This window comes from Carassius gibelio, chromosome B16, assembly GCF_023724105.1.
Source record: "Carassius gibelio isolate Cgi1373 ecotype wild population from Czech Republic chromosome B16, carGib1.2-hapl.c, whole genome shotgun sequence".
Classification (NCBI taxonomy): domain Eukaryota; kingdom Metazoa; phylum Chordata; class Actinopteri; order Cypriniformes; family Cyprinidae; genus Carassius; species Carassius gibelio.
In genome coordinates this window covers 24,181,974-24,326,152 of record NC_068411.1, presented here as the reverse complement: position 1 = coordinate 24,326,152, position 144,179 = coordinate 24,181,974, and the positions used below count along the sequence as shown (strand labels likewise).

The 144,179-nt window shown below is 36.1% G+C and overlaps 1 protein-coding gene across 2 annotated transcripts; it reads right to left on the bottom strand.

The window, feature by feature from the left end:
- Window positions 1-26,722: 26,722 nt before the first annotated feature.
- On the bottom strand, window positions 26,723-138,007 carry tsnare1 (T-SNARE Domain Containing 1). Of its 2 annotated transcripts, none has more exons than XM_052579321.1 (12): window positions 137,917-138,007; window positions 120,501-120,629; window positions 109,506-109,583; window positions 109,319-109,388; window positions 97,144-97,234; window positions 96,847-96,921; window positions 96,043-96,099; window positions 91,171-91,326; window positions 63,024-63,096; window positions 54,081-54,163; window positions 44,191-44,300; window positions 26,723-27,775 (listed from the first exon to the last, which is right to left on the bottom strand). In XM_052579321.1, exons 2-11 carry the CDS (start codon window positions 120,583-120,585, stop codon window positions 44,205-44,207), a joined length of 864 nt encoding a protein of 287 aa, XP_052435281.1. In that variant the 5' UTR covers window positions 120,586-120,629; window positions 137,917-138,007; the 3' UTR covers window positions 26,723-27,775; window positions 44,191-44,204. The 2 variants fall into 2 exon arrangements, with proteins under 2 accessions (XP_052435281.1, XP_052435282.1); XM_052579322.1 differs by having other exon boundaries at window positions 137,948-137,985.
- Window positions 138,008-144,179: the final 6,172 nt, after the last annotated feature.

Here is a 144,179-nt window from a genome sequence, read left to right as displayed (position 1 = left end):
TTTCAACAATGTTTTCCTAACACCAAAATGCGTTCTTAGGACCACTTTGATGAACTTTTTTTTTGATCCACTTCAAATGTTGACTTCATATAGCTGAAAATCACAACCAAATCCAAAAAGACATTTAATTTCAGAATAAAAAAAGGTTAAATAAATAAACAAAATACAATAGACATATAGCAAAATAAAAATAAATACATAATCAAATATTTGACCCTGAACCAGTCATAAGGATACATTTTTGAAATTGTGATTAATGTATCATCTGGAATCTGACTAAATAATCTTTCCACTAATGTTTGTTAGGGTAGGACAATATTTGGCTGTAATCAAAAATTACATTTGAATATATTAACAGTAGGGAATGTACAAAATATCTTCATGGAACATGATCTTTACTTAATATCCTAATGATTTGTGGCATAAAAATCTATAATTTTGTATTGTTGGCTAGTGCTACAAATATACCAGTGCTACTTATAACTGATAGGTGGTCCAGGGTCACATATATGGTGCACCTTAAATAGATGACCATATTTAAATGTTTCTTTTTTTTTTTTTTTTGTCACAGCATTGTAGACAAACATATTTTTACCTACAATATTTATGCATTATTAAACTTAAATTATTATTAACCTAATTGTTAATATGTATGTGTAATAGCACTTTAATAGCACTTGGTTCCACATGCACAAGCCCCCTCAGTTTATAAGGGCATGACGCCTCTCATCAAGTGTGTGGGTTGTGCTTGCCATTCCAGAGCTGTGGTCATTGGGTGATCTCCATTACCTCAGAAAACATAAAATTACTGCATTTGAGTTGGAGGCAAACTCAAATCTGCTATACAGAATGGTCAAGTCACTGTTTCACTTAACAATGTGTTTTAGAGCTAAGTCATGTTCCCTTAATCAGCTCAGTGCATTTTTTTTTTTCTGTTACAAAAACAAACACTTGAGTATCTGATAATCGTCTGGTGATCGTCTGGGTGGTTGCAATCGGGGAGGCCAGTGCACTATGTCAACAGACTTGGTGCCTTGAGTACCCCTTCTAAATTTAGACTTTTATATAATCAAATAGTTTAGTTATAAGTCCATTTTTGCTAGTTGCAAAGCATTTGTTTTTAGTGTAAAATGCTTCAAGATAACAGTAACATTCTGAACAATTATCAATTCAGTAATAGTAATTTTCAATGTTATCAACACATTGATTTATTATATTAAAATATATATTCATTATAAATAAGTAAATGCATGTAAATTATACATACAAAATAATGAATTATATTATTGCTAATATTATTATTATTAATTATACTTGCTTCCCTTTACCTGCTGTTTTTCAACCGACTAAACAATAAACAGTGCATTCGTTTTTTCATTTAGTATTTCAGTGACATTATTTCAGAAGTGAGCTGCACAAATGCTACATTTACATCACTTGAACAAATGTCATTCTTTACAGTATTGACAAGCCTTTAGTCAGCGTTTTTATGAGAATTATTGAAGCCTTGTCAGTACAGGAAACAGCAAGGTATTGTTGACTATTTCAATGGTTATTTTTAGAGTATTTCCACCACACGCAGGAGCTTCTGTCTTCTCAAACAACCACAGACCTGTCAAACTAAAACCGCCGCAGCTGGAATAACTCAATTTAATTGACTGCCACAGGGCAATCGAGCAAATCAGAACTGAATCTATCAAACTGATCCATTTCTAGTAACTGAAGATTTCGAGAGAAAATATGAGCCATATACAGGTGATGGATGATCAGTTCCTCTAACATTCACATTATATGGCCATTTCTCGTGTTGCTATGTTACCACGGACCATATACAATGCACATCCCCTGAAGTGTTGTTAGAAATCACACAACTAATGAAACGGACAGCATTATTTGATCCATTTCTCCGCCAGAGGCAACTTCGCCAGTCTAAAATAAATGCAAACCAGATAACCGTAAAACGAAGAGAGCTTTCAAGCATATATGCCTTAAGCGTAAGAAATGGCAGAAGTTCACATCGCCGACCCCTCGGTTATCACTCTGCCCACAATTCAAGCCGTACGCTTTTGAGAGAAACCAAGCGTGATTGGCAAAAAGCACATCACAGTCCACTATCGGTTGCACACAAGTAAACACATGAATCAGGAGAGTGTGATAAAAGAAGGAGGTGTGGAGGCAGGCTATTTTGGTCGGGCTCTCTGGAGCGTGCCAATGAGTCAGGGCCACATGGACACGTAAGCTGCAGGTGGGCCGTGGAGATGTCAGGCTGGGTTAGCGGGAAGGGGGTGGAACCATTCTGGCCCAGTCTAAGGGTCCACAGTGGGCCCATCTATCAGCTCTACCCAGCAGCAAACGAGGCTGCGTGGCCCTCGAGTGCACTCTTGCTCTGATTAGAGCTCCCATTGGACTCATGTTGACACATCTGCACTGAAACTCGGTAGATATACAGTACAATACGGGCCCTGCTATACACATTAACAAACCACTTTTCCACTGCAACGAACACGCACTGTGCCGATGGGATTTGAACCAGCGGCACGATGCCAAGGGTAAAGAATAAGAGACTTTGGGTAAAAGCCTCTCTGAGCCTCTGCGATTAATGCTTTGTCAATGGAAGGGGATGATGACAGATGGAGCACAAGGGCAAAAGTGGGTTCTTCAAAGCAAAACAGCAGATGACTCGGTCCCTACGTTACCTCTTTGAGGCTGTTAGGCTCCCATGCATCTCTGATGCTAAAAGTCATAGAATCACCATAAAAACCACAGTACAACATTCTGTCTTAATGGAAATTCCCATAGTGAAGGTTTCCCATCACTAAAATACTAAAACCTATTCTCTTTTTGATTCTCTTTTTTATCTAGTTTTTATAAATTACTTCTGCCATTTATATGACTGGGATTGAGTAAATTAAGTAATAGTGTAATACTAAATATACTGTTAAAGTAATTACAGGGTCAAGGACATTAAAGGCGCAGTTGTAGTTGAGCAGATTTGTCTGGTCATTGAATGTGTCGAATTTAAAATAAGTAAAGTCTTTAAAACGTTTAATTACCATTATTTATATAGCATGGTCTTGTTTGCTTCTGGTGGCAGATGCTGGAACAATTAGAAAACAATTAGTTTTCTTACTATTAAAAAAAAGCATTATTGATACAAATCATCCAGAAATGTATACTAATCAAAAGTGAAGATTTTTGATGTATTGGAAAGAAGTCCCTTATGGTCACCAAGGATTTGATCAAAAATACATATTTTCTTTAAATATATTTTAAAAAGTCAGTTATTACTGTGATGGGGAAGTGTCTTCAGTGTCACATGAACCTTCAGAAATCATTTTAAGATGCTGTTCAATAAATATTTCTTATTATTATTAATGTGGGAAACAGTTGTCCTGTTAACACATTTTTTTTTTCTTCAGGAACAACATTTATTTTAAATCTTTTCTGTCACATTTGATCAATTTAATGCATTCTTGCCGAATAAACGTGTTAATTTCTTTTTTTCTTTTTGATAGGAAGTGTATGTAAAATTTTTAATGATGTTTAAATAAATTATTTATAATGTAATAATGTTTAATAAAAACGTTTTGAAATCATAATACAAATAATTTGAATCAAATAATACATATGCATATACATATTACTATTATTAATGTTATATTTAATAATGTTTTTGAATCATTTTATTTAGATGCATTTTCTTTTCTTTTACATTTTATTTCATGTCATGCATCTTTCATTCTGCATTTTAGGTTTGATGTTGTTATTAATAATGTAGTACAGGATGTCTTAAATTAATCAAGAAACTAGTTGGATTTATAATCTCCAGTACTGGGGTTTATATATTATATTAATTACACATGCAGCAGCTTCAATTGGGAAAAAAAATGCTGTCTAAAACACCAGGGATATCTTTCCTGAGAGGATCCAGTGATCACTGGCATTTAGAGCCAACTAAATAGAGCCCTCAGGCAGACCTCGTGGCAATTTAAGTGTTACATTTGAAATAACTTCAACATGCTGAAAATGAAATGTGTTATATATGTAGAGGGCAACACTGAAGATTATAGAAATTCAAGCGAAAGATTTTAAGTGAAAATCAGCTCACATATCTATCCAGTGAACACAGAAATTGCATATGAATATTTAATCAGCAATTATCAAGCATCTATGAAAACATGCTTTGTCCTTGCTCACTATCAGCTGCGAAAGTATCATTCATGGCCCTCACAGCTGTACTACTACTACTAATAGCACTCTCAGGACACCACATGAACTTGATATATGCCCTTCCTACTATGGCAAGCCGTCTTGACTTTTATTCCTTCACAGTATAGGAATTCTTGATATCAACAATTCAGTTTTTACTAGTTAAAATGCAAATTCTTGATATCAGGAATTCAATTTCCTGATATCAATAATTACAATTTTAACTAGTGAAAATATAATTGTTGATATCAAGAATTCATATCCTGTGAAGGAATAAAAGTGGAAATTCAATTCCTGAGAACTAATGGAAATGTAATTCCTGAAATCAAATATAGCCAATGTTACTAGGAGAAATCCAATTCCTGATATCAAGTAAAAGTCAAATTAAAGTCAAGATTAAATATGGTGGCCCTAAGTATAAGCACATTTTAACCACACTTATATACTTATATATAATATTAATAAAATAAAACCTTAAAGAAAGAAAAGCACTTAAAGGGATAGTTCACACTTTCATAGTTGATCATGGTCAAATCCTTGCTGTCTATTGAGGTTTAGTGAGCTTTCAGGTTCTGTTAAAAATATCATAATTTGTGTTCTGAATATGAACGAAGATTTTACAGGTTTGGAACGACATGAGGGTGAGTTATTAATGACATTTTTGAGTGAACTAATGCTTGTAAAAAATAAATAAAATAAATGGTAACTGAAAGTGAACTGAACTTGAAATGTACAATACATTATAAGTTGCACTGGAAAAACATCAGCTAAATGCACAAGTATCAAAACAATATAAATGACAGTAAAAATCTAAGTTTTACTATTTACATCAATCTATACAATTAGATCAATTGAACTTGAATCAAGTCATTGGAAATCTGGCTAGTAAAAGTGAAGCTGGTTCTGCCGTAGATCAGATGCTACTTGGTTTGATGTATGTACCTAATGCAATATCATTTCAGACATCAGCAAATGTAATCTGGAAGTGTTCAAATATATTTTAGACCAAAGATACTCCCTCAGATAAGTTGATGTAATAATATTTTTTGCATGTACTGGCACCAAAGCTAATCTGATATTTTCAAATAGAGACAGAAGGGTTCTTTCAAACATATATCAATATTCAGCAAAAGTGATTGTTCCGCACAAATGTAAGGTGTGATGGACAGCAGTAGTAAAGGGCCACTAAGAACACAAACACAAGAAATGATTAGGAGCCGTCAGCGGGACAGCAGCGTGATTTCCCTCGCTGCTAGTCCTCACTGTCGTTTTTCAGCGAGCACTGGCTGTAATGGCAGCTGGGCTGCCAGCAGCACTCAATCACGCTGTTTATGAATCCAAACAACAGTCAGTTATGTGGTGTGAGAAACCACAGAGGAGGACCCAGAGCATTCAGCCTGTCACAGCCAGCATCTTGGGGTTCTCTGACTGCAGATGAGATAGATTGCATGAAGAGGTACTTTCTATGAATTGTGCAAATGAAGAAACCTTGTCTACTCACAAGTTTCATCACGTCTAATAAAATTACTTTTTAGACAGAGGTTGTACTAGAAATAGCATTTCTAATATATATATATATATATATATATATATATATATATATATATATATATATATATATATATATATATATATATATATGTTTTTTTTTTGACACTTGATTTATATTCTAAAATGTTATACTGTATGTCATTGCATTAATTATGAAGATCTGAACAGTTCACCCCAAAATTTCAGTTTGCTCAAAATCTACTCACTCTCAGCTAAGATGTATTGTATATAAGATTGTTTCATCATCAGAACAGATTTGGTAGTTTAGCATCAAATTAATTGCTTATCAATGGATCCTTGGGTGCCATCAGAATGAGAGTCCAAACAGCTGATAAAAAAAAAGAAAAAAAAAAAAAAAAAAATATTCTGAATAAGCATGTGGAAATAGCAAGGCTGCTTCAACAAATACGTTTTTATATCACTTTTGCATTTGTTAACACAATCGAGTAGGTTCAGGGTTGGGTTTGGTGAAGAGGATATTTCCAACACGATAGAGCATTAACTTTTTGAAACACTCATTGGATATTTGAATTATGAACTACCACAATACATATCTGAAGCAACATAATATTAAACACAGAAATACACGTAACAGCGTAACAAAAACATGTGTTTTAGTGCTATTCACTGGGCTTTTCATGTTAAAACTGCCCCAAAAGCGTGCTGTAAGGTATATAACAACGTTGTTGCAGAAATGTATTTAGAGGCACATATTTTCAAATGTTATATTTTATTTGTAGGTCTATAATGACCTAGAAATATTTATTTCTTTATCACACAGCTGCCACCAAATGGCACAACACTGTAAACTATGTTTTACAGAAATATTTAAACAATTTCAAATGCAAAAAAGAGTGAAAATTTCAGATTGGAATTCTGCATGGGAAAATTTATAGAAATTCCAATAGGCAAAAATTGTTTTTGATGTTGTTGTTTGGAAATGAAAACTACAGACTATGTGGATTTTGATATCTGGGTCAGATATTCAGATATTTAATGGCACTAATACAGGTGCACAGATTTCACTGCTCCATGTGCATCTAATGATTAGGCTAAACATTGGAAATCCCCTCAGTTATCAGCTCATCTGTAAATAAAGTCTCCCATCTGTGTTGCCTCACCAACAACAATCACACTCCTGCACAGCATCCAATCCCTGTATCAGACTAAGCCATGGTACACATAGAAAGCTTGGTTTGGAATATGAAAATAACAATGGACAAAGCCATTACCGCAGGTTTCCCTTCACCTCCTCCTACGTTTGGATCATTCTCCTCCAAGCTAAAAGGGCCTCGGGGCTCAAATGATTCAGCCTGACTGTCCTGTTATTTTGACTCCAGCTGCTTTGTCACAGAAAATGCTAGATGCAATTTGCCCCCTCAGGGGAGTCAGGATGAAGTGTCCATTTCAATTCCTAAAGTGCTGATCTGAATTTAATATATAAACCGAAAAACTCTCTAGATTTTGTTTTTCACTATCCATTACTATAGTTAGCTATTGATGTTTATGATAATGCGTTGAGAACATTTCACACAATATATGACTGCAGGAATCATTATACAATAAATGCATAAAAAAAAAAACACCAATCCTCCCAAGATTTCTTATTTTCAGAGAGATTGTTTTTGCCAACTGCCTCATTAGAATTTAAGCTTCGATCTCTGAAAAGCTGCTCTGTGATAATCACGGTTATTAAGAAAAAGGTTATATAAATCAAAACTTAAACAAGTGAAATGCTGAATTCCACTGCTGATTATCATGTATCTAATGTTTTCAACAAACACAGATGCAGCAATCTGTTTGCAGATATTTGTTGAAATATCACCCTGCAGCGAGGAAGGGCAAGGGATCGTTTGTTTTGTTTTTGTGCACTTTGACAGCTGTGCTCTCTTATCACGGGCCAGATCAGACGCAATATAAACACAGTGCTGAGATAATGTGCAAGCATCATGTTTACTTTACAGCAATTTTATGGCATCTTAAATATCAGAGGATAAATCGGCCCTATTAGAATAATAGTGTGAAGGACAACGATGAGGAGCTCTAGTGAAGGAGAGAGAGAGACAGAGAGTAGCAACCATAACCTCCATGCATTGCAGATTTACTGATCTGTCCGCACTTTATGTGGACGAAATGGAAAAGAGAATGGTAGCATGTTTACAGGGCTATAAACTTTTCTTTAAATTCCCAAGGACTCGACCACCCTGAAACTGTGTCAGAGCCGCCATAAAGCTCAGCGTAATGCCATCCTTTAAATCTGATGAAACATTTATTGATCTTCTTAGATCTTATTTTATTTTCTTCTCCTTACTTTTACCTCTATCTGAGATACAGGAGCCCTGCTGAAAGAAGAGAAGATTTTAAAACAAGAAATGTTAAAGGGGCAGTTCACACACAAATTAAAATCCTGTCATCATTTACTCACAGAAGGTGAATTTTTTGAAGAATGTCCTGGCTTAACAGTCTCAGTCTCTGTTTGTTTTACTACAATGAGACTGGGCCTGTTCAGCTCGAAAATGACAAAAACGCACCATAAAGTGTCATAAACCCATTGGTCCATATATCTTGTGCACTGTTTCAAGTCTTTTCGAGTCATACAATAGCTTTGTGTAAGGGACATACTAAAACAAAACATTCTTTTTAATCAAATATTTCGTTGATTAAGTTCACAAAACCTTTCTGTAGGGCTGCCCCTAATGTTAGCTCTTGAGGAGAGGCTCAGTCAACAAAAATGTAATTAGACGGTTGCTTGCAGAAAGATAAATACAGCTCAGCGGTTTTAGGTGAAAGTGTTATGACATGAGTTTAGTACGAAGCTTTGTTTAGCAATTAAGTGTTACATCGCAACCATGGAAATATTTTAAAACATTTCAATTTAAACCATATGTAAGCTTTGTAATCTGTTTTTGTGATCACCCTATTTTCTTCATATTTAATAATATTCCATAAGATATTCCACTGAACATCAAATCTTCAAAATCTTCATAATATATATATATATATATATATATATATATATATATATATATATATATATATATATATATATATATATATATATATATATATATATATATGTGTGTGTGTGTTTTAATAATTGTATTTTTAGTAGTAGTACTTCCTTACATTAAGTGATATATCTGTCACAATTTCTTCAAGTTAAGCTGAACTTTTATTTTGACTGCTTGTGAAGACCTTTAAGTTTCTATTTGTGTATGATATGACAATAGTTTCACTCAAAAGAAATGTTAAAATGCCCATGAAGGGATTCTCAGAGTAGTTTTAGAGATTATGTTCACACGTTCATGTACTCATATATTGCATCAACAGAGGCTGAAAATAGTATGTGCATAGTAAATTCATTCACATAGAGTCACGCAGGACATGCAAGATTCATATTTAAATGGCATTTTTGCAGCTTGATATTTACAGTCCATATCTAATTTTGATTGAAGCGAGTTGAATTTTGTTAAATTTTGTCAATTGAGCTTCATCAGTGATTATGGAAAGTAATCATGTGATTGGCCATGTTACTTTTTCTTTTGGTCCAAAAGTCTGAGACAACAATGAAAATCTAGGACACAACATGTACTTGAATCTTCAAAAAAAAAACAAAAAAAAAACATAAAAATAATAGAAAAAACATAATTCATCACTATTTTTGATTACTAATCATATAAACAATTAAAGAAATATGAGAAACACCGTATGAACTTTGTACAGACCATCAGATATTCAGTTTGAATTCTCAAAAACATTCTGGAGTCCTGCATCAGTTTAACTTGTGAAATTCATGCATCTCAGGTGCTGCTGTAATCAAAGCAAAAAGAAACACACAATAGCAGACTTTTGGACCCCGTTTTTTATAGAGTATCTTTAGATCAATATCTGTATATTTGTATCAGCTCTGAACCTCGACAATACATTCTCATTTAATGTGCACTGCTTTTACAAACCTAAGGCAATGCAGAAGTGAAACTTAAAGTTGGCCTTTCTCAAATAGAGTGAATAGCTTTTGCAGCCTTGGTCCTACAATGGTCCTAACTCTGAATTATGCGCTTGACTAACACGTTTTACCATTGACTCTATCGTTTCTTTTGAACAGACCTGAAACATCAAGTGCATTCAATTGAATTAGAATTCGTCCTCAGGGCATAGATTCATAAGATTCATTTATAAACTAGAAGTGATATTTTTGTTCTCAAAAGGTCGAATGGCAACATTGATTATGTGCAGTGTATTGGGTTCCATCTATATTATAAAGCCAAGGATTTTGAATCAATAGTAATTTGTGTTAAGTAATGTAGTGAAGCTTTTAGTGTTATCATATGCTCACTCTAAAATATTAGGATTTGCCTGTTTGCTTCTTAGTTCATTATAAATCTATCAGTCCTTGGGTAATCATAATAATATGTGAGTTTAGTCGTTTCATAATCTCTCTGTAATAAGCTTGTTTGGTTTCTATGTTCAAGAGATGATGAAACTCACAATTTCAACAAAGAATAACATTAAGAGATGAATTCACTAAACACTTCACATTTTCTGTTCATAATGACAGCAGTTATTCATCGAATGAAGATCCAATGATGGAAAACAACAGGCATGTGTCTAGTCACGGTGTAGTCAAAGGTAATTCTAACATCTGAAAACATTCTGGAGTCTGTGTTGCACTTGAAATAAAAAGCACTTTAAGTGGAAAATAAATACTTTTAATGGCCTTTTAAAACACTAAATCAAAAATATTTTGACAATAAGATCTCAGACTAACTATAATGACATATTCATTTTTATTAATATTCACCAAGCATTTTCAGCTCTGTTTTGAGCTACACAAGTGGGCCGAGCGAATCCTGCTCTTTCTGGGTTCTGCACGATCTTCATTAGTGCATTCTTTGTTGTCTGACTTTGTCTCGCCTCCATTTCAGCTGTGTTCATTATGAAAACAGAAGGGCTATTCCGAAACGAACTAAGTACCGTGTTTCAAAAAGGTTGATTAGAACATTAATTGTTCATATGGTGCTTTCACATTTAAAAAGCCAATTTTTTTGCAGTTAATTATGTGCAGTTGTATAGCAGACTGTTTTAATAAACCGGGCCTCTAGTTTGGAAATAAGGTTTGTGTTGCAGCGTAATTAGAGAGAGAATAATAAAAAAGTCTGGCTGCTCATTCGTATGGAAATGATCACCCTTCGCCCTGCAGGAATGTATACGACAAATGATCTGATAGGATTTCGCTTAATAGGAGGGTGGAATGTGATTAAAGTTTACATGTAATCTCCACATATCATGAATCCAATGAGGCTTCAAATTCGTACATGCAAGGACGCTCAGACTTTGTCTCTGCTCAGTGTGGATGTCCACAGTTCGGTCCAGAATTTTAAACACTTAACCTTTTGTCTCCATAATAGGATTATGTATACTGAATTTTTGTCCGGTGCTCCAAAAATAGTGCCTATTATGTTTTATTCTATTGATTTAAGCCTTATTGTCAAATGAGGTTTTGGAAACCAAGACAAATCAAGAGAATGTCGCTTGATTTTCATTCGCAAGGTTCAGTGAGCTAAGCGCTTAAAAGAAGTTTAGGGGAACTGCCAAAGTGCTCCATCTTCACAGGGAGCACCTGTGCTTAAAAGTATCTTTCTGTGACTCAATGGGTCGAGAGCAAAACTGTCTTTACAAAAGTGAAGGCAGGTCAAATCTGCAGGGAGAAGCTTCTAGTGAAAATGCCTGGCACACATGCTCACAAACACAATTTCAGAGTGGACAAACTGAGCAGAACTCTTGGTATTTCCGAGCACATTCCTGGCATGTTGTGTCATAATGAAATATGACAAGAGATTTATTCCCGGCACTAATTATTTGTTTGGAGGTAATTTGTTATGACGAGAATGCAGAGACACTGTGTTTGTTTTGTAATTGAATAACACACGAATAATGAATTGGTCAGATCCTCTGCAGCAGCTGTTTTGGTCTTTGTAATGTAGCTCATCTAAATGAAACAACTTCACTCACTTAGAGTGACGAACCCACACTCACAGACACATACACAGCAGGAGAGCAAGAGCACAACATTTATTTTAACACTGCGGTATTTTCTAGAGGATATAATGTTGAAAGGCAACTGTAGGTTATTCCTTGCTATGTCCTAGTTTTACATAAATAGTTACTTAATAATAGTTACTGCTCAGTTAGAAATATAGTTCTTTTTCATTATTTACACAAGAAAAAAAATCAAATGATGATGGTGGATACAGAGTACAGAGGTTTTCAAAAAGAGCTGTTAAAAAGCATACGTAAATGTATCTTTATGCTGCAATTGCCTCATGCTTATTATAATTTCAAAACATATTTTTAAACAACGGCTTTTAGAGCTCTACGTTAATTAATTACACTGTTTAATTAAGTCAAGATTGAGTGTATGGGAATAATTTCCCTTGTGTTATAAAAAGATAAACTGGTTTATTTTGCATTTAGTGTGTGACAAAATATTTCAATTATCGTTAGTAATGTAAGCTTGTAATGACACCTTTATTAGCTGTCAAGTGTTTTATTTATTTACTATAAATATAGTGAGGTTCAAAAGTCTGATTTTTAGTTTAGTTTAGTTATTTTTAGTTTATTTTTTATTATTTAAACAAGGAAATACATATTTTTAGGATTTAACAGTTATAGTTACTCAGGTTCTTTTTTTAATGAATAAATGAATTAAAATGTTTACTATTATTCAAAAAGGACACATTAAATGCATCAAAAGTGTTAGTAAAGACCTTTACATTCTGGGAAAATAAATCTGTTTTAAATATATGCTGTTTTTAAATATATATGTTTTTTAATATATGCTTTGAACTTTATAATCATCAAAGAATTGTTATAAAATATTTAATTACTGTTTTACTTACTGTATTTTTTATATATATAAAAAAGCAAATAAATGCACACACACATGTGTGTCTGTGTTTAATGCAAAAATCTTTAACTGACTAATTGTAGTCAGGTTGGCAAGCCTGTATATGCTATTTCTGCAATGAGGTTCATTCAAAGAAATTATTGCATCTTATCTCTATAGACACATTATGTGCGTTATAGTAATGGTTTATGGTATTAGTCTTCGGCGAGCCTGCGTGCATGTGGCGGCTGAATTGATGTAAAGCTCTATTAAAATTGATGGCAGTATTTTTCAGGGGTGCGAGGGTCACTCTGTCTCGCAGGACAGGCTCGGATATTCCCAGCGGCTGTTGACTTATGCTTGGCTGTCTGGTAATTAGGCCAGGTAATAGCCTGCTCTGATGAGGACTGTGTGCGGAAGCCACAAGAGAAAGAGCTTATAATTGAGTGGTCAGGATGGGATTACCATCAGCTAACAGCAATGAAGTGCACTAATCAACAAAAAACGTGCTGTAGCAAAAGCAGATAGACAGCACATACGCACATTCCAGGCTGTAAAAATGTATCGTTTATGTTGCACACATCCACCTGTATTACATTTTTCAGAGCACTAGTAAGTTCTGAATTCCTACCCATGTAAAAATTATGATGAAGAGTTATTCTAGTTCAATCATATGTTGCACATTTTACTAAAATCCTTCTTTTCTATGTTTTCTATGTAAAGTTAACCTTTAACACTTACACGCAGTATATGTACTGAATCATATATGATTGTATTGATTCACTTTTGTCCGGTTCATCGGATAGTACTGTTTACGTATCACCTCAAAACCATCTTACCATAGTGCATTATATGTTTGCAACACATATCAATCTCCATACGTATGGCTTATCCAACTTGGTAAGATTGCTCAGTAGCTCACATGATACAACACTGGATCCTTAGGTACAAGTCCTGTGAAACACAGTTCGAAAAAAGAGCTCAAAGCTGTGTAAAAACCAGGTAAAATGACATGGTTGCCTCACAGATGCAGATTTATCTTTTAAAGACTATTGATTGGGTTTAGGGTTAGGTTTAGTGTAGATGGTAGAGGGACATGTTTTAAATGAACCTGGGTTGACCATTTCCAGATGTCTAAAGTTGTTCATACGTAAAATAAACACAGAATTGTTTACATTTTTGTAGAGCTCAGAAACAGAATTGCAGCAAGGCACAGATCTGACCAAGGTTACAAAAAAATGTCTGCTGCACTTAAGGTTCCTAAGAGCACAGTGGCCTCCATAATCCTTAAATAGAAGACATTTGGGATGACCAGAACCCTTCCTAGAGCTGGCTGTCTGGCCAAACTAAGCTATCAGGGGAGAAGAGCCTTGGTGAGAAAGGTAAAGAAGAACCCAAAGATGACTTCGGCTGAGCTACAGAGATGCAGTTGGGAGATGGGAGAAAGTTGTAGAAAGTCAACCATCACTGCAGCCCTCCACCAGTCGGGGCTTTATGACAGAGTGGCCCGACGGAAGCCTCTCCTCAGTGCAAGACACATGAAAGCCTGCTTGGAGTTTGCTAAAAAAATATTTGAAGGATTCTCTGGTCCCAGATATAACTTTTTGGCCTTAATTCTAAGCGGTATGTTATGTTTGGAGAAAATCAGACACTGCTCATCACCTGTCCAATACAGTCCCAACAGTGAAGCATGGTGGTGGCAGCATCATGCTATGGGGGTGTTTTTCAGCTGCAGGGACAGGACGACTGGTTGCAATCGAGGGAAAGTTGAATGCGGCCAAGTACAGGGATATCCTGGACGAAAACCTTCTTCAGAGTGCTCAGGACCTCAGTCTAGGCCGAAGGTTCACTTTCCAACAAGACAATGACCCTAAGCACACAGCTAAAATAACGAAGGAGTGAACTGTTCTTGAATGGCCCAGCCAGAGCCCTGACTTAAAACCAATTGAGCATCTCTGGAGAGACCTGAAAATGGCTGTCCACCAACATTTACCATCCAACCTGACAGAACTGGAGAGGAACTGCAAGGAAGAATGGCAGAGGATCCTCAAATCCAGGTGTGAAACACTTGCATCTTTCCCAAAAAGACTCATGGCTGTATTAGATCAAAAGGGTGCTTCTACTAAATACTGAGCAAAGGGTCTGAATACTTAGGACCATGTGATAGTTCAGTTTTTCTTTTTTAACAAATGTGCAAAAATGTCAACAATTCTGTGTTTTTCTGTCAATATGGGGTGCTGTGTGTACATTAACAAGGAAAAAAAATGAACTTAAATGATTTTAGAAAATGGCTGCAATATAACAGAGTGAAAAATGTAAGGGGGTCTGAATACTTTCCGTACCCACTGTATATTTGAAGAGACCACAAAAATGGAATATGATCAAAAAAACCAGCCCTTCTAGTTATCCAAAGAAAAAAATAATGAATGGAACATCCCTGCTGACTGATTGGAGATGGACTGAAATTCTAGTCATATATAAATGGTGAACGGACTTTAATAAGTAGTATCTGTGACAGTGTCTGACTTTTAATTGCTTAATGAGGGCCAAGGATCATGATAACTGAACTCTTCATGTCTGCTGGAAAGTGTTTGCTAATACTGGCACAGTCTTCATTAGTTTTGGCTCTGAAGCTAAAAGGGGCCAACTTCTGACCTCTTGAGAATTGGACGTTATCAGACACAAATTGATGTTTGGTTCCACATCTGTTTCCAGCCTCTAGCTCAGCTTTAGTTCTTTGATCATTTTTCAAAGCAACACTGAGCACAAAGCCTTTATATCTCTGCCTTTTACAGAGAGGGATGTTTTCAGAGATGAGTCCTATTCAAGTTGTCTTGTTAAGCACCCTAATGAATACACCAGTACCGAGTGTTTATATGTGAGGCCATCCTACAGTACAGTTATTGTAGCACTAAAAGAGAAAAAAGCAAAGAACAAATTTTACCAGATGGTACTCATCCTCATGTTGTTCCAAAACTATAGGACTTTTGATGTTTTTGTCCATACGATGAAAGTCATTAGGGACTAAACCAAAACTGGACACCACTGACTTCTAGTGTATGGACGAATACAATAAGAAGGAACGTCTTACAAGTTTAGCACATCATGAGGGTGAGTAAATGATTAAAAGACAGAATTTTAATTTTTGGGTGAATTATCCCTGACCACATAAAATGTAAGTATTGAAAATAATGAACGTTGTAAACCCCCCATATACTGTACATAGTTTTTGATTCTCTTTCACTTGTTTTATAATTTGCCCTATTGAACAGTCCTCACAATGAAATTCGCATTCAGCCAAAGGAATGTCATTCTCTGAGAAGCGAGTGATGTGTCTCATTGTTTCAAAATTCTTAGCAAATTATCTCTTCGTGTTTATGTTCATGACCGTCTGGCAACAGCTCTAGTTTGGTAGGAAAAAGGATAGGGATCAACTGTCTCTTTTTTTGTTCCAGTTTATAACTAATAAACAGCAAAATTATAGAGTTCTGCAGCCATTACGTAAAAAAAACCCGGAAGACTAATTTGCCACATTTTCCTTGAGACTTTCTGATGTTTTTATAAATGTTTTAACATGTTTTATATATTTTATATATTTTAATTCATCAATAAGGTCTCTGGTAAATGTAGATTTATGGATCCATCGCAACATCAATACCAATATCTTGTGCAAATTACGTTTTCTGTCGATATAGTCTCCTGTCCAGTTTTTCTTTTTGAAAATTATCACATGTGAAAAGCTATTTGCAATAATATGCACTTACACAGTAACTAGACAGAATGGTTGAGACCAATGAGAAAAGGCAGATGCAAGCCAACTAAGAGATTTAGAGTCCAGCGATGGCAGGAAGCTTCAGATGTATGCCTGGCTATTGTCAGAAAGTAATTCCATTTCATGAATAAGCGCTTGACTGCATACAGTGACAGCCTAGTCTTCAGCCTGTCTCTCTGGGCATCTCTGCCCGCGCCAAACACTGACAGAATGTCATTTTAATGTTTGCAAATTTCAGGGTGAGAGCGTTGGTTCCTCTTCAGGAACTCGAGCTGCGTCAAAAGCGCTTTGGGGAACGCGCCCAGCGTGCGCGACTCTGAATATCGTGTGAAATCAGACCAATGGAAGAGCGTGACGTCACCGGCGGAGTGACGTAAGCGACCAGGAAGCTATAAAAGCACGTGCCACGCAGCTGGCGTCAGCTTCGCGTCTCTCAGCAAGCGCTCTGTGTGTGATTGTCAAACTGTTTGTCTGTGAGTCTTATTTACTGTTGTCTGTCCAGTTTAAGAGCTCCTAGACAATGCCCAAAAGCAAGGCGAAAGCTAAGCATTCTGGCGATTCCAAATCGCGTTTTAGGCTGTGTGTTCCTCCCTGCCCGAGATATATAACGGGTGGGGATACACACAACCTTTGCGTGGTTTGCCTGGGTTCGAAGCACGCCGAGTCGGCTCTCGAGGGGGGCGACTGCCCGCACTGTTTGCGGATGTCGGTGCGTATGCTTCGTTCCCGGAGGGCCCTCTTTGAGGAGGGGGCCTTCGCCAGCGTTCCCCGCGGTGCTGGTCCCGCTTCTGCTGAGGCAGAACGGCGGCTGCACTCGTGGGGTTCGCAAGTGGATCTGGTGGAGGGAATGGAGACGGGCCAGTCCCTATCTCCTTCCACTTCTGCCAGATCCGGCACCCAATCCCTAGAGTCGGAAGCACGCTCAGCGGTTCCTTCCACTCAGGGAGAGGGGTCGACGCTTCGCATCTCTTCCTCCGAGGAGGAAGTTGATGTGGAGTCGCTCGACAGGGATTCGCCACCCCACTCGCCGCAGTACGAGGAGCTCTTGGAGGTGGTTACTCGCGCGGTGGCCAAGTTAAGCATCGATTGGCCCACCGAGAAAGCACGCGAGTCAGCCACCTCCCAGCCGGGGCCTGCCATTCTTTCCCGACCTGCACGATGAGATCTCCAGGTCGTGGAAACGCCCATTCTCGGCCCGCCTCTACATCCCCTCGTCAGACTACTATGGGAACGTAGTGGGGATGGGAGAGCGCGGTTATAGAGCGATGCCCCGGGTGGAACAGACGCTCGCGAGCTATCTGTCCCCCGGTGCGGCGTCGTCTCTAAAGGCCCCGGCATTGCCCTCAAAGCCACTAAGAACAACTTCGGCTTTGGTGGGCAAAGGGTATGCGGCAGCAGGTCAGGCTGGTGCGTGTCTGCACACCATGGCGGTGTTACAGGCGTACCAAGCCGATCTGCTCAAGGAGCTAGATGAGGGAGAGGAGATCAAGTCCCATGATATCTCTGAGCTAAGAAGGACCGCTGATCTCTCCCTCCGCGCCACCAAGGAGACCGCTCGAGCGATTGGGCGGTCCATGGCAGCTATGGTGGCCGCGGAGAGGCACTTATGGTAGACCCTGTCTGATATGAAAGAGCGGGACAGGGTCTGCCTCATGGACGCCCCGATCCAGCCGACTGGCCTGTTCGGCGACGCAGTCAATTCTGTCGTCGACAGGTTTCAGGAGGCCCGCAAGCAAGCGGCGGCGTTCCATAAGTTCCTCCCTCGCCCCAGCCGCTCCCTAGCTCCTCATACCGCGAGGCCCAGAAGCAGAGCGTCGCCTCTCGTGCTCCTCCGCGTCGGGAACGAGAGTCTCGACGACGCTCTCGGCCGAGGACTTCCCAGCCCAAACCAGATCTCAGGGCGGTTATTGAAGCTAAGAAGTCCTCGGCCAAGAAACCCTGACGCCAACAACCCAGGGTTTCAGAGGGCAGCCTCTGCTGGGGTAGAGCGGTACACACCGCAGTACACGGTGCCCGTCTCCCCTCAGCGCCCTCTGGGGGCCGGTCTGCTAACCCTGCCAGTGATCCAGGGCACAGCAGGTCCCAGCGAGCATCGCTCTCAGTATCTTCCGCCCGTGCGCGTAGCGGGGCTGAGACGCTCGCCGCCCCTGCGGGGGCCTCTTACACCAGAGATCAGTCTCGAGAGACTGATTCCCTTAGTAGATTATTTAGCAGCGTGGAAACTACTGCCAAATGTATCTCGATGGGTCCTGCACACAGTAGAAAAAGGCTACCGCATTCAGTTCGGCTCCGTGCCGCCAGTATTCAACGGGGTCGTTCAGACAGTAGTCGGCCTCAGGCAGGGTCTGGTTATGGAACAGGAGGTGAAAACCCTATTAGAGAAGGAGGCCATCGAGGTGGTCCCTCCTCAAGACAGGGAGTCCGGATTTTACAGCCGGTATTTCATAGTTCCCAAGAAGGATGGGGGGCTGCGTCCGATTATAGACTTGAGGGTCTTAAATCGTTCAGTTATGAGACTAAAATTCAGAATGCTCACAATCAAGCAAGTTGTAGCACAGATCAGGTCCCAGGACTGGTTTGTCATGATAGATCTCAAAGACGCATATTTTCATATATCCATCCTTCCACATCACAGGAAGTTTCTGAGGTTCGCTTTCGGGGGCGAAGCTTACCAATATCGAGTACTTCCCTTCGGCCTTGCACTCTCACCCCGCACGTTCACAAAATGTGTAGACGCGGCTCTGGTCCCCCTGCGCATGCAGGGCATCCGCATTCTCAACTATATCGACGATTGGTTGATCTTAGCTCAGTCAGAGCAGGCTGCGATTCGGCATCGAGATGTCGTCCTCGCACATATGGGGGAGCTGGGTTTGAGACTGAACGCCAAGAAGAGTGTACTTTCTCCGGTTCAGAGAACCACCTATCTAGGCGTAGTATGGGATTCGACCACGATGCAGGCACGATTGTCCCCTGCTCGTATAGAGTCGATCCGCATCTCAGTCGAGAGAGTCAAACAAGGCCAGTCACTCACTGTCAAACAATTTCAGAGATTGTTGGGTCTGATGGCAGCTGCGTCCAACGTGATACCTCTTGTCCTGCTGTACATGAGGCCCCTGCAGTGGTGGCTCAAGACCAAGGGATTTTCCCCGAGGGGCAATCTACTCCGCACTATCAAGGTCACGCGGCGCTGCCTACGTGCCTTAGATGTATGGAAGAAACCTTGGTTCTTGAAACAGGGCCCGGTGCTGGGAGCTCTTTGTCGCCGTGTAACGCTAGCGACAGATGCATCCCTCACTGGTTGGGGTGCAGTCATGAGTGGCCACCCTGCCCGTGGTCTGTGGAGCGATCGCCATCGAACATGGCATATCAATTGTCTAGAAATGCTAGCAGTTTTTCGTGCACTGAAGCACTTCCTCCCAGACCTAAGGGGTCACCATGTGTTGGTGCGCACCGACAACACATCGGTGGTCTCCTATATCAACCACCAGGGAGGTCTGCGTTCGCGCCCTTTGTACAAGCTGGCGCACCAGATCCTGGTGTGGTCCCAGAGCAAACTCCTCTCACTAAGAGCAGTATATATTCCTGGGAAACAAAATGTGGGAGCAGACATACTGTCGAGGCAGGGGCCGAGGCCCGGGGAGTGGAAACTTCACCCACAAGTAGTGAAGCAGATATGGAGAATATTTGGCAGGGCTCAAGTAGACCTATTTGCATCTCAAGAGACGTCTCAATGCCCCCATTTGGTTCTCTCTAGTTCATCCAGCTCCTCTGGGACTGGACGCTATGGTACAGACCTGGCCGAGGCTTCGTCTGTACGCATTTCCCCCTATTGCTCTGCTCCCGGGAGTTCTGGCGAGAGTACGCCGGGACGGGGTCCGTCTGTTGTTAGTAGCCCCGTTCTGGCCGGGCCGAGTATGGTTCTCAGATCTAGTCTCGCTCCTCGACGGCTCTCCGTGGGAGATACCGATCAGGACAGACCTCCTCTCGCAGGCGCAGGGTACGATAATTCACCCTCGCCCGGAGTTGTGGAAGCTGTGGGTGTGGCCCCTGAGGGGGCACAACTTTTAGCAGCCGGTCTCTCAACCGAGGTTGTTGAGACCCTTCTCCAATCCAGAGCTCCCTCAACGAGGAAACTGTACGCCCTGAGGTGGAAACTCTTCACCTCATGGTGCAGAGACCGCCAGCTAGACCCAGCAAACTGCCCGATTGGTACAGTTCTGGAGTTTCTACAGGCTAGGCTCTCTGCAGGGTTGACCCACTCCACGCTGAAGGTTTACGTGGCGGCTATTGCGGCCTACCACGCCCTTCTCGATGGCCAGTCTTTGGGAAGACACCCCTTAGTTACACGTTTCCTCCGCGGTGCGCTGAGGCTGAAACCTCCAGTACGGTCCCGTATTCCCCCGTGGGACCTGGTGGTGGTGTTAGAGGCAATGTGCAGACCCCCATTTGAACCTATTCAAGATATCTCAGACAGACACCTTTCACTTAAAACCTCCTTTCTGTTGGCTATCACCTCTCTGCGGAGAGTAGGAGACCTCCAGGCCCTCTCTGTGGCCCCTACTTATCTTGAATTTGCACCAGGCATGACTAAAGCGTTCATATACCCTCGAGCGGGATATGTTCCTAAGGTTCCCTCTGTTACACCACAACCTGTCGTACTGCAGGCCTTCTGTCCTCCTCCCTTTCGGGAGCCCGACCAGGCGAAGCTAAATTGTATGTGTCCAGTTAGAGCGCTGGACGCATACGTCCACAGAGCTGCCCTGTGGAGAAAGACCGATCAATTGCTTGTATGCTACGGTCTCCCCAAGAGGGGTTTTCCTGCTTCTAAGCAGACTATTAGTCGTTGGATAGTCGAGGCTATCAACGCTTCCTATGAGTCCTCTGGTCGTCCCCCGCTGTCGGGAGCCAAGGCTCACTCTACCCGGGGTATGGCGGCCTCCAAGGCCTTCTTAGCAGGTGTATCCATGCTGGACATCTGCAACGCTGCGGGATGGTCCACGCCCTCCACGTTTGTCAGATTCTATGGCCTAGACATGCCAGTCACTCCAGGCGCTTCAGTCCTCCTGACCTAAGCTGTGCTCTTCGGATACACACTAGGCAGGGGTTTGGTAGTCTGGCGGCGTTGGTACTCGTTCCCCAAAGCGCTTTTGACGCAGCTCGAGTTCCTGAAGAGGAACGTCTCTAGGTTACGTATGTAACCCTAGTTCCTCGAGGGAACGAGACGCTGCGTCTCGGAGCCATACCCCCCGGCACCCCTGCCGGTGCTTGCTGGTACTCGAAGCTGACGCCAGCTGCGTGGCACGTGCTTTTATAGCTTCCTGGTCGCTTACGTCACTCCGCCGGTGACGTCACGCTCTTCCATTGGTCTGATTTCACACGATATTCAGAGTCGCGCACGCTGGGCGCGTTCCCCAAAGCGCTTTTGACGCAGCGTCTCGTTCCCTCGAGGAACTAGGGTTACATACGTAACCTAGAGACGATTTTTCTCATCCTATTTTCAGCTTGCGCCACACCGAAGGATGTTCAACATAAATGTAAAAAAAACAAGGAAACTGACTGACATGCTCCATCTTATCTAATTGAATGTCTACTACTACATAAAAGCATTGTGAGTTTGAGTTAGGGCCTTTATTTTGATGCAAAGGAAAAGAAAGGGGCTGAACTGGTACCTTAATGGAAAACCTAGGCCAAGCATGATGGTCAAGATGGTTGTAACTTAGGTCAACCAAAACAGCTATATTATTATTATTATTATTATTATTATTATTATTATTATTATTATTTTCTATACTATCAAAATCATTTTGCACTTCAGTTCTCTACTTGTTTGAACAGCAACAAAAATCTGTAATTGAAAACACATACAAGGATCTATTGGAAGGTCCGACATGAAATAGCATGGGTCTTATGGAGCAGACAAGCTGTTATTGCCTCTAACACGACACTTTAACCACTTAAATAATATATGTGGTTATGCTCTAAAGTTGCCTGCACTGTTGTGATTGTGCACAGACATGCAAAAACAATTATAAGGCTACATTTATCAACATATGTCATTTTTTGTGGAGCACTGTGTTCTTTAGGTGTGAGACATGTTTCTATTGCCTGCAAATGAGGCCAAAAGATCAAAACCAACGTGTTAATGCACAGGTCGGACAGAAGCATATGCCTAGTGGGACGTGGATGCAATCTTCTTCCAGCCGGATCCAACTGAGCCTGACAGTTTTCCTTTTCTGAACACGAAGAGATGCATTATGCATGATAGGCCTGTGTACCATATGCCCACCTCTTTACTGACTGGCCCCTTTAAAAATGCTGCCTGGAACAGCCACACCTGACAACAAAAACACACCTAACCATGACATTTATCCGAGGCATTGTGTTTGCAGTCATGTAAAGTTAAAATAAACTTCTTCCAAATCCTATCGAACATATAGGAGATTTTGTAACGTATACAGTAAGCATAACATGATTTGCTCTGGAGTGAAGACCAATTTAACTCACCCCTGATGCTGTTCCAGCTATCCACTTCAGATTTCAGATCTAGCACTTATTCAACATCAAATCTTCAATATTATAACCAAAACGGAAATGCGACATAAAATAAAAATGTGAGGCAATCATTTAAAATCCAGGTGAATTGTGTGCATTCATGCAACGTTGATAACAAGTGTTTCCAGATTTCGCAAAAAAATATTCTTTTAAACCGATTCTTTTAAAAAATCGATCAAAGTGGTTCACAAAACCCCAACTTCAACTCGATTTACCAGTTTGATTCAGATTTATACAGTCAAGAAATTGTACAAAGTACAGTTATGTCTGATTTGAAATTAACCAAAATTACTGTGATGTTATAGTATTGGTGAGCGGGGCCTAAAGTAACGCGGTACAAAAGTAAAAAATTCATATGGCTCCCAGGTTTTTAAAACTATCCCAAATTGCATTTCGAGATGGGTCCCCCTATAAAAATTGTGTTCGGGGGATAAAATACACCTTTTTTTCACGTTATTGGGGCCGCTTTAACCTGCAGCAAGAGTGTTAAAGGAGACCATTTCCGTGGGAACTTGGCCATACTGCAAAGCGATTACCTCAAGCCCTGACTATATTTGCTTTCCAAGCTATACAGCACATTCAGCACCAAACCATCAACGGAGCTGAGAATTATCATGTGATTTCATCATCATTTCCCACGGTTATGTCCGGAAAGCAGTTTTGAGCACTGTAAGTAAATTACTGAAGCGGTATTTTTTTTATTTATTTATTTATTTATTTTTATTATTAGTTGTGTTGTTTTCTCTATCACAATGTATGATCAAACTACACGTTATTTAGAACTGTAGCACATCCTGAAGTTTGCCTTTTCTGAGTTTTTCATTATAAAAGTGAATCGGGTTTAAATGTCAGGAATTCCTGTCAGGACAAAAGTTTTGTTTCTTTTGTAAAAGTAAAAGTAAAAGTGTTTCTTTTGTCCTGCTTCATGCTAATGTGGTGACTTTCTGTGTCTTGCATCATTTATTAAAATATGTTTTTGTGAAAAAGTTTACTTTTGGCCCCACTTTCCCTCAGTCTTCCCCCCCCCCCACTTTTCCTCAGTTGGGTTGCTCAAATGGCAACCATTTCAAGAAACACACACACACACATAAAGGTTTTCTTTAATAAATTATATAACTATGTGTATATGTTTATAAAAACAAGTAAATTCAAATTGAAATATTTTACAAAATATTAATTTATTAACATTAAATACACCACAAATGTATTCATTTATTTATATATTACACATTCCAATTACCATGTGAATTATTTATGTCAAAATGCAATCAGGATTATATTCATACTTTACTCAGACAACCAAAGGTCACCTTATTTCAAAAAAAAAAAAAAAAAAGATTGAATTGACAGATTGCATTTAATTTTGACAGCAATATTTCAGAGTGATGCCAAAGATGTCATCCCATGTTAACATAATAATACACTATGAACTCTCGATTGCTAGTTGTCCAACTGCATAATACTTGCTTTTCTGCTGACATCCTCAAGATGTGATTATGAAAACACCTCTTCCCCGAGAGACCTATTTTCAGAGTTATCAAATAATAAGTTTGCAGTTTCTTCAAATGTCTATGAAAAGCTTCTCAAACGTGCCGAGTTCTCATGCGTGTCCCCTTCTGAAGGCCGTGTACGATTTCGGATAATTGCCAGACTGCATTTGTCCTCCACATCTGCATATCAATGGTGCCCAAACTATGTGGACATTTGATGTGCCGCAGTATTTTCAGAGCTTTTAAATGGTGACTCAATAAAAGCAGGCATCTTTTTAGGAGCAAAAACATCAAGTCTACATCCTGAAGCTATTACGACCGCCCCAAACCCTCAAAATATGACTAGCTATTTCGCCTCTAATTTAAGCTTGAATGTTATTAGACATGCAAGAATAAATCAATTTCGAATCTATAACATAAATTACTAATACGCACTCCTAAAACAATCTGCATGCCATAACATGGTGCGTTTATTGTGCTTATGGATTGGGATTCCTCACATTTTGCTGCTCTTTAAAAAGCGAGCAGCCTGGTCGGCGAGAAGTTATGAAGTGGTGGAAGACATTTATCCATATGTCAGTGATAAGAGGCAACCTGTCAAAGGCATGATGCCAAACTGCACCACCGGATGCGTAAACACTCTCACACGGACAGTTCTTTTGTGTGATCAATGCCAGCTAGAGGCATTTTAGAAATCATTGATAACAAACACACCTCCATTCTCTTTCTTATTCCATCCTGTATCTGTCAAGAGCAAATTTGTCCATTGCCTAAGCAGTGGAAACAGCGTTGCATTATTGACCACACTGTCTGCATGTATGTGTGTGGAAGTGACTGCCGTCACGATGGAAGTGTTGACGGAAACACAGGGCTGAGACAGATGTTCCCCGTTGACATGTTTACTAAATGTCCTTTTTTGCGGCTGTAGATATTAAATGCACAATTTGGAAAGATAAATGAGACCGTTTGAGATTGTGTAATCATGTTTATGCATTTAGTGGGATTCTGCTCTGTTATATATTAGTCTGCGAGACCAACTAGATCGGCTTGAACCATCCAAGACTACGATTTTTTCAGCATGTTCCTGACAAAGTTAGCAAATTGCCTATGGCAGATTATTTTCTAATATTTGTGTTTCCTCCGATGACTTGTTTTGCAAAATTTGATCAAGCCTTGGTAGCTATTGTGATTGCAAACACGGCAATATGTTGCAGTAGCTCGGCCCATTAGAAAGACTTTATTTCTCACTATAGAGAGCTTGCTGATTCATGAGGCCTAGAGGAGCAATAACTCAGAGATTTATCCCCGGCTAACAGAGTTGCAAATGGGACAGCCAAGAGAAGCTAATGATGTACTGTTGCTGCCAGTCAGCCAACATTTTAGCACCCAAACAAAGATGGATTTAGGAAGAATAGTAAGCAAGTTAGCATTCATATTTCTTCTTGCTTGTCACAAAAGGTCTTTGACAAAATTTGATTTCTTCTTATAGAGAAGATAAATATGGGCATATGTACAAAACATTGAACAAACATTTAATATAACAAAATATTTTAACATTTTTAACATTTGGATACACGTACAATGCTGTTCAAAAGTTTGGGGTCAGTAAGATTTATTTGTTTAAATCATTATTATTTTTTCGCTATTTTAATACACTATTTCTCTGAATTTTCGAAATTGCAAGAAGAAAGTTTAAATTTTGAGAAAAAAAAAGGTCGCGATTTAATTTGTTAAGAAATGTATTTACATATGTATTACTAAAACGTACCTGTTTCCATCGTCATTAATTAAAATATATTATATAAAAGAGGAGCTAAATCATTGAATAAAAGCAAAGCAGTTCTATTTGTGTACTTAACATCGCATTCCTTTAAGCAGCAATCCATAAACGCAGCAGCTAAGCATTAACATTCTTTAGCAGCCATCAATGATATACCAGAGAAACTGCTATAACAGAAAAAGCTTTAACTATACCCCATTCAAATTCTACATTGTCTTTCTCAGCTCACTACAGAGATCATCCGACAGTTAAAATAATCACTCTGTGGGGAAAGCGTAGTGAGCTTGTTGCTGTCTCTGAATGAATAGCGTGCCATGAAGTTCCTGTCTCATATTGATTAGCAGGTGAATGACTGAGCCAGTACAAACCTATTATTTCTATTATTTGTATGTCAGTTCTCTTTCCATCACAATCTGCTGAAGTTCTATTAGCCTTGAAAATGTGTTTGAATGAGACAGCGAAACAAATGGAGAGACTAGATGTTTTTTGCATTGTACCGTTTAATAAAAGCCAGCAAATAAACAATGAAAAATCAACTTAAATAATGGATATTAAGAACAGTGCAATACAAGACGATACTGAACCTTTGAAATATTATTTTATATGTATATAAAAAAAACTATTTATGGTTTTATGGTTATGCAAATGATAACAATAATATCTCAACATGTCTCTCGACAGGTGTTCTGTAATGGTAGACTACCTGCTGCATTCAAATGTCAGTAAATAATATCAGTTTTTGGTAAACACAGACAGCAGGTTACAATATTTAAAGAGAAATATACACCGGTTATGTTTCTTTATAAGAAATAAATGGCCTTATAAAGAATGTTTCTAAAAATAGTGTCACTGTTACATTTTTGTCACATATTATATATTTGCACCCTAAAAAAAAACAAAAAACAATGTAAGCAGCAAAAGATCAATATGAGCTGATATGAGAGCTAGCATTAGACTGATTCTTGAGACATGGGACAAAACACAGAATTTTGACTTGGAAATTAATTTAGATGATCTTCACATAAATGTACTATTTCGTTTATTGTGCTTATAAATTTTTTTCAGAACCTTGATATGATTGCTCTGAGTTTCAGCTTCTATGCATAATATCCAAATTAAGTACAGGCAAGCAAATCCAGAGCCAGTTTTATCTCTGTACTCAAGAATCAGCGATAAATGACGGAAAGGATATTTTAAAGTCGGCATAAAAGCCTACAGCAACATTTAGTCTATTTGGATTTTGTTCTTTGATTCGAGTCCACTTTGAAGAGGTAAGGAGCAATTAATTGCACAATACAGTACAAAGCACTGATTAAAAATAGACTCTTTTAATGAACAGTCTCACACACACACACACACACACACACACACACAAACACATTTCCATACATGCATACACAAAAACACACACAATCTGACAGAAGTATAGACAGAGATAAGAAGTAAGGGAGTGAGCGCAGGTGGACCTCTACGTACAGAATCTTATTTTGTCTGGAAGTTGAAGAGAGATCACAGCAGAGTTGAAACAGAGATCTCTGAAAGAATAACAGAAAAAGGTCAAAGGTCACAAAGCATGTCAACATCAAGGACACAATTTTTGTACACAAAAGTACAAAAACATACGAGAATATTTGTGTTGTATGTTTAAATGGGGGGATGTACTGGCAAACTGCTTCTTCCCCGGCATCATCTCTCCAACCAGTTAAAACATGAACTGGTTTCAATGCAAACTGAACAATTTATTTTAAAATTGTCCTGAGGTTTGGGTGATGTGAATTATGATTTGTGGTCAGACTTAAAGTTTTAATTAAGAGCAAGCCTAAGTTTGGAAGTGAAGTGGTTCATTAATCACCCAACTAGGCAATCCATAAAAGGCTGTAGCTCATCACTTTCATCTGAAATTATCCTTATTCGGAGCGCAAACAAGAAACCTTTAAGTAAATGAGAGTTAGGGAGGCATTATTCTTTGTCACTTGATGTGGGTTAGTATTCAGTGCTTGTTATCCAGCATCAAACTTACATTTTCATCTTGTGTGGTAGCTTAGCTAGGCTACATTACACACACACACACACACACAAAAATATATATATATATATATATATATATATATATATATATATATATAATTTTTTCTATAATTTTAATTCTTTTCGAATTCTATTTTCTTTTTGTATTCTGTCTGTTTTCTTTTTATGTATAATACAATGAACAAAAGCAACTATTATTATTATTATTATTATTATTATTTCACAGTTCAAATATCTAAAACATATTTTAAAAAGTAATTTATTTCTATGATAGAAAGGCTGAATTATCACTGGTGAAAATAGTTTTTGCTTCTTAATATTAATTTGGCAAGGATGACAATAAATATATATATTTTACAAAATGTTAAACAAACAAACAACAACAACAGCAACAACAACAACAACAACAACAACAACAACAACAACAACAATAATAATAATAATAATAATGTAAAATAAAATTATTCATAAAAAAAAAAAAATGTACGTTCCCACAAACATATTAGGCAGCAAAACCTGTTTTCAATAGTTAATATTAAAAATCATTAACACCGAAGACTGTATTAATGTCAACTGTAAATTCAGCTTTGCCATCACAGGAATTCATTACATTTTTAAATATAATCAAATAGAAAATGGTTATTTAAAATTGTAATAATATTGTTTGTACTGTATGTTTGATCAAATGCATGCAGCCTTTCAGAGCATAAGATATTTTTTTCAAAAACAATAAACAAACAAACAAACAAACATACAATAGGTGTGTGTTTCTTAATAATTTGGCAGATTGTTCTAAGCATAAATTAAGGATAATGCTTTAAAAAATGTTAATGAGATATGAATTAAACTTTTTTATATATTAACTTTGTAATGTTCCAACAGATATAACAACACTCTTGCTTGTGTGATATTCCTTAAATATGCGACTTGTCCCCATCAGGAGTTGCAGTCCATCTGTGCAATAAAACGTGAACGATTCTGTAAGCAACCGACCAAAACGAATGAATCAGCTTTTACTTAACTTGGTACGAGAACAGCCAGTTGCTCTACTTGAAAACGATGCTAAGCACTTCCCACTGTCTGCATAATTACCTGGATTTATGCCTCACATCTTTAAAAGCATTCCATTTCACCCACCTTCCTATCTGTCTTTCTCTCCCCTCAGACTCATTTCACTCACTGTGCCTAAGGCTTCCAGGTCACATCACCAGGGTCTGAACAGTAAGTTTGATCTCAAATGACCTGTCTCTGCCCGTCTGGGTCTGCAGGGCTGATCTGAGGCCAGTGCTGACACACGGAGGAATCAGAACAGTCCAATAAAATAAGAGTGAAGGGCACTGCAGCCTTTTGATCTGCTTCTTAACTTGCTTTAACATCCCCACCCATGTGGAGTGGCTTCTCATGCATGCACACACATAAATAAAACATAATAACAGAACAATGGAAAATCTGAGGATTGTGACAAGAAGAAATTAATAAAGCCCTAAATTATATATACAGTATTTACTATAAGTGGGGTGCAACAAAACAATTGCAGATAAAATTAAATAACAGTAAGTTAATGCATTACATAGTTCATTTGAAAAATATTTTATGCTCACCAAGGCTGCATTTATTGATAAAGAATAAAATTATATTTTTTAAAAAGTAACGTTGTAAAATATTATTACAATTTAAAATGTCTATTATACATTTGAATATATTTGTTAAAATATTAAATGTAATTTATACCAGTGGTGGAAAAGCTGAATTTTATGCAGTAATCAGTGACGCATGATATTTCAGAAAACAAGTAACACTTAATATTATTATAATGATGATAATTATTATTATTATGTTGTTGTTGTCTTTGTGCTACTTAATATTTTTGTGGAAACCATGAAACATTTTAGGAACTATTGATGAGTAGAAAGGTTCTTTTTTATGATGTAAATGATGTAATGTTTTATATATATATATATATATATATATATATATATATATATATATATATATATATATATTAATATATCACTGCTGAATAATAAAATAAAATAAAATAAAATAAAATAAAATAAAATAAAATAAAATAAAATAAAATAAAATAAAATAAAATTATTCCGGACCCCAAATCTTCTAAATGGTAGTGTATATGCAAACAAAGAAGTTCTTACATGCATAACAATTAAATGGGAATTTTAGTCTGCTTTTGGACTGTTTGGTCTGTTTCTATAATATGTGTAAAAATGTCTTTCAAACTGTTATAGCAGATCAGTTTTGGATGAACTATACCTTTAAGTTGGTTCATTTTAAAGATGACATTTGTGAGATACACATGCATTTCACCATGACAAATATATCTTTCATTCCAATTGCCTTTACAATACACACTATTTTAATGTCACATAAATATTTGTGTTCTCATGATTGTTATTGCCACACTGTGATTTGCAATATAATTTCAGAAACAGCTAGATATGTGTGACTAAACATCTCATCTGAATTCCCGTAATATCGAGAACAGCAACAAAATAAATGTCAGATGATGATTCTAACAAAAAGGAGAGGAGGAGGTTTTTTTCTTTGTGTGGTTGTGTGTGTGTGTGTGTGTGTGTGTGTGTGTGTTTTGTGAATCATGTGGGAGAGGCAGAGAGAGAAATGACAGATGAGCATTATGTGGACGTCTGACAAAAAGGTCTCAGAAACGTCCATCAGTTGTGAAGTCATTGTCGTCACTGTGTGGGAATCTTGGCTGAGCCGATGAGAGAGAGCAGGCAGTAAGTGAGAGGAATGGTAAAGGGAGTAAAAGGATGAAAGGATGGGGAGCTGAGAAAGAAGGAACACCTGCTTTGAAGTGACAGAGATCAGAGGGCAACCTCCACCCAGGCTGTCTCTCTGGCCAAGAAGCTCACTCTGCTGGCTACGTCCACATCAAAGGCTGCTTCACAGCCACCGCGGGGAGGATCTCCCCCAGCCACCGAGCTCACAAGTCTCGCTCTTCCTGCGTGCCAACTGTGCCACTATAGCCATTATACCAGAGTGGAAATGACATGAGAGGGGAGCTAGAGAGCCTCCAAAACAACTCGCAGGCTTATGAGACAGTGTTGAAGTGATGAGGAATCTCCTCAACATAAGCACATAAACTGGCAAACCAGAGCTATAACTCAAGACGAGGGTGCAACGGGGCCAAAACTCCCGAGGTAAAAGGGACCGTCTGTTGCTATGCATGGCAAATCTGTCCTAATTCATAAGGTCATCGCGTGCAATGAGCAAAAGACTGAATTTGAGGTAATTTGAGGTCAAATTGAATACATTCAAAGTTGCATATGTACTGTATGTACTTAAGTAATCTTTAAATATATATCAAAAGAAATGTGATCTATCTATCTATCTATCTATCTATCTATCTATCTATCTATCTATCTATTCATTCATCCATCTAACGATCCATGCATCCATATAATTTACCTAAAATTCAGTTAAAACTAATTTTGGATCAGAGAGTGAAGGTTAAGTTTGCAAAAAGCATCTCAAGATGCACTTCATGCATTTTCTCTGAGAGAAGAGTCAAGTGTCTACTCGCATATATTGTAACTACTAAAAGTTACAATATACACAAGCAGTAGAAAAGGGACATGGAATAAATGGAGAGAAGATGGGGAAGGATACCAGCAAATGCTGCATTCCAATCTCCATTCCCATCTCCATAAGCATGACAGTTCAATGTATCAGAACATATGCGTAACTGCAAGTGCACAGCTCTAACATTAATGTAAGCAAGCAACAGATGAAAACAGCTGTTGGGAATGAAAAAAAGCTTCATATAACAGATTTAACTCCAGACCAGGATAAAAAAGGTTTTCTGCTCTATTTTCACCAAACCAAGACTTCTAAGATTTAGTAGTTAGACGTTATTTGGGGCAAATCAGTGTGGACAGATGGGCCCCTGCACTCCAAAAGCATCCGTCTCGCCCCATTTCCAGTCCACATCCAGATGCCTTTTCCCGATAGCTCATATCAATCAAAGCCAAGCACTCTTCACAGCCAAAAGTATTGATTGTCAGAGAGTGAATTAAATGGTACCTCCATACCTCCACAGACACAGAGCAAGTGCTCTGTATGAGCTGAAGGCAAAGAGCTGTTTGAAGCTTCACATTCTAGTCCAGCTGCCCGCATACAAGGTAAAAACATTTTTGGACACACCAGAATGGAGTCTACTCACTAAGTGCATAAGCTTTTACACCTCCAACGGTGAATAGACAAGCTATCTGAGAGCCATTCGAACATCTTCCTGTCAACCTGCCCTCTTGCCCTGTTGAAAAAGATTTTTTCCCCCATTCCTAAAAGCACACACAGAGCATGAGTCGTGCTAGTTGTTGTAGACAGGGCAAGTAAAATAAATCTGAAACAGAAAACAAGATGCTTATTTTTCTTTACATAATAATAAATGTGATTATTTAAAAATTCAGGGAAAATATTAAAAACCAATACTATATGAATATTATTAGAATTGAAAATAACTGATTCCTTTTTTAATTTTTTAATTAAAATTGTTATTTATTATTTGGGACATCAAAGCTGAGTTTTCAGAAGTCATTACTCTAGTTATTAATATGCTGAAAACAGATTATTATGCTTAATAGTTTGCAGAAATTATGATACCATTCAAATGTTTGGGTTAAATATTGTTAAATAAGTAAGTAATGCTTATTAATAATTGCTTTTATTCAGCAAGGACACATAAGTTGACCAAAAGTGATAGTGAATACATTTATGATGTTTTAAGTAATTTATATTTAAAATAAATGCTGTTCTTTTGAAAATTATTTTCATCAAAGAATTCCAGTAATAATAATAATAAAAGTATCATGGTTTACACACAGATAAACACACACACACACAATATATATATATATATATATATATATATATATATATATATATATATATATATATATATATATATATATATATATTAAGCACCAAAACCATTTTCAACATTAATAGCAATAAGACCACTATTATTATTTGAGCACCAAAAATAAATAATTGAGGACCAAATCAATATTCAGCAAAATCATGTGAACATTATTATAATGGTAACTACAGGATCATAGCAACATGCTAATCATGATAGAGTGACTCTGCAGGCTGGAATAAATAAGCTAAAAATTTAGCTTTTTTACTATTATTTGGCAATATTGCTGTGTTTCCATTATTTTTTTATCAGTTAAATGCAGCCTTAATCAGCATAGCAGATTTTATTCAAAACATTATAAAATATGAAGTATTCCAAACTTTTTTTCTCTTTGCAATATACTGTATTCTGATTTGTGTTTTTTCCTCTAATAATATAATGCATGGTGCATGTTACATTCATTCAACTTCAATGTGCATCATTCTAAAGGGAATGACGACTGTATCAAATTCTTTTTTAATCTTTCCCTGCGGTCCCCATGGATTCGACGACTCTGCATTGATCTTTCGACTATTATGACACTTTTAAGTCCTCAGTCTTTTTAATGGTGGTGTCTAGCACATTAAGTTGACCAATCAGCTTTAAGTAATCTCAGCTCTTCCTGGAGACACCAGCTGAACACGGGAGGGGGCCGTCTCTTTGTGATCTTCGAGAAGCATATCCAAAAAAAAAGACAAGTGTGATTTCTGTCATCCTCCGTTTCAGAGCGATGTCCTCTCTATCTCTCTGTTTCCTTATATAAGCTACTAACATTTAGGTTTGGGACTCTGCAAACTTATAATACCTCTGCCACACATCTGTTTCTCACATGGGAGTTTCAGCGCCTGTCTCTCACCCGGAGAGTTTGTCGGTAATCCCCATGAGTAAAGTTCAGAGCGAGCTGACAGCACTAAAAAATAGATAAATAAGGATTTTCATTTTTCCCCCTGTAATGGAAAATTGCACATAACATTTCTCACTCAGCATTTATCCTTAATAGCGGCTGCAAATCCATATCCCCTAATTTCACAAAATCACTTCATTGCAGCAAAAAGAGCTTTTTTTTTTTCAGGTAGGAAACACAGTTTGTTAAAGCTTCTCTTACTCCTTTCTTTCTCCTTCTCCCACTCATGACAGAGAAATCGATACAAAACATTTTAAATGCACTTTAAATAACAGCTTCTATCAAAATCTTTTTTTTTTTTTTTTTTTTTTTTTAGAAAATCATAATTCACTCAGTTCTGGCTGATTTTAAAGACACACATAGAGGAGACAAAAGGTGGAAAGTACAGCAAAAATGGACCAATGTTGCATCAGCAAACATCAGCACAAGTAAACTCAGAAACTTCTATCAGTCAGTGGAGAAAGTGAGTAATGTCTTGCATTAAGTTTGTTGTTTATACTTGGCCGGAAGCAGGGAAATAACCCTATTAAATCAAGAAGTCGCCCTGCCATTAATCTCAATGCAGCTGACTAGTTCCTCAAAGCTAATGGGGTTTAGAATTTGCATCAGGCAAGTTTACCCACAAAGCTTCGCCTAAGAGGATTTTAGTCCATACAGAAGGCTTATTGTCACACTTGTTCATGGACGTGGATTAAATATACTAGAACTAGTGCACTGTGCTAACTCCAAACTGCCTTTCATTTCTGACAGCAGCTACTGGCTAGTAGCAAGTAGAAAATGACCTTCACTAATGTGCTGGTAGTTTTGGGGCAGTTAAAGATCAGGGGACGGTCGCAATGAAGCCCTTAAGCTGAGAAAACCCTATTATTATCACTAAAGATTTTCTTAACCTAAGGAGTTTGTTGCAACTTGCTGCAGGCTAATCGAGTTGCTGAGTTTTCTATTGCCATTCTGCCCTTGAGAGAAGCATTTAACCCCAAGCTGTTCGATTGGAAACTATTCCTTCAGCGAGTGTACTATAGATTGCTTTAGATTAAAAAAAAAGGGGTGCAATTCAATCAGTCAAAACAACGTTGACTACTCGAACACTGAAGAAAAAAACAAAAAAAAACAAAAAAAACATAGTAAATACATCAAAGATTAATGGAGCTAATTCTCAAGAAAATACTATTAAAATACATAATAATAAATGTCATGTTTAAGTCAGTATGCTACTTGCCATTGCTTTGTAACTAACTGTAACACAATTTCTGAGTGAAAATAGTTTTAAAGTTATTTATTTAAAATACAAGTTACAAACCTGAAATAATAATAACAATAATAATAATCAAATAATGTGAATCAGCATTGTGACTTCAAATTCAATAATAGCATAATTTACTGGCATGAATGCAATACAAGTAGTGAAGTTTGTTATAACACATCTTTCATGAATATTAAACTAATATTAAATGAATTAATGAGCTGCGCCTATGATATGAAGACAGAACAACATGCATTCAATCAGATGTTCAGTGCTAGAAGGTCTGATGCTTAGCACTCTAGGCACCCTTAAATATTCTCTCACTCTCTCTGTGCCTCTGTCGGATTTCTTTCTTTTCATCTTTGCAGTGTCTCATCATGGTGAATACCAGCTCAGTGTTGTCAACTTAGCTTTTTCATTTGAATAAGCCTCTTTCTGCAGGAACCTGTCTGCTCTGTTTCACTGAGTCTAAATCAGCTTTAGCAGCTAAATATAAAAATGTTTCCTGAGCATTAATTCTTTCATATTTATCAGCGAAAAAAGGTGCTTGAAATTCAACTTCAGCCCTGCTAGCAGTTTAGAGAGAGAACGACAAGCCGCACATAAGCTTCGATGCCTCAGTTGATCCTAAAAACTCAAACTGAAGTTGGATGTGTTTACATGACTTGTGCTGGAACACATTACTAATAATATTTAAAAGAAAATGCAGGCTCTCCTGAAGACATTACGAGTAAAAAGACGAATAAGAATAATGAAAAAGGAATTAAGGAAGGAAAAACAGATAACATCATCAACAAGTAGCTGAGAGCAACATGTTCAATGCTGAGATAAATACACTGAACACTGGGGCTGAATTAGCTACACACTGATAGCTCTTTTCTACTGAAATGGTGCTTGTGATTAGTTGAGGGATCTGCTGAACTTTCAGGACCAGAAAGGTATGTTAACTAAAAAGTAAAACTAATTACACTTTATATATATATATATATATATATATATATATATATATATATATATATATATATATATATATATATATATATATATATATATATATATATATATATATATATAAAGTTTAAATTAAATCAATTAAAATGTAAATATTAGATTAGAAATTTAACTTAATTGTAAATTAGAAATGTCTTGGCAACCAAATGAAATCATTTAAATTTAAAAATAAATTTAACCCAAATAGTAAATAGGTAAATATGTAAATAAATAAATATCCATATTTATAATAAGCAAAATTACTTACAAAAAAAAAAAAAAATGATTTAAGATATAATAAAAAAAATAAAATCTAATTCAAAATATTTTCATTGTGATGTTTCTATCAGCTGTTTGGACTCATATTCTGATGGCACCCATTCACTGCAGAGGATCCACTGCTGCGCAAATGATGTAATGCTAAATTTATCTGGGTCTGTTCCTATGAAGAAAAAAAAAAATACTATGTGAATTAGAAACTCCTCTACATTTTTGTTGGCCTGAGGGCAAAATGGATGGATGGATGGATAGATAGATAGATACTAATAAAAAAAGTCAAAAGCACACAAAAATCTTGAAACTAAAATAAAAACTGAAAATATAAAAATCACATTTTGAATATTAATAAATACTATAATAGCATAGGCTTGATGAGTCTGTAAAACAGTAATCAAAGTTATTTAAAAAGCTTTGTCAACACCAAATAATAAACAATGAGCTAAATTGTCCTTAACCCATCTCAAAAAGCTCCACTGTCACCTCTCATAATACCTTCTTCTGAACTAGTCAACATTTCCAAAGGCATCACATCAAGCCAGGTGCAGCAGTGATGGAAGAGAGACATTAAAGGCTTCTAAGCATAAGCAGAGGTAAATTCTGCCCTCCTCCCCCTGTCCTTCCCAGCATCCCTGCGGTGGGTGGCTGGGTCTGTTATGTCCCTTCTTTCCGTGATGGTGTCTGGCTGCACGGTTTGACTGCAACCCACACTGCTGCTTCAGTGGAGGGTATGGTGTCCGCCCACACAGGTGCAGGCCGGCCCACTAATCCGCCGCTCAGCGGTCAGTTTCAGACATGATAAGGGTCAAACTGAGACTTGGCCCAGGCATGCAGTTCTATGCCTGGGAGATCCGGGGAAGTGTGCTGGCTTCGAGCCCTTCTGCCATGTTCAAAAAGAGGCAGCCCACGTGGGGCTGGACACAGACTGTGGGTTTTATGTGGGCTGTACATGTGCGTGCACATTCGAAAAATACAAACTGATACAGAAATGAATGAAAGGGCCTTGGAAATTGGACTGGGACTCTTTTTTACACTATGAAAATGTTCTAGGTTTACACTGTGCATATATATAGTGCTTATTTGTTAGGGTCTGCAGTTAATCTGCATCATAAACTAAACTGTTCCATTTCTATGGCAGCAATGAAGTTCCAAGAAGTCATTTCCTCACATATTTTAATTCCCTTTACCTAGAAGTTCAAAACATGATGGCTGTGAACAAGTCAGTGAGGAACTGGTGAGATGCCCTGTTGTGTACAAATGGAGGTCTTTGAGGCCAAAGTATCCATTTATTATTCAATTCTGGTTCCTTTTTTTTACACCCTATGATTTTCAGCTATATCACAACAGATTTACAATCAAATTCAGAAAGTATTTTTATTTTCTTTACACAATGGTATGGCCAATGGTAATTAAATTTTTCTTTTTTTTAAGAACACTGTCTCAAGGTGTAAAAAGACAAGTCACATTTGTATGGCAGAATGTATATTTACATGTTGTTGTTATTTTTTTATTTATTTTTTTTACTTACACAATCACATATAGCCTGTCAATAAAAATTGAATGTGATCAAAAAAAAAAACAAAAAAAAACAACAAAAAAAAAAAAAAACACATAAGCTCACAATACAGTGTGCCGACAGTTTTTTCATAAAAAAGATGTGGCCTAGTGGTTAGACAGTTAAACTCCTAACTCTAAGGTTGTGGGTTCGAGTCTCGGGCTGAGAATATCATGACTGAGGTGCCTGTGAACAAGGCACCGAACCGCCAACTGCTCCCCAGGCGCTGCAGCATAAATGGCTGCCCACTGCTCTGGGTGTGTGTTCACAGTGTGTATGTGTGTGTGTTCACAGTGTGTATGTGTGTGTGTTCACAGTGTGTGTGTATGTGTTCACTGCTGTGTGTGTGCACTTCGGATGGGTTAAATGCAGAGCACAAATTCTTAGTATGGGTCACCATACTTGGCTGTGTGTCACATCACTTTGTCAAAGAAACCAATTTGAGGAAGGCTAATATCTTATTTTGATATTGTTCTGACATTTAATCTATGGCAAAATATACAAGCAATAAAACTGTAAGCAACACAGTGGGATTGACTTTCTGTTTTATTTCTAGTCTAGTGAAATTTTCCTATATTTTGCTCTGCCAAATGTGCCCATAAAGACAGAAAACCCTTTAAAAAACCTACATGGAGACTCCAAGAGGAAAACAGCTTCAGAAATTGACTCAATAGAGCTGTTCAGTTTGTAGTCCTATAAAACCTGGAAGAAAGTAATTTCAGTGTTGTTTTATGAGGTTAGTGGTTTATCAGTAAAATCAGGTCCATATCACTACTTAAAAAGAAATTATACAAAGTGAACACTTTAAGTATGCATTCTCTAGTTTAAGCAGTTTTTAAAAAGTTGCTAAATTCTACACTACCATTCAAAAGTTTGGGGTTGGAAATATTTTGTAATGTTTTCCGTTTTCTGTTATATATATATGAAATAATATACATAATATTTCTGCTCAATATATATATATATATATATATGGAACCGGATATTTATTATTATTCTGTCACCCACCAGCACAAGTAAAGTGACGACGGTTCACTAAATAAAAATGAAAAATTTCACCCGTCAAAAATCACATTGTATCTAGACATTTGCCGATGTGAGATAAGAGGTGATGTACTTCAGGGATCCAGACACCACTGGGGTCTTAAAAAAAAGCTCAAAGACTCTCACATTCCTTGTTAAACCAGCTAACAGATTGGCATTTAAATTACCACTGTATGATAATGCATAACGGACACAACATTAAAATGCAGTATAGTCTGTTGTCATGCTGTTGATGGTTCATTTGAAGAAATGGGTGAATCAATGAGTTGGAGCCGCTCTCGGATTGCTCTCAATTTCACCAGCTCAGAGCAGAAGGATCAGCTGTAGTTAGCTCATGCCGCTGACATGCATACTGAAGGATCTCTTTCACCCAAATGAGTCTGTAAACAAGATGTGAGGGCAGCACTGGCAACACAACTCGCAGGAATAAGAGTCAAGGAGCAGTTATTGTGTTATTTAGAGCACGTAAAGCACAAGGCTATTGATCTGAGAGGCAAAGAGGCTCCCCGGTTAGTTCTGTCATTGCTGAATCATTAAACTGATATATTATGCACTGTGCTCTCCCCTCTGCCACCCTGCCTGTTTCCAAACACATCAGTCCAAGCACATTTCCAATAATACGTTGCACTTTTGCTTTTGTGAAGGATCTCACTGTTAATCACCCACATTTGTCAGATTTAACTTTTTCTAAACATCTAAGGACATGTGAACACCTGGTTTAACATCCAGTTTTGGTGATCAGATCATAAGTTCATATTTCTGCGTACACCTGATAAACATTTATAATTAAACATCTGTAAACATTTGTTGAACAGTTTCATAAACCTAATGATTATTTTAAAGCCTTATCTTCAGGAGTCAAACTTTACTTTGGGGATTCAAATTAGACCAATCTATTTTTTATGTAACTGACTTACAAAGACAAAAAAAAAAAAAAACCTGAATATATAGCTTAAATGCAATCGTCCTGATTCTTTTGAGGGAATGTGACTGACTAAATAACTAACTAAAAATAACGAATAATCAATAATAAATAATGAAATAACAGAAAACAAATAACCAATAATTAATATTAGGAATTAATTAATAAGTGATAGTGAATTAATAATTTAAATAAACCATTTGGAAAATTAAAATATCAAAACCACGGCAATAATTAAATAAATAAATAATTTAAATAAACCACTAGAATATATCTATTTAGCGTTGTGTGCTTACCTGAAAATCCATCTGCAATTGATGTTCCTATCAGGTTTAAGCAGGGTCTAAGGTACTGCTTGTCACCCAGGGATCATTTCACCTAATTTTTCATTTAAAAAAAATGCACTGCGAACAGCTTGGGGTTATAAGGAGATGTACTGTAGAAAGAAATATTCACAAACTGTGCAGTGCATGAAATCACCAGAACTGAATGGCCCATGTTTACATAGATCCACAGCTGTTAATTCTCTATAAATCTATGCAGCTTTTGGAGCCAGTCCCTAGAACACAAGCTGGCAAGCTCTCCTGAGCTTATAGTTTGTTATGGCACTGAACCAAACAGCACAGCTTAGGGTGAACCCTCCCCCACCCCCTTCCCCACAAACCATAGGGTGGTATGCTACAGGGTCCCTTAAAACAGTTATCCAGTCAACCTGAGATATAAAAGACATGCTTAATCTGTGATTGAGGGGTGAACTAAACAAATATGAGTCGGAGGGATGAATTAACTAAACAGCTCTGCTAATAATATATTAAAGAGAAAAATGAATCTGTCTTTCCAAATCTGTATGCATCTCTTTCTTCTGTGGAACACAAAAGAAGATACTTAGAAATGTAGTAATATTTTAGTTTATTTGTCCATACAGTGAAATTCTGTAGAGTCCAATGCTGTTTGTGCCCCAGTATTATTCAATATATATATATATTTTTTTGCTTACTAAAAGAAGATAAGGACTGTTCACACCAAGAATGAAAAAAATAAAAAAAAATAAAAAGATAAGCATTCACACCAATGCATGATAATGTTCTGTTTATTAGTCTGAACTGCAGTTCTGTCATCTGCTGTGTCCAAAGTTAAGGCTTTTGAAATTCTGATAGATTCTCATTGTTAATGTTTACATTGTTTGGACTTCCTATTCTTCCTATTTTTTTTTTTTTCACACAGTCCCTCCTCATTTTGAGTGAAGTGACATTCAGCCAAGTATGGTGACCCATACTCAGAATTTGTGCTCTGCATTTAACCCATCCGAAGTGCACACACACAGAGAAGTGAACACACACACACACTGTGAGCACACACCCGGAGCAGTGGGCAGCCATTTATGCTGCGGCGCCCGGGGAGCAGTTGGGGGTTCGATGCCTTGCTCAAGGGCACCTAAGTCGTGGTATTAAAGGTGGAGAGAGAACTGAACATTCACTCCCCCCACCCACAATTCCTGCCGGCCCGGGACTCGAACTCACAAACGTTCGATTGGGAGTCCGACTGTCTAACCATTAGGCCACGACTTCTATATACAACTATACTTATATAACTATATTTAACTATATAACTATAATAGTATCTCATTGATACTAAAATAACAAATGTATGGAAGGCCTTTATACAGGTATGGAACAGCATGAGATTTTTGGGTGAACAATCCTTATAAAAAAGAGACCCAAGTTAGGCAGAAATATATATATAGTTTAAATGCAACTGTCCTGTTTCTTTAAGTTATGCAGAAATGGGAACAACCATCTAACAACCACTCACAACATCATAGCAACCACATAACATAGCAGCACCGTCAGCACAGAAAGCCATCCATTACAGTTTCTTTTGAAATTAAGTGAAAATCTAACATTTAATTTAGAAAAGATATAATAACAACATAAATTAGATAGTTGTAGGTTAAAACAGAAGTGATGGAAATTGAAATCTCTACATCAATTAGTACTTAAGAGTTCTCGATTTATATAAAAAATAAAAAATAAAATAAAAAAACTGATATGGCAGAGCGTGTTTGAATTTAATGATTTTTTTTAGTGACGAAATCTCCCAACTGTTCTTATTTGCTCAAGCACTTGATAAAAGATGAGATCTTAGCACCAAAGTTCAAACAACTTATGCTAGCTGTTTCACTCTATTTCACAAATGCGAGTTAAGAGCTACTTAATTAAAGATGCTATCTGCTTTCAGTTTCACACACGCCGCTTAAAAAGAGGTATGTGCGTGTTGCCAGAGGAAAAGCGGGAGAGCGGAGAGGGTACGGATCGATACGAGAGGGAGTCCAGGCTGTCACTCAGCCTCGTCTCCCCAAGGGAGGCCGCGAGAGATCGAACACATAGATAAACATCTCATGGAAATGGAGTCAGTCCTCAACCCAGTTTCCAACACTCTTCCTCCTCACAGATAGATGAATGAGAACAACCAATGAACTAATGAATGAGTCAATGAACGTATAAAAGTAGATTGTGAGGATAAATTAATAACAGAAGAGTGTAATTGTCAGTTGGCCTTTCAGAGATGAATGAGGAGGTAATCCATCTAACTGATAAAATCCCACTCCCCTCAGAGAGGCTGCCCATGGGTGAAATATTAGTCTGAAGAGCTTTCACAGCATTGGCGTTTGGTAGTGAAAAATAGCATCCTATATACACTGGTTCAGGTAGTACAAATGTCAAGAACCAATTAGGTAAGCAAGATTGTTTTGACACCTTTTTCTTTTTCTTTTTCAGATGAGTTTGTCTGAAAGTTTAAAACAAAGGGCAACTAGTGACCTGCTTTAGTTGAAATTCATTTTTCTGCATTGCATTTTGGCAATAAAGCACAAGGTACTCTTTATTATTATTATTAATATGTAGGAGACAAATTTTGAATTGGTATTTTATGGCAATATTGTGTTTTTAAATCAATCAATCAATCAATCAAACAAAGTAAACATCTATATTGAATTCAGTTATGTGTTTGAAGGTTTTATCAGAGACAATTTATAAGAGACATGCCACTTCCTCAATCCTCAATACAACTATATTAGGAAAACCCGTAATGGCAAAGATGGCGGTTGTATTTATATGTCCCGCCCCTCCCGCTGGAAAGCCAATCATCTGCTTTTAACAGTTAAGCCAGTAAACATTTAAGCCTATCGTCTGGTTCCACTTACGGATGCGCACAGTTGAGGTTTTGCGACAGTGGAGACGATTTGGCGACAGCGAGTTGTGGTGTGTGCAAGATCAGATGGAATCCACATAAAAGAGGGTGATAACAACGTGGAGGCAGTAAACTTTTTCAGTGATTTTAATCATATTTTACTGCTGTTTCTATACATGCAGTTTTTATGTCCCGGTGACCAGTGAAAGTGCAGTTCTGACGCTGCCCATTCATTTAGATAGGAGCCTGGTCTTGTTAGTCTGAAATAGCTGCCCGGAGGCATTGCCAAGATGGCAGCCGAGTGGCATGACTTGTCTAAAAGGACTTTGGTTTTATACTGTACGAATATCTACACCACTGGTCAAAATGTTTTAATAATTAAAGTTGTTATCATATATATATATATATATATATATATATATATATATATATATATATATATATATATATATATATATATATATATATATAGACTTCCTTAAAACATTTTTATTTATTTATTTATCATAATGTTTCCAAACATTTGAAAAGTACTCTATATTTAAATTAAATTAAACATTAATTTAGACAAAAGTGAAAGACAAAAGATTTATGTTTCAAATAAAGTACTTTCTATTCAGAAACCTGGCCAAAAAGTTTTTGAAAATAATTATTTTAATAATTTGAATTATTATTAAAATATGAATAAATTATCATATAATCACATATTTTATACATTTTTTTATACATTTGCTTAAAAAATAATATAATATTCGTTTCATTTTTGTTTCGTTTATTCGTGTTGTCCCTACAGTATTTTTTTCACACTTTCTTTTTTATGTTGTTATTTTTATTACAGGATGGGCAGAGCAGATGTAGCTCACCTGTGGTCTTGCTCTCATTTTCTGGCTGAGACTGCAATAATGATGATAAGCAAAGTAAGAAGCAGCACTCCAGCGATTAGCAGATAACATTTCCTCCTCCTCAGCTGCCTCTGGAAGACAGAATAAAGAAGAAAAAAAAATAGATATTACTGTATGATTAGGCATAATGATAGTTCACCCAAAATTAAAGTTATGTCCTTTTCATGTCATGTTAAACTTAAAAAAAAAAAAAGTTAAGCCCCACTGTTAAGTACAAATAAAGAGATGTTTGGCAGAATGTTCATGCTGCTCATTCCTGATGTGAATGCTGATCAAGGGCTTTGATACTCATGTGGGTGACTAATTTATCCAAAACTTACAAAAACAATGAGCTACTATCAGGATACCAAAAATACAAGTTAAGTTAGGCTAGTAGTGTCTAGTGAGAAGGGAGCAATAGTAACTGAAAATGCATTCAGACAGCATCCAGCAGCATAGTCGTAATAGACTAACCACAAAAGCGAGACTTGTGAGTCAAATAGATTTGTACACAAAAAAAATCCATAGAATAAATTCTTTCTCGGTAGCCCGCCCTTGTTAAAATCAATAAATCAACAGTCATTATCCAGTACGAACAGCTCTTCTAGGTACAAAAGGACCCGCATGGAATAAAAGAACAAAATTACACCATAATTTTCCCAACAGGTTTCCGCCAACGACGCAATACCACAATACGAAATGAAGGTGCTGCCATCAATTGACCTCTATAGGCTCTCTCCTCAACACAGAGACATGCTTTGAAAATGATTTCTCAAAGACAGAATTGAATTGTGGCCTAGAGTCAAGAGCTGCTGGCCAAGCATGAGAGAGCTGCTTTCTCCGGCGTGCTCAAGTTCTGGCTGAACGGCATCCGCAAAACCCATCTGGCTCTCTGACGCTCTTCGTCTCTGATAAGGCTCGGCGGTGGGAGGAAGCCCGGCTCTGTTTTCAAAAGAATTTTGGAAAATTGCCGAAAGTGTCATTCGGACTTTCAACGTCTAAGTCCAAAACACCCCTGCGGATCTTTTGCTTTGTCGTGTTGAGAAATTAAGATCCAGTTTAGAACCAATGCAACCAACAAGTGTGGGAATAATAAACAACAGTGAATGGAATTTGTTTGCTGAGTGCGTTTCAATATAATTTTTTTCTGACTCGGCGGGCGGCTCCGACATTTGGAAGAGTAGAATCTGTTTTGAAATGCCCTTCCCCGTTCACCATCATTTTTTTTTTTTTTTTTTTTGACAAAGCCAGAAAGAGCAGCAGTCGTAGACCACAGCTAGGCTGGAGTCTTTAAATCCTGACGTGCTTCAAAGCGCGAAGAGCAATTCATCTTCTTATCTGAGACTGGAAACAGGCTTTCTATGTGGAAGTGTGCATGTGGGGGGAGGGAGGGAGAGAAGGAGGCAAAAAAAAAAAAAAAAAACTGCTGTCGAGTAATTTTCCATTTAAATGTTCCACTCCACAACAATTTGCATAAGCAGCCCTGCGTCTGTGATAAGAAGATTGGTAATTTTCAAAGGCTCTGTAGGGATTGGGAATTAAAAGCCTCTCTCTGCTATCTCCTCTCTTGCAGCTGGTCACCACAGATTCCCTCGCTTCTTTCTTACATTTCTCCAAAAGCGCGCCTTATAAACTTTCTCTCCCTCCACCAGTTTGCTCTATCATTCAGCCTACAGTCTCTCTGCGCTGATTTTCACTCTGTGTTATCCCGGGCCTGCTCTGTCATTCAGAGAAAACAGGAAAATAAATCAGGTAAAAAGGGAACAAAAACAGCTTTAGGTGACAATACAACTGTTGCTCCATTTCGGCGCTTCAGTTTATTCCAGATGCTGCGGTGGGGAAGTGAGGTGGAGATGGAGAGTGCAGACATTCACAGAGTGAGAAAGAGAAAGGGAAAATGACTTAAGGATAAAAAGAAAGCTGATGGAGTGAAGTGCTGGCGAGAGGAGAAAAAAGGAAAAGGGAAATGAATTTTCTCTCTCTCCATGTACCCAATTTAGTCGAGCTGCTGTAGAAGCACTAAAACTAAAGCACCTTGATATTGAAAAAGTTTTCAGGGGAGTCTTGTAAATGATAAAAGTACTGTATGAATATGCACTGATAATTTCATTAGAAGCTTTGATTTAGTTCTTAAAGTTTTTGACTCTGATTTGAATTGTAGAGAAATGCAAATTATACCATATTGTTCTGTGTACCAATACACTACTGCTCAAAAGTTTGGGGTTGGTATTTAGCATTTTTTAATGTATAATGTTTTTGAAAAGTCTCAAGCTCACCAAGGCTACGTGAAAAACAGTAGTATTGTGAAATATTATCACAATTTAAAATAATCACTTATCTTAAAATGTATTGAAATGTCTGTCGGCAAATTTGAATTTTCTACATCATTTCGCCAGTCTTTAGTTTTAGATGATTTCTTATTGTTTTCAATATTTAAAGCAGTTGTGCTGATATCATTTTTGATGAAACCATGATACTTTGCTTTTCAGTATAATTTTAAGAAAGGAAGACATCAGCGAAAACATCACAAAAACAGTGTTTATTTGAAATAGAAACATTTTATGACAAATGTCTTACCTGTCAATTATAACAATTGCATCCTTTGTAAATACATGCATTAATTTCTTAAAAAAATGAAATAGTCTAAAAAAATGTATATGCTTTACTAAATTAGAAACTGTCTGTCACTTTGTTGACATGACGTGTGCTTTTTGTTTATTAAGCTGACAAAAGAAATTTGTTCATATATGATTAAATTGTAACAGTAGTTTCATTTTTGGGCGAACTATCCCTTTAATTGTAATGAGCTTCATCAAAACTACCAACCCGACCTCATGGCATTTCGTACATATTTTACAAGGCATTAATCAATACGACTTTTGCTAAATTGTAGATAATTTACGAGTTTCCCAATTCCCATGAATTCGTACAAATGAGCTAGCATTAACCCTGCCACTAACCTACCCATCGCATACTGAAAAAAATCGTACAAGTGAGGTTAGCCACCTCGTAAAATACGTACAAATTGGTCGTGAGATTGTGCTGGAACTACGGTACTATTCAAGTCACCTAGTGGCTGAATAGGAGAACTTCCTCAAAATGTGATTTAATTCTTAGCCTTTCTTCTTGAATTTGTATGATTCCACATTTGATTTAACATATGGAAAACTGTGCATTTTGGCACTTGTAATATACTATTACATGAGGGGATATATTTTTGCTTGACATACTTGTCGTTTGACCGTAAATCGATTTCCAGCCATAAAGAAGGGTGGAACATATCTGCTGACCTCTACACCAGAAACTCAACTAAATCAACCCCTGTAACAAACCATGAACAATGTAGAAAATTATTACTTCAATACTTTCGATTCACATAGATGGACATCAAATTTTCATGAGAAACAGAATGACATTGCTTTTAAGAGAGAGAGAGAGAGAGAGAAAGGGGGGAAAGAGTCATTTACCTAGTGTGACATGAGAAACGTCTTTATAATGTCATAATAACGCAACATGATGATTGCCACCATAATATTATTCTGCCTTTATCTCATCTGCTCAGAAAATTGAAGGTCCATAAAATAAATAATGTTTGCTCTGCCACTGCCTGGCTTGTAATCGGCTTATGCGCAATTTACATGAAAATTCTAAATCCAAGTCTTCCTGATTATGATGTTTAAACGACACAGCAAATAAACAGGAACTCGAGGTCCCCACTTTGCAGTTTAGCCTTCGGAAAACACAAGTCCTTCTCTGCCTCAGGCTGATGTTCACAAGAGTGTGAAAGCTCCATGAAAGAATTTGATGTGTCTAGACTGCCAGATGTTTGAATTACACTTTTTGTAACAGAGATTGAGGCAGCTGCTTTAAAATAATTGTTCAGGGACAGTTAATGAAAAGTTTGTTGTTGATCATTTTAAAAAGGTAGCACTATGTATCAGCTTTCATTAATCAGTCATTAATAATAATTATATAATAAACGGATCAGTAAGTAGCACGAAACTTTAAACTTCAAAGTCAACATGAATTTTCACCCTAACTAACCCTAATTATTTAAAGGAATAAATCATATATTATATTATATTATATTATATTATATTATATTATACCAATACAGGTAATATAATATAATATAATATAATATAATATAATATAATATAATATAATATAATATAATATAATATAATATAATATAATATATATTATACTATCTGTGTTGTTTAATATTTGCATATATCTAATCATATTATGTTATAATATATTATTTTATATTATATTATTGTCAAGGGATACCAGACAGAGAGCCTGCTATGACCATCCTTAAAAGTACCACAGTATCTCCATGATTTAATCACTGTAACGTAGTGCTGTACAGTAGGGTAGCATTAGTAGCAGCGACTTTGGCAAGCTTGCAAGTTGCCACATTCCAACTCACGGAGAATAATTTATCCTGTGCTAAACTCTCCACAACATCCCCTCATTCACATACATATTCATTCCACTTCAGCTCCAATATTACAGACAGGCCTATGTGGCAGTCATCACCACAAGCTAAACTCCATTCATCACCATTACCTAAATTACACTGCATGATTGATTTGCATTGCTGTGCCTGATCACAGCATGACACAGCACTGATCAGCTGCTTTCTGCATTCATTAAACAAACCTACCAACAAACTTTCAACATGAAGAGAATTAAACTTGCAAAGAATGAGAACAGGACAGAACAGAACAGAAACTTTTTTAATTCTTTGCACCAATTTTGGACAACAAGAGAGCAGAAAATGCACCACTTATTCAAATACTGAATGTATATACATTTTACACATTCTGGAGAAAATGCGAGTGATGTTTCATCATTAAAAAATGTTGTCAGGGTATTGCTATGCAATTTTTAAGGTGTTCCAAGTAGCTTTTAAAGCAGTAGTTCATCCAAAAAAATAAAAAAAAAATTGCTGAGAGTTAACTCAGGCCATTGAAGAAGTACTGTACATGAGTTTGTTTCCTTATCAAAACTGATTTGGAGAAATTTAGCATAACATCACAAGTGGATCCTCTGCAATAAATGGATGCCATCAGAATGAGAGTCCAAAACCCATCTCGACTGAACCAGGAGAGAAATATGCAAAAAATAAAGCACCGTTTACAAGTGAAAACAGTCCAGAACAGTTCTAGACTAATACATACATTGGTGGATTTTGATGTGAAATGACATCATGGGGAGGACTTTTCAATGGAGGAAGAGTTACTATGAATCATGGACTTATATTTTGTCCAGAAGCAACAGTTTAACATTTTAGAGTTAAAAATGCATTAATGATGGATCAGATTTTTCAAACACTCAGCTTTTCACTTTGCAATACGTTAATAAGGAGTTATGTGGATTACTTATTGATTATTGTGAGGTTTTTATCAGCTGTTTGAACTCTCATTCTGATGGCAACTATTCACTGCAGAGGATCTTGGTTGTTGCCAAGTCAGTACAGGGTATAGTGGTCTCCAAATATGACTATATGGGGGTGGGGTAGGATGGCGCAGTGTATATGAGACACATGACAGACCCGAGTTCGAATCCACTGTGAGACACCGATGTGTCCCTGAGCAAGACACTTAACCCCTAGTTGCTCCAGAGGCGTGCGACCTCTGACATATATAGCAATTGTAAGTCACTTCAGATAAAAGCGTCAGCTAATGAATAATGTAAATGTAGACTATATATTCACTATAAGTTACAGATTTGTTTATTATTTTTTTGCCCATTTTATCGTCTACTAGGCAAAAATCTAAAGTCTGAGCACTCAGAAAAGTAACAGCACTCCTCTCCTCAACAAACTGCATAATTTGAGGTATCATCAAGTCCCCAACCCTACGTATCCACAACAGTAGCAGTGATACTGATAAACTGTATTTCATTCGGCCCCCTTAGATTACGCTTTGGCTCTCTTATGTCTCTTATGTTTTTTTTTCTTGTGTGTGCGTGTGTGGGAGGGAGGGTTATGGAGGGTATGTTGAAGCAGTGAATCTGCTCTGGGCACACAAATAAGCCGTCTGGTCTGCATGGATTCAGTGCAATCGGGACAGCATGCGGCTTTTGTTGAAGCAGATAGCAAATAATAATCCAACACCCCGCTCACTGTCACACTCTACAGGCCACGAGATCATCCAACTGACATAAATACAGCCTAACACAGCCCACATGCACACACACTCACACAAAGACATTTTCCACACACCAGATATGAGTAATGTGTAAGCAATAATCTGTGAAAATAATGCGAATACATTTGTTGCACAACAGTGGTTATGCTATTGGTTTTTACTAGATTACTATGTCCCTTCTATTATGTTTGCCTGAATAATGGTCTTTTATTAAAAAATATATATAATTATTATTATTATTATTTGTCTTGTACTTGTCTTTTCTTTAAAGCATACTTACTAATTAAGTATAATTATGTATAATTTTTATACACACATCCTTTTATACTATCAAAAGTGACACTGTTACATATATATCCATATCAAGTGGTGTCCCTTTATAAGAGTGAATAATGAGGATAATTAATGTAAGACTATTTAAAAGTCTGTGCAGGAAACATTCGAACGTAGCATCTGTCGTACCCATCCCTCTTCCGGTCTACACGCGTGTTGTGTGTTTTAGCTTATTATAGTAATGTTTATTTTTGTTTTTATATTGGCAAGATGTTGTTGCAGCCGTGCCTGTTAAGTCCCCGGTGAGCCGTGTCAAGCGCTCGTTGGAAGTTGTAGGTACAGTATGCAGGCTGTTGTATTGTTATGTGTTGATTTGTTGTTGTTTTATATTGTTAGTCTTAAGTGTTTCTTCTTTTAGGGAAACAGTATTTATGACGAAATCCTAACATCCTATAGCTGCAGACTGGAGTATGTATGATGCAACAATTGTATGGCAATGTAAGTTTAAAGTAAGTTTTTATGAGGCTTTTGTAATAGTGTTCATATTGGAATTATATAGTATAGACTGAAATTAAGAAATATATTGTGATATAAATTTTGGCAATATCGTCCAGCCCTACTTTGTCATCAAAGGGGTAAATTACATTTTAAATAATTTTAAAATAGAAATTTGTTCTTTTATATGTTAATAATATTTTTAAATATTGCAGTTCTTGGATTAATATAAATGCAGCTTTGGTGAAAATGAAAAAAATAAAACGGTAACATTTAATAATAATAATTTAATTAATTAATGAAACTTTTAACCGTAATTTATTTATATGAGTATAGTGACATATAGTATATGTAGTCTTTATGAGTTTGTCATTTATTCATTCAGAGTCATTCAAAATTGCTCAATCTATCAGTAAAAACAATTGACTGCATTTGTATCATAGACACTTTTGTTCAAATGATTTGTACAAGAAAAAGATGATTATTTCAGGAATGAAACACCACTGCTATGTCTTCCTCATTCACACTCAAAGGCTCTCATGTGTCTCAGAAATTCTCTCAGCAAATATTGTGTTTAAATCAATTATAAACTTTGTCCAAATATGAATGCAGTATTTCTACTTACAGGAAAAGGGACATAATATAAGACACTGACCTTAGCTCTGAACTGAATAAATCTAAGGTTAACTTAGTTAAGAGTGCCCAGTAAAGCACTTCACATCAAAACATGGGCTTGTAATGGAGAGAGTGAGAAAATGAATAATGGTAAATAAAGTCTGGAGTCTGTGCATTATTGTGTGAACTCTCTTCAGTGTCTGTTCATTTGAGTTTAGAGTTTGGAGCAGCAGCATGGTAATGAACAATCATGTTCCATCATGCTCCATTGAACTCTGATGGGGCTGATACAACATCATTCTTGTCACTTACAGACCTTCCATGGGTGGAGAGGAACTGCTTTTGGCTTGATGGATTATAGATTCCATCTATTTCCTGTGTTCGGTTAACTGACATTTCGGTCCATGGAAAGAAAATAACTTGCTATTTTTAATTGACTTGTGAGTGTAATGTTCAACAGAATGGGTTTATGGGAGATGTTTCGAAAAGAAACGGGGTAGCGCCCTAAACCAGGCGCTTCCCTCCTCTCCTCAGGGTGGGCGGCAGCGGGACTGGCGAAGTGCTAAATTGCTCTGCGTGAGTTTGGTCACGGCTGAGCTCTCCTTGAGATAATGAAATGACAATTAATCCAAAAGCTGTTGCTACTCACTCATTTACTCCCTTGCGCTCTTATAAGTGGAGGAAGGAAGAGGCGAGAAAACTACGGCCAAGAGAGGAATGCTAAAGCACCCGTTTGGGACATTCATTTGCTTTGCCACACACAAATTCACATGGATAGGAATCGGTGAACGGGTAGAATTGTGAATGCCAGAGAGGAACCATGTGAAAGGCCACAATTAAACACCAACTGCTCTAAAAAATATTTTTAATATGATAAAAAGAGAGCAATGCAACTAACATGTTTAAGGCCCAGAAAGGTAGTAAGGACATTATTAAAATATGTGACATCAGTGGTTCAACCATAATGTTATGAAGCTATGAGAATACTTTCTATGCAGGGTCAGAAAGCGCTCGGATTTCATCGAAGATATCTTGATTTGTGATCTGAAGATGAACAAAGGTCTTATGGGTTTGGAACGACATGATGGTGAGTAATTAATGGCAGAATTTTCATTTCTAGGTGAACTATCCCTTTTAGCCCTCCGCTTCAGAAGTTTTTTTTTTTTTTTTTCATTATACCAATGCCACTTTTGTCATTACATTATTTAAGATAGCTTTAAGATTTTTGGTGTTGCTGTGTTTGACAGTAGATTGGTGAAAGGGGTTATATATTTAGTAGAAAAATCCCTTTTCCACCTCTTATGGGACAAAAATGAAGATCAAATATGTCTTAAATTGTTCAATGATCAGTAAAATTCGGCAACACAAAAGGCAAAGTGTATCACTGCACATTTAATAACTAATTCATCATATGTATCAGAGTCTGGATCCACCATGGTCAAGCTGGGTTTGGCACTAGGAACATAAGTTTGAAATAAATACCAAGTTCTGGCATAAAACTCTAGATGGTTCAAGCCGACAGGTTCTAACTCAATCTGCTATAATTACATCATCATTCATATGGTGAAGCTTTCTTTTTACATCAGCAGCCAAGGAGCTCATTCAAATACTTGGCTAGTGCTTGCTGTAGTAGTTTCAGAAATCCTCCACCTTCCCCAGCTCCACCTGTATAGATCTGCTACAGGGTAATTTACTGTAAGTCATACACAGGGACTATTTCATATATGCCCTATGTGCAGCAGTAATATTTCTTACATGCTCACAGCAGCATAACCATGGATGTATTTGCACTGCAGTATCAATTCTCAGTAGCAGCAGCGGCAGCATAGCAGATCTATTCCACCAAGACCAAACACATTAACATTGCAGTGTCTATTACCATGCTAAACACTCCAAGAGTTATCATGACATAAATAGTTTGAATGAAAGTCATTTTTTGATTACAAAAAGTCCACTAACTGTGTCAACTGCGACATGCATGGCATCAGAGTAAACAAAGGTGTAATACAGCAATTTTGTTTCTACACACAATACTTAATACCCAAACAGAACTTGTGAACAATCAATGAGAAATTCAAATTTTCAAATGGGTTTATGGTCTACCCGTCAGGTAATTGGTGAAGGGTGATTACTGAAGTGAGCAGCTAATGAATGACAGCATGTTGAAAATCTCACTGTGTGATGTCAACTGAAACTAATAAACAAACCTGCTACAATAATTGTGTTCATAGGCTGTTACAGAGATACTCTGTTTACATACCAAACTGCCTTTTGTGTACCTTATTGCAGCTTTTAAAGCAATAGGTTTCCAAGAAGTCAATAACATACCTGATAATGACTGGCTTTTGCCAGCTCCTGATTGGCTGATTCAACATGTGATGAGGTGGTCTGAATGTAATCTTCAATGCTGTCTGTAAAGAGTGAAAACAAGCATTGTTATTGTTGTTGTCATCATCGTGTTTTGATGTACAAAATGTTGCGGTGTGTTCAGGATGTTCTGTCAGACTATTTCCAGATGATTTTCAACCCATGTACATGAAGCCTTAAACTTCATGAGAGAATGTGTGACTCATTCATACACGATCACAAAAAAAGAAGATTGTCCAAGCACACAGTGTACCAAAGCACCTTTGTAAACATACCCACTCTCTCATTCATGTTCCCTTTCCCAGGGAGAAAGAGATTAGTGAGCAAAGTGCCCAGTGTTGATGCTGCCAAAAAACTGAAGCTGCACTGCATTTTGTGGTTCTCTATACACCATCATCATAAAAGACCTTGTTGAAAGAAAGATTTTGGGAAAAATCTTTGGTTATTTACTCACCCTAATTTTATATACATTAATTATAAATATACATGCTATTATTTTTTCGTAGTGATGCCATAAAACAACATAATTCATAGTGATTAGGGACTGTTAAGGGCCAAAAAACAACAACAAAAAAACCAACATAAAATTATCAAATTAAATAAAAATTAGAAAATATAATTAAATTAATATAATAAAATGAAAATGTAATAAAATATCAGTAACATAATAATAATAATAATAATAATAATAAAAATAATAATAATAATTATTATTATTATTATTATTATTATTATTATTATTATTATCATCATTATTATTATTATTAGTATTATTATTATTATTATTATGAAAACATTTTATAGTGATAATGTAAGTTTAAGTTGTTATTAACTGAAACCTTGTTGTGTTCATGACAATAATAATAAAAAAAGCAATTATTTACCCTAATTTTGTTCTAAACTTGCATGCAATTATTTATTTATTTATTTATTTTCAGTAGAGATTCCAAACAACAACATTCATAGAAACCATAGACTGTTAAGGGCCAAAAAAAGCAATATGATAAAATTATACAATTAAATATTAATATAGAAATGATAGGATTCATCAAAAAATATCCAATAAAGATTAATTTAATAAAAATAAACATTAAAAAAGTAGCGTAATGATACTTTTGTGTGGGAAACAGTCCGAAATTAACTCATTTTTAAGTGGTAATCTTTTAAAATTTCTGAAAAGGGCATTGCATTCAATTACTACAACAGAAACATAAACTGAAAACATAAAATATTTGGTGTCACATGAAGATGAGTAAATAATGGCAGATTATTAATTCTTAGGTGAATTATAATTATATGCATTTCATTATATTTACATTTAGCCATTTTGCGGATATTTTTATCCAAAGTGACTTACAATTGGGGAATACATAAAGCGATTTTTCTTAAGCAAACAGACACAGGCAGTGCTCATAATACCAAGTTTCAGACATTCTTGAAAAAATTACCAACTAAGAAGGTAAGGAATAAATAAAGATAAATACACTTTATTTATTATTATTTAGGGTGAAGTCAAGTAGAGTCGAAAAAGATTGAAAATTGTCAGGGATTCAGCATTCTGGACAGAGGTGGGAAGATCACTCCACCAGCCATGAATGGTGAACAAGAATGTTCTGGAAAGTGATTTTGAGCCTCTCTGTGATGGTACCAGATGGAAGAGATGTAGATTTGTAGTAGTGAGTGGAAGTAGGAGGGTGCTGAGCCTGTGGCTGTTCAATATGCAAGCATTAATGTCTTGAACTTGATGGGAGCCGCAACTGGTAGCAAGTGCAACGAGAGAAAAGAGAGGTGTAGCATGGGCTCTTTTGGGCTCATTGAAGACCAGTCATGCCGCTGCATTCTGAATCATTTGTAGAGGTTTGATTGTGCATGATGGAAGTCCATTCAGAAAAGCATTGGAGTAGTCCAGCCTACAGTGTGCAAATGACAAGAACCTGGAAAAGAAGTTGTGTAGCATGCTCTATTAGAAAGGGCCTGATCTTTATAATGTTGTGAAATGCAAACCTGCAAGATCTAGCAGTACTTGTAGTCAATGTAGTCTTTGAAAGTCAGCTTGAGATCAAAGATATCACTAAGATTTCTGACCGAAGTTGATAGGGTAATTGTAGAAGAACCTAGCTGGATGGTGAAATCATGTTGTACAGCTGGAGTGGCAGAGAAGACAAGAACCTCCGTCCTTTCCAGGTTGAGCTGTAGGTAGGTGATGTTCATTCATCCATGCAGAGATGTTCGCTAGGCAGAATGAGATCCGTGCAGCTACTGTTTGATCATGTGGTTGAAATGAGAGCTAGAGCTGTGTCATCAGCATAGCAATGGAAGGAGAAGCCATGTGCCTGTATTATGGGATCCAGTGATGTAGAGTAAATGGAGAAGAGGAGGGGTCCAAGAACTGATCCCTGAGGAATACCGGTGACAAGTTGTTGTGCTTTGGATAACTCCCCTCCCTAGGCCATCTAGAAATACTTACTAGTGAGATAAGATTCAAACCAGTAATTGGAATACCTGTGATGCCCAGTGATGAGAGGGCATTATTGAGAGGGCATCATCACATTAATTAGCCTTTCAAAAGCAGGACGCACTTGTGCAAGAGGAATTATTAAGTCTCAATTCTACATTGTTTTGTGAAGCATTTACTGCATTATTGGTCTGTTAAATAAAATATCTATATATATATATATATATAAATAAATAAATAATAAAAAAATAAAAATACAAAATCTGTGAAAGTACTTTAAATATATTCTAATGGTTATAGTATGACCATTTGTGTATTAGGCAATATCTAGTATAAAAGCATAAACAAATACTTGTGACATCTCTCACGGTACCAAGAGAAGATTAGCTAATATTCTGCTCAGAAATTCATGACAAAAAGACATTTTCCGCAGAGAATTGTGCTTAGAAACACACATACTGTATGATAATAAGCTAACACACAAAGACTCGGTTATGTCCCTGCTTCCTTAATTCGCAGGAAAGTCAGCCAATTATTAACTTTAAATAATCCAAATGAGTTGTCTTGTTCCAATGCACATGTACTTATACTGGCAAGTGAGAGCATTGATTCAAATGCAAAGTCAATTCCCTTCCCAATTAAAAACAAATGTGCGGTTCACCACACAGGAGAGCAGAACGAAAGCAGAAGCGGGAGAGTTACAGCAGGGTTAAAGCAGGGCAGGCTCAGCTGAGGGGAACACTCTAGACCTCACCTCTGCCTAGCTGAAGGAACTAATGAGGTTTTGTTTATCTTTCTCCGATTTGATGCTGGTCTCCGCCCTCACCATGAGATGTGTAAGGGGAAGGTTTGCATGGAAAGAACCTGGAAACCTGTGGGAAAGTGTATTCATTTATAAATGTATATTTTATAGATTTTTTTATCCATCATTCTGTTAGATGGACTTCTAAAGGATTAACTATCAACTTGTACTATTCCATCCCACCTCCCTGACTTGGATTCATCTCAACACTATGTTTCCTTCTATTTCTGGTAACAGCTAAATTGCCCGTTTTGAATAAGCTGGGTGGAGCGCAGTTGCTCTCTGGTATAATTAAACCTGTAGGAGCTGTTGTACCACTTCATAGTTTCTCGTTTAGTTCTTGTTATCATAAGCCTGTTCTCAGGTGGAGGTGCCTGATCAACGAGATACATTGAGCCACAAAAGTGAAAAATAGCAAAAATATGGTCTCAACTGCTGAAGACGGGAACAAACAAACCAAAGTTTACACAAAGCAATATCTGAACGCGTGTGTGGGCCACACGATATTCAGAAAGCGCTTACTGTCTACTTCAGTGACCAATATAACCTTCCCAGTGTGAACATTTCTTCCGTCTCCATCTGAGACTACTGGCCTGTCATCTACTACCAGTACAGGCACAGATAATCTAGGTTGAAATGAGAAATGGCTGTTTTAGAAACACTGAAGGGAGATGACACATCATACGGAGACTTATCAATCAATATTTCAATAGCGAATCTGAAAAGAAGGCCCTGTGGTTGATGAATCATCAGCCATGTCTGCTAAACACACCCCGCAGGGCAACCAACCTCTTATTAGTGTCACCTGTGTCAAAAAGACATTCTAAATGGATTTTTATCAAAGCTATTGAGTGACGCTGTTCCTAAAGTCGCTTCACTGTTTACCGTCTACAAAAGCAGCTATTTTCTACACTAGCATCCCAACTGTAATGGAACTTTATAAGCGAATGGTTTGAAATATTTTTCATAGCAACTCTGTAAACTGTCATTCGTGTAGAGTACATGACACAAATGACTTCTCACATGAAACGCAACAGAGATTCAGTTGATTTCAATAGCTCCATGGTGGCCACCCATTTTTTTTTATCAACAGTGTTGGATACAGAAGGATTCTTTCCAAAAAAAGAAAAAAAAAAATTGTGTTAGGCCAGGAACCAAACCAAACCACTCTGAGAGGATGACCATAAAACTAAAAAAATCAGACAAAGATACAAGACCGGACATTTAAATTATTTTAGGGAGCGAATGGTTTAATTATGTCCCATAAAACATTGCAGATTACAATTTTGTTTAATATCACTATTTATAAGGATTTTGAAATCTCAGTATATTAAATCTTTAAATGCAAGATATTTAAAGTGTACCAGAAGAATGCTTGCACTTTAGTTGCACTTTAGCAATATTTTTAAGCAGAAAAATCATATATACTTCAATTGGAATTCATACTACTACAAAATAAAATTGCATTTAGCACAAAATTTAGCAGACTTAAAGTATACCAGTTTAGTATACCAAAAGTACAATTGTAGTTTTTCTATTAAGTACATAAATATGTAAATGTATTTTTAATACATTTTAGGCATAATATTAAGAAATGTGCACTGTAAAATAAATAAATACTCCAAATAAAGTTTAATTATAAATGTATAGCAATCAGTCTTCTTGTCTTGACCAGTTCATGCATTATTGCGGAAAATCAATTCAGACATTACTGTTACTAAATTTTGTATCTGATGTTACCAACACTAGGCTAATGACTTGACATGATAATAAAAATATAGCACAGAATTTTTCCAAATCAAAAGTATTTGACATCTCCATAGCCTCCATAGATTTTAGCCTTTAGAAAGGCTAAACCTTTCTAAACCTTTCTAGTCAGCGTGTTCTGGGATTGTCTTATTATCCACAAAGTATGTGTTATCTTATACGTCAACATAACTATGCTACATATTGTTTCAAGCTGGCTTCACCTCAGTATAAAGCTCAAAAACACTGTCTAGCTTAAGCAGGATTTGCTAGGTAAGCTAGATTTTGGAACAGAGCTATTGTTTGGTTTCTTTTTTTATTCACTAACTAAACAAAATGTCTTAAACAATTGATAAAAGATGTACCATTATCTATAATGCATAGCTAGCTCAGTTGCAGACAGATGACTGCAGATGCAGTGTGAATCACTGGTGTCCAAAAAGGCCAGTACTGCTTGTGCTTTAAACTAGCTGAATCACACCAGCACTTGTTCCTCTTTTAATTCAGCTTTTTATATGCAGAGTCCTACTCTGTGTAATATAACCTTATCGACTGCCAAACATGGGCAAACAGCCTCTGTAAACATAATGCAATGGTTGCTTTTTAATTTCCATCATCCTCAATTCATCTACAAATTACAGAGACACACTTTATAATGACTCTAAATGAACAGGCTTGACGAGCTCTTATCTAGAGACTTCTCAGTTGGTCACTACTGACTCGCACGTGCGCACGGTGAATACTCCTGGAAACATTAGGCTAGAAATAATTAAAGAATCAACCAATTAGGGAGGCACAAAGCTGAGCTGTAAAACAAACACCCAATTAGTTTGAAACATAATTTAGCATTCATAGCCACAGAATCACATCACCTCTTTACAGAATTAATAGACATACTATGTACACAGATAACCTTAAGCATTGCTAAAGCAGTGAATAAACAGAACAGCATTCAGTGCGGACTACAGTGTTAGACAGCTGTGGCAAGCAGTACAAGCTTGAGAAAGGCTAACATGAAAGTGACATGCATGACACACACACACACACACACACACACACACACACACACACACACACACACACATATATATATAGTTGCTGTGATTTTGCCAAGTAAGACATGTTCTTGGATCAACATCTTTTGTTGATGATTCTGGATCAGCCTAAACCTAACCATAATTTATTCCTAATTCAAAGGGAAATGATAGGTGATTAACAAGGGTGAAGACGCACTTAACTCTGATTGTAAGCCTAAAACAGATATTTCTTGAAAATTTCTAAATCTCACTTCTGATTGGTTGACTTGAAATGTTGTCCTACGTCACGACTTTGTTCTGGCTTTATTATAGAAGCTCACCTTTTCGTGAGGCTGTGCTAAAAGCACAAATCCAAACTTTCTGCATCTGTTTACTTGCCTCCTCTGTCCTAACTCCACCCCTCCAATCACGGCCATCCTCAGAGACTTTATTCACATCTACATCCTAATAAACATCCTGGATACAAAGGCTGAGAGCAATTTTGCCACTTTTATTTCAGGCTTTTTAAACTCTTATGGACTCTGAGCAAAACAGAAATGTGTCAAACGGGCTTTTGTTCTGGCCTTACATCTCTGGTCTGAGGAAGATCTCTTGAAAACATCAGGCCAGGATGTTGTTTTCTAAACTCCAATATTGTTTTCTAAAAATCATCTATGAAATGTTTGCATGTGCATATGTTGGTGCATACAATATCACATACTTCAAAATCATATTTTCAGAAACATACGACGTCCACATGAAGATGTCCCTTTATAGGGAAAAATAAAATATTTGGGATATGAGGGGCACACATGTCCTAAATCCCCCCATTCAGACCTTGCATGTGTTCAGTGTGTGAAAAAAAGAGAAAGTAGTATGAGTTGAGTGGCTTTATTTTCATGAAAATTCTTTTTAAAAAAATGATATGAACTGTCTAATTAGGCAACTAAAGTGGAAACTCATAATCAGTGTTATTTTAGAATACTAATATAGTTTTTTAGAAGGTTATAAATAAATAAGATAATATGAAAATCGTAATGCATGTAAAATAATGAAAATACCCTAAAAGTGGAACAGATGAAAACAAAACAAAAAATATAGTCCACCTACATCCTCAAGTGTCCTTCTAAAGGGCAGAACAGCGTTATTGGGTGGTTTATTGTATACTGTGTCTCCCACTAGATTCTGGTTATTTCGCTAGTCATAACTTGTGATAACCTTCAACGTGTCTGACATCATTTCCCTGTGTAAATGTTAAGTGTCCGTGCGAGGAAGAAAGTTAGGGACAAGGAAAGTTTCAATCTCCCTTTTCTCTTGTGAACGCCTTCCTTATTGTGTTACTCCTCCATTTTCTCTTCTTTTTTTCCATGGGCTGCTGTTGCATTGTGACCGGTAGGGTGTTAAATTAGGATGAGGAATGTGCAAACACATCCTTAATCTCTCCTGAAGGAATAGTATCTTTACTCATCTGGCCTGTTGAATGGACAGTACACAGAGGATTAATTAAAAAAGCCAGATGAAAGGACACCGTGCTGGATGAGTACCAATTAGAACAGGAATGGGCATTTTCCAACAGAGAGGCCAAGGCTAAGGGTCTCTGATCTTATGTAACCATTTCATATTCAGCTCTATAACATCTTTTATATTTGAAGTTTTCAATCACATGCAGTTTATTTACTGAGTTAAATTAAATACTAATGCAGACTCACTCACAGCAATCTGTATTCAACTATACACAATTGAGCAAAGGAATGACACGAATGTGCAATAAATGTAAAATCTGAAAAGAATGGATAGACCTAACAATTATTTTACTCAGCCTCATATCATTTGAAAACCATATGACTTTCATACAGTTTCACTTATATTTCAGCACAGAAAATGCATAAATAAATAAATAAATGAATGCTGATGTGTGACATAATAGCATGTGAGCAGGGGCACATAATGATGGTTCATGCCCCCAAAATTTTAGAAATGTCAATGATGATACCTCATTTTCATTTACAGTAATATTTATCATTAAAGATCCACTGATATTAAAATTCTGGCTGATACAGAAAGGCCAATAATAGTTTTTATGTTGGCTGACAATAAAATCAATTTGTATTATTTTTTATTCTATACTAGTATTCATAAATAAATTCTAAATAAACACTAAAAACTAAAATCAAGTGAATTTAAGCATCTCAATGTCAACAATCTGTATGAAAATGGATTTTACTATTTTAAAATGTTTTATAAATGTTATGATTTGGGTGTTATATAATGGAAAACAATCTAAATATAGAAACAGGAGAAATTCAAATTATAAAATAAATATCAAAAACTGACTATACATAAAACAAAACAAAATAAAAAATGTTTTCTAGTTTGATTGTATTCAGCTTGGTTTCATACATTTAACTGACAGGTCATGACTGTTGACGTGTCATAGATTAAATGTCAAAGGTTTAGGCTAAATATTTTCCAAGCAAGTAAGCAACAGCACTATTATCCCTGCTTTCTGCATGTAACCAGTGACTCTGCTCTTAAATCATGCTTCTCGTTTGATATCGGTCTGTCTTTCTCTGCCTGTTAACTATAAATTGAATCTTTGAGGATCTTCTCTGATCTTAGTCTCCTCCAGAGGCCTGTAGAGACTAGTTCTCTGTCTGTCATGTATTGAGCTGGTGAAGGTGATGTCTTGTTCTCCCCTCTGAAACTTCACCTCAGCACAGCAGGGGATTATGGGATGGATATGGGGGAGAAGTGATTATCAATGAAAGGCCAGACAAACAAGGATGAGTCAATAGACTCTTAACTGGAAACACAGAGTCAAGAACACACACACAGACGCACGCACGCACACACACACACACACACACACACAAATAAGATCTCACCTATGGTGTCTCCTTGTTCATGCACCATGCTGGCCAAGTCCTTCATAATCTGATTGACGTCCAGCATGTCTCTCTGCAAAAACAAAACAGAGGTTGCAGCTCAGAGGTGAGTAAGGCAAACATCACAGTGCTCTTAAATGGTCTTTTATACAGTATCATGCTTCTTGTGTAACTTTAAGTAAACTAAACAACAACAAACGCAGTAGAGAGATACACATTATCACACATAAACATAAGTTGATGCTTATGGTTGTAGATCAGCAATAACTATATAGACTTTGTCCACTGCATAATTAATGTAAAAAAAAAAATAGTAAATTTTCATGAGCCCCAAAGCAACTACAATTGAATAAAAAATAGACAATAATGAATTTAACTTTAATTGCATGATAATATTATACAATATCAGAAAAAAATACACCTTTAATTACACCATTTACCGTATTAACCTGGATATCTAAAAACTAAAACTAATATAAAAACAAGCAAGGAGAACAACATGTGGTGGTGCAGATATTATTTTTATTTATTTTTTTATTTTTTTACACTTTCTGACCCAAAGTCTCAACTAATCTCTGCAATTCTCCAGCTGTGATCCTTGGAGAGTCTTCAGCCACTCAAACTCTCATCCTCACTCTGCATTAGGAGGATATATAGACAAATGTCCTCTTCCATGCAGATTTGTAAGATGTTCAGTTGATTGGAACCCCTTAATTATTGCCCTGATGGTGGAAATGGCGAATTTCAATGCTTTAGCTCTTTTCGTACAGCCACTTTCTATTTTGTGAAGCTCAGCAATCTTGCTCTGCACATCAGAACTATATTCTTTGGTTTTACTCTTTATGATGGATGCTCTTTGTGAGGGGTATTTGTCCTTTGTGTTCCTCATATTTATAATCCTGTGGAACAGGAAGCCATGACTGGACAATTTCATGCTCCTAGTGCGAGAAAAAAAAAAATATAAATAAATAAATAAAAATAATAATAATAATAATAATAATAATAATAATAATATATATATATATATATATATATATATATATATATATATATATATATATATATATATATATATATATATATATATATATATATATATATATATATATACACACAATGGTAATATACTTCAGAGATATTCTAGTCAAAATAATTTGTAGGGGTGCCAATAATTGTGGCCAACATGCCACAATTTTATATATATATATATATATATATATATATATATATATATATATATATATATATATATATATATGTTAATCTTGATGATAAAGTGGAACTAAACTAAGATTAACTGAAAAGAATATCAAAAACATCTGATTTATAATAACCCTGAAGTTTGGAGATATTAATATTTTATTATTTATGTGTCAAAATTATCATTAATATCATCATTAATATTTAATATTTTTATTTGCATATATTTTAAAGTTTAAAATAAGTGTTTTATTCAATACATAATTAAATTTGTTATCAAGTATTGTGAAATACTGTTATAGTTATTGAATACTTAAAACTAAAACTGAAAACTAAATTTGTATAAAAACTGTGAAACAAACAGAAACTTACATAAATTGAAGAAAGGAAATAAAAATAAAATCTAAATTACATTCAGAATTGAATTTAGAATTATTATATCAAGAATTAAAAAATGGCCTGATTTTTATTATACACCATCATTCATATTTTATATATTAGGGTTAAAAGACGCTGTTTGTATTCAATAGATGGAAGAAAAAAAATGTAGTTATTGGCAACTCAAATTATACTATTGTGACAACATCATAATTTACTTAGTCTTAACATATGAAAAACATAAAGCAAAAGCAATGCATGCATAGTCCTTCACTCTGCTCACTTTGTCAAAAATGTTATAAATCCTGTAAATAAAATTTAAACTGCTCTTTACTTATCACACTATGAGTAACCAAGCTGTCAAGGGCGTTCAGAAAAGAGAGATTGAACAATCGCCAATAAAGAAAAAAAATCTAAAGCTTCCACCATCTCCAGAGAGGATCCCGATACTGCTATAGCTAACGGTATCAAGCTAGCACTCAAAGAGCAACAAAGTACATTCAATTCGGTTGTGGCTATGACTGTAAGAGAAGCAAAAGACTCTGTGCTGACCCCAGCACTCCGTGATCTACATTTGGATATACAAACGACCAATGATTCTGTAAAAGCAAGAAAAGCAGAAGCTGAAAAGCTAGCCAACACAGCAAAGCAGACACAGACATTGAATTACAGACATTGAAGATAGGAGAAGGAGAAATAACATGACTGGTGGGGTTGCCGGAGGGGGCCGAGGAATCTGATGTAGCTGGCTTTCTCACAGCAAATCTTTCTAAATGGATCCCTTCACTGAAAAGCTGTAAAATCGAGATTGACATCGAGATTCCGTGTACTAAAATGGCATGACTGCTCAGCAATCCTGTAGGGTGTTTGGCAGGCATATCCAGTGAAATACATGCAGGACAATGTCACACTACTATTTTTCCAAACTTTAGTCCAGCCACAAGTACCAAGAGAAAGAGCTTTAATCCAGTCTTGAAGAAGATGACAGAACTCAATCTTCAGCCCTTCCTTACGTATCCATCTGTATTTAAACTATGTCACAAAGGTGAGCATTACGTTCGACTCTCTTAAAAAGGTGGAGGATTTTGTTACTTCATTATCACTGTAGACATATTCGGCAGCACTACAAAGCAGTGGGAAGGCAACGGCTACCGTCTCCATCCTTTCAGCTCAACGAGGGAAAATCAGCGATGAGGTCTGCGGTGATACTAACTGCCCTGAAGAGAACACTAACAAGGAGGCCATGACACTTGCTAATTCCTTTTTGGAATCTTGCCCCTGTCCTGTACGCTCGTTCACTGACTGGTAAATAATAATGATTTATTTTATTTATTATTAGTATTTTTTCGGGCTAATGGAGAGCAGTTCGATCTCTAAGCTTTTGGCTCAGTGGGCCTTTTAGGGACATGTCTTGTGTTGAAGGGGACTGGTCAAGCATCGAAATTAGTTTATTTTACGCAGGCCTTCTATCTCCGTAATGTGTGTTCTGCTTTGAATTTTGTGCATAGTTGTTCATTGTTCCTTTGTTTTTGTTTTTTTATGCCCTTCAAAATGGATCAATACTTATATTTATTTTGCGTTATTTTTTTTATTTTTATTTTTTTAAAGGATTATGTATCTAGGTGGATTGGTATTTAGGACATATACTAACATTTACATGTCACAGGCAGCATGGCATTGATTCTATTTTTCCTCACGTAGGTACAATTTTGACATTGCAAGCACACAATGCAGGTTCTGAATATTTTGAATGTGAAAGGAAAATCGATTTACAGTAGAGAATAATTACAGTACTAAACTTATATTTTCCCATAATCCTTTGCTATTTACAGTATTATACTGTTCAAATTACAAAAATCTGTTACAGTGAATGTAAAACTACACTTAATGGAACAGATATTACTACATATTTAAACTGACCAGTGTGTGTGTTCGTGTTTTATTTTTTCCTTAATGTTTGACTGACTGTATTTTATTATGATAATAAAAATGCTGCTTTTCAATGCTTAACTGTGTGTGCGCATGCAGCGCCTTGATTTTTTTATGACTACTTTTAACAATCCGAATTGTAAAAGGTTTGCCTTTATTTGTGTACATTCACAATAAAAAACACATCTTTGTGCTTTTGTGAAAATAAGCCTAAAGAAAAATAGGATGCCACTTTCTGCCTTCTGGGTTCATTTTGCGGAGCACAAAAATTAACCGAAACTCTGCATACTAGGCTACCCGTTGCACAGCTTTTAGTTCCTTTTTTTTTTTTTTTTTTTTTTTTTTTTTTTATGATTCAAGTAAAAATATATTTCTCACATAGGCCTATTTATTCATTATATTTATATAGACCTATATATAGCCTAGCTTTATTATGTTTTTCGGTTAGTATTTTTTACAGGTCACAAACTGGGTACAAGATAAACTGGATCAAATTTGCTTCAATGCCAATTAACAATGTTAAAGTTAATTGTACTATCCCCTCATTCATTCCTATTAAAGATTATTTCATTTACTTAGGTATTACCATACATAAATAAACAATTTTAATAAAGATTAGAACTGATATTCAAATATGAAATAACCTTAAAGTTTCTCTCGAGGACAAAATCTCCACCATCAATGAATTTGTTACCTCGGCTTAATTTCCTTTTTTCTAGGTTGCCACTTTCCCCTCCTCCAGGTTACTTTAAGGAGATCAATTCCACGATTTCCCAGTTTATCTGGAATGGTAAACGACCCAGAATAAAACTAGTCACATTGCAGCATCCTATACTTTCAGGAGAATTGGTTGTGCCAAATTATATCATTTGTCATCTCAACTTAAGGCTCTTCTACAGTATTTGGGTTGATCCTTAATCTAAAGCTTAATGGAGAGTATTCTTACAAGGTTAAACTATATAGGCTCCAAGATATTTCATTTGCTGGCACAAGAAATAAAAATGGTGAATATAAATTTGGCCCGGTTGTGGCCAATTCTATTAGGATCTAGGAAAGGGTTTAATGTCTGAAGGGAGGACATAAAAAAATTTGTACCAACACACCCTTATGGTACAACTAAAATTTTATATGCAGAAATTGGCCATTTGTCCAGACCTCTTGGTCTACATTGGGCATAAACCAGCATAAACACATGGTGACTAATATGATAATCAAGGACTGCTCATTTCAGGAACTAAAAACTAAGTTTTGTTTACCAGGATCATATTTTTTCAGTTATGTTCTGCTTTCAGGGCAGACACATCTGAAACATATATGGAATCGTGAATTAACAGATTTTGACTTATCGTCAACTGGGAGAGGGTGGGGTCTAATCTAACTTTAACTTCTAAAAACTTGGCTTATTGTCTTATCCATTTCAAAGTCATCCATAGAGCATACATTACTCCATAATGAGTTTTAAAATGAAACTGCAATCGACCTGTAACTGTCATATCTGTAGCATGTATCATCTGTATCATCAGGTACTTTTATTCACATGTTTTGGGAATGCCTATAGACTCATGTTAATTCAGTTTTATCCTTTTTACTAAAACTTAATTACATGTCTAATGCATGTTTATGTCTTCTCGATGAATTTTTTTTTTGGTTTTACAGCTGCAAAAAAGACAATGATACAAAATTGGTTTACTCCATACATGTGTGCAAAAACATTCTGGATTCATAGCCTCCTTAAAATAGTGTCTTGTGAATGTAAAACAGCACGACTGATTAAGGCTAAACCTTGTATCATCGATACATGGCAATATTTTTCTTCAACAATATTGGACAGTATAAAGGAATGATCATAAGAAATCTTTTTTTTTTCTTTCAGATTGTAAAATTACTGATGTGTCTGTTGCGTCCCCTTCCATGTTTTGTTTGTTTGAATTGATGTTGTTTTGTTGAATTAAAGACAATAAAAAAGTTGATCACAAAAAAAAAAAAAAAAAACATTCAACAGAGAGTACAAACGTGTTAAAAGTAAAGCTCCTCTTCTGGTGCTGTTTCATGTCAAAATTCCCTCTACACAGGCCTGAAGCAACATGGTGTCTTCTAAAGCCTGAGTCTATCTCCTGCTCACAGGCCTTTTTGTCTCCATACACAACCCTATGCAAGTGCAGCTGGGTCAGTGGAGCTCAAACCATTGAGCCATTCATCACAGGTGTCTGCAATTGTTTGGGAAACTGGCAGCCACCCTGGCTCTTGGCACAAAATGTTTGGCCGGAGCCAAAATGGCCCCTAGCAAATCACATTTTACTACAGAGTTTCTGCGTTTTCTCTCTCTCGCTGTCAGTACCATTACAGAGCAACATATTTATTTTTCCCACCAAGGCATTTGCACAATTTAAATTCAGTGTGCAGAAACGACAGGATATGGAGTGTCATTATGGTTGATTGGATGGGAGAAATGTAAAGGATGTTGAGAGAAAAAAACTAAAAAGCTAAAAAAACAGCATGTTACCCATGTAGTAGTTAGAGCAATCCTTAGTTCATGTACTGTAATGTTTAGAATGGTTGCTTTAGTAAACATTTCTCCATGGAGCTCCATCCCCTTTGAGAATTGGGTTTGCAGCTAACAGGCACTGAATTCAGAATAAATCAAAGCTCAAGTCATACCGGCAAACATAATTCAACACACTGAAGGAACGCTGGGGGAAAGAAAAGGTCTGATGAAATATGAAGAAATTACTTAAATGACCAAAACAAACTTTACAGTCTGAATAAACTTTTAGACAAATAATTAGCTGTATTATCTATCAAGCATAATGACATCTGTCTGGTGAGATATGTACTAGTATCGTAAAATGTAAAAACATAAAAAAATATATCTTTACGTAAATATAGATTTTATATATAAAATAACATGTAAACTACAGTTGAATTTTTTGAGTTTGGAATTTTCTTTTTAAAAGAGCCTTTTATGTTCACCAAGGACACATCTGAATAAAAATACAGATGCAATATTGAAATATTATTGTGAATATATTTAGGGTTGGTAAGATTTTTTTAATGTTGTAGAACTATTAAAAAATGAATATGCTCACCAAGGCTGTGTTTATCTGACAAAAATACAGTAAAAACAGTTATATTGTGAAATATTATAATATTATATATATTTTTTTTGTAGTGTAGTGCATCTCAAAATCTGAATTTTCAGCATTACTCCAGTCTTACACATGATACTTCAGAAATCATTCTAATATACTGATATGGTGCTCATGAGACATTTCATATTATTATCAATCAAATAAATAAATAAACAAATTAAAATAGTCATGCTGCTTAATATATCTTTGATTAATAAAAAGCTCAAAAGTTGAGCAATGATCTCTTTTGCTGAATGTACTTCACCCTTTCTGAATAAAAGCATGGAAAATATTACTGACTCAAATCTTTTAAATGATAGTGTGTATATATTTGAGACCCACCAAAAGCAATAAACAAATAAGCAAAACAATAAATAAACCTATGGTTCAGAAAAAAAAAATCAGTAAACATGCACATTAGTGTGTTTGAGTCTTTATATACTGTATAAAGAGTCAGAAAGTGACGTATTGATTTTGAGAGCACTTTGTGCCCTTCTGCGCAGGGGGAGTCTGGGTAGCCCTGGGGGCTGAGGTGTCCTGCTTTACATCATTTATAAGGGTTAAAATAAGCACACAGAGTTCCAGAGCTCCCTTATGACCCAAAACCCACCGCTCCTCTTTATGCTACACTTTCATGAAGATCTACAGTCTTGCTTTCCCCTGAGACTGTGTGCAGTGGAGGCGCTTCACAGACGGGCCACTCTGAGTGGTTGAGATGCGGTTGAGTGCTTTGGGTAACATGAACCAATGAAGCAGTTGGAAGTTCTACAGCTTTAACTTTCCAGCCCAGATCAATCATGGAGGTAGATCTAAAGAGTACCAAAACCATGACAAGTTTTTGCAGCTTATGTCCCTCATTGAACTAAGCGGAAACCATGTCAATTTTCAGTAGCTAGTAAGAAAGATTATTTTTCTTTCAACACTACAGACAAATAGTTGTTTCTTTCTTCTTCTTCTTTAACCCTCTGGAGTCTAAGGGTATATTTGGGGCCTTGAGAAGTTTTGTCATGCCCTGACATTTGTGCTTTTTTCAGTTTATTATAAATATCTAAATGGGTAAAGTCTAATATCACTGTAATCAGCACAAACTGGGCTAAAATAATATGTGAAACCCATGCATGTACATGATTGTATTTTTGAGAAAAAAAATGTTATGCATGGTTAGTGAAAAACTAAAAATGTTAAATCACTTGAATAAGGCAATAAAACACATACATAAAATTGGTTGCCGGAAAAGTTGAGAACTGGAGCTTGTAGCCTAGAATTTTTCTTTCTGAATGATGTGAAAATCATCTTGTTTACTCACTCACAGAAAACAATATATTGATTTAAATTTTCTAAAACACTTTTTGTTGGTAAAAGTCATATGCGAGTAGGCGTCAACTGTCATGAATATCATTGTGATTTACACCTGAGAAGACAAAGGCCTGCATAATGAGCTGCATAATGAGCCTCTCATTCAACTGTGCCACTGTGAGGGAGGACTTACAAGAAAGAGAACAAAATAAAAGTATATAATTTTATGTTTGTAGTTTATTAAGAATATATTTAATTATCCCACAACATAATTTGATATCCACTTGGGGGAGCAGTTAAACAGTTTATTAGGAACAATCAAAGCTGACTTTCAAATTTTTTGGCATCCTTTCTCTAGTCACACAATCCTTCAGAAATCCTTTTAACAATCTTATTTTCTACCAAATAAACCCCATTTATTATCATCATTATTATTATTATTATTATTAATGTTGAAAAGAGCTGATAATATTTTTCAGGTTTTTTTAGGGGGAATAAATCGAAAGAACTGCATTGTTTTTACATTTGTTAGAGTTATCTCTATCTCTATTTATAGTACAAATAAATAAAAAGAGACTTACTCATGTTTATGATCTCTGCTGAATAAAGTGCTTCATTCTTTTTTCTGAGGAAATCCATTTCTCAAATCCTCAACCACATCACTTCTTTTTGGGGTGAATTATGTCTTAGTCCTCTCATCGCGAAGCAAACAGTAAAATAAAATAAAAACTTGAAGAATAGTCTGGCTGCTTTTTCTTCTGTGTGGGCGTATTCAAGCCGCGCGCTTCAGTTTGAATCTGAATAGCGCGTTCAGCGCGGGGGCGTGGTCACATTAGATATAATGAGCGGAGATATGAAAAACAGACATTGCGTTGTTTTCATATGGATTACTTTATCTCAGAATATTTGTTTTCGGCAGCACTTGTTTAGTTTAAAAGTAGACATTCCAGGCTTTCTATAGATATCTCTCTCATGTCTCTTCGTTGAGTATTCATGGAGTTACAGTTCATTTTAATGAAATGTTTGTACATGACGATCAGCGGAGACAAAGACTGTAGACAGCGCACCTTGTTTGTTATCTTTATTTTATAAGTGCACAAAGGTTTTTTGTTATTATGTCTGTATCCAAAAAAAACTAGACCCTTTACAGATTCGATTGATGTATTGCTCTTATCTGTACGATTAAAACTGAGAGTGTAATTTAAGTTCTTTTCTGGGTTATCAGGTGAAAATGACTCAAAACGCATATATGCGTTAATCGACTCGTAAAAGTAAAAGTTTATTTAAAATGAACATTTTGTCATCATTATCCAACTTCAAGTTGTTCTAAATCTGCACTAGTAATTTTCTTTTCTTTTGTTAAACATTTTATATATAGTTTTGTTAAACTGTGTATATATATATATATATATATATATATATATATATATATATATATATATATATATATAAAATGAAATGAAAACTCTGAGTTTCCCATCTCAGGCTAAGTCAACATAGAATTCAAGTTTAAATTCAGAGTTGGCTGAACCTCTTTGTAGAAATGGTCCCTGAAATGCTAATTTGTGCAGCTATATAAAAGGCTATAAATTGCTTATTTAAACAACATTAAACGTTTAAATTCTACATGAGATCATAAAAGGAAGTTATTACAAACACTCGATGGTGGTTTAAAGTAACATTTGAGTAAAAATGTAATATTAATGTCCTAAATTCTCTTATGTAGCTTGATGCTAATGTTAGCTCTAATCAGTGGCGGCTCCAGACAATTTTGATTGGGGGGGCAATGGGGGGGTCCTGGTCTTTTCAAGGGGGGTCTCATGAAAACCAACAAAAAATACAGTGGACATGGCTAATAACTGCATATTTCTGCTACTAAACAACAAAAACACCTTTGCAATGTAAACAAATGACAGGCTACATTTGTTATTCATATCCTTCACACTGCACTTTCATGTCAGGTATATTATGCATTTTTATTGACATTGATATTTTTACATTTATTTCCAGATAGATATTATTGAGTTTACAGGCTAAAGTGGTCTTGCTGTTGTAAACACTGTTGCTATTGTAGAAAAAATATTTGCATCACATTTAAAATCTGAATTGTTTTTATTTTTATAATGATAATTCAGAGAATGAGAAAATCTGAATAAGCCTTACCAGTGTTGTGATAATTATTTTTACGTGTTAAAAATAAATAAGTACTGTAATATAATAAAAGTTTATTCAAATAACATAAAAAAGACCCCTCGATGCCTGTGAAACTTTTCTCCCTCAAACAGCACGCTAGTGTTACTTCTACACTACAGGCTACACACAGCAATATAAACAACGTATCTGCATGTTCTCACATCACATCGTTCTTGTAAAATAATAATAAGTAAATAAACACCAAAATCACTTCGCTGAGAATGAAACACCACTTACCAGCTGCCACGATGTTGAAAATATCCTCTAGCAATTAAAAAATGCGCGTGCAGCATGAGGAATCTTCCCGGTTGGATGAGGTCGTTGTCAGGTGAAAGGTCATCATGTTGGTCATTTTATTAACGGCTAAATTATTATTAATAAATTGTACTAATATTATGATTGGGCGTGGGCAGGCATTCACAAAAGTTTATGTTATTACAAAAAAAAATTGATGAAATTTTGCTTTGACAAAAGGGCACTTAAGGGGCAAAGGAGCAGGTGCTCAAATGAACCGGTTCTTTCGGACAATTCGATCAAATAAACCAGCTGAAAAAAAAAATGGTTCACCGGTTCTTTTGCGCTCGATGTAATGCCGTCATTGGCGATGATTGCCCTTCATTCAAGCCTTTGGTTTACCCGCGCTTATAACATTAGCACAGAATCAGTTCAGAATCAATCACCAAAAGAATCAGTTCGGTTCAGATGCGCTCTGTGTCGGTCTGCTTCACGCTGAATCACGCATGCGCAGTTATCATCAGCTCATCGGTTCTCGAATCGGACGCGTCCGACAGAAACGGTTCTCGGTTCAGTGTATGAATAAATGTCGAAATAATTATTGTTTATTATGTTCTGCGTAGTTTGAAGAGAAACATTTTTGGATCTTTATCCCGAATATATATATTTTTTAATCAGGAAGAGGCTGGGGGGTCAAATGGGGGGTCAAGGCATTTTTTGGCAGGGTCTTGAGACCCCCCAAGACCCCCCCTGGCGCCGCCGGTGGCTCTAATGCAGCTGCAGAACATGTGTATTTATGCTTCATGATGTATTTTGGCAAAATAAATGATGTAAGGTCGCAGGCCAGTAAATGTATATTTGGATCGAAGCGATGTAAGAGTTAAGGCTAATAATGGCTGAATAAAACAAAAGAATAATGACAAAAATCCTGGCAATCGAGCCGTCATCTGATGAAATCAAATAGGCCACAAATAAGATAAAGACAATAGTTTTGCTGTGATTCAGCTATACTTGCATGTTAAATTAGAGAAGCAATTGAGTTTTAACTGGAAGCACTTTCCCTGGACCACAAAACATAAGTCAGCATGTGTATATTTGTAACAATAGCCAACAATACGTTATATGGGTCAAAATGATGAGATTTCTAGTTTATGCAACCAATTATTATGATATTAAGTAAAGATCATGTTCCATGAAGATATTTTGTAAATTTCCTACCGTGAATATCAAACTTCATATAATTGTGTTATTATAATTTTTGCAATGCGCAATATGTACAATATTTATACAGAAGTCATACTAATATGCTGATTTTTTGCTCAAGAAACATTTCTTAATCTGCAATAAAAATAATTATAAAAAAGAGAAACATTTCTTATTATTATCAATCTAAAAAAAATAGTTAAGTGGTATAAGTGCTGCTTAATATTTCCGCAGAAACATATAATTGTTTTTTTCTATTATTTTGTTTCTATTAAAACGTAATAATTTGTATAATATATTATATATATATATATATATATATATATATATATATATATATATATATATATATATATATATTATTTATTTATTTTTTGCAATGCACATTATGTACTATATTTACCATCTTAATAATATAAAACCAGTTTTCATCAATAATGCCATATTCTGACAAACAAGAAATGTGCCTGGTTTGCCTTTCCAAACCTAGCCTTAATGTTGAACAGCAGAAGACAGTGCAAGTGTCATGTGGATCACATCGATGCTCTTTTTCCTAGCACTGCGATTAAGTTGCTCATGTCAAACATCATTCTGTTTTCATCTGGAGAGAGAAAGATAGAGAACAAGATATAGGGAGAGAGCGTGCAAACACAGGTCTGATAGGACTCAAAGGGTCTGCCTTTGTTTCATTAGATACAAAATGTCAGACATCTGCTGCAACTGCACCACAAACGCACACACACTTTAGCGAGATCCGCTGACAGCAACAGCAGCAGCCACACAATTAAATGTGTGGACTGATAAGGCTATAGATGTCATGGAAAAAAAAAACACACTCTCCCAAACAGAAGATGACTGACACTTCTAGGAATGCAACATGCCAGGAAGTTTTGCAGGAGCACAGACTGACAGGAGCGAATTGGAGAGTGACTATAAGCCATCAGACGGCTTATCTAAGACAAGAAAACTGAGGAAAGCTCAGAGAGAGATTTGTGTGAGGAAAAGACAGACAGGAGAATTGTAGTGATTGACTATATACTGCAGGGCTGCTGAGATTTCACAGTGAGTTGAGAAATTATTTGTGGTTTGTGTCCACTTTAAAATAACTGACAGACAGGTGATGGATGGACAAGATACAGTATGTGAAATACTGTGAAATAAACTAATAAAGTCCAACTTGACATTTTATATGTCTTCAGTCAAAAGAGAGCCCTCTGGTGTTATTGGTGAAAGATGCACCAAAAGTTTTGTTTATCCAGTCCCAAAAATTACCAGTCAATTTAACCTTTTAAATTTAAAATAAAACAGAATAATTTCAAAGATGGAATGAGCCATTTCTGCTCCACTCGCATCCCTAAACACAACTGTAAAAAACTGTTCTTCTTCAGGAACTTGAGCTGTGTCGAAAACGCTTTGCGTTCCCCAAAGCATTTTCAAGGCAGCGTCTCATTCCCTCGAGGAACTAGGGTTACATATGTAACCTACTGTTGTGACGGTTTTTGATAACGAATAGTGCTGATTTTGATTACAAAGCCTAAACCTGAAGCTAAAACTATTAAAAATCACTTTCAGTAAAGTAAAGCCAAAATATATATATATATATATATATATATATATATATATATATATATATATATATATATATATATATATATATATATATATATATTTTTTTTTTTTTACTTCTTATGCATGTTTTTCCCTATCTTGTTAACACTTGTTAACCCTACGTAACCCTACGTTGTTAAAACCTACGTATTAGCAAAGGTTTTGTATTTCATTTTGGAACTGACTTGATCTCAGCTTATTTGCCTCAGTTTTTGAGTGGGGAAAAAAGCATTATTTGTGGATAATAAGATTTGGTTATAACATAACACAATGCAAAATTTACAAGGAATTATTCAAAAGGCTGGTAATTTTTGACCAGGAACACCAAATTAAGCAAAGGATTTTCAGCACAGCACAAACATTACATGGAAAAAAATAGAGAGAGAAAAAAAGAAAAGAAAAATAAACTAATTTTAATTAATAAATGTTGCCTTGGCAACTTGCCATATGGCAACTAATTAAAATATGTTTAAATATGTACTAATAATTCAAAATATTAAACACTACAGTAATATATGAATAATACTAAAATAACACTGAATAGTGTGACACTGAATATACTGTGAGGGGTTAAAAAAAAAGTATTAAATATTTTCTACTTTTTGGGAGATAAACGCAAAAATTGTCTACTTTTAGTAGCGAAAAATCAGGAGAAAGTATTTCAACAGTGAAACAAACTGACACACATTACCTTCAAAAAATTCAAAACTGGGCTGCAGTGGTTGAAGCTCAGAGCTGGTAATCAAAAGGCAAGGCACTTAACCCCAGGTTGCTCCAGGGGATTGTCTTATAATAAGTGTATTTTTAGTCATTTTGGTTAAGCATATCTGCTAAATGACTCCTTAAATTGAAACTACACTATTATTACTTAAGCTAACACAATGCGGCAGTTCTGAACAAAATGAATGTCTCTTAATAAAGAATATGCTGGCTTCAGTCCGAGTTTTTGTACACCCTGTGCAATCCTGGCAGTGTCATTGATAAAAGGTGATGATCTAAAGTGAAAGGCCCAACAAAATGACTGGGCACAGGTTCAAAATCGGGATCTTAAGGCTTGAAACAAACCCATGGTCCTCCACACAAGCTAAATAGCGTGCACTTTTAATGTAATTAATAATAAAAAATCAAATGTGTGTGTGTATATATATCTGTGTGTGTGTGTGTGTGTGTGTGTGTGTGTGCGTGCGTGCGTGTGTGTGTCAGAGAGAGAGATTTATTCTTCTTTAAAGTATAATCTTCACTTCTTGCAATCGGTTTTCCTGAATGGTTTACTGATTTAAAGGAAATAAGAACGAGCCACATTCCGTATCTCTGCAAAAAAGAACACTTGCAATAAAATAGCTTCAGGTGAAATCAAAGTTCCTTATATAGAGGTGATAACCTCACTGCAGTAAATATCACAGTACATGGAGCTATGGTCAAGCAACAATGCATTGTTTTTATGCATTTATAAAAGCTGAAATGTGCCCTGGATGAAGCTGACGTGTTACGCTAGGTGAAGATAATGTGATATGACTACCCTCTGTGTTTCTGATTTCAAGTCCTCAACTAAACCCAGCATGTATCAAAGCTCCCCTGGGGCTTACAACCTGAAATCTCCATATTTAGAATCTGCCAGCTGGGCGTGTGTAACTCCAAGAGAGGGTTAGAAAGTATTGCGTGAACTGCGTATGATAGAATGAAAAAAAAAAAAAAAAAAAAAACTCGAACAGTCAGTTGGTGGCTGATAGCTTCATAATAGCTTGTGAAAAAGAATGTTCGCTCACACTGCTAGACAATCAGCTCTGAGAGCTCTGACCATCAGAAATAAGTGAGTGGGAGCACCTGTAGTGAAAAAGAAAGATAAAAACAGTTTTGAGGGGCAACATACTCCCAAAAGACAACTTTCATTCAGCACCACCAAAACATAATTTTGTGCCATGTTGAAATATACAAATTTATGCACACGCACACACACACACACAGTATGTTTATTTGATTTATTCATATATAATGCACAGACTGGTACCATGCAAATAAGTCAAAATTTCCTCTCATTTCAGTAAATCTGTCAGAATATAAATTCTTCTTTTAAATTCAACATTTTACTGAATGCTTTTGTATGCTAAATTTTATACAGTTTCTTTTTTTTTTTACATAATCGTTTCACTCACCCATATTATAATCTTACTTATATATATATATATATATATATTAGTGCTGTCAATCGATTAAAAAAAATTAACTAATTAATCGCACAATTTTTTAAAATTAATCGCGATTAATCGCGATTAATCGCAATTAAAAGACTGAAACTTTTTGGATATGTAAATGTAAAATGTAAATAATTAATGTAAACTCAAGACAAAGAAACTATTTAAATTCAAAATATGATTGTTTATTGGAATTTTTGTTTAACTTGTAACACAGATTTTCTCATGTAAACAACATACCTGCAATAAACCATCAATATCCTCCAAATTAACTGTTGGCTTGAAAGCCATATTTATTACAGAAATAAAAACACAGGCATGTAAGTACCATTTGAATTTCAAAACAATCAATGCCAATAAAAAACAAAAATGATTTCCATGTTGAATTCTAAGTGGACTGCAAAAAAAATTCCAAAGTATAGTCATTGCCAGTGCTTTAAGTGGGCCAGTATGCACCCATACTCAGTACTGCCACTTCCAAATATAGCTCTTGAACGTACCGCCACCTCTCCGTGCGCCCAGAACGTGCTTGTAGCGTACCGGTACGCTCATTTGGACATCTGTTTTAATAGAGGTTTTAATCTTTTACCTGCACTGCCGATTTTCAGAGCACCCTTCACAATGCAAGCTTCCTAATTCATCCCACCCAGAGCAGAAACTACATTACCCATTCACCCTTAAGTTACACAAGTGAATAGCGCATGTGTCGCTTTCCCACTGTTAAGTGTCAACAACTCAACGTGACCGGAGAAGGTGTGTGAAACTCGTTGTGAGTTATACTAAAGCAAAATCTTGAGTAATTATTGTCTGATAAACATTAAAAACTGTCTGCGGAGGTTGAGTCTTCCTGCAGCCCCCGGTGGCTGCTCATTGGCTGCAGCATCTTTTTTCTAAGTTCTAAAAAAATACCGTAGGCGGCAAGGCACAAATTTAGATATTCATTTATCTAATTAATCTATAGCCTATGCACAAAGACAATATGATCTTTTTGTCCCCTTTTTGTTTTAAAGCTTGATGAAGAGAGAGAGCGCAAGTTGCTGCAGCTGAGGAGGACAGTGATGCACGCGTACAGGAGTGATTGACAGTTCGCGGCACTGTGTACAAAAAATACTCCGCTACACAATTATTTCGTTATTTTCATTTAAGCTTATTAACGTTAGCGTTATAGAAAGGTCTGATTTACGCAGTGTTACAGTCATTGTTTTTTTTGTTTTTTTAAACAATGACATTTGAGTTCATGATTTTAATGTTGCTGTTTCTTGTGGCAGACTAAATGAAGAGTAATGTTTCTTGTGGCAGACTGAAGAGTAATCCGGCAGAGTTTTATACTGAAACTTTCCGTCTAAAAGTCCTTCCTTGGTCTTATCCATATTTCTTTGCACGTTGAACACACATAGGCCACAACTGGAAATAAAAAAAAAACTGCAACCGCGTTAATTGCGTTATTTTTTTTTAACGCGTTAAATATTTCAAATTAATCGAATGCGTTAACGCGCTAATTTTGACAGCACTAATATATATATATATATATATATATATATATATATATATATATATATATATATATATATAAATATATATATATATATATATATATATATATATATATATAAATTGTTCATATACTGTACAATAATAAGCTACTACCTAACAAAGTATTACATTGCAATAGCAAAAAAGCATTCTAAATGCAAGACAGTAATGGCTTACAAATAATCTGCTCTTCATCAATCTTTACTGCAATGGTTGCCTAACATAACAGGACATCAAACCATAAAACAATGGATGGATGGATGGATGGATTGGTAAGATTAGATTGTTTATTTTAAACATTCACTGGCACAAGTGAATAACACAAAAATTCGAAACCTCCAGCCTCTCAAAAAAAAAAAAAAAAAAAAAAAAAAACGGTGAAGGGTAAAGTCGCTGAAGTGAGTTTTGCTTATGAGTCTGGCCTGTGAGGGGAGCTAATGCGTGGGTGATACACACAAATGAGGTGAAGCTGTGGAATATCAGATTATGGCTGTATCATAAATCATCACAGGTACTGTCACATCTACAGCACAGCATATAAAAAGACAACATACCCTGTAAGACAGACAATTCTTCACAGTGGTGGTACCATTTTGTCTGCATTCTGTATCTCATATAGGAAGAAAATTGACCAGTCTGCACCCTTTATAGACTGCCAATAGTGAAGTTTAATCAACATGGCTTGACAGTTGAAGAGACATGTCTCTGAAAAACATCTACAAAACCCTAAAAATCTCTCTTTAACACTTTTGATACCAGAGTAAAAACTGTTGTAACAACCCTATTAAATATTTTAACCTTTTTTTGAATGGGAAACATTTTTATTTTACTACTAATTAAACATTGCTTTGAAATGGGCATGGGAAAAGTGTTTCAATACAAGTTTTCAATCGAACATTGTTTTCAAGCACTCAACAGACTCATGTTTCAATGTACAAAGCACAACGCAAAACACATTGGAAATATAAACCTTTGCCTTTTGAAATAGAAACACAAAGATGCACTGGAGCCTCTGAAAGCTTTCAGAAGGTACTAAATTGAGTTGGTACTACTGGTACTGCAGAAAGACCCCCTGCAGAAACAAATGCCACTGTATTACAAAGTGTTACCAGAAATAACATCTATCAGTTGTCACCGTAACTTTAACAGAAGACAGCCAGGGAATGTAACATTTCTTCACCCAGCAGAGCACTGGTGTTGTACTTTAAATAAATGTAGCTATCATTCAAACTAAATAACTAAGAAATTCTAAGCAATGCTATTTGGCTCCATGACTACTTTGTGCTGTTTTATTGTATGATACAGTCTCTGCAGTGTTGAATGACTTTCTTAAGTGCACCGCTTACTTCATTGTCACATCAATGCACTTTTTAAATTCTATATGAAATGCATATGCTGCAAGTGTGTTAGTCATCATTTGCTTGAAGCACTTGTCATTACTCTAGTCATCCATCCGTCCACCCCTGCTGCACGTCTCCTCAGAAGCCCGCCACCCAAACAGAGCCTACAGCTGTTCTACCTTTCCAAAATGCCAGTCTATCTCTCACTCAAAGTCTGAGACCAACCCTGTGTGAATGCCACAGCGGCTGCATCACCATTTACTGCCATGTGTTTTTTTTTTTTTTTTTTTTTTTAAATAAATGGTTGAAATCTGAAAAAGAAAGGTGGTTTATAAATATCCTTAAGCCTCATATTCAGATGACTTCAACCAACTGAACCAGTTGTCATATATATATATATATATATATATATATATATATATATATATATATATATATATATATATATATATATAAGAAAATCAAATCTACTTTGAACATTTACAGACTCTATAAGATTAAAAAATCCAGGACAGATAAACTATGTCACTAACGTTTCTCTGCAATACTAGGCGGTCAGATAAATGGGCCAGGCTTTCATCAGCTTCATCAGAAAACAGAGGTACCAGCTTGCAGAACTACACTTTACACCGGCCACAGACAGATTGAAATGTCAGTCAAACTCAGTATCAGATAAGCTTGTGCTCAATGTAAGGTTTTGCTGCTCTCACAGTAACATTTTTTTTTTTTTTTTGGTGAGCCATAAGTGCCCTAAATTTCACTCTTAAATACTACACACTTCACTTGAGCTATGGACTACAAGTGTTGTGTGAATAGTGTAACATTTGCCCTTTAAAGCACAGTACATGCTCTAAAGCACACAGAAATCTTACATAATGTGAAAAAAATATCTAAATATGGCTATAAAAAAAAAAAAATATTCTTTCAGCTACTGCTACCTGACCTTTTCATAAGTGACCGTTTGCCCCCAAAATCCAATCCAATCATTATTTATATTAGTCTCCTTCATATTATTCCAAATATTGTACTGTATGGTATAAGAAATATGTACTACAGTAGTTGTTGATGTTTTTTTTTTTTTTTTTTTTTTTTTGATTACTCTTTTTAAAAGTTTTTTCATTGTTGTATTTTAAAGGATAGATAGATTATATAATTATATATATATATATACAGTACAGACCAAAAGTTTGGACACACCTTCTCATTCAAAGAGTTTTCTTTATTTTCATGACTATGAAAATTGTAGATTCACACTGAAGGCATCAAAACTATGAATTAACACAAGTGGAATTATATATGGAATTATATGCATAACAAAAAAGTGTGAAACAACTGAAAATATGACATATTCTGGGTTCTTCAAAGTAGCCACTTTTTGCTCTGATTCCTGCTTTGCACACTCTTGACATTCTCTTGATGAGCTTCAAGAGGTAGTCACCTGAAATGGTCTTCCAACAGTCTTGAAGGAGTTCCCCGAGAGATGCTTAGCACTTGTTGGCCCTTTTGCCTTCAGTCTGTGGTCCAGCTCACCCCTAAACCATCTCGACTGGGTTCGGGTCCGGTGACTGTGGAGGCCAGGTCATCTGGCGCAGCACCCCATCACTCTCCTCCTTCGTCAAATAGCCCTTGATGCCTTCAGTGTGACTCTACAGTTTTCATAGTCATGAAAATAAAGAAAACTCTTTGAATGAGAAGGTGTGTCCAAACTTTTGGTCTGTACTTTATATATTAAAGGTACTATTACTGTACCTGCATTTTTTAAACTCTGTTGAGATTGAGAGCTTGTCTTTGTATAGCAAAAGCTGTGTAATAATCATAAAAATCATCATATAATAATAAAAAATGTCTCCTTTTGTTTTTGACTGAAATAAAACAACAGTGGTTTGAAATGACATGAGAATTAAAAAATAATGACAGAACTTTCAATTCTTGGTGAGCTATTGCTCCAAGTGACAGTCTTATCTTTGTATTGTGCACCTCTTCTTTCTTCATTTAAATGTTCTTCAGTCTTCTTGAGTGGCCTGCGTGGTCCTGAGGGGCATAATTAGAATTATGTAAGGCCGCTTCCACCAAGAAAGCAGAATCATAAAGCAATCTCTAGAATGATGTCAAGGGACTGCGCATAAAATGGCTGATTTTTGCAAACAAGAAAATAAAAGAGCATATTGTGTTTGCGATAGCTGTACTGATGCCCGTCATTGCTGCTCTGACAGTAGTGGAGAAGAGTGCGCCAGCTAAGCTAGTGCCTGGGGAGATGCTGGCTAATTATGCTCGGTGTGTAGGTTTTGTTTTAGGAAAGGGAGGTGCTGGGCTCTATGCTGTATTTGCTGTGCTAACACAGAAGACTTTGATCTTTGCCAGTCTAACAGCCTCAGTGCATTCAAATTGGCAGCTTATTTATTGCTTGATTGCTGCAGCTCAAAGGATTCAAGGAACAGGTGGGGCTTTTGCAGTTGGACCACAAAAAGTGGTCTTAAATGACAATGCTCCAGCAGAAGGCCTCTAAAAGTCCAGCTGTCTGTAAAAACAATTAATGCAAGCCTTAGTATAAAATGATTGGGCTTAGCAGGAAAACTAACCAGACATGTTTTCTAGAATTTGTACTTCAATGTCAGGGTTTTCAGACTTGAAGTCCATGAGGATTCGTCAGGGAGCTCCTTAAACTGATATAAAAATGTTACATTAAAAACATAAGAATATATTTCGATATATTTCAAAATGAAGGTCATTCAATTTAATGTGAAATAACAATTGACCATTATCTAATGAAAGTTTTACTGGTGCGCAGAATTTGTTTTTAAATGTAATATCAAAATAATATGTTTAGTAATAAAGCTATAGTAAATGTTATACTACGTTAACACTTTAGATAAGGGAACACATATTTACTAAACATTTTTTCCTTAAAAAAACTTGCTACTGATTAATAGTTAGTTTGGTAGCTGTTAAGCTTTGGTATTGGGTCGGGTTAAGGGATCAAGAAACCGGTTATGCAGAATAAGGCATTAGTATATGCCTAATAATACTAATAAATAGCAAGTATGCTAACAATATGCATTCTAACAAGCAATTAGTAAATAATTGGTCTTCAAAATAAGGTGTTACCACTACTGTTATTATATATATATATATATATATATATATATATATATATATATATATATATATATATATATATATATATATATATATATATATATATATATATTATTATTATTTTTTTTTTTTAAATACAAAACTTAATGTCATTAAGTACAACAAAAGGTAAAACAAGCTTTCCGTGTGGTGTCACGTTTACTTTAAATGTTACTTTAAAAATCACTATAGAATGGTAATATTTGATTATTTTATGAACGGTTTCGGAGAAACTCTCTCTTTTCTACTGGAGGTCACTAGGTTGGCAGAGAGTGTGGTTGGAGGATCTCTAGGCCTGTAAAGGTTAAAAATCTCTGCTCTAATGTAATGCTGTAGTACTGAACCGTGGAACACTTTGCTTTTTCACTTTTAATGCTGCCTTCCATCCTCCTCCCAGAATCCCAGCCACCACCCTTCTCCCCTGCCTCTCTTCTATCTCTCTCTCTCTGTCTCTCTCTCTCTCGCTCTCTATTTCACTCACTCTCCTAGATAAATGTGTTTAACGCTGATATGAGATTCCCCCCACATCACCCCCCCACCCACCTCCAGCCCAAAGGCAACGGGCAACAGGAAGCGGTGTCAGTGCCACAGCAGAAAAACTGTTAAGCAGATTTACACGCACGCTTACAGCCCCCACCCCCCCAACAAAAATGATGACATTTCCGTGCGCAGCCTGCTGAGGGCTTAAGCGTGAAACGTCTCTTTTTTGCCCTTGCTGAATAAACGGTTTATAATGTAAAATCAAATGTTTCCTTTCCGTCACAGCCCAAGGACCTCAAAACTCAAAGCACACAGTCTTAGGGCACAAAGTATGTGTGTGTGTGTGCATCTTATCCACAGGAGAAAAAAAAAAAGAGATGGTAGGGGGAGTGTTGTGCATTCATGTTTTAGATGATGACTGGAATATGAGTTGCTCAGCAGCACTTGCTATTGATTGTGCCTCAAAAACAACAACAAAAAATAATCAGAGGCGTATCACTGGGATGCACAATAAAGCCAATGGCAAACACTAAAGAAAGCAAGACAGATATTAATGTTTAAAAAAGAACAGAAATTACCAGAAAGATCCTCTTAGTTTGGTCGTAAAAGCCTTTTAGTGTGTGATGACTGAAAAAGATCTGTCCTTTACATTTACTCTCGTTTTGTCATCTTTCATTCACTTTAGTCCATTTGCTCGAACTAAAATCAGATTTTTGTATAATGTAGAACTATACTGTATTTTTGGAGCATACTTTGAAATAAAGTGCTAAATTTACCCATATATAAACAAATCATTGTTTTGTAAATTTAAAAAAAAGCATCAATGTCAAGAAACCAGAGCTCCTGAAATAATTGCACATTATGGGCATACTTCAGTATTAAATGCGATTTAGATGTTACTATGTTGTGAAATCCCCATGCTTTACAGAGTGTTTGTAAATGCTTTTCCATGTTTTAGACTGGCAATTTGCATTATGTATAGTACGTTGTTACGACAGTCGGATGTGACTAAATTAATGACTAGAAGTAACAGCTCTGATTTTTGAATATCTGAAAAGAAAAGATTCATAAAGTCATTTGTTTGGGAATTAAACTGGGTGCTAAAGGTTGTTTGCTGGTTTACAAGTTTTTAATAAAATATAGTTCTTGATTCCCAATTATACATCTATATTGAAGTGTGAAAATGTGTTGTAAGGGATTTGGTCTTTCCAAGCTCAGAGTTATGGGTTAACAGAGCAAGTGAGGGAAGGGGGAGAAAACTAGAGAGAGAGAAAGCACCCCCATAGAGTCGTTGTTCACTCAAGGGTCAGGTTGTTTGTTAAGAATAACAATGTCTTTGTCTTGATGCATCAAAGTAGATAAGCATCCAATGTACTCTGACTGGCCACCATCAAAACAACTTACATGTACAAGGCACAAGAACAAAGTACAGCAACACATCATAACATAATGTACTAAAAAATAATGTAAAATTATATTAAAAATAGCACTGCTTGGTAAAACAGTAACCTATTAGTAACAACATTAGGGGTGTAACGGTTCACAAAATTCACGGTTCGGTTCGATACGATACACTGATGTCACGGTTCGGTTCGGTTCGGTTCGGTTCGATACGTTTTAGATACAGCAAAATGTAAAAACATCTCAACTTTTCAGAATGCCGCAAGCGCACCGCGGGTCATGTGACAAGAACTAACCAATCAGCTTCATCCTTTCCCGTAACAACGTTGAGAGCTCAGCCAAGATGAAGGATCAGCTGATCATAGTTGTATATGGATTGCAATTTTGAAATAAATTTAGTAGCAGAGCTACTGCAAGCGATTTTTAGAGCTGCAAATCCATTTATCCTTCGCTGAAATTTCCGCGTCTCATGGAGAGAGCACGTCATTGTTGCTTAGCAAAGACAGACGCCTCATGAGCGCTTCTGCCCGAGCGCTTTGGAAAGGAGGAGAAAGACGCGCTTAGCGTTTTCCATGCGTTTTTAGGCACGATATGTGAACGGCCCCTAAGGCGCTCGCTCACTCAGCACGCGCTGAAGGCTCGTTGCAAAATGTCGAATGCCTTTAACAGACCAGAAATATAAGATCCTAAAATAACCAACAGGTCTGGTGTTTGGGTTGGATTCCCTGTAAGCTATAGTTTCTAAATGCTGCAGGGATAGTTTGCTGCGTGCATGTTTCTCCTTTTTTTCGTCTTTTCCCAGATAGTCCTGACGCATATATCCCAGATATTCCCGCTGGTGTTTTTTTTTTTTTTTTTTTTATTCCCGCTGGTGTACCCTGTCATGTTGCAGATGCGACATACCGTTGTTTATTTATCCACCACTCTCTTGCCATCACCATTATAGCTTAAAGGGAATCCAAAGTGCACCCAAACACCAGACCTGTTGGTTATTGGAGGATCTTCTCATTTCTAGTCTGTTAAACGCATTGGCTATTTTGCAACGAGCCTTCAGCGCGTACTGAGTGAGCGAGCGCCTGCTGAGTAGCCTAACATAAACATATAAGATGGTGTTTTTTTCTTCTTCGGGAGTGTCAGGGGCGTTGCCTGTTACGTTGTTTGGGTTATTGGGCTACCTTGTTGAACGCATATCATTATATTTCTCTCTCTCTCTTTTTTTTTTTTTTCAAATATAATTAATTACTCCAACGAACCGTTCGGTATACATAATGCGTACCGCGTACCGAACCGAAAGCGTCGTACCGAACGGTTCAATACGAATACTCGTATCGTTACACCCCTAAACAACATGTCTCCAATAAAAATGCATCAAGCAGCACAAACACTCAAGTCAAAACTAAAACCTCCACTGTCACTTTGGAAACTCGAGACACATTTGGAGACAAAATAATAGATTATAAGGGAGTTTTCTGAATGGAAACATCAGAGAAGCAGAAAACTTTGCTCTCAATTCAATCTCATTGCTGTGAAGGAGACACAAACAAAACAAAACAAAAAAAAATCTATTTTCTGTCAAAAAGGTTTGGTCTATAGTCAAATGTACATGGAATCTTGTAAGGAGACGCTTTCAATCTAAAGTAAAGAGTTTTACTAGAGATTCACAAGTAGATTACATCAGTGCTTGTCTCCCATTTACATCATTTACTGTAGCTCCACTAACTTCCATTTCTCACTGAAGGGCAAAAGGGATGCACTGGACACATTTGCAGGGGAGACACGTGTCTGTATTTTTTTCTCCTGGATGGGCCAGGTGTTGCATTCAGATTCCCCTTGAAAGTTGTCCTTTGTCATGCCCTATGTTTTCCCTTTTTTTATGAATTCATTTTGATGAAATGATGACCAGTGCCAAAGTGTCAGTGAGGTGCGTCTGGTGTTGATGTCATAAATGGTGGAGGGCGGAGCCTTGCTCCTCCCTTCAAATGTGTCTGTCGTTCTACTGCAATATAGGGTGAATCCAAATCTAATTAGTCATCCCAGAGGTACAGTTCATTACCCTTGTGGGTAGCCTCATAGAAAATCAAGATGGAGACTCCACAACTACCCCCCCCCCCCCCCAATCCTCTACTGGGCTAGTATGTGCGTGTCCGTCCCTTTGCACGGTTCTCTGAAGAAGGGTTCGCCTGAACGCACAAGCTGCCAGAGTAAATGTGAACTACTCAGGAGGACAGATCAGCTTTTGGAAAGAGAGAAAGAGAAAGAGGGGGGACTGATTGTACTTTACACGGATAACAGACATTCCATCTTCTCCATTTCCCTCGAGAACCCATCTAACAGTGAACAGGAGAGAGAGAGAGAGAGAGAAAGAGAGAGATGGATGAAAGCGAGAGAGAGAGTAGGGCTCAGAAAGGGCTGCAAATGCTGGTGATTCACTTGAGTGGAGTTGCGTGAGGAGGCGGCACGGGGCTGGAGGTTTGACGGGTAGGGAAGACAGGAAGATGCTAGACAGGAAAAGCACATTGTCAGATATGATCAGCTCGGTTCGGCTAGGAGCCAGAGACATCTCCAGACCCTGCGTCAGAGCTCTCGGAGCACCGACTCATCCTGATCACCCTTCTGATCACCTGAAAAAAACTCAAATTTGTCTGTGACTAAAATAAGCTGTCGGTTTTGTTTGAGCCTTTCAGGTTTTGTCCATGTGATGAATGGGAATTTATTAAGAGGGCTTCAGGACGTGACATTGTTTGATGCCTGTCTGTTAGCCAGCTGCGGTAGTTGCAGTAGCAAGTGAGCATCTATGAACTTCAGACAGGTCTTCAGGAGGGAAAAGCCATACGTCTTCATTTCAAGGCTTTCTCGGGGTTGTCATCGGTCATTAGGATGTCTGGCCCCTCTCGTTTCTCAACTCCCTGCTTTTCAAACAAGAAAGAGCCATTTGTTTTGATGCGCCATCGGCATGATTTGCTTTCTCTCCAGCCTTGTCGATAATCACGACGGGTTGACATTTATTTCATTTTCATATTTTTCTTTGAACACCCTGCATCAAAGGAAACCAGCACACGGTGCACGTCCAGAACAAATGGCTTTGAAATTGGCCCAAACGGATGTCAAAGACAAACAGAATGACCCCATTATCGCAGGTTCACATCTGTGCAAATGCACATCTGGAGGAAAACAGCTGTTTTGCTACAGACAAGACATACTTCATTGGAGCAATGTAATACTGTTTTTCAGCGGTGTATGAAAAGCCTTCTGCTTGTGTACTTATGACTAGACAGAAAAAAATAAACCAAACTATTGAGTCCCAGGAAAATTACCCTGAAAGCTTCGGTAGAAAAGACTTACTAAAGATGATGGCGAGTACAGAAAGAATGCAGACCTGAGGGTTCTGTTTGTATGGAAATGTAAGTGATGCAATGCTGTTCTTTCCAACGACAATGTTTGTGCTTTTCAAGTGTGTCTGAAATCTAGAATGAAAAGAGAGTGTGGGGCACAGATGATTGTATGGATAGATGACAAAAATCAACATTTTTCTAGGGCTCTAAAAAAAAAATCTACAGATCCTGATATAATGCTTTTGTAGCTATTAAATATATCTATCAGCACATTAGAATGATTTCTGGAGGCTCACGTGATACTGAAGACTGGAGTAATGGCTTCTGAAAATTCAGATTTGCATCACAGGAATTATTTATTCCTGTGGAGGCAGCTGTGGCCTAATGGTTAGACAGTTGCAGCTTCGAGTCTCTGTGCTGGCAGGGGTTGTCGATATTTAGAATAGAAAAATATTAGAAAAAAATCAAACCGACTCCAAACTTTTTAATGGTTATGTGCATTAAAATTTCTGCCAATGAGGAAAATAAATGCTCATTAAAGGGTTAGTTCACCCAGATAGCAAAATTTTGTAATTCATAACTTACCCTCATATTGTTCCAAACCCGTGAGACCTCCGTTTATCTTTGGAACACAGTTTAAGATATTTTAGATTTAGTCCGAGAGCTCTCAGTCCCTCCATTGAATCTGTGTGTACGGTATACTGTCCATGTCCAGAAAGGTAAGAAAAACATCATCAGAGTAGTTCATGTGACATAAGAGGGTCAGTTAGAATTTTTTGAAGCATCGAAAATACATTTTGGTCCAAAAATAGCAAAAACGACGACTTTAATCAGCATTGTCTTCTCTTCCGTGTCTGTTGTGCGAGAGAGTTCAAAACAAAGCAGTCTGGATATCCAGTTCGCGAACAAATCATTCAGTTCACCAAAATCGAACGGAATTGTTTTAAACGATTTGCATCTCTAATACGCATTAATCCACAAATGACTTAAAGTTAAAAAAATTAAAGTTAAAGATTAAAAAAGTTAACAGCTTAAGTCATTTGTGGATTAATGCGTATTAGAGATGCGAACCGTTTAAAATGATTCAGTTCGATTTGGTGAACTGAATGATTCGTTCGCGAACCGGATATCCAGACTGCTTTGTTTTTGAACTCTCCCACACAACAGACACGGAAGGGAAGACAATGCTGAATAAAGTTGTTGTTTTTGCTATTTTTGGACCAAATTGTATTTTCGAAGCTTCAAAAAATTTGGACTGACCCTCTGATGTCACATGGACTACTTTGATGATGTTTTTCTTACCTTTCTGGACATGGACAGTATACCGTACACACAGCTTCAATGGAGGGACTGAGAGCTCTAGGACTAAATCTAAAAAATCTTAAACTGTGTTCCAAAGAGAAACGGAGGTCTTACGGGTTTGAAACAACATGAGGTTAAGTTATGAATTAAATTATTTTGCTATCTAGATGAACTAACCCTTTAATAATGAAAAGCTGAGAGGAGTTGGGCGTGGCTTATTAATGTAATTAGATCTTCAGTGGTTGTGGCTATTGAGCTCCTACCTCAATATCCAGCAGTGCTTCTTCTCTCTGCCTCAGGATCTCCACATCTTCTTCACTGATCTCTGACAAGAATGCTTGACCATCACCCTCAACACTTTCCCCCACTCCGAACAATGGCCCCTCTTCAACCAGTTCATTGAATGGAGTCTGTTGGCTCTGTGCAAACACAAACACACACATGCACACACACACACACACACACACACACACAAACACAAACACAAAGAGAGATAATATTTCATCAGTGTTTTAAGAATACATACAAAGCTCACAGTCATCAATAGATATGCTATAAACACACACACACACACACACTGTAATGCTGTTTTAACAGCTTTAGTAAACATGGGGAAAAAAAGAGTCAGTGTCACTTTCAATATAAACTTCTACTACTATTTCTTCTATAAAGCAGTTCTCCATTGTGTTCTTGTTTTTATTCCCAGATGTCTGACCACTACAGGACATTTTTTCACAAATGGTAGACCAATGGTAGTTTAAAGATGTTTACCAGCTGGAGCAAACTTTTTTGGAAAGTTTGCTTTGGCAAGTTGTTTCAAACAAACTTCATTTTGGCCTGATTTTGTTTCAAATTACACCACACCAGTTTGTTCTTTGCTTTTGCTTGAAGTACATCAGGGCCTTAAGGTCAGTAGACTATGAACATTTATCTCTGGATGGCTACTTCATTCTAACATTAATTTTAAAGTGTACCATAGTAGTATTTAATCAAAGGATGATTCCATGCGCATGCCCTGAACACTCACTGACCCCAGAACCGCCTCTGCTCAGACCTGACTTTGGTGAAACTTCTATATTAGAAGTGACAAAACTTTCCTTGAGATCTATTTGTAAACATCTTATATAATAGCAAAGCACTGACATTTCACGGCTGTGGAGAATATAATACAATGATAATCACTCGCCACCTCATACTGCAGCAAAAGAATCGCAAAGGAAGCGCCTGCCGCCTTTGTTAGTCATTTAGGTCGAACTCTCTGTGAGCCTGAAGGTTGAAGAGGTGGGAGTTGGTCACTCAGAAAGAGCCACATTGATCTGCTAATTTCTTAACTTGCATATGCATGACATCGATAAAGGCCCGAGGCGTGCTATTATTTTTTGCAATGTGCTGGATGACTCATTGTATTCTTCCCTCTCAGAATTAGCACATCCAATACATCTCGGTCCAGCACAATGCCACTCTGAGAACATCATCTTCTTTGCGCGGCTGTTGTCGTCCCACTCACTGAGGATATCATTGTTTATTAGGTCACAGAGTGGCTTGTAGTTGGAGTTTTTTCTCATCTATTGACAAGATTTACAACATAAATTATCCTTTAATCTGTGTCTGTATCTCAGATGCATAATTTGCCCTGAAATTTAGTCTCAAAGTTTATTATATTCCAAGTTTAATTGAATTTTGATCCATATGTATACCACATAAAAAAGCCCATTAACATTATTCTTTAAAAAAGAAATGTAAATAGTCTTATAAAAAAAACTTTATTTCAAATATAACTAATAAACTAATAAAATGAGCTTTGAATTTCCTCACATTATTCGAGTTACAAGACATGTACATATGTGATCCCTGTGAGAAACAGAGAGGGGTCTCCTTAATGTGAGAGTCACCACTTCTACAGCAGCAAACCATACGCTAAGAAATCTAATCATCTTTCTCACTTGTTTAACCTTTTGCTCTTCTGAAAACAGAAAAAAAAAGTTAGAAATAACCTGAGACCTATCAATTCAAGAGGAGAGAGGGAGGATGCTCAGTCTTTGGATTGATTGGCGGAAAAAATGGCTCCACTGATATAAATAACTTGCTCTTTGCTATAATTAAACCATCACTCAGCTTCAAAGACACAAAGACTGCTGACTTATGTTTGATGAAACTTTGTAAAAAATGTATTAAAGTTACTGCAACTAAAGTTATCTGTTGACTTCATAGGGTTCCAGACCTGAATTAGTGCAAGGGTTAAACACAATTATTTCTGTATGTTGACCAATAATGAGGGATGCTATGTAATCAGCCTGAACAATTAAAAAGTTAATAACTATACACTGTCTATCATGACACATTTATACACATTTATACAGCGCATTTGGACATTTAACATTATAAACTAAATAAACGCTACATTTGTAAATAACATATCCGTATATTCACTTAAAAAATTATAGGTTATTACTCTATATTTCTACTTCTGTATGTAGTGCATTATTTAATTTTCTACTTGTCTTATATTAGTGCTATATTTCATCTCTACTGTATAATTCTATGGATGTATGTCATATATGCACTGTGTGCACTTTCTTTTGCACTCGAAGCTCTTGTCGCCAAGTCAAATTCCTCACTGTAAAAAAAAAAAAAAAAAAAAAAAAAAAAAAAGTAAAAAAAAAAACATCCTTAAATGACTGGCAGCTATAGCTGCTGAACAAAAAAAAAATTACAGTAAAATATCTTAATTGAAATAACGTACAAAAACAACAATTTTACTGAAATTTTTGATCAAGTTTTTATAGATTTTTTTTTTTTTACAAAATTTTCCTTGTTTCAATTAAGATATTTTACTTTAAATTTATGGTTTTTGTTTGGCAGCCGTAGCTGAAAGTCATTTGACCATTTTTAACTTATTTTACAGATTTTTCCTTGTTTCAATTACAACATTTTACTTTAATTTGACATTTTTTGTTTGGCAGCCATAGCTGTCAGTCATTTGACTGAGTTTTATTTACTTAATTTTATTTTTTATTTTTTTTATAGTGTTTGTATGTGTAAACATGGTGATAAAGCACTTTCTGACTTCTGCCTAAACTTAAACAAATAACATTTATCACATTTAACAGATGGATGCTAAATAATTGCTTTAACATAAAGTTAGTTTGTCTGTTAGTTTTTACTCAAGCTATGGAAGCCTGTTTCTGCCTCAGATAATTATGCCTCAGATAAAGTTTAAGATACAAAGAGTCCAAACTGTGAAAGAAAGAAAGAAAGAAAGAAAGAAAGAAAGAAAGAAAGAAAGAAAGAAAGAAAGAAAGAAACGTAATAACAAGATAACAAATTCATAAATTAATCTTAGAAACAGACTCCCATACCAAACAGCGCATTGTTATTCTTTTTATTCAACACAATGGGAAGTGAGCATAACAAATTACACTTGATGTTGAGAAATTCATTTAAACATATGATTTACATGAGTACTTTAATAACAGCCTATACCGCTGTGATTTTTCAGTTCGTAATAGTGAGTCACATTCATGAATCATCTTACAGATTGGCAGTGCTGATAGCAAACCATGTTCTCTTCTGAACTCAGGCAAAAAATAAAAATAAGACTCCGGCAGAACCTGGCGATCAAACAACTCCTTAATAACGTCTTACTCTTGACTAACAACTCAACATGTTGTTTGTTTTGGAATGTGTTATCGGCATTCTTATTAGAACTGCACATCCTGTTTGATTGCTCTGGTCGGGTGTTTCCAGGGGGGATTGTGGAAAGAGATGGAAGATCAGAGACATTGCCGCAGGTGACAGAGTCACGCATAAAAGCAGCATCTCTAGAGAGCGACAGGAGGGAAGGGAATAGAATAAGAGAGGATTTTAACAGACCTGAGATTGTAAGACATGAGTGTGTAGGTATGTGCTATAGTCACATAACAGCTGAGACAATCTGAGCTGCTGTTGTACTGCAGGTAATATTGAACACAATTCCTATCATTCAGTCAGCACTTTCAATCATCAGTACATCCTTGAGCCAACTCAGATGAACTGAAAATTGAAGTTTGATTGAATCTGAGGGGGGGAAAAGAAAAAAAGGTGTGGTGATGATGTCAGTTTTAGTGTGTTTCATCAAATGAAACTCCTCCATTGAGAGTGAAAATCACTAAGCATGTTATCTGTGGTCATCCTAAAGCCGTCTTGTTTCTTCTCCACAATATGTTTTCTTTTTGTTCTTACACTGAAACCCAATTTAAGATATCACTTGTTCTGGAGAAATTTGGAATAGTTAATTTTGGCATTTTAACTGGAATAAAATCGGAATTAAAGGAATAGTTTAGTCAAAAATGACAATTCTGTCATAATTTTTCCACTTTCACGTCACTACAAAGCTATATGACTTACTTCATTCTGGAACATGAAAAACTCACTAACTGTGCACTCAGCCTTCCATATAAAAGTGAATGGGGTCCAAAAAAAAAAAAAAACACATAAAAGTACCATTAAAAGACTGTCTACTCCATCATACAAGTCAAACGATAAATTGACATCATATAACATGGCATGTCACAGTGAGATTATCAATCATCACTGACATTAAACCTGACATGACACATCTAATGGTACCATATTAGATTTAAGAAAAATTATCTATTGGCTTCAGAAAGAATTGGAGTAGACTACATAAGTCATAAGGACCAGTTTTAACCCTTTCCTCACCAATGTATCACTTTTAAGTTTCCAGCCACTGACAGCACTTTTGAATATATTAACTGTTTACATATTCATACTATAAAATATTCTGGTGGCCATCAACATTTTTTTATTATGTTATATTTCTTCCAGCCCTGATCTTTGACCACCTTCTGATCACCAGGGCTGCACGTTCAGTACCAAAAAGCATTGAGATTCCTAACAAACTTCATGTGAGGATTGAGGTTTGTATGTGTCATTAATTTCTGACAGTTAATATCTGACCTGCTAGAAAATGAAGTGGTTAGAAAAGAGGGGCATCAAAGAGCTCCTCATCCACACGCAATCACACACAGAGTCACACTCTTTATCTTACTTTCACAGGGATGTCGAAGAGCTCATGAAAGAACAAAGAGGAAGAAGTGGACTCTCTCTGGACTGAGATATTGAAGCCCACTCACCTGTTTCCTGTCCTTTTGTGCAGGGGGAAGCAAGGCCCTCGAACGATCTGCAATTTTCTGTCAGAGAAAAGAAAAAGAATTACATTAATATGCAAATACAGCCAGACATGTGACAGCAGCTGAGCTAAAGAGAAGTTCAGTGGATTCTTCTTTTCACCGGTTTACATTATTGCTGCAAGAATGGGCTGCACACATATAGTCGAGGAGATTGGGACTATTTTAAAACTGAATTTCTTACAGTTGTACAACACATGCTCAATAGGGTTATTTCTCTGGCAGGAAAAAAAGAAAGTGCAGTTGCTTCACTTGTGAAAAAACTAAAAACATTTTGAGACAAAAAAAAAAAACTATTTTTGAGCATCGTATTTCTTTCAGAAATTATGATTACAACTATTTTGTATCTAAGTTCACTGTCACTGGGAAATAAAAAACAATTTTATCTTGTGTATTATTATTATTTGTCATGCCATGCCCCGTAGCAACAGCTAAAGTCTGTCTACACTGGATGACAAAACAAAAAAAATTCAAATAATTTGTTCTTTGTATTAGTACATCATAAATAGAACGAGGCATCAGTTTACTCTCAAGGGTTTGCCATGTCACGTTGCACTTCGTGACATCCACAGTTGACATCATTTTTTTTTTGTTTAATTTTATTTTTAAAGCTAAAAGAAAAAAAAGTACATATTGATTCATATTAATTTGCACTTTTTTTCTAATATCAAGATTGACAGCTGTTTAATCAGACTAATCATGTTTGTTATTCTCTGGACAAATGAAGGAAAGCCAGTGTTTCGTGTGTACCTTCTGCAGGTCTCCATAACGCTGCACAGAATCGGATAGCTCTGTGTTGAGTCTTGTCAGACGGAGCCTGTCTTGCTGTGTGGAAACAAAATAGCATGATTTTAAAATGAACATTGGTTCAGTTTAACATCACCATACAGTAACTTTACCATGACAACATTTTATTTTTGTCAGTACAAATGCTAGTGGAATGCTGGCATTCATGATATAATCCACCATCACTGGCTATACTTATATAAGAATGATTGTTCCAGCAAAAAAAAGAAAAATGAGAGATGCAGAGAAGATTTATTTTACCCGTGAAGACCCGCTGATGATGTCAGTGAGTTGTTTAACAAGTTGGCTTGTGCTTGTTATGACTTTATTGGTTTGCTGCTGTGTGGAATGTCTGAAAGAGAGAAAGAAGAGCGAGAGGGGTGAGAAGACAGGTAATCATGCTTTACAAACCACAGAAGACGATTCAAAACGATTCATCAACTATCCCAAGGTGCAATGCTCTCCAAGCTGGGCAAGGTTTACAGCCCTATTGGATGGATTAGGCTCAACCAATTAAGTAAATCAATATTAATGACTGTGCGACAGAGGAACAGCATTGTGCAGCGAGAGACTGTGTGTCATGACTGCAGAGCTCAGATGATGTCAGGAAGGCTTTAGGCTCCAGGCAGGAGTCAATCTGTCGTCCCGGAGGAGAAGCAAAGGATTAGACGTTGTGTACCGAGACAGCAAATCAAACGGAGGAAAGGTAGCACAGCGCAATGAAAGGTTTGTTGTACTGAATGTATTAATAGAGCAAAAGAAATCAAGATTGCATAAATTGGGTTTATAGAGGGTGATATTTACGTTTGCATGCATAAAAGGAAAGAAAGAGACCACAGTACTGTCTAGCATTTGCATAAGGCTCCAGACCAACAGGGGGCCCTAAAGGATTACAGAAACCACTCATATTTACTAGATTTCAGAGTTGTGATTCAGATTTTAATTGAGAACCAATTCCAAGACTGAGATGAATTTGAATTGCCGTAGCAAACCAGATGCAGAATTGCAATACAATTTTTAAATGGAAGTAAACTTAAAATTAACTGAATTTCAAATTAATTGATAAATAGATGTGCAAAGTTCTTCAAATTTTGAATTTTGGCTTTACAAAAAGTTTTAGAGCTTAAAAGGCCTTGAGTAGACAGCAAGATGCATTACCTTAAATTTCTTTGAATTGACAAACAATTCCGCTTCCTATCATTGTGATCCAAAATTAAACTGCATAGGCAATTTTATTCAAATTTGCATTTATGTATTGAAAGTAATATTTTATTCAAAAATTTGCCCATCCCAGTTTTGTAGCTTATGTTTAAAATATGCACTGTTTTATGCAAAATAAGACAGCAATATCAAGTTTAGGTGCTTGCAAATAAAACATGTGACATGTTGCACACTGAATCGATGTCTGTTTTAAACCATTGACCAATCAAAGCAATCTAGGGGTGGGATTTATGTTGATGGGATTTCATGCACCCATAGACGCGCCTTTGGTCCACTTCTATTCCTCCATCTAGCCATTTTTAACGCTAGAATGCTTCCTATGTGAAGAGCCCCTGAGACATCCGTGCCCTGGGTACGTCAATGTCATAATCCATCTCTGGAATGGGGGTGAAAAAGGAGGAAAGAATGGCCCAAAAAAGACCGGAAAGGAGGCAAAAGTGAGAGAATTAAAGACATTGAAAACTTGAGCCTTGCTGTACACTATTTGCAGTTCTGAGCTGGATGGAAGATAGAAGAAAAATAGGGGCCAACGAGTCAGAAGCTAGTGAACAAATATAATCTCCTGATAGAAATTCCGCTTTCTCCTCATGTGGAGCGAGGAGTTTGGATAAGGCCATTGATTTAGTGTCTATGCCCTGCTCCGGTCTGATCCCTTCCTTTAAAACCCAAACCAAGACCACCGGCCATAGTGCCTCCTGTTCCCCAGAGATATGTGGCAGTGAACGTGGGGCCCACCTCCCACTCAAATATTGATTTAAAAAGCGGGGAAGGAAATGAGGAGGGAGGTGTCAGGCAGAAACATCTCTCGTGCATTCGTTATGGGTGGGGGCATGTCACTGTCATTCTCAGTCCACGAGAGAGAAACGAGACCAGTCGAGCAGAAAAGCACCTGTAACAAAAGCAGCAGATGCAGTCGTGCTGTGTGAACAAAAAAGCCAGAGGTCCACAGTGAACGTTCTAATCACATGCCAGAGAATAGGGGAATGTGGCTGAGCAGTTCAACCACAAAGCTTGACTTTGGGCACATTTTTTAACCTGATCAGGCCATTTCAAGGCTGAACATGAACAATGACTCACTCCTCTAAGGTTCTGCATGCTTGGACTCAATATTGCTGGCTGAGATTTTTGGAGAAAGCATAGTTTCTCCTGCCTAGAAGTGTACTATATGATGACAAAAAATATATAAAACTTGCCTCCAGTACTTTTAATTTGAAGACCCCTCCTGGCATCGCTAAATAGGTTTGACGTTGGGTTTTAGGGCTCAGTTGATAGTGCCTACAGTAGTTGGGTCATTCCCAGGAGCGGTGAATTAATAGCCGATATATCCATCACTGACAAGTCATCACTTCTCTATAAACTTAGCAGACCTAGTCCAAAGTCTCAGTCTAAATATTAAATTAATTGTTCACGCGAAATGAAAATTCATATTCACCCCTCATTTCGCTCCAAACCTGTAAAACTTACAAATAGGAAATTCCGAATAACATGGTGATTCAGTAATGACAGATTGTGGTGAACTATACCTTTAAGAAGCCGACAATTTGAAAATCACAAGCATCACATGCACCACCACAACACTGTCTGAGGCATAGACAAGAGGTCAGAGTGGCATCATTTGCATACGTGTTATGCCATTGCCAATGTCACATTAGCGGTAGTTAACCTGGTGCCCGAGATAACAGAACATAAATGTCCTCTGTGAAATGCAGTTGACTGAAAGAACTGAAGAATACTCAACAAAGAAACAGAGGCAGAAAAGACCAGAAGGACAAGGCCAGGGAACAGAAGACTTGCTTTACTCTATTTAAAATCAATTGGAAGAGGGAAGAAAGTCCCACTGGAACAAAAAACAGGAACTAAACCTGTGGTGATAGACATTTTTTTGCTGTCTGTGATAAATAAAAATGTAACTGGCTATAAATCGTTTTATAACTCAACAAGAATGCCTTGGTTTAGTCACGGCAGTTGTACAAATAAAGCCCATTGAAACATCCATGACTCAACCTCATTAAATTGCACACTGTGATGCTCTGAACACCTTCAATACGCCCTCAATTACAGCTTCCTGTGTTCCCTCAACAGTTACATGTGAAACGCAATATGGCCTACACAATCTCAAGGGTCGCCACGCAGCATTGGAAAAGTTCTGTTATTACTCATCGCACATATTCAAAACCCAGCAGTTTATTTCCCCAAACGCTGTTTAGTCATGGTCCGCATTTAGCATATTTCGAGTCTGACGAGTCGGCGGAGGAGAATCTGAATCTTCCTCTGCTTTGACTGCTACTGGAGATCATCGAGTGAATCTATGAGAAGATGGAAAATGAGAAGGTCAAGGCCAAACAGACAACGGAAGACCTGGTAATGGCACAATTAGAAGCCATAAAAAAGTCTCAGATGCTTACTTACACTCTTAAAAGTGTCCAAAAAGGGTTTTTCAAAGCAATGGCATATAGAAGAAATATTTTTCAGGTTCTCCAAAGAACGTTTCAAAAATCAGCTCTTAAAAGAAAAATTTAAGAATCTAAAGAACTATAAAGAACCTTTTGTTAAATTGAAAGATTCCATGACTCCATATTGGCAATGCCAATGAAGAAACTTTATGAGTTTATGGCAAAGTTCACACAAACACACTTTGTTTGATTTAGAGATAAATGTCTAGTAGGGCAAGTTGTCACATGTTTGTAAAAATCTGTTGATTACAATTAAAAAAAAATAAAAGTTTGCCACAACAATCACTTCATGAATTGTATGTATAAGCCTTGCGTAAGGGCATATAGTCACATAAGCTAAACATGAATTTAATAATTAATTCAAGACTAAGGTATGCATACAAAAAGTACTGAAAAATACTGACTGGAGTAAAAAGTGTGACAGCTTGACCCAGTTTCCCCCTATACCTCGCACAATTTAATAGACAAACTTTGTAGTCCCACGCTGCCTTGCAGGACCTATACAAATCTAATTTCAAATCCTGACTGGATACCTGAAGGTCAGAATGTAACAAAGATACTTGTGAAAGTGTCTCAAAAGCTACTTCTCTCCCTCAGATGTGTGATGTACTGAGGTCATGCTGTGTGAAGTCTAGAGGGTGTTTACTTTTGTGAGTTTTGATTTAGTTTTAGACAGCTGTGTTAGGAACACAATGTTTTTCTTTCGTAAGGTGTTTCATTGCATTTCTCACATCACTTCCTCCTTGTCCTGCTCAGCTTGTTTCTCAGCCATACAGTACTAATAGCTGGTTTTATTGTCTTATTCCTTTAAAAGCTTCTTATTGTTTGACAATTTCAGAAACAAAAATAATAATAATTGTTCACACACACACACACACACATACACACAGTATATATGGTTTAAAAGAGAACTCTGTTGCACATGCACATTACTGCACATCATTATATTGGGCGCTGTTAACTCTGCAGTGAAAAATTATGAGACCACATTTATGATGACTCTGTTAGTAAAAAGGTCGGTCCAGGTCATATAGCCCTAGATCAAGTTAACCAAGAACTCTTTCATTATGTACTATATATGAATCATATTGCACCATGAAGGCATTCATAATCTAATAAACACTGTTCTATTTTTTGCCTTCTATAAACCTAGCTCTCTTTCTGTGATTTTAACAAGTCTGGGGATATAAACATAACACCTATAATCTCTAACAGATGCAAAATAACCACACAGAACAGACCTGTGAATAATAGCATTTTATCTCCATCTTGACTTGACTTGAGCTGGAACTGTATACAAGCAAGTGTACTGTAAGATCTGCATTTCTTTATGCACTGCATCAGACGTAAACCTTTTTGTTGTCATGGAAATCAGTGTGCATTTTTTTTTTCTGTCAGCTCTGCATGATAATCAACAATCTCTTTTCAAGTGCATGGTACATAATTTCCAGCGATTGTGATTACTCTGAAAGTATACATTTATGCTGCCTCTGTGCATTAAAAAGTCTGAGTAAAAGCACTCTGCAAACATTAAATGCGAAGAAAGAAGTCATTTAGACTACACGTACACAAAAAATCATCACACTCTCCTGATAGCCTTAATTGCATGCATTGTGAAATAAAATCTGCACAATTTAGGGTAAACACACACACACACACAGCAGCTGTGGTTGCCAGAACGTTACCATATAACACACAGGTAACATGCTGTATACAAAAACAAACAAACAAAAAAAAATCAATTTTTAAAGTTATTATATACTGACAACTACCATAAAACACAGGTGGTAATGAAAAAGTTGAATCAAAGTTCATCACAAGCAGGCAATAACTCTTCCACAAGTTGAGGTAAATATTAATATATAGAAGGTGTATTACATCATACACACAAATGCAAAATACCATAAAGTATGTAATGTATTTATATATAAGATGAAACAAATACTGCATTACAAGACAATCAACCTAGGAACAATATTACATGTCAATTACTGAGATGCATAATGCTTCACATTGGGACCTGTGGTACTTTTTTCAAGATTCACTGATAAAAAAAAAAAAAAAAAAGTAACAAAAAAAAAAAAAAGTGTTTATTCAAAATAGAAATGTTGTGTTACAAATTAGGGCTGGGCAATAATTCAATATAAATATGTATCACGATACAATATTTTTCAATAACGGTGATATGATATTTAAACACATTTACGATATTTTGGTATACATTACCAGTGTTTCCCATGCATGGATTTATTTGTAGCTTTTGACTTTGTTTGATAAACATGAGCACTGCACGTTTCAAAATCAAAACGCAGCGCTGTATCGCTGAAGGGAAAGGACTGTCATCAGAAATGTTTCGAAAGCATTTTTATTTTATCTGATAAAGTAGCTTCATGAGCAGAGCTGCTTCAATCACAGCCGTTACTGGAGAAACCGCTAGTTCTGCCGCTCTCACAGTGTCCCCTGCTGGCAGAGTGTCAGTTTGCATTTCAATCATTTGCCCGTTTCCTGCAACATTCTTTTTTTCAACGTTTCATACTCTTTATCCTGGTTGAAGCAAGTTTCAGTCAATAAGAATAATCAGCCTACACCAGTCAAAGGTTTTTGAACAGTAAGATTTATATATATGTATATTTAAAGAATGATCTTCTGTTCACCAAGCCTACATTTATTTGATCTAAAATAAACTAAAAGCAGTTACATTTTTAAACGTGTTTACTATTTAAACTAACTGCTATTGCATATTGTTTTATAATGTACAACAATACTGAGGTGCATATTTTGCCACTATTTTCAATAAGTAGTTTAAATAACTTGAAGCACTTCAAGTGCGAAGGCTTCAAAAAACGATTGTTTGCGTTTAGATCTGCCTCCATTTCTGAATGAAACACCTACTTTTCTAGATCCAATCAGGTGCTAGTTGGAAAATAAAACCACGCCCACTATTTTTCCTCATTTAGTATTCCGTTTCTCTCGGAAATATGTCACAACACTTCCACATGGATTTTAAAACTGATGCCTCTGGCTGGAAATCGCAGCCTGCTTCTGTGAATGGTAAAACCCGCCTACTTTGATTGGCCATCTCAGTTATATGACGAGCGCTGTTAGACCACAGAGGCAAACAGGCTGAAGATTTTTAATCTTTTAAAGGTTTTTGTCATCCTAACGAGCGCTGCGCAACGGAGTGCAACAGATGAAGAGGGCGGGGTTGGCTGAATGGTTCTTTGTGGAACCAAAAATGGTTCTTTGGTTTTGCTGTGAAGAACCTTTTAAGCACCTTTAATTTTGAGAATGTAACATCTTTGAATGAAGACAGATCGTTACATACAGGGACAGTGTCACACGTTACTATAAAATGATGCAAAATTTTAACATTTAATAATAATAATAATAATAATACTCTAGCTGGTATAAATCCTCTTAATTCATCCTCAATGGAAAGGTGTAGTCATAGAATTACCAAATCAGTGCAATGTTTGTTTAAATGATTGTATTCTGGCTTCTTTCTCTCTTTTTCATAAAAAGATTTGGGTTTCACCTTTTAAGTACATGGCAAATACAACTAAACATACCTAATTATTAGCTGTCACCCCTGCAGCTATAAACTAAAGGTCTCGACTTCAGAAGTGGAGCATTGATGAATATTCCGGTGTACTCATCCTGCACTCTTCGTCAAACCAGAGTACTGAGTGTCCACAAGTTGACTTGCCCGCTGAGCCGAGGAAATGTAGGGCTAATGAGCAGAAAACAATTATCCCGTCGTAACGTGCCATTAAGCACTGATCCTGACCTGGGGTAATGACGCATACCAGATCAGTCATGTTGACAGACCCCATCCTGACATTGTCAGGTGAGGCAAAATTTGTGCAGTGATGCCGTACATAATCAAAATCATGGAGACTAGATATTTCAAGACGACTCACAAATCACATTAACTAAAAAGGCTACAGAAACTCTTGATTAGTTATTTGTGTGTTGGGAGTGAACGTTCACAACAAGTTCTCAGAACCCGCTTAATTTAACTAATGGTCTTTATGGTGCATTTTTCATTAGGCATATTTGGCATGTTGGTTTTATGAATAATATATTTCTTACTACATTGATTAAGTGGGGGTTTTAATAGAAGTGAAATTAGCTAGATGAGTATGCAAGTAAATTGCACTTGTTTTGCTTTGAAAGCTTGAGGTGATGTAGAAGTCGCTTTTAATCATCTGTTCATTTTCTGATTGCTCTGATAATGCATAGTTAACTTTGCATTTGCTTAAGAGATCAGACGATTAATAATACACACGCTTGGTCTTCAGCCAAGATTGCATTACTGAATCATAATATTACTGTCATGTCTGAAATTGAGTGTTTTTTTTGTTTTGTTTTTTTTTATGCAGAAATACAATATTCAGTATAATATGATTGCCTGTATGGTAATCAGTAATATGAAATACTGAATGTAATATATGATATGCAGCAGTGGTAAACTATGGTACCTATGACATCCTGTTTTTTATCCACAACATAATAAAATGAATAGTCAGTGCTGGGTAGATTACTTAGCAAAAGTCTATTATTGATTACAAATTACATAATGGAAATTGTAGTTAGTAATTTAATCTATTGGTAAGGTATTTGTAGGTTATGTATTCTAACTGTATATATATTATTTTTAGATTACTTTTGACCTAACTTATAAGATAATATTCTCCAATATTTGTTTTCGACATCAAGTGCATTAAGTGCGTCAAACTGGGGTTCCTGAAAGAACTGCAGAAGGGTTTGTGAGGTAATGAAAAGCTACTGTAATTAATTAAATCACAAAAATGTCAATTTAAACTAACTGTGAGGCCTCTTCATTTCTGTGTAATTGTATTCACCTGACTATATTCCATAAAACCGGGAGACTTTTCGAATGTATATAAGCAGTAGGATTATTTAGAAAGGACATTTTAAGAGAATTTGTGCAAATCAATACATTATGAATAATTTACTGCCATTGGGTAAACTTTATGCAACCCAAAGATGAAAATTCATCAAGAATTCTTTCTTCCTCTGAACACAAAAGAGGAAGATTTTAAAGTGTTTTTTTCCATACAGTGAAAGTCTGAATAGAGGCTGTCAAGGTCCAGAAACTACAAAAAGCACCCCAAAACATTCATGCACCCAAGTCTTCTGGAGTCATACGATAGCTTTGTGTGAGAAAGAACACGGAAACTCAAATAATTTCTCACTGAAAAGTTTCTCATCTGCTGCCACTCTCATGAAATATTGTATTTGCATATAATTTAATAAAACATGACGTTAAATTTCCATTTGTGGTATACAAAACAGGAAAGTCACAAAGGGGAAAATAATGCCATCATCTTAATTTTTTGAGCAAACATTCAAGGCACCTTTTTGATACGACCATCTACTTAAATGTAATTTTAGGTCCTTACAGGCTTCCCAGCATAAGGCTCACCTTCTGTCTACAGAATCCTCAGCAGAGACGAGGACGGACAGTGCAGTGTGTCCTCCACTCCAAAGACCAAGAACGTCTCTCTGAATTCCTGTATGCAGCAGAGCGGAATGTGTAATGCTCGAAGGAGCACAATGACAAACAAAGGGTGTGAATGATTAATCCACTTAGTTTTGCTGCGTGTGTGTTTCTATGATTACAAAGATGGGTCGAATTTAATTAGCCAAGTGATTTTTCAATGGAATACGATGCACTGCACGTGTACAAACACTTCGAGTTGTTTGTCAAAAATGAAGCTTAGTTTAAGTTGTCAAGCTAACACTCGAGAGCAGGGCTACAAAGTGTTTTATATATATATATATATATATATATATTATATATATATATATATATATATTAAAATATTTTTATTATTCTCAAATGCTTTGTTCCAGTTAATTTATTGTCCCTTTATTACCATTACTTTTATGTAAGCCTGCTTTCTTGATTTCACGCCAAATTCTCACATTTGAACAATTTTCAAAAATGTACACTACAAAAGAAAAGAAAAGAAAAAGAAAAAGAAAAAGAAAAAGAAAGTGCTTAACTTTATTTAAACAAAGTTACAGCAGTAACAGTAATAGTGTAGAAAAGTAATATTGTGGAAATATTATTACAATTTAAAATAAATGTTTTCATTGTTAATATATTTTAAAATGTAATTTATTCTTGTGATGGCACAGCTTAATTTTTTAGCAGCCATCATATGATTATCCAAAAATCATTTGAATTTGTTAATTTGGTGGTCAAGAGATATTTATTATTATTACCAATCTTGACAACAGTTGTGCTGTTTAATGTTGTGTATGTATGCATGTATGTATTATTTATTTATTTATTTATTTATTTATTTATTTATTTATTTATTTATTTATTCATTTATTTATTCTTTGATGCATTTATCTGAAATAAAAGTATTTTGTAACATTATTTTATCAGTTTAATATGTCCTTACTGAATTAATAAATATTAATTTTAAAATATATATATTTTTTAGTAGTATGTTATATAATATAAGCAATAATGGTTTAATACATAAATTGAATACATTTATGCATAAATTTATTTATTTTACATACATTTATTTTAATAAATATTCATGTCATTCCATTTCTACAGGTTATTCAAAGACATTTTTATTGATTAAATCATGCAACAAAATACCCACAAAACAGTGGCAATGTGCCTCATCTGTCTTTTATTGCCAGTCTCTGAAGTTCACTCATTTTTAGCACACTGGCAGTCCATATCTGGCTTGCCTGTGACATTGTAGAGCATGCAAATGTTTGTGTGTGTATGCATGGGGGAAAGTTGGTGGAGAGGTTGGGGGGCGGCGGTAAGTCTGCCAGGGCCTTTGGGCGACATATCGCCATCTGGGAGTTATGACCCTGGAACTGAGAGGTTTCCGTGGAAACTGGCTGTAATAGAATCATGGCTGGGGTGCAGCAAAGGGCAGAAAGAGTAAGAAAATGGGTAGAGTCAGAGTACGAGCGACAGAAAGAGAGAGAGGGGGAGTTGCTGTCAAGTGCCCTGTTTGGAGCAGCAGGATTAAGCCTGGCATGAAGGGAAGCACATTCAAGGTCAACTAAAAAACAGCACACACACACACATATATATATAATTTTTTTTTTTTTATTATTTATTTTTTTACATATATTCATTCACTATAGCTGGTTTGCTCATGTTGATATTTATGGATTTTGCGTTGACTTATGAGCTGTTCTTTTTAATGAATCACTTTAAAACAGTCAAATCAGTCTCAAACTCGTGAGTTGTCAGGGTGAATCAGTCTAATGACTCACTGACTGAATCAGAAAACTGTTATTGTGTATTATCCAAAACACATCGCTCACGATGAGACAAACTGATAGTTCACCCAAAAAATTACAATTCTGGCATTATTTACTTTCTTATGAACATGCCAAATACAGTTAGAGCGGAAGTCAAGATTCACAGTGAATAATAATAGTTTTAAATCATATGGCTTCAGAAAACTTGGAATTTAGTGCATGACTCATACAAACTAATTTTATTAGACTTTTATGGTAACTTAACTTTTTAAAGCTAGAAAGCCTTGCTTTCCATTCTTTATGCTGCATAGAATTAAGCAACCACCTCAAATCTTTAAAACCCACCTTTTGTGCTCTAAAGAAAAATATATTACAAAAGTAATTTGTAAAAAAAAATAATAATAATAAATAATTAAAAAAGAAATGTGTCACCGAAATATAGGCCTGTATCTATATGAATATAGCTGTTCAATTAGTCTTAAATTACTGAAAGAATCATTAACAAAATAATTAAGGAAGTCCAGTGGATTTGTAACATTCATCCCTAATGAAGAGTTCAAAAGAGATGCAAAGAAAAAGCAAGAGAAGCAGGTGCAACTTTGTTGAATATACATGCAGACGCTAATGAAGTAGATACAAAAAATATATCACAGATATTTAGCATGCTAGACTTTTCACATCAGCTAATGACTCAGGTGTGCTTGAGACTAGCTGTCTGTAATAAACCAACTCTTCGTTCAATTCCCTACAAGACAAGAGTGCAGCAGCACACAAGGGAAATGTTACACGCTAATGCAGTTTGTGATATAATTTTACCTTGTAATTCTTTATTGTTTAGCTAGCATGCAGTCACTACATAAGAACAGCAGAGGGTGTAGCAGCAGAAAGACATAGCTGCTTATCTCATTTGGTTTTAGGCAGCCAATCTGCCCAAAGGCTTTAAAGCTAACAATAGATGTCATGTTGCGCCTTAGGGATGGTGATCCTTCATGGGAAATAAAAACAACCACACACACATAGACAGCATTAGATTTTCAGTGCCTCCATTAACAAAAAAAATGGCTGATATAATTGATGATTCGCCACTGGACACCGATTGTGTAATGCATTTCAAACAACAGCAATTTCAGACCATGCAGCTACTTTGTCATCGGAAAGAAATTTAGTAATTGCGGCATCCTGACTACAGAAGTCAGATGAGTAATCAATACATACTGGGCGGTAGGTGATGAAACAGTGAGAGCGAGCACTCAGATGCTGGTCGGTTTTAAAGAGCTCTATAAAGAGTCAGCAAAAGGAAAGCTATTAAAAAGGCCTTTGAGGGAGTATCATCACATAAGAATATAGCACAAATCTACTCTTCTCTGCTGCAATAGAGGTCCTGGGAATTTTTTTATAGATATCATATTATCTCAAATCATATATGCACACAACATCAGTGTATAATTAGCATGCATGCTCAGGTTTGCACATGTGTGTTTACTTACAAACTCTGCCGTAGCTCTGCTGTGTCTCTGGATGTTCCCAGCGATTGAAGGATTTTCTCTAGCGTTACCACTGAAAAATAAATGTCTTCGTTTTTAATTTTGTCACTTTCACCTTACACCTTTCAACTCATGCCATGCTTAATGGCTCTCTGTCGAGTTCAGAATATTTGAAAGCTTTTTAACTCACCGTTAGCATTGATCTGGAAGATGTTAGAGGAGGTTTCCTGAAACACGTCTTGTAGCTCTGAGGGACTGACTTGCGTAGCTGTAGAGGGGGGAAAAGGTATTGATATTCGACAAAATTGTATTTAAATTGTAAGCACATCCTTTAAAGATGATGGTTTTCATTTCTTTGATGTTAAAATATTACACTGCCAGTTTATTCTAAACCAGTGAGGTTAAAGCAAATAGTACAGACACAATCCTAATTGGATGAAGAACATTCAAAACTGTCGTGACCACACATTAGCTAAATTCATTAATGTTAACTTCACTTCAATTTATTATTAATAATAAATAACACATTGCTCGCAAACAGCCTAAAGACAAATAACAAAATTACTTTGTGAAAAAAAAGTTAATTGTGACTATTAAAAGATTAGATTAATTATTGAGAAATTACACTACTAGTTTATACTAGTTTCTACATTTAGGTTTTTTTTACTTTCTAGAAAAAAAAGATTTCACCGTTTCTATGAAAATATTAAGCATCACAACTTTTCAATGTTGATAATAATTGTAAAAAATCTGGATTATGTGATGTTACAAACTGGAGTATTAAAGCAACAACACCAAAAAAAAAAAGCGTTTCCATCACATGGATAAATTCAAATTTCTAACATTTTAAAATAGAAAACAGTTATTTTAAATTGTAATATTATTTCAAATTGTTACCTGTATTATAACTGTGTGTATATATATATATATATATATATATATATATATATATATATATAAATTATCAATATATTTGCTTCTTTCAAAAACATAAGAAATCATGAAAACGTACCAACCCCACATTTTTGTTAGAATTTTTATCCATGTATTTACTGATGTACTATAAATTGTATAAATATCTATATTTATTTATTTTAACTCTTATCTATGGTAAAAAAATTAAAATAAAAACCTATTATTACATAGTGCTTTGACTGAGTATGATTATAGTTTCTCTTTATTTCGCTGGCACATCCTACTCATGAGGTTCTCCATAAGTGAAGCCAAACAAAGCAGAATCAAAAACACACCAGGTTTCTGGGCAGCAGCTAGGCCTAAACAGACTGAGTCGTGAGCCACCCAAATGGGCATGTGGGAGCAGTCATTTTCTTCATCAAAAGCATGTATCATGCTCACCCTGATAAGAAACAGGTAATCATCAAGAGCTCTTAATCAAGATCCTCTGCACAACCTCAGTATCAAAGTACAACCCACTGGCTCTACGCATATGCACACAAATATGTCGTCTCTCAGCTTTTGTCTACCTCTGCCCTCAAAATGACTGTAATTGACGTGCTGTTTTTCACAACTCTTCATCTGTGCTCTAATGCACTTGCTCTTGAGAGGGGAAAATCGCAGGCAATCTTTTGCACAGACGCATATTCATCTCTAAGAGAGGGTTTGGACTTGGTACCGGGGATGCAGGTAAAAACAGAAAGGAGGAGGAAAGGGAAAAGCCGCACATATTGATGTCCATGATGTTTGTTGTTCCAGTGAAGCATGCATGCAGCACCCAAAATGACTCAATGATTTTTTTTTCTTTACAAATAAGGGAGAAACACTTCAAGAAGAACAAAGAAATCATAGATGCTGCTCAGGAGGATGCTAGAGGGAGCTAAATTTTCATTAAAGCAGAATGTCGATAGTTTCATGGCATCAAACTGAGATTTAAAAGTATTAGGAAAAATAACTTTAAATTTAGCATTATATCACTCGCTCAACCAAAGGATCTTCTGCAGTGAATGGGTGCCGTCAGAATGAGAGTTCAAACAACGGATAAAATTTGACAATAATCAAGTAATCCACACAAATTTGTTCTGTTCATCAGTTAAAATCTTGTGAAAATGAAATGAGTGAAATTGTTATAAATCCAAACATTAAGGCATTTTAACTTTAAACCATTGAATCTGGCCGAAATTAAGTTCATAATCCATAATAATGCTCCCTACCGTAAAAAAAAAAAAAAAAAAAATCAAAATATCAAAATCTACCAACAAATTTATTTAAACTCTGTTTTGAGAAGTTTCCATGGACTTGTAAATTGTTTTTATCTATGCATACTTCTCTCCTGATTCACATGTGACAACGTTTCCACTGTGGAGAAAGTGAAACTTATTTTTTTCTTTTCACTTTTTAGCTGGAAGCAGCGGTTTTGGAATAAAAAATGTAATGACATTTAAATAATTTGTAATTCTTACAAAACACAGCTTTTTGCTTCACAATATGTTAATTTATGAACTGGATAATAATATGGATAATTGTGATTGATATATATATATATATATATATATATATATATATATATATATATATATATATATATATATATATATATATATATATATATATATATGTATATATATATATATATATATATATATATATATATATATATATATATATATATATATATTAGCAAAAACAATTTTTAGGAGAACTTTCTCTTTAAGAATGTTTCATAGAAAACCAAAGCCCAAGTACAGGACTGGTTTTTGGCTGTAACTATGAGCTGACTTGTATACAGTGGCAACGTCAATAAACATTGATCATCACTGAAATGTTCTCAATGCTAAAACATGATAAATTATGTTATTAACCAGTTCAAGAGCAAGGAAATGGGGATCCATGTGACTAATAGTTTTACATGAGCAGATTAAAATAAAAAAATATATCTAGTGTGTTAATTTTACATGACAGTGAGAAGCGTGTGACATTATCTATTTGACTGCTTCCAGCCAGATGTGTTTGTGTTTATGCGTTTGTGCATGCAGTACAAAGGTGATAAGCTGTTCTCAGTGGATCATTTTTCAGGGAAACAACCTTTTGTGCCCTTACTGTTGTCTCCACTGGCCTCCAGCTATGCGCACACCTCTCATACTCTCTCCTCCATCACTGTGATAGATGGATGTTCCATATTCATTCCACTCTGCATTGAGCAGTATCCCTTCATATACAGTAGGTGTGGGCTAAGGAGTGGGAAATACAAGGGCACTACCTCTGTGTGCATGTGAGAAGACCCAGCAGCATTCGCTCTCAACCTTCCATGAGACCTAGATTCAGCTAAACTCCCATCACACACACACTTATTGTGTTGGGATTCTCTGACATTTTTTTTTTTCTATCACCATATGGTGCTACTTATCAATTTGCTGTTTGTTTTGTTTCTGTGCCACAGTCAATGATCATTCTAGTTGTTTAATCTGAAACTAGAATACCTAACAATTTAAATACAGGAAAATAATAACAACAAAGTGATTACTAAAGTAAATCATTCAATGCTATGTGGAAAATTATATATTATATATATAACAGTTGTTTGTAATATTTGCGTACTTAACTGTGATCCATTTATTATCATTTGTTTTCGGCATAAATAGTGCTTAATCAACAGAAAACAAGACACACCAAGTGTCATGGAAATAGCTCTGACATTTAATTTAAAATAAAACCTGAGGCAAGCTTAGATTAATCTTTTGAAGCTGATAATTATTTCTGGAAATGGAAATCTACTTATCTATAATATCGATATGTATCAACTCTTTTTTTTTTTTCTAAATCATAATAAAAAGTCAAAATCTGACGGGGCAAAGCATAATCTATAAAGGAAAGTAATGGAGATTAGGAGACCTCAGAAAGTACATTTTAAGGTTTGAGAAATAAACAGAGACAAAAAATATATAAATAAATAACACAAAGCACTTTCTCTAGTCTGTGGTGAGAAAATTGATCTTAAATATCTGGGACACAGGACAAATTAACTTCTGCCCTTTCTGAATTGTTCGGTGAGGCTGCAAATGCAGATTCTGCAGGGTGTTCAATTATACTCTCAAATCAAGAAATGACTTAATCAAAAGCTTTCTTCTTGCTATGCATGAGGTCAGCATGTGTTTCTCTCTCTCTCTCGCTCTCTCTTTCTTTCTCTCTCACACACACACAAACACACTGCGTATCAGAAATACGCAAACACAAACACTAGAATGTAATCCCATGTATTGCCGGAAAGCTGTGACAGAGGGTAAAAAAAAAAAGCTGAGATGCGCCTAGGGAGAGAGGGGTTTACAGGCCAGAGATGGCTGTCAGACAATATGTGTGATACAGTGTGAGACGGGTCCTTATCCCCGCAGTGCAAGCACCAGGCCTGTCGCACAATGACTCACTAAGGAATGCAATGCATGTGTGAGTGCTTCAAGCACTGACATAATAGTTTTAGTCAAAAGTTGCTGTAATCTAAATTCAGTTATTATTAGAAAGCATGATGAAGTTGGGTGTTTTCCTGGTTCAGGATGTATTACACAATCACATAACTATCTTAAATACTAGATTCTGAATTCCCAATCATAGCATGGAGCAGTATGATTTCTGTACATTTGAGAACTGTGTATAGCAGCATCACTTTTATGTATGTTAGAGAAGCAGAAATAGAATGTTTTAATGGCATTGCATGAAAGAATGAATTAATTAATTAATGATACCATGGTACTGTAAAAAAAGAAAAAAAAAATCCAGGATTCTTTTATGATTAGACATTTTGAGCAGAACAGTGTTAAATTGTGATTATTTGAATATTCTGCAACAATGTAGAAGTCTTAACTATCACTTAGGATTAATTTAATGCTGTTACTGTATAAAAGTTAGTTTAAAGGGTTACTCCAACACAAAATGAAAATTTTGTCATTAATCACTTTCCCCCAAGTCGTTCCAAAGCTGTGAAAGAGACTGTCCCATAAACTACAAAGTAAATAACATTGTCAAGGTCCATAAAAGGTATGAAAAGTTGTTGTCAGAATACTCCATCTGCCATCAGACGTGCAATCTGGGTTATATGAAGCAACGGGAACACATTTATAAGCAGAAAAAAAGAAAAAGACTTTATTCAATAATTCCTTTGTCAACGTTCTGTCAACGGTCAACCGTGCTGCGTGTGCTCTTCTGTGTCCTCCGACTCCAACTTTTCTTACCTTTTATGGACCTTGACACTGTTATTTACGTGGCACTCTCAAGTCTCCAGGTTTTCATTCAGTATATCTTAAGTGTTCCTGTAGCTCAACTGATAGAGCGTTGTGCTATCAAGCACAAGGATGGGGGTTCGATTCCCCGGGAAAACATGATAGGTAAAAATGTATAGTCTGAATGCACTGTAAGTCGCTTTGGATAAAAGATTAATTTAATTTAATTTAATTTAATTTGTGTTCCAAAGACGAACTGAGCTTTTATGGGTTTGGAACGACATTGGGGCAAGTGATTAAAGACAAAATGTTCATTTTGGGGTTTGAGTAACCCTTTAAGCATTATATTCATGTAAAAGTTATTTCTTTAAAAAAAAAAAAAAAAAGAAAAAAAAAAATTATATATATATATATATATATATATATATATATATATATATATATATATATATATATATATATATATATATATATATATATATATATATATATAATTTTACTGGCACTAAACTTTTGAATGGCAGTGTATAATGAGTTAAGTTCATTTTTTTAGCACTTTGCCAAAAAGTTTACTTTTTATATATATATATATTTTAAGCACAGGCTTTTTAAAATGTGTTACATTTAACCTAAAACTAGAACACTTTGCCACTGGGGCAAGAACACAAACAAAAAACTAATAAATATAATTCAATATATATTTTCTGAAAATAAGTCTTAATACCTTGCTACTCAAGTAAATTTATGTTGTTTTAAGGATGGAGATGATGACAAATACACTGATTAAGGAAATTATTTTTTCCCAGAGTTAAAAGGCTCCATGCACACTACAGGAAGTTTTAGAACTGCTAAATATGCTCTGTTTAGTTGATTGCTTTTTAAAAAGACCCCCAGCCTGAAGTGCACTGCTTATTCCACGCATGTTTATTTGCTGTCATCAACACCAGAAGTCACTGTGTGTTTTAGATTGTGAGCACAGCATGAGCAGATCCAGTGACTGCATTGGTAGGTTCTGGCAGTGCTTTGCACCCTCCTTCGAGTATTCTTCTGCAAATATACACACACTTGTACACCCCACACATATAGAATCTTTAGCTGTGGGGATTTTGGGACAAGGCAACTACTCTAATCTGTGAAGATAACTTTGCGGTTCTCTCTAGAAAGCGAAAATCAAATTTAAAGCTGGGTTCTTCATGAGATAACTACAAGTACTTTGAAGTTTCAGTCATAGAAGAACACACAAAGAAGGTCACTGAGTTAAGGGAATGTAGAATATGCACAGATACTTTAGTCAAACAATTCTCTCCACGAGAAAATAAGTGCAGGTAAGATGATATTCAGATTTTGTTTATGCCATATAGGTCTATGCCACAATGAGACAATTATGCACCTATTTTAATTAATGTTCAAGTACTATGCAATTCAATATACAATGAAACGTCCATTAAAATAAATGTGAATGTGCTTTCCAAGCATTTGAGACCTTTTTGGTCCAGAAAAATCCATAATGTACCCAATTAGGTTTGGTTTATTCAGCTTGGACGCCAACTCAAGGACAGACATTTTGCTAATTTTACAAGACAAAGCGCAACCAGGTTCAAGTATGTTAATGCATATTTAACACAATGTTTGACATTTCCAGTCTTTCTCAGCACTTAACTTGTCACTAAACGTTATGAAATTTGCTCTCATTGCACTGATGTAATCTCACAATCCATACTGAAATGTACTAAAAGTCCCCCACCTCCTCAAGCCCACCAATTACAACGCAATCAAGACATTGATGCACGATGTGGCCTTTCTAGGTAATCACGGAATGCTTGATTACTTATGTGAGCAAAGGGATCTTTATTCCTTAGTTAATCTGCGTTTCACATTTTGTCTCGGTAACATGCAATATGGTAACAGACAATCATACTGGTTTACATGAAATTGCACTTGGAGAAGTTGCAGAGGGTTGCAATTCTGAAAATGAGACACAAGTGCAGTAATTGGACTTACTTGCAGACTCACAATGCCAAAGATCCCTGAAAAACGGATATGACAAACACACCCACTGCATGGCATAGAATAAGCAGACAATCAGGCCGTGTTTTGTAGCTGTGTGTGTGTGGTGTCACGCTGTTTGTTCCACTTCTCTCTCTGAATGAGGCAAGGCACCTGAGCTCATTTCGTCCTTCTGTTTGGATCGTTACAGCATGGACGGAGAGCATGCCCCGGGTTTGGCCGCTCATGACGGCTGTGCGGTACCTGCTGGTGTTTCAGTGTCCCTTCATTAGTCTCTCCACACTGACAGACCCACCCCGCAAACCTCCCTAATGAACACAGCTGAGGCAGAAGCCTCTTCCAGACACAGACTAACCACATATGCTGGGCTCTACTCAGACGGTCGTCTCATGACAAGAGCCTGTTTCCTGTGTGCTGTGAGGTAGGAGGGAGGCAACAGTGCAGTTAACCATTACTAAAAAAGAAAAGAAAAAGAAAATCACATGGTGAGGACCATGACAGGAGCAGATATGATCAGGCTGTGCTGTGACAGCGCCTGGAGGTGGGCAGGAATGATTGAAGGAAGGAAGGAAAATGAAATGAAAGTGAGTAAGGGATGGCAGAAATAAAGAAACAATGATGGCAGAAAAGAAAGAAAGATAGATTAAGGAAGAAACGAAGGAAAGAAAGTGTTAGAGGCAGGAACTGGTGGTAGAAAGAAGGAAAAAATGAATAAGCAAAGAACAGAAACAAGCGAAGGAAGTTTCCATGTGGGAAGGAAGACTTGATGGAGTGATGGTAGAAAGACAGACAGAAGAGGAAGGAAGGAAGGAAGGGAGGAAGGAAGAGAAAAAGCAAGGAAGTCAGAAGAAAAGGAAAGAAGGAAGGAAGAAAAGAAAGCAGCAGATGAAAAGAAAACAGGAGAGAGCGTTGGTGCTGCTTAGCTGGAAGAGACTGAAGACGGACAGGATGAAGAAGGAGAACAGCAGCGGTGAACGAAACAGCGAGCGTTAGAGGAAGAGAGAGAACAGCAGAGAAATGCATATGATGCTGGAGGGGAGTTAAAAGGTTTGGCAGGGGAGAGGTGGGGAAAGATTAGCTCGACTGACAACTCCATTAGAGACTTAACCCTGGCTTTGATCATCGCCTGAGCCCCTCTTCAGCCGGCCTGATGCAGGAGCCCAAACACAGCAAAGCTGACAGTCTCCTGAACGCAGGTCTGCCTGTGATCAAAGCCCTGTCTCTTACAGCTCAAACTGTCTCGCTCTCTCACTGTTGTCCTGTGAGAGCGGCAGCAGACGAGCGCTCAAACTGAGAGAGAGATCTCACAATGTGTGATTTACGGAGGTCATGCTGTGTGAAAAGAAGACATTATTTGCTTTTGCATGTTTTGATTGTGAAAGGTTCTGTGTGAGGAAGATGTTGTTTTCCTTTCTTAAGGTGTTCTCTTACATTTGTCACAGTCCTTTCTCCTCCACGGCTCTGATAAAAACATAAACTCTACTTAACAAATACACAGCCAACAAAAGGCGCATGCTGTTAGACTGACATTTCAACTGCTCACTTTCATACCAACGTCGTCCTGTAAAACATATTGTATTCATGCAAATGAATTCATGTGAACTGAATATGTCGCTTAAATTCACAATTATGAGATGGCCCATGATGCACGCCGTTATCTGTTTTACACAACAAACACAAGAAGGCATAATGTGCAACAGATTTTCTGAACACTTTCTGAACATGTTTCTGAACACTTAGAAAGACCTGTGAGGCAACTGCTCCAGTACTTTAGCTATATATATATATATATATATATATATATATATATATATATGCAGTATATATATATATATATATATATATATATATATAGCTAAAGTACTGGAGCAGTTGCCTCACAGGTCTTTCTAAGTGTTCAGCTGTGTGCGGTTAAAATTAATTCTTCAGATATTAAAAGCAGGGAATGTGTCTCATCAGTTATATCCATTGCTTCTGCATTCTAATTTTTGCATTCAAAGATGACAACAAAGCAGGATGAAGACGAGGAAGCCAACTCTGAAAGAAAAACAAGCAATTTGGATGCTAAAAGAAAATAGGAAGTCATTTAGAACTATAGGAAAAACAAAGGGCATGGAGAAATCAAGAGTTTGGAAACTACCAGCGACATCAGCAACCAACGACGACCTGTTCGGCTGAGAAAAACAACAGTGGTTGATGACAGACAAATCATAAAAGCTGTGAAAATGGACCCTAGAAAACATGTCTGTAAAATCACCAGCAACCTCCAGAAAGCTGGGGTGATGCACTGTCAATCTACAGTCCGCAGGAGAATTTCATACAGAATTACAGAAGCTACACAGCAAGATGCAAACCTCTGATCAGCACTGAACATAGAAAGGCAAGATTCTTCACAAATGTGAGTCAGTAGAGTTTTGGAACTGAGTTGATGGACCAATGAGACAAAGATTAATCTTTATTTAAGTGATTGGAAGGCAAAAGTGTGGAGAAAAAAGGGAACTGCAAATGATCCTAACCATACAACCTCATCTGTAAAGCTTTGTGGAGGTGGTGTCATGGCATGGGCATGCATGGCTGTCTCTAGAACAGGATCTCTTAATTTTAATGATGACTTAATGTATGCGGGCAGTAACGGAATGAATATGGAAGGATACAAAATCATATTATTTATATTGGATTATTATTATTATATTGGATCAGGACAATGACCAAAACACCCTGCCAGTTCAGTCAAGGACAATATCAGGGCAAAGAAATGTAAAGTCTTAGATTTCCCAAATCAATCTCCAGATTGAAATCCGACTGAACATTATTTCACCAGCTGAAGAGGAAACTAAAGACAGAAACGCCCCAAAACAAGCAACTATTAGAATTGGCTGCATTAAAGGCAGGGGAAAAGCATTTTAAAGCATTTTTTTTAATCAGCAGTTTGGACTCTCATTCTGACGGCACCCATTCATGGCAGAGGATCCATTGGTGAGCAACTGATTTCTCCATATCTGCTCTGATGATCTTGGATGGCCTGAAGTTGAGTAAATTAGATTTTTTGGGTGATTTATTCCTTTAAGGCAGGAACGTGTTCACAATATCACAAAGTTCTGTCATGAAACCCTAGAAGACGCAGGCCGATAGACTCTAACTCAGTCTGAAATAATGACATCATTATTCACATTATGCAGCTGATAGTTTTTTTTTTTTTTTTTTTTTTTTCTCGCATCAGCAGCCAATGAGCTTGCTGCTTAAGATTCAAATAATCAGCTAGAGCTTGCTTTAAGAGCTGCAGCATGATTCAGATAGCCTCCACCTTCCCCAGCTCCACCTGTATAGATCTGCTATGGAGTAATTTCATGAATTATACACACACACACACATTCAGTAGTCAACATCTGAAGTGGATCAAAACCTTTCATCAAAGTCCTAAAATCAAAATCAAAGAAAGGTCAACCCAGATTGTGTGTGTACAAAGTAAACTAAAAATAAATAAGCCAACATGTACTTGATTATGCTGCTCGGATATTGATCACTATGTGTAAGTCAATTGAGGTTGTTAATATATTAAAACCTGGCATTCATGAACACTTGAAAGCTTAAGGTTTTAATCTACCCACAACAGAAATGTATTCCATATTTCTTTTGGGAATGTAATATTTTCAGCTGCAGCTTTTTTTAGTTGTTGTTGATTTAATGGAGCTGGTGAAATGCTCAAACATTTTGAATGATCTAACAAGCTTTTCTTCTACCACTGACTATTGAAGACAATGTTTAAAACAAGATGCGTATTACTTGTTACTAAACACATCAGAATTCCGACGAGGCAGAACGGTACTAAATTAGCCATATGGCTTATTAATCCCATGATGATTTATGAAGAGGGAATGAATGCACAATGCCATGTTTTAATAAATGAAGAGGTACCAAAATATTTGTTGTATGATTTATAATATTTTTTTCGAGAATGGGTGGTGATAAATAGAGAAAACTCATGCCGGTGAGAATCAAAAATGGCTCTTTACCTACTGGTTGGTATCCCTGCCTTGTGGGCCCACCAAACGGATTTCTGCTTCCAAAAGATCCCGCATCGATGGATCCGTAAGACATTCTGGGTCCTCCAATATTTTCTTGAGCAGCCAAATGGGAATAGTCTGCACAGAAAAAGAAGAAGAAAAATAATTAATATAGTTAATTAAGTTAAATGAGTCTTAAATCAATTAAGCAAAATAATAATAATAATAATAATACACACCATTCAGGTCAAAAACATGCAATTAAATGAAACCCACATGTCTGGGCCTGAAACCCATTCAGGTTGCAGTTTCACCCAGATGCCGTTTCACCTGCCTGTCTTAAAGTCTGTGCTAACCAACTGGCCCCTTCTCAAACAGATCTTCTACAAATCACTGGTGCTCCACTCCACAATCATTCCGGTCCCAAAAAAACCCTGAATCACTGGACTCATTGACCACAGACCTGTCGCTCTTACTTCTGTGAAGACATTTGAGGGACTGGTCCTGGCCTACCTGACACTTGCTGGATCCTCTCCAGTTTGCATACAGAGCAAACAGGTCAGTGGATAACACAGACAACATGGGACTGCATTACATCAAAACTTATTTGTGGACTTCAGTTCAGCCTTCAATACCATCATGCCTGTCTGGTGCAGTCTTAACAACCTGGAACTAAACTCTCAAAACTATGGAGATGATAGTGGACTCCAGGAGGAACCCCCCTGCACTCTCCCCAGTCACCATCATGAGCAGCACTGTGACTGCAGTAGAGTCATACATGTTCCCGGGCAACACTATCTCCCAGGACCTAAATGTGGGACAATCACGCAGATTCCATTATGAAAAAGGCCCAGCAGAGGCTGTATTTCCTCCGCCAGCTGAGCAAGTTCAACCTGCCACAGGAGCTGCTGAAACAGTTCTACTCAACCATCACTGAGTCTTTCCTGTGTTTATCCATAACTGTTTGGTTCAGCTACCAAAGCAGACATCAGAAGATTACAACGGACAGTCAGGACTGCTGAGAGGATTACTGGTGCCCCTCTACACAACCTCCAAGAACTTTACCTCTCTAGAGTGAGGAAAGGAGCTAAGAAAATCACTCTGAACCCCTCTCACACAGCCCTCTCTCTATTTGAACTGTTGCCCTCTGGCCGGCACTACAGAGCACCGTGCACCAAAACAACCAGACACAACAATTATTATTTTTTTTTTTTTCCCTCAGGCCATATCGCACCTAAACAATACATAACACACCTCAGTACACATCTGTAAATAACTCATTAAACCTTTTTGTAAATTTGAACAGCACATATGCACATTCACAGTTTTGTCTATGGACATTTTTTTCCTTTATCCGTATATTTTTATTATTATTGTTATTTATAATTTATTGTCTAGTCTCTCATTTTATGCATGTCTGCACTCTGTTTGTATTTTCTGTGCTGGAAGCTCCTGACACCAAGAAAAAATCCTTGTGTTTGTGAACACACTTGGCAATAAAGCTCTTTCTGATTCTGATTCTCTTTCTGATAGATCTACTTGAATGAGGTCAGTCCTGACCCCTCTAAACTGTGACCTATCAAACTCTTGGGGCTTGGTGCGTAATTAACAGAGGCGCATGTGCTACTTCATCAGTGCACTGGGACTGTGTCAGATACATTCATTAGCAAAGTGCTGAAGGTGTGAACTAATATGGGGCATCTGTGGCACGATTTCAACCCACAGTGACATGTACTGTGTGTGTGTAAGTGTGAGCATGAATTAAACCCCTTGTGACACAGTTCCACTACTCATGCCATGAATCAGTCCCTGCGAACCACTCAGTCATCTGCACTGGCTGCTGACATTCATAATAACTTTGTGAGGGGTGCGTAACATGGTTAAAAGGTTAAAGTATGCATTGGGAAAGCGTGTGTCGACCCCCTCATCCTCAGCACTGCATGCACAGTGAGATAGAGGACCTGCTCAATGGAATCACCTACAATACCGTCATATCACGAATACAGCATCAAATGTCATCATCTACAGTACATCTTGCATGGGTACTACAGAAATCACACTTCACATGCTACAATCCTTGTATTTTTACAAAAGATATGGAATTTAAGGGATAGCTTACCAAATAAATGAAAATAAATGGAAATGTTCATGTAGATGAATCAACTAAATGTAAAAAAATTTAACTGTCAGTTAAATGAATTTAAGCAAATTAATATACAGGCAAAAAAAAAGTGCTTAAACAATATATTAGTGACAATAACAATATAACACACACACACACACACACACACACACACACACACACACACACATCTGACTGTTTAATCTATAGCATATTGAACATAATGTCCAGTCAATAATAATAATAATGTAGTTGCTGCTGTTGTAAATAACACCTTTAACAATAACAACAATAATAGTAATCTTTTCTGTCTCTTCACAGTGCAGTTTTTACATCATCACATAAAAGTAATTTCACAATTACAAAGACACAAAAAAAAAAAAAAAAAAAAAAATATGGTGCTGTTATAATAATCATATTTATGTTCCTACACAATTTATTTATTTATTTATTTTTTTATAGCAACAAATAAAATGTAATTAAAAAATATAATAATAATAATAATAATAATAATAATAATAATAATAATAATAATAAAATAAAATAAAGTAGATAAACGTGGCACAAATCTAATTCAGCACACACATACATCATACTGTACATACTAATTTAAAACAGATGCTAATAATAATAATAATAATAGTCAAGAAAAATTGGGTGCTTACCCCCAAATGAATTCTAAATAATTTAGTGAATAACAACTTTTGTCTTATGCCTCATAGCTTCAAAATGTGACTAAAATGGACCACATTTACAGTACAAGCATGATAATTTTAAGGTGCTTTTTTGGGCAGCCACTAAAAATCACTTTCATTGTACTGAAAATAAAAGACAAGGTATTCATAAATCCACCTTTTCTGTTCCATGAAAGAAAGATATAAGGTATGCTGCTACATAAGGGACAATAAATGACAATTTCCAATTTGAAGTGAACTATGCCTTTAAACTAAAAACTTTGTAAAGTTTTAAACATTTCATATTATTAAAAGTTTATTATTAGGCATTTCTGTAGATCCAGGCAGGATATGCAAGTTAATCTAAAAGTGCAGAAGAAAGTGTGAGGACCTGTGGAGATAATGACAGATGTCTCAGCTGAAAAAGATTGCATTGTTTCTGAAGCAGAGACTGAAGGTGGGCGAGGTGGTCAAGCCTGCGGGAGGAATTTGATGGAAGATGAAATTTGCCCGGGCCACGTGGCCAAATAATCTGATTAATTTCCATAGAGCGGGAAGATTAATTACTTTTGGCAGCAATAAAATATTTCTGTGCTTCTTGATTTTGAGCCCAGACAATGTTTTGCTGCTTCTTGCTAATGCTCATTCAGATCCTGGGAGATATTTACTTTGACTATTTTTGTCTGTATTTGCCTAAATTTTTCAATTAAAAAATATTATTACTTGCTTCTTTGCATTGCGCAGTTCACAATAAATAAATAAATATATACACACACACATACATATTATATATATATATAAAATAAAATCATTCTTTCACAACAAAAAAAGACTATAAAGTGGGTACATCACAAATTATGTATTTTAGTCTGCATGTGATCTGACTGGCAAAAACAGATAAAGGTAATTAAACAACAGTTTAGTTCTGTGAAACCTTTCCAGCCTCAGGTTTTGCTGTCACAAAGACTTCCATCATGACTGGATGGACTGACAGGTCACTCATATAAGAAACACAGCGGTTGATTAACCCAGGTTGATCAGTCTGTCACTCACAATTAGACAGCTGTCTGTTCCTCTGCTAATCATGTGACTGGACAGGAAGGGGCAAGAGGACACGAATGTATTTATCAAATGTAATCAATCCCAATGTTTCAGGATGTTATAAATATTTGAAGCAAGTACCATTAGTAATGAAACCTGCTAATAAAGTCATAGAAGTACTATATACATAGATAATGTAATCTGATGGATAGCATATGCAAATATTCTGCTGTAATAATTATAATACTTTTATAGTACTGTACTGTTATAATACTTTTATTTCTATAGACATTACACAAACAACATAAAAAACACTACTTTTTTTTTTTTTTTTTTTTTTTTTGAGTAAGAGATACATTTGAGGTCAATTATGGATTAAACATCACCCAAATGTAACATGGGTAATAAAAAAAAATAAAAATAAAAAACCTTCATAAAAATGAGCTCTGAATATACACAGAGAGAGAAATTGAGAGACTGATAAAGAGCAATAATCTTATAAGTGACTGTTTTCGGAGCTCGTCGTGCTAGTTAAACAAATTTAAGCAAATTAGCAGACAGCTAAATTAATTAATTAAATAAAAGATTTAATTGAAAGACTAAAATTAAACAAAACTCTTTCCGGCAGACTGTGCATGTGCTGGCCACCATTTGGTGGGTGCACAAAAATGTAGAGTTGGCTAAAGCAGCAGTAAGAAAAAAAAGGTTTATTTATTTTTATATATATATTTTTTTTTTTTTTTTACTTCAAATCTTCAGGATAGATTTACAAACAGCTTGCACCAGCACAAACCATCTTTTGGTGTTAAAATAGTACTGTAGTATTTTCCCAAAATGTGCAGTGACGAAGTAGCACTGAAAAGGTGTGGATACAGTTATATTTGCACCTGACCTTACTGAATATGCATTTGTAAAAGTTTTCATATCAGATGCAAAATTTATCGGAGGAGTGCTCTATCCTAATTTGAACCGTTTAATAAATCTGGCCCTGAATGTTTTGTAGACCACCTTGTGAGTATAACACACTATACTGTATTATTGAATGAATAAACATCTTATTGAAAAGAAAAGAAAAGAAAAGAAAAGAAAAGAAAAGAAAAGAAAAGAAAAGAAAAGAAAAAGAACATCCACAAAAGGGAATAGAGGCTTACACTGCATTCAGACCTTGAAAGAAACATTGAGAGGTGATTTGAGGTGAAACTGGAAAGCAAGAAGCAGAGACAGGAAGGAGGGAGGGGGCATGTGTGTCATCCCACAGCTGCCATTGAGGTGTTTTCTGTCTCATTTTGTGTGTGTGGAGAGCAAGTGTGGCACAGCGAGTTTGTCAATGCGTGTTATCATAGAGGAGGTGGAAGTGGAAGGGCAATAAATACAGCCATCAGAGGCCGTGCAGGACTGTGGGCCGACAGGGGGCCGACAGAATGCTTCATCACTTCCTCTCATTCTGAATTTGTCCCCTCACTCCGCTCCCCGTCTCCCATTATCACCACGGAGAGGCTTAGCACAGCACGAGAGCACACAGTCACAAAGCGGAACACTCAGGACACACAGCCACTGCTGTCACATGGCCTGCCTATTTCTCTCTCTCTCACACACACACACACACACACAGCAACAGTGTGCCCACCTGAGTGTTTTATGTGAGTGTGCGTGTGCCATATCACTCATAGAGTCCGTAAACACCAGCGGTGCACATTCTCAAAGCCTGTAATCCATATTTTTACGGAGTGATTTACAAGCATTAAGGATGTCAGACCAGTCACTCTCAATCTGCCCCAATACTCTATGGCTGCATTCAGCCAGCTTCTAGGATTGACCGCATTTTCTAACAGATTCGACCGCTACATTTTTCAGTAGCAAGCCCAGCTGTTGTACAAATAGCTTTGCTTTTCAGGATACAAGCAATTTTTACTAAATACTACTGTTGTGGCACAGTGGTGACTGCTTTGAAATATCATGAGCATTATAAGTTGAAGCACTACTTTCCCTAAAATGTTATCAGTGATGTTTACCGATTTAAATATGATACATATATTATATGTCACTTATGGGCATTTTGATATTGTAGGGAATAAAGTACAAATTGTCACCTAAATGTTACTTTAAATGTACATTAAATACACTACCATTCAAAAATTAGGTTAGTGAAAAAACATGTCTTTTACAGTCACCGTGGCTGCATTTAACTGAAAATATTTATATGTAAACAAGCAGTACAAAACAGCTCATTATACTTTTTCTTATATTATTTGTATTCATTGTCATTACTATAGATAAACTGTTTTGTGCAACAAGTCTTACTGTTTACTGCACTTTCTTTTTCTCTTAGTATTTACCTATAGCAACAAATTAAGTCTTTCACATTTACAAAAAAATAACTTACTTCTATATTGTTAAATACGCTAGACAAGCTCTCATGTTTTCATAAAAATATGATTACCTGCAATGCTTGTAGGAAATCAATAAAAAGGTAGATTTAAAAACATTTAGTATATGTTGGAGATGATCTTTTGTGGGGAGGTGTTTCAATTCGAAAACATTCTTGTATTCTTGTAACATTGTTGTGGGTGAATGACTTGACTTCTTCAGCAATAGGCCCAGTCAGATTCTACGGGAGTTTAAAAAAATCTGAAGAATTCTGTGAAATGAATTTAGAGATGATTAAATGGAAGCAAAGGCCACTCTTTCCACAACAAACAGCAGTAAACACCAGATGTAACCAGATGGATTCTTAGAACGGTGTGAAAATCCAACATCATTCTCTAAAATCTGAAATGGTGGTGTTTGTTGGGGAAGCAGCATTATTAGCTTTAAGAGTAAGGGAAAAACAATTATTTCATTGTAACATATTTAAACGTTTAGCATGTACAGGTTGATAAGGCATCTACTGTGTTATTAGAGGAAATAAATAGAAACATTTGCTTATTTTGTTGTCATAGCACAACATGTATAGCCCCTTTATTGTACCCTAGACGCTTATCAGTGGCTAAAATTAATAAGGCCAAATATTTAATAAGTGTGAGGGATGACTGTGAATGATGGCTGTTCCAGTTCAGTGTCTTTCTGCAGAGTTCTGTGGGCACAGATTTCATGTAGGCCTACTCATTGCCTACTGTTAAATATAACAAAAAGAAACAGTAGCTTGACGTGGTGCCATGCATGTGCGTCAAGGCACACGAGGGTGTCATTTGTTTGACGCAGGAAAAAAATAAGGAAGACCCCAGTGGAAAAAGAAAAAAAATAGATTCATTCATTCATTAAATTCATTAAAGCTGTTGCTCATACTAACCATTCAAAATGATCTAATATAAGTGTTTTATGTGGTTAAATGCTTGCATGCTGATTTTAAGCCCTCATTTTGGCTTTCAGTCCTATTACAAAAAAGCTAACGGATCGTAAATGAAACACATACACACAGTTCCATTAACCATAATGTTGCTCTAAATCTGTACACTCTTGGGAAGAAGAAAAAAAAACATATAATAGCTTTCATTGGGGCGGTAACCCTTTTAAAATATACACTTTCGTACCTTATTTTACCTGAATTGCATATTAGCACCTTAAAGGTATTGGTACCTAAACTTTTGGAGTCTTACTTAGAAAGTAACATGATGTGAGGAACAGATTTTATTCCACTGTGATGTGTCTCTTTCTCTCTGTATTCTTGTCAGCCATGTAAACAGTGGGATTGCTCGTTAGATTTTAAAAGCTTAAATCTCTAAAGCTGCCCCTTCAAAAATCTTTGCTCAAATGGAGTTGACATTCAGTTCCGAAAGCAGAGAGTGAAGGACACATGCACTCACCCCCACACACACCCACCGAAATTGAGACAGTACAATTGCCCTGTCACAAATAAGAAAAACTCATTATTGAGATAAATTGCCATGTTTTCACCCAAAAATAACCTCCATCCAGCCAGGCCTATCGGATAGAGCGGTCATCATTGATGCGGGCGACGGGTAGCAGCCTAAGTCATGTTAGCTAGTGAGAGTGATTCACCCTTTTTACACCACATCAGCCACTTCACAGCACTCACACATCTACCACACACCATGAGCGTCATTTAGACATCAAGCCATCCACCAGAAAGGAAGTAGAGGGATGTCAACTTTGTTTCACAGGTGGGTGCCTTTATACATTCCTTTTTATACAAGTCCTTAACAAGCTCCCTTTAGATAAAATAAGGAAGCAGTGGCTAAGCGGATGACTCACTGTTCCACAATTATTCACGGCGCACAACGGGTCATGTTTTCATTCATGATTTGCCTCCAAACCAGCCACCAAAACGAGCTGGCGGAACAACAAGTTTGGAATTCCATCATTAAACCCAGTCTAACAAGCTTATTTCTGATGAGGGGGAGGATGTGAGTTAAACATAATCTCTCCCACTATCTCATGCTCGTAGCTTGCTGAGAATTCCCTAACAGGACTCTGCTGAGAGATCTAAGGATAGCACAACACAATTTTCCAAGTAATCAGGCATTAAACAAGAGGTCTGGGAAATACATGGCTTTGAAAATAGTACAATGGGAAAATGATTAGCCTGCGTCTGATTTTATTATTATTATTTTGTTTTTAATGCAAGAGGTGCTTATCTTCATAGCTGCATTGTTTGGCACACAAAGAAAAGTAAAAAGCACTTTTGAGTCTTTCAAAAATGGCAATAGCGTGTCTGCTATTATTATTATTTTTTTGGTAAAGGAGTACACAACTTACATGAAGAGTATCACAGAAACACAGAAAAGGTGTCTCATCCCTTATTTTGCACTTTGTAATGGACTACAGATAAAAGCCTTTGGGGAAAGTACAGCACTTAAACCAATGTTAAAAATTCAAGTATCCAATCATTTATTGACAATTTAACCCCGTCAGCTGTATGATTTAACAAACATTTTGGTCACACCTCAGTTTAAGCTATTAATAAACCATTAACTGTGAATTTTGCCTCAAACTCCTAATTTGCTGCTTATTAATAGTTTGTAAGGTAGTTGTTAAGTTTAGGTATTGTGTAGGATTAGATATGTACAATATGGTCATGCAGAAATTGGATTTAGTGTGCTTTAAATACTAATAAACAGCCAGTATGTTAGGCATGCTAATAAGCAACTAGTTTATAGTGAGAATTTTTCCATACACTGACTGAAGTGTTACCAACATTTCTAAAAATGTATTCAAATTCTTCAACAAACATATATATATATATTATTTCTGCTACTAAACCCACTAAATTTCCCCACAGACTTCCAGTTCCAGCGCATGGCTAAATTCCACATTTAACAACTTTATTTAATGATTGACTGATTGACTGACTGATTGATTGATTGAACTAAAAACGGAATGAAAGTGTTCCACTTCTGTTAAAAACAAACAACATCTGAGTTATTTAAATTATTGGAGATTGGTAAATCTGCTGGTTTACTGAAAATTAGAGTTTCCTTTACGGAATCTTTAATAAACATTCACAAACTATGAAAAAGATAGTCACTGACCCTTATATAAGGTGTTCGTTTTGTTTCAATTGGTTTTGTGAATGGCACACTTGCTTTACTCAAAACCAGATGTGCGTTTAAGCTTTCAGATTAGACTGCATCTTTGGAGAGCATAATAATAATTATATGCTTACAGAGAGTGACAAATGGCTATATATAGATATATACAGGTTGTGTGGAAAGCACACATATATAGATATAGTTTGGGCGTGCATTATGCTAATTACCACCTGTGGGCATGTGCTCGCTCATATAGAATAATTTGGATTCATCAACATCAGAAAGGGGAACAAGGAATGTATGTGCTTAAGCACCTTTTGAAACATTTGCATCAGATTCACTAAGGATAAGAAAAGGTAGATGCCATTGTAAGAGAATGAGACCCACTATTTCTGGCAACATCTATATAATAAGAGGTCGGTGAACTACAAAATCTGAGTCTGTGGCCTGGAGCACCTACTTCTTGATGATGGAGAGGTTTTTATTTATTTATTTATTTTTTTACAGCTGGTTCCAGAAGACCAGCTGCTCCATTTTTAAAATATAGGCTGGCTCGTTTTTGATGATACTGTCACATTTATAAGATATGAAGACAGCTCAGGTAAGTATCAACACTTAAAACACAGCCTGTCCACATGGCGAGAAAAGACTTCAGTAACCTTCGTTTAGAAAGGGAGAGGAGAACACAGAGACTTTAATTATTTAATTTGTTAGAGAGGTCTAAGAAGACTGGTCACACATTTTTTTTTTTTTTCAATAAACCCCTCTCCATGCATTTGGATGAATTAGAAGGCAAGCCTGGCTCTGTTGTTTATGTGTCATTTGGCTGTATCAACATATTCTGCCTCATAATTTATTTAAAATGAGTCACCTGGGATCCAAAGGCCCTTCTGCAGTTTTTCCATTGTGAATGGAAGACAGACAAAGCCATCCTGGCTGGAAAGTTTTCAAATTCGAGATAGACCAATTTGCTCCCATCTGAGCGCAACCCACAAGCAACAATCCATTTGCATATGGTCGCCGTCTAAATTACCCACAAACCCCTTTGAATCAGTCGGTTAGGCTTTTGTAGTTGCTTTTATACATGACTTTAGGTGTGATATTCTATGAAGATTAATTGCTTCTACTATAACCTCAAAACTATAGGGAAAACTCTGCACACATGATGTGAAATTTAAAAACATGTAAAAATGAATCATGACCAGCTCTAGATTTATAATGGCACAGCAGCACAAACTATGCAGATACAGAACTTTGTTATGCAGATGCACTTAGTTGCAAATTACATCTTTACTGTCTTTCCTTTTCGGTGTTTTGCTTCACTCAGCAGATTAACGGAGCACACATGGCTTGTGTATGCTGAAATAATGATTTTAATGCATCTACGTTCACATCATCCTGCTTTCAATATCCATCTCACAAAAAAATAAAATAAATAAATAAATAAAAATACATGCTCATGAAAAAGAGTTAATTATATAATTAGATGAAAGCTCACTGAATAACACATGAGAATAAAATACATTAGCAGATCATAATTATGAAAAGTCAGAAATATAACAGTCAGCTATCAACAAAATTATGACAAAGGTCAATATTCTGTATTATAATAATAATAATTCATAATTATGAGATAAAAAGTTGAAGTTATGAGATAAATCAGAATTTGATAATTTATTAGATTAAGATAATTTTATGAAATTGAGAATTTATGAGAGTTAATTATAGTATGAGATGAAGAGTCAAACTGCAAGACATGAAGTCATAATTGTGAAAATTCAAGTAGAAATGTTTAAATATAAAGTCATACTGTGAGTTTTAAATTGAAATTGTAAGATACAGTATGAAGTCTTGTTAAAAGAATTACAAGAAATTGTATTTTTTAACTGATATAAACAGGCTTCCATAAATATTGCACAAAAAAAGGTAAATAAAAATGATGAAGCTAAAGCAATCTTGCAATTGCACAGACTGAAACAACAACATTGCACGGTTCATCTACAGACTTATTTTGGGCAGTAGCGCGTGTTGAGGTCAATCAGAGGAGATGTTGTAGGACTCCACTGATGTGACGCTTAAGGGCTAAACACGGTCTTATTCATTTCAATTCAATTTCAGAATGTGGGGAGGAAACCTTAGACCATCTCAACAAGTCAGCATGTGTACCAACAGTGTATAAGTCACAACATCAAAAGAGCTAGTAAAAGAGCTATAAAAAGAAATGGAGGAGAGAGAGACTTTGAATGGTGAGTCTGGGTGTCTGGACAAATGGTAGCCTGAAGCACACACAATGATGTGGGTGACAAATGCAAAATTATTTTGCATATTCCAACACAGCAGGCTACACACAACCAGTGGCAGTCTGTCAGATAAAGGGAAACTGAGGCTGAAACTCCTCAAAAGGCCATTCAAAATGAACACAAGAGACAAAAATGATTGTGATGTTGTTTAAGAAAATTTGCTCATGCACATAATAATAGATCCATGTAATGTCAAAGGATTTTTAATTCATGCAAAATGCAGGCATTTTTTTATATTTTCTTTTTTCCAAAGTTGCTTTGGAACAGTGGGTTTGACAAAAAGTTAAAAGGAAACATTTAATAAATTAAAGGTAAACTTCACAAGTTTCAGTTTATTTCTTCATTATAACAGCAAAATTTTGCATTACATAGCTTGCTCAAAAATGGATCATTTGCGGTAAATGCAGTGCATAATCCACAACCATGTTCCTCTAGTAAAAATAAAAAAGTCCATCCTCTGTTATCACAATTTAGATGAGGTCAATTTTTCACTGAAGAAAGCAATATTATAGATAGAAGACGTGTATTTTATCTGGGAGCAGTGGTTTGAAGTTCTGAAAAACATGCAGCTTTTCAATTCACATGACAGTAGTCAATGGACTGGAGTCATGTGAATTACACATGACTTGCAAGTCTTTTGCATAAATTTAGACTTTTTAATTTTGTAAAAATATTGAATGCAATATTGCAATTCAATTGCGATTATGTAAAACAAATTATTTATGTATATACTGAATATGATTTGTTCAAGTTTTTTTATTGATTTGATCAGTATTGAATTACACTGAATAAAATTTCCCTCACTGTCCGTCACTGCACACAACCACAGACACAACTTTCACATAATGTTGAGACAAAATGTACATGACGTCTGCTCTGAATAAAACCAATTAGTAATGCTAGTTTGTTTCTATTTGCAGAGCACATATGTCAAGGTAAAACTTGAGGCCACATGTTTGGATACTTAAAGATTCCTGCACTGTGTGAGTGTGGTATTCATCAGAACGTAGCTATTTGTGTCCTAAGTTGGCTTCTGGGGTAAATCATCTTTGGTTTTCTCACAATGGCAGCAATTTTGCCATTTAATGAGATGATGGCATGTGATGTATGTAGACATTTACACAGGACCCAAGGCTGTTTTGGCTGCCAGTTCTGTATGCCACTGCTGGACATGGTTATGACCCTCCCTTTGGGATTACAAGCTGTTTTAGGGTTGGATTTGGGAGAGCTGATCTCACTATGAGCTCCGAGGGCTCCCTGGCTCATGAAGGAGAGGGAAACAGATGGTACACTGGACCTCCAAGTTCTAGCCTTCTGGTTCTCTCCTCACACCACATATGTTTCCCCCTACAGCTACAGTACATCCTGGTGATGGGTTTCCCTCAATCCAACATAATCATGGCATTGCTGGCCCAAATGAGATAAGGAAGGACACACAGGACGTCTCCTTGGCAGGGTCCAGCAATATGTCATCATTGTGGGGGGGTTGGCGTTGATAAAAGTGAATGGGATAAATTCCTATTGAATAAATATCTCTTCCTTTGAACTTTCCGTTGTACAGTGATGGTATCAAATGGTAATATGCATGGTTGCAAAAGAATGGATATAACAGCATTATGTATTCAGAACTCAAAAATGAAGCTGAATAATAGTATTCAGCCAAATTATACTTTCAGGCTCATGTCAGTCAATTGAGAAACACATTCTGTGTGTGCAAAATAAATTATTTTTATTTTAATTAGATTTGTGGGACTGTGATTTTACTTTAATGTGATCGAATAAGAATATAAATTGTAACACAAATATTCAATAAGCACATCTTTCTATTAAGTTGTTATAGAGTCCAAATCATGAACAAATGACTCAAGCCAGTTCTTTTTAGTGAATCCAAAACATACCAAGCATCCTATGAAGTCAGATTCATGAACATAACTCTAATGAGCAACTTATTATTAAAAAATGAATGCCGCCACTTGTCAAGTCTAATTTACAACCAAATAGACTCTTTTTAATTAACTGAATCTTTTCAGCAAATCAAAATATATACAACTAACGTATAATGCAATTTATGAACAAATGATTTTTATGAACAGAATTTCTAAATTAATTGTTTGAAAAGACTCACAAGCTACCAGTTTGACCTTCACTAAATGAACTTTGCTTATGCTTATTGAAAGAACATCTGACTGACTAAAATATGAAACAGTTATCATCTTTATGCACTCAAAATACATTATTAATTACATTTAAGAGAGATCATTAAGTTTTCTGCAATAAAAAAACAACAACTAAGTATTCTGCTCTTGTAATACAGAAAACCATGTTAACACAATAGTAAAATTTTTGTTAGTTTAGTCTTCATTGACAGATGTATCTAGAAGCCACACTGATTTAAAAAAAATGAGTTACCAAACTCAATGCAGTGAATGCAGGTGCTCATTAGTACATGCCATGAGTTTTAAGCATGTATGTGCTGGTGAGTCTTTCTGACGTAATGTGGCAGATGGTCAAATCTGCCATCGATGAGTCACATTATTTGCCCATTTTCCATAACCTGTCAAAGTGTGTGTGATTTCAATGCACCATCTGATAATGTGCAGAAACTATTTCGGGCTTTGGCTGTCCTTATATTTTGGTACACTTCAAGCACTACCAGATAACAAAGTCGTCTTCTGTGAATTGCTTTGCGAAAGTAATAACCAGTGATGTATACTAGATAAACACTAAAACACAGTGTGCAGTAGCCCTATCTATAGAACAGATAGTCACGCTGTGCAGGTATTGAATCTCAGATCTCCTGTAATCTCATCTATAATCAAAGCCAGAAAATGTCTTTTTGAGATCATATCAGATCCGGCTTCATAAGCATGCTCAAAAGCCTGGATTTCAAAAGTGCTATCGCACTGTATTAAAAAGTCATATTTATTGTAGTTTACATTCAGTAAGCCCACATTTATCAAGGTGACAAAGAATGTGGTTAAACAGGAAAGGAATCAATTCACAGAAAAGTAAACTTCAGCATCTGGATGCCCTTGTCAATGCTTCCTGGAACAAATAAAGTTACAGAGCAGAACCAGGAACTAATCTCATTAATGGATGCCATTTGTGAGTGATTAAGGACTGTCCTCATGCAATGGCACACTGGACATTAAGTTCGTAGAGGTTAATAACCAGTTACAATCAATTACCCAGCTAATATGATATAATCAATGGGTTCCTCTAATCACATGAGGTGACAAAAATGAAGCCGATGACAATCAAATCTCTTGGATATCATGTTACAGGCCAAGGTGAGTGCAGCTAGAAATTTGTAAAGAGTTTGTGCAAACATAAATGATGGAATTAAATATCTGACCTTTTAACCTCATAAAATGGGTTGACATCAAAGGGTTCAAATGACATTTCCTCTGAATGACTCTTCACAAACCATGTGGTGTAGTTTTAAAAATATCCAATAAGTGACAGGTATATGCAATATTTAAATTGGTTAATTAATTAAAATTTTAAAAAGATTCACATGACCCTGTAAAAACCTTTATAAGAAAAACCTACCATGAGCTATTGGGTTAGTAACTAATTATATGTTTCTGTTGCCATTTGCCAAAGTGATTTCATCTTCATTAAAAAATAAATATTATTTTTTTAATTTATTTATTTAACAGACAAATTCCAGGTAAGAAATATGCTGCCCATGAATCCTAAATAAAAAAGATCCACCAATCAGAACATCTCCGCAAATTTTAACCCATTTCAACTGGGCAGCAAATCGGCATATTATTATGATTTATGAAGGATCATGTGACACTACAGACTGGAGATATTACAGCTGAAAAATCAGATTTGCCATCACAGGAAAAAATAACATTTTAAGTTATAATAAAATTAGATGACATATTTTAAAATGTAATAATATTTCAGAATATTCTTTTACTGTATTTTAATGATTTAAAATAATCTTTTATAAGCATAAATGGCTTCTTCATGTATTTTTTTTTTTTTTTTTTTTTTTTTTTTTTACTTTTATTTATTCAGTTAAGACATTCACAATGCTTTTTAGTATTGTAGATATTTAAATATCTGGCTACACAAGTTAAACATTTTAAAAACTAAAATGACCCTTGAATAGCTTGTGTGTCTCACACCTTATCTTTGAGCACTTTATATTACAACAATTATTACTTTAATTATACCTAACAGTTGTCCACTCATTACTGACACATCTCCTAAGCACATGGCTTGTTATTTTTTTTGGTGAAACCTTTTGTCTGCAGGCGTACACACACATATTAAACCTCAGCCTGGCTCTTTCCCAACTGGCTGCATAATGCGGCCCAACAATGCAGATTTTGAGTTACTTTCTTATGCAATCAAGTAATTACAACCCAATCTCACAAGCACAACATAATCTTTAGACTGGCAGGGAAATTATGTCCAACGATGCACCAATTCTCGAGATGTGACAATTGCCTTCTTAATTATGATGCCATTGTGTCAACTTGCTTTCTCAACCTAATCAAAAGCGAGTGTAATCATGAAAGTGGTCCTGAGATGTGGACGATGTTGTAATTGCATTTTAATCACACTGGTGTAGGGAACATGGGTCCTTGCCATCTCAAATTGAAGTCAGAGAGAGATGTCTTGCAGTTTCGGGAGCTAAAAAGGGCCTCAAGGTTTGCTTTAAAACCCAAGTAGGACTTTGTGAACTGTCTTGCCCCGACAGCAAGGCCAGAGCAGTTTTGTCTGATAAGGTGAATAGGAGAAAGAGAGCAACGTGACGGGAATAAGAATTTGTTTCACTTCCCAGAATGCACTGCACTTCTATAGCCTTCTATCTTTCTCTTGAACTAAAATGTCTTGCTTTAATTAATGAGATTGTATGATGTAATTCATCGTACTTGAACAAATGTGATCCAAGTGGCAGAACTCATATTACAATAATCACGGCCTTCTTTTTACGCATCTGAAAACATGAGTTTCCCATTTACCCTCAGCAGTGAGAACATCATATAATTAGCAATAAAAAAAGGTGGACGAGAAAAGACAATATTACATTTAAAACACACATAGTAAAGCCTATAAACATTTAAACATCAGGGATTGTAAAGCTCTGTCAAGCCATCATTCAACGTGGATTTTCTGGTTAGAAAATTGTGAATTACATGAGATTACATTTATTTCTTTGAACTTACATTCAGTTTTAAATGACAATACCTTTTTTTCTACTTTATAATAAATTCCGCTCAAAATTATTTATTTCTGAGTTGCCATAGTATAGCATCATGTGCATATACACAACAGACATTGTGAAAATTCAAGGCTCAGTTCACTTGGCCAACATTGCAAAACAAAAGGCCTATTATGGTCAGTCTAATTAAACAAGTGGTCAGCAGAACAGTAAACAGTAAAAGATTGAACCAAATTTGACTGGGCAACAGAAGAAGACAAGACACAAACAAAAGCTGTCCAAAATATTCAGGCCCCTCACGTAGCCATGATAAACACCAAATAACACAACTCAGGATTAGCACAGAAATTCATAAACACAGTCTTCGGCCCACATAACAGATGGGACATTAGGTTTGTATGTATTACATCACATGCAATTATCCCAAGGTACAGTGTTCTTTCTGAATGCCACGGTAACAAGAGAGCATCCTCTCAGGCCTACCCTCCCCCTCCTCTTTCCCTCACCTCCTTTCTGTCCTTAAACACCGACCTCCACCTGATATATTCTCTGCTGAAAGGAACAATCCATTTAACCAGAGTCACAAATGAACAAAGCTAATTTTCATACATTACCCTTGTTCTTGGGAGAGCACTTAGCACTCACATCAGACGCAAGAGAAGCTCTCAGATTCAACCCCGGCTCACAACATCACATGACTCTGTACCATCTGCTCTTGCTTATAATCATGTGACCAGAATGAAAAAGTGGGATTATGGGATGTGTAGTTTGATCTGGAGAAGCAATTGAATGTGTTAATGGTGAGCTAGAAAAAAAAAAAAATTGTATATATATATATATATATATATATATATATATATATATATATATATATATATATATATATATATATATATATATATATAGAAAATGTGGAAATATTGTCACAAAATATATTAAATTGAAATACAGGATTTATTGTAAATATTATAAATAATTCTTATAAATAATAATATAAATAATTATGTTGAAATATTTCAATTAAGATCTTTTCTTTTTCTTTTTTCAATTTGCACCGTAGAATCTAAATCATTCAAATTAATTTTTAATATGGGCTCACTGGAAATAAATAAAAGACGAGGATTAAGTGGAAGAAAAGACTGAACTGAGAAAATGACCTTTCTGGATCGGGCAGAGAGAGTGGCCGTTAATATTACATTAGCCCATGTCTGTGTGCATGTGTGGGAGGGTGGATCAGCAAACACTTCTGGGTTGAAGGAGGCTACAGACCTGACAGACGGTCCACCGTCTTCTCATTCCCTCCTGCTTTACACACACACATTTCTCCTGGTAAGTGGATGGAATTGTTAAATAAAGAGCATCTGAGAGGGGTGGTACATAGTGAAACTGAATTAAGTGAAACAGGATGTCACTCCCGCCACCCCTCGACCTTCACACACTCTCACCGTCTGCATATGAAATGCATGTCAACCTCGAGCCCGGATCTAGGCCACTGCCAGGACCACCGGCCAAATACGACTCTCAGAATTCATCAACAACCGCACGGGACCGGCATTAATTCATGAAATACAGCCAAGGAAGAGACAACTCCTCTACTTCTCTGTGATTAGTATACCCTGTCAATCAAAAGCCATGTTTGCAACCGAATGAATTGGTGGAAAGGATAGATTAATGGCATAGTAAATAACTCACTTAGACATTATCACATTCAATCACATCCAAATGGAAGTGAAACTGACATGATGATAATATACAGAGAGAGATGGTTTTTAATGACCACTCAGCTCTGTTAAATTAAACAACCTGTGACCTGCAGCCCAGTAGGACCAGTAGCCATCCCTTATGTTACCTTGTCCTAAAGAATATCAATTTATTTTATTATTCCTAAAATAGTTTATGTATATTTATGTAATGCATATTGCATATTCTGGTTTTAGGAATTCTCTTCTGCTTACAATTATTTGATCCAAAATACAGCAAAAGCAGTAATATTGTGATATATTTTTACTATTTAAAAGATCAGTTTTATGTTTGAATATATTTTAAAATGTACTTTATTCCTGTGATCAAAGCTAAACTTTTCTGCATCATTACTCCAGCCAGTGTCATATGATCATTAAGAAATCATTTAAATATGCTGATTTGCTGTTCAAGAATCATATTTATTAGTGTTATTTATCAACATCGTTTAGGAATACTTGATAAATAGAAAGATCCAAAGATCATGAAATAAAAAGTTTATGTATATTTATGTAATGCATATTGCATATTCTGGTTTTAGGAATTCTCTTCTGCTCACCAAGCGCTTACAATTATTTGATCCAAAATACAGCAAAAGCAGTAATATTGTGATATATTTTTACTATTTAAAAGATAAGTTTTATGTTTGAATATATTATAAAATGTACTTTATTCCTGTGATCAAAGCTAAATTTTTCTGCATCATTACTCCAGTCTGTGTCAGTGTCATATGATCATTAAGAAATCATTTAAATATGCTGATTTGCTGTTCAAGAATCATATTTATTAGTGTTATTTATCAACATCTTTTAGGAATACTTGATAAATAGAAAGATCCAAAGATCATGAAATAAAATGTTTTTTTTTTTTTTTTTTTTTTTTTTTTTTTTACATTATATACTATATCATTCAAAAGCTTAGAGTCAGTATAATTTATTATTTTATTTAGGTTGGGGAGGGGGTACATTTACATTTATTGATTTAGCAGACGCTTTTATCCAAAGCATTATAATGTTACTAAAGATTTTCTATTTCAGATAAATGCTTTTCTTCAGAACTTTCTATTCATCAAAGAAACCTGAATAAATCAGCAAATCAGCATATTGGAATGGTTTCCAAAAGATCATATGACACTGAAGACTGTAGCAATTATGTTAAAAATTCAGCTTTAAAATCACAGGAATAAATTACATTTTAAAATATATCTAAATAGATAATAGTTATTTTGTACAGTAAAACTATTTCCAAATATTACTGTTTTTTCCTGTACTTTGGATCAAATAAATGCAGGGTTGAATATATGTTTAAACTATTAAGATTAATATTATTAAGAGTAATATTAATAATAAATATCAATAATATTAATAATAGTTTTAAATATTAATTATATAACTCTGATATTGTCACAGCCACACCTTCTGCACTCCCGGAATCGGACACCCACTCGTCCCCAATCACCAGAATTCTGAACACCTGTGCATCATCACCAGTGCCACATATAAAGCCATCCGTCACCATCACCCAGTGTCTGGTCTTGCACCGATCTCCTCACCCTTACCGAAATGCCATTCGACCATCCTACCTGATCCTCTGAACCCTCGTCTTCATCATCTGTGTTCCTGTGCCCATCGTCTTCGTCTGAGTTATCATCTGTGTCACCATCACCTAAGGAAAGTTATATTATCACTGTGTCATCTTCGTGTCAAGATTCACCTGTGTCTGAAACCTCTGTGTCACATTAAAAACCATTGCACTGATTCCTCTGTGTCCTCGTCTGTGTCTGACAGATATTCGTTACACAAGGGTGCACTTCACAGGTTTTCAGTTTTCCACTTGAGATTTTAACCAGACTGTATTGGAATATATAGACATAAATAAATGATGAAATGATACTACTGTGTAAAATGTGGTAGTAATAATAATAATAATAATAATAATAATAATAATAATAATAATAATAATGTTTTTATAGCATGTGATATATTAAATTACAAGATATATGTTATAAAAGCAAAAAAGGACACTATTCTCTTCTGAATTAGTTTCCCACATGTGATATAACTTTTACTGGAAGCATTTTGTTCTCTCTGTTTTCATATAAAAGCAGTGGAATAAAAGGATACTAAATGTTTTTATATTGTAGTTGAAATTTTGTAGTGGGTCACTTTGACCCAGAAACACATATTTTTATGCACTAAAGCAAAAAGCAAAGTTCCAGCCAACATCTAAATGGTCTCAGCAATGGCTTGGAGTAGAAATGCAATAATAATATAATTAGAAAGCTTTTTACCTTCAAGCAAAATGTTTTCCTCGGTCAAGATGACAAAACGATCAAGCAGGTACCTATATTATTTTATCAATTAATGTATTAATTAATTTATTTTTAATTTGCTGTGTTTTTCCCACATGAATGTATATAGACACATTTGTGAATAGCTGTTTATATGTAAATTTACTTACAATCCACTAAAAAAAAAAAAATGTGTATTAGTTGGCGTGATTGTTAATTATATCACTACTCCTCTCATTCTCACTTTGGGAAAAAAATAAAACTCCCAAAGAGGGACCAGGTCAAGAGGTAATTCTCTTATCTGAGCAGGAGGTGAGAATGAACGGACCAGGATCTCTGAGCCCCCAGAGTGGTGACACTGAGGAGGCCTGGCAGACTGCTCCTCTGTCAGCAGATGGGCGGCATCTATAATTCAGTCTGGAGACTGTTGCATGCTGCTTCATTTCATGTCCGATCACCACAGCTCTCTCACATTCAGTGTAAGAAACACAAGGGCCACATCTACCTCTTTAACAGTGACCCCTGAATCTGTATTGCACCTACCCACCTGTCACACATAAAAGCTAAATGAGAACAGATAGACAGGTCTATAGCAGTGGAATGTGGTGGGCTTCAGAAATAATTAATTACCACAGTAAATTCATGTTTCAGGTCCCTTTCTGGTGTAGGAAATTAATTAATTAATTATTTCATTCATTCATTCAATAATTAATTCATTCATTCATTTTAATATATTTATATATTGATACTTTCCCGAACATTTGTTAAAAACCTTTTTTAATTAAAAGATCACACACATATTAGTTTTTTGTTTAATATGAAATATACCATATATGCTGAAATATCTGGAGGAAATTTTAAGATTACATTTGTCGTGTGTATGATTTAAGATTATTTGCCCTGCATTTTTATTATTATTATTTATTTTAAAAATTTCAGGTGAATTTTGTATTCCCCACAATTTGCAAGCCTTTCTCAAAGTATAATTAAAATTTCCACAATCAATAGTGGTTGAATTACTGAATTACTCACACTCACTCAGTCCTGTCCATAACCAAAAGAAACAAAACAGAGTCGATATGCTTTGACCAAAATCATTGGGAATCAAAAGACTAACAAGGCAGTAATAGAGGGGACTGCGTTATGACATACAGCGAAGAAGTGAAAACTAGCATTAACATGCAGGATTTAATTTCCACTCTGCTACTAGGGTTTTTGTGAATACCTAAATGTGAATAATATTTTTACACTTAAAAGTATAATTTGTATCTATAAACTTCTCTTACCATTGTGTGTAGCCCTTACCTTGCAAAACCTTTAAACATCAGTTCTAAGACAAATCTGAGAACTATGTAAAAAAAAAAAAAAAAAAAAAAATAACGTAAAAATGAGCACTTTCATATGCACATGTTGGTGAGCCATTCACAAGTAGGCGCAAAACCATCCAACATTACCTTAGTCTGAATGAGGGCCCATTATCGCACATCAAACAGATCGCTCCTGATTCAGGACTCAAACCTAGCTGCCTGGTCGCTATGGAGTACAATAAACACATTTATTTTTGCTTAAGCTCACAGTATGCTTTGGTTTGTACATGTATGCTAGCTAGACTATGCGTACAATGCATTTTTTACTAATTTTGTCAACTCAATTTTAGCCACACATAGCCACTCGGGCCATTTTTAGCTGGAAAAAAAACAGAGGAGACCGATAGTGTTTCCAAGTCTGTGGTATTCTTGAGGAATTGGGCGAATTTTATACAGTTCCTGCAGGCGAATTTGAATTGATTTTCATAGCCAATTTCCCAGGTAATATGATTGGTCTAGTTTTGGCTTTGATTGGGCCAGTTTTGTGTATTAATTGGGCTGGTTTTGTTATGCAGACCTGGCAACCCTGGAGACCGAACAAGAACAACAATAAACTACTAAAAACAACAGATAACTGCATTCATGAGTGCTTGTGCAAGAGCATAAAACGATACCTGCATTTCTAGGTTAAACTAATACAAAGACATATTTTTGCTCATTATGTTTGAGAAAAAGCACAATCATTGGACAAGGATGAATCTTTGACCTGCGGAAGTATGGAGAACCTGTAAATGCAAATGTAAATGTAATGTAAATTGAAAGGTTGTGCGTTCCACTGTGCGACTAATGTAGGTATAAATAATATACTTCGGGCTTCTTCTTCCGAAAATTGTGAACATATTGTAAACAAACTCACAAGCACTACAGTTTATTTTTTTCCTTCCAAACTGTAATTTATTTAACACTTTTAGTCACACAAGCCAATGGACCCTGACACTATCTGCCACTAGGAAAATTTAGAAATTAAATTAAATTTCACCAATACAGTGCCAAGTTCTCACCAGCAATGACCTCTGTAACTGTGTGCTCCTCTGCCAGCCCAGACAAGCCAACTCGCACTAAACTGTGTTTTAATTTATAATAGAGACGTGGTCTCTCAGGTAGGAAGGGAGGGTGGGAGTGGGTTGTATAGCTGGATTCATTTTATTACCCGTGCACAGTTATCCAGCCCTGATAATAATACATAATAAAGTGCAGGCAATGAAATGTAATGATGTGTAGTTTGCTCTGAAAAATGAGCGATACAAACCAGAACAGATTATCACTCACCCCTGACAACGGGTACCTGGGTTTGGACCTTTAAATCTGCCAAGAAGTCTGGCAAGATGTCATGCATATTGAACCCACACATACACACTTAAGCCCAAAGCAGAGAAAAAAATAAAAAATAAAGAGAGAGAAAGAGAGAGCTGTATTTATGCAGTCCGTATGGGAGCATAATTCAAGGTGAGAAAATATAATGCAATTCATTTTGTGCTTA

What these genes read in the sequence shown, in the direction of transcription:
- tsnare1 (XM_052579321.1), bottom strand. Translation starts at nt 120,585, where the DNA reads ATGTCTTACGGATCCATCGATGCGGGATCTTTTGGAAGCAGAAATCCG. An exon ending in CACAAAAGGACAGGAAACAG is followed by an intron (nt 91,327 to 96,042) that starts GTGAGTGGGCTT and finishes GTGTTTGCACAG; the next exon opens with AGCCAACAGACTCCATTCAA. An exon ending in TGAACAAGGAGACACCATAG is followed by an intron (nt 54,164 to 63,023) that starts GTGAGATCTTAT and finishes CACTCTTTACAG; the next exon opens with ACAGCATTGAAGATTACATT.